At 34.4% G+C, this 120,045-nt stretch overlaps 10 protein-coding genes, 1 long non-coding RNA gene and 1 other non-coding gene across 19 annotated transcripts; 4 read left to right on the top strand and 8 right to left on the bottom strand.

Moving 5' to 3' along the window:
- The first annotated feature begins 5,036 nt into the window (after positions 1 to 5,036).
- Positions 5,037 to 7,576, top strand: LOC144557585 (SKP1-like protein 1). Its single transcript, XM_078306179.1, has 2 exons — positions 5,037 to 5,500; positions 7,258 to 7,576. Exons 1-2 carry the CDS (start codon positions 5,171 to 5,173, stop codon positions 7,429 to 7,431), a joined length of 504 nt encoding a protein of 167 aa, XP_078162305.1. The 5' UTR covers positions 5,037 to 5,170; the 3' UTR covers positions 7,432 to 7,576.
- Positions 7,577 to 11,149: 3,573 nt separating this feature from the next.
- LOC144557587 (uncharacterized) lies at positions 11,150 to 12,090 on the bottom strand. The gene is made up of 2 exons (XM_078306182.1): positions 11,953 to 12,090; positions 11,150 to 11,510 (listed from the first exon to the last, which is right to left on the bottom strand). The coding sequence occupies exon 2, from the start codon at positions 11,501 to 11,503 to the stop codon at positions 11,246 to 11,248; it is 258 nt and encodes an 85-aa protein (XP_078162308.1). The 5' UTR covers positions 11,504 to 11,510; positions 11,953 to 12,090; the 3' UTR covers positions 11,150 to 11,245.
- Positions 12,091 to 15,330: 3,240 nt separating this feature from the next.
- Positions 15,331 to 18,163, bottom strand: LOC144556771 (basic leucine zipper 19-like). 3 transcript variants are annotated; one of them, XM_078305205.1, is made up of 4 exons: positions 17,881 to 18,108; positions 17,523 to 17,640; positions 16,491 to 17,314; positions 15,331 to 15,606 (listed from the first exon to the last, which is right to left on the bottom strand). In XM_078305205.1, the coding sequence occupies exon 3, from the start codon at positions 17,287 to 17,289 to the stop codon at positions 16,492 to 16,494; it is 798 nt and encodes a 265-aa protein (XP_078161331.1). In that variant the 5' UTR covers positions 17,290 to 17,314; positions 17,523 to 17,640; positions 17,881 to 18,108; the 3' UTR covers positions 15,331 to 15,606; position 16,491. The 3 variants fall into 3 exon arrangements, with proteins under 3 accessions (XP_078161331.1, XP_078161329.1, XP_078161332.1); XM_078305203.1 differs by lacking the exon at positions 17,523 to 17,640 and having other exon boundaries at positions 17,881 to 18,163; XM_078305206.1 differs by lacking the exon at positions 17,523 to 17,640 and having other exon boundaries at positions 17,876 to 18,108.
- A 3,280-nt stretch (positions 18,164 to 21,443) lies between these two features.
- LOC144556525 (rac-like GTP-binding protein 5) lies at positions 21,444 to 24,313 on the bottom strand. The gene is made up of 7 exons (XM_078304905.1): positions 23,849 to 24,313; positions 22,854 to 22,941; positions 22,642 to 22,751; positions 22,481 to 22,544; positions 22,259 to 22,323; positions 22,100 to 22,165; positions 21,444 to 21,811 (listed from the first exon to the last, which is right to left on the bottom strand). The coding sequence occupies exons 1-7, from the start codon at positions 23,945 to 23,947 to the stop codon at positions 21,707 to 21,709; spliced, it is 597 nt and encodes a 198-aa protein (XP_078161031.1). The 5' UTR covers positions 23,948 to 24,313; the 3' UTR covers positions 21,444 to 21,706.
- A 14,165-nt stretch (positions 24,314 to 38,478) lies between these two features.
- Positions 38,479 to 42,409, bottom strand: LOC144557584 (protein EARLY-RESPONSIVE TO DEHYDRATION 7, chloroplastic-like). The gene is made up of 5 exons (XM_078306178.1): positions 41,896 to 42,409; positions 40,855 to 41,299; positions 39,813 to 39,979; positions 39,403 to 39,487; positions 38,479 to 38,948 (listed from the first exon to the last, which is right to left on the bottom strand). The coding sequence occupies exons 1-5, from the start codon at positions 42,308 to 42,310 to the stop codon at positions 38,759 to 38,761; spliced, it is 1,302 nt and encodes a 433-aa protein (XP_078162304.1). The 5' UTR covers positions 42,311 to 42,409; the 3' UTR covers positions 38,479 to 38,758.
- A 121-nt stretch (positions 42,410 to 42,530) lies between these two features.
- TRNAD-GUC (transfer RNA aspartic acid (anticodon GUC)) lies at positions 42,531 to 42,602 on the top strand. Its single transcript has one exon. It is a non-coding gene; the product is annotated as a tRNA-Asp (tRNA).
- A 2,954-nt stretch (positions 42,603 to 45,556) lies between these two features.
- LOC144556867 (chaperone) lies at positions 45,557 to 47,112 on the bottom strand. Its single transcript, XM_078305349.1, has 2 exons — positions 46,951 to 47,112; positions 45,557 to 45,931 (listed from the first exon to the last, which is right to left on the bottom strand). The coding sequence occupies exons 1-2, from the start codon at positions 47,061 to 47,063 to the stop codon at positions 45,700 to 45,702; spliced, it is 345 nt and encodes a 114-aa protein (XP_078161475.1). The 5' UTR covers positions 47,064 to 47,112; the 3' UTR covers positions 45,557 to 45,699.
- A 2,179-nt stretch (positions 47,113 to 49,291) lies between these two features.
- Positions 49,292 to 52,222, bottom strand: LOC144556593 (senescence/dehydration-associated protein At3g51250-like). Its single transcript, XM_078304973.1, has 5 exons — positions 51,901 to 52,222; positions 51,002 to 51,440; positions 50,382 to 50,548; positions 50,019 to 50,079; positions 49,292 to 49,566 (listed from the first exon to the last, which is right to left on the bottom strand). The coding sequence occupies exons 1-5, from the start codon at positions 52,220 to 52,222 to the stop codon at positions 49,389 to 49,391; spliced, it is 1,167 nt and encodes a 388-aa protein (XP_078161099.1). The 3' UTR covers positions 49,292 to 49,388.
- A 4,284-nt stretch (positions 52,223 to 56,506) lies between these two features.
- Positions 56,507 to 63,215, top strand: LOC144556499 (uncharacterized). The gene is made up of 14 exons (XM_078304874.1): positions 56,507 to 56,784; positions 59,557 to 59,668; positions 60,142 to 60,254; positions 60,524 to 60,646; positions 60,943 to 61,115; positions 61,201 to 61,276; positions 61,371 to 61,457; positions 61,582 to 61,662; positions 61,759 to 61,791; positions 61,950 to 62,003; positions 62,350 to 62,391; positions 62,593 to 62,671; positions 62,759 to 62,829; positions 62,930 to 63,215. The coding sequence occupies exons 1-14, from the start codon at positions 56,596 to 56,598 to the stop codon at positions 63,047 to 63,049; spliced, it is 1,353 nt and encodes a 450-aa protein (XP_078161000.1). The 5' UTR covers positions 56,507 to 56,595; the 3' UTR covers positions 63,050 to 63,215.
- Positions 63,216 to 63,239: 24 nt separating this feature from the next.
- LOC144556498 (leucine-rich repeat receptor-like kinase protein THICK TASSEL DWARF1) lies at positions 63,240 to 67,740 on the bottom strand. Its single transcript, XM_078304873.1, has 2 exons — positions 64,913 to 67,740; positions 63,240 to 63,860 (listed from the first exon to the last, which is right to left on the bottom strand). Exons 1-2 carry the CDS (start codon positions 67,530 to 67,532, stop codon positions 63,502 to 63,504), a joined length of 2,979 nt encoding a protein of 992 aa, XP_078160999.1. The 5' UTR covers positions 67,533 to 67,740; the 3' UTR covers positions 63,240 to 63,501.
- Positions 67,741 to 72,787: 5,047 nt separating this feature from the next.
- On the top strand, positions 72,788 to 73,491 carry LOC144557326 (uncharacterized). The gene is made up of 2 exons (XR_013512610.1): positions 72,788 to 72,989; positions 73,020 to 73,491. It is a non-coding gene; the product is annotated as an uncharacterized LOC144557326 (long non-coding RNA).
- Positions 73,492 to 87,594: 14,103 nt separating this feature from the next.
- On the bottom strand, positions 87,595 to 99,045 carry LOC144556401 (protein FREE1-like). Of its 6 annotated transcripts, XM_078304748.1 has the most exons (5): positions 90,754 to 90,928; positions 89,928 to 90,062; positions 89,079 to 89,144; positions 88,898 to 88,998; positions 87,595 to 88,616 (listed from the first exon to the last, which is right to left on the bottom strand). In XM_078304748.1, the coding sequence occupies exons 1-5, from the start codon at positions 90,754 to 90,756 to the stop codon at positions 88,595 to 88,597; spliced, it is 327 nt and encodes a 108-aa protein (XP_078160874.1). In that variant the 5' UTR covers positions 90,757 to 90,928; the 3' UTR covers positions 87,595 to 88,594. The 6 variants fall into 6 exon arrangements, 1 of the variants encoding a protein (XP_078160874.1); XR_013512371.1 differs by lacking the exons at positions 89,079 to 89,144; positions 89,928 to 90,062; positions 90,754 to 90,928 and adding exons at positions 98,155 to 98,851; positions 98,983 to 99,045 and having other exon boundaries at positions 87,595 to 88,998; XR_013512374.1 differs by lacking the exons at positions 89,079 to 89,144; positions 89,928 to 90,062; positions 90,754 to 90,928 and adding exons at positions 98,155 to 98,462; positions 98,537 to 99,039 and having other exon boundaries at positions 87,595 to 88,998.
- Between the last annotated feature and the right edge of the window lie 21,000 nt (positions 99,046 to 120,045).

The raw sequence follows: 120,045 nt of genomic DNA, 5'->3' as shown, positions 1-120,045 counted from the left end.
ATATCTCAATTTTTCCGTGACCGACGTGTCCGGTGCCTATTCGGGGGTGATGTAGGGGGTCAGTATTATTTGTGCTTTGAGATTCGTGCAGAACGCATTTAAACGGTTGGCATTTTCCATAAAGTCACGCAAATTTTGAGATATCTCAGAGGATACGAATTCTTCATTCCATTGGTTTCCACCTGTTATCGATTCATTGGTCATTGCCATCAATCATGGTTTGTATATACACGTGTCGATAACCTGGTATACTATGTATAAACGGAAATAAATCTGCTGCGATCCTACAGGATCGCAGGGCCTGCTATTCTAATGTCAACCGTTCATATATTTTGAGATCCGTGTACAAAAATTATCTCTTCTTAAGATTCATACAATGTAATAAATGAAGGATTGAAATTAGAATCTTAGGATCCTGCGATCCTATAGGATCGCAGCAGATTTGCTTCCTAAACACCTGTCTAGATTCGCTAAATCTTCTTATTTACGATTTACATTGTGTACACGCATTCCCCACAAGAGCTGAAGAGCATCTTCATCCCAAAAACTAAAACTGATTTCTCAACTGCTGACTTAAAAAAAATTTGAAATTTAACAATCCACCCTATATCAGTACAATCAATTAAACACCTAACCAACTCATCCTTAAAAAATAATTTATTGTTAAACAATTATTCTCAACAATTGTTAAATAAGCAATGGTCATACAACCCAACAATTATATTAGCAATTGACTCATCATATTAGCAATTGAAAAACAATTACCATTGTAGATGCTCTAAAGTTGTTGAAACATTGAAAATTTTAATTAGCAGATGAAAATAGATAAAAAATAATGATTGTAATATTAGTATGAAAATATTATTTTATAAAAATATTATTTGAATTGTATATATGAAATAGTATTAATAAGAAATAAATTAAGAGGAAAGATATATAAATAGATTCAAATAAATTGTCACGATGAAGATGGTAGAAGTGATATCAATTTTGTTATTTCAAATAATTAAAAAAATTGGGTAGTGGGCCGCCTGAGGGGCTGGCGCCTCACTGGGAATTTTGGGCCGCCCCAAGCTCAGACAATCAGGGCATAAATAATAAAAAAAACAAAGGTTATTTTAAAAAAAAATCTTTTTTTTAGGATATTAATAAAAATGGCCGCTGCGCTTGTGACGCGACGCAATTATTTTCCAAGAATTGTTCCTGCTCTAGGTTAGTCTGGTTTTGGGAATTTTTTATTTATAGAATTATTATTAAATAATAAAGAAAAATAAAAAGAATATGTGAGTTTTTATGCAAATTTAACATGGGGAGTGCTATTTTGAGAGCATCATTTCTACTTTTGAGTGCTGAGAGAATTTTTTTACTTTTAATACAATTTTGTCCCTTATTAAGTACTTTCTTATTATGGTTCTAAATAATTTCTATTATCATTTATGGAAGGGAAATTAATGCCGACGAAGCTGTTTTTTGTTCAAATAATTCATGTTATTAATTCTTACCTAATAGAGTAGAATAAGAAACAAAATTATACATGTACAAATCTATATTGATTCAAATTTAGAACAACCCCAAAAAACTTTCTAAGTAATTAATTGATGAGGTAATTCATTGAGATTAGTCAAAAAAAATTGTAAACAAATTCTTCTCTATTTGATCCAGGGAAAATTATTTGAATAAAAAAAAAGATGGTCGAATTTGATTAGTTCCAATATGTACAATTAAAATAATGAAAAAATATATAACATGTTACATTTTGGAAACTTTTTAATTGAAGAGTCATTGACTAATCTTTAAAAGTTCATAATCATTATATAATTCTCTAAGTATTCTATTTGTTAATTACAATAGATAATTTTATTTTGTGGATATAATTTATTGTACATGTGCAAATGGATTCGATGCGGATTGGATAGTGATAAAAATTATATTTTCACATGTTTTTATTTTTCAGATACAGAGATACAGATACATATTGAATACTAAATAGATACAGATACAAATTGAATATTAAACAAACATGAATACATATTGGATATTAAACGGACAAAATAATATTTTCTTCAATGTTAAACTTGTTATCTTATTATAAGATATGACAAAATAGCCAACATAAGTAAAATTTTAATCAATAGATACTTACAAAGATAAATATTTCTCTCTAACATATACGATTCTAAAACAAAAGGATAAAAAATACACATCATCATTTGTATCCGTAATGAATATGCACAAATAGATATCTGAAAATTTAAAATAAAAATATAGATATAGATAATTATTATCAGTATTTGTTTCCGAAACCAAAACTGTATTCATATATGTATCTTCATAACTCATATCTACACCTGTATCCGTATCTTATATACAAATTATACTTATAGTTTGCAAAAAAAAAATATATACTTATCCAAATATTTGAATCCACAAAAGTTTGAGTACATATCCAGATACAGACTGATATTAACCGATCTGTCTGCAATTTTGCACCCCTAATTTATTGTATTTTAATGCTAATATTAATCTTGAAGATAAACTTAATTAGTTTATAATATAATCACGGTCATGCGGGCAAAATTAAAATAATTACATTACTTATTTATGAATTCCATAAATATACAAGACTGTCATGTGTATTGTGAAGCCTCAAATATTTCCTTTATTAATAGTTACTTAATTTAAAATAAAGATTGAAAGAAGAATTTATTAAGGGCAAATTTGGTCTAATTGCAAAAAAAATTCTCTCAGCTCTCAATAATAAAATTTTTGCGCTTAGAATAGCGCTCCCCATTTAACATGGCCAACTTAGAAAGCGATGTGATTTTATTTATGGGAGAACATTTTACTTTAAATTTGGTTGTAAATTATTACTAAATTATGCAGTTTTAAATTTTTAAGTATAATATAACTTCTTTTAATTATGTAATATTATATCTAATTAGTTTTTCTATTTATATTTAATTTTTAATTAAACATGTATGCAAAGGAGGCTGAAAAAAATATTCAATTTGAAGCTTATAAAATAAGTTAGGCCTCAACCAAACAAAAAATAACTTAAACTATAACTTAATTTTGAATAAATTTCGTCCGATGTCACTAAACTTTACTCGTTTGTTGCAAATTGACACTCAAGTTTGATTTATTTCTTAGGAGCCACTGAAATTTTTATTTTTTTTTATCAAGTCATTTTGTTAATATTACTGTCTAAAAATATCACCTAGACATCCAACTCATCATTTCTTAAAATAATTAAATATTTGGAGACAATTTGAGAACACCTATACCCAGCCATTTCCTCTTCTGTTTTCTTTCTCCGTCCTCCGTACTCTTTATTTTTCACTCTTTCGTCTTACCTCGGCTGAAGCAGGTGTTTGGTCCATACAAGTGTCAAAAGCCTCATAGATTATTCATGAATTATCCATATAATTATTTTAAAATGCATTTACTATTTATTGTGTGTGTTTGCTTATTCAAGCAAATTATATATGTTGACAACAATCCAATTATTCTCTCTCTCGCTCTCTAATTATTCTCTAAAAAAAACTTGTGATATTTAGACTTGTATATATTTGAATAAAATAAATTATTAAGAATTAAGACCAAGTCCTTAGTTAGTGTTATCTTTAGACTTGTGATATCAAACTGACAAATCAAGTCAAAGTTATAAAAAGTTACGACATCACTCATCAATATATCAAATGTCTTATTTTTTGGCATACACCCTAAACAAGAAAACTAAAAATCCATAAAATTATTTAAATGAAATACTAAGATCTAAAAAAAAAAAGGTGGACTGTCCCACTGGGGCGCGGTCAGGTCCTCAAGTGGACCGCCCAACTAGGGGGCGATTGGGGGTAGTTTTGAAAAAAATAAAATCGAGGATATTTTCATTAAAAACTTTTTTTAGGGTATTAATAAAAAATTTCGTCCAAAATCAAACAGAATGCATATCCTTTGCATTAATTCAAAAGAAAATAATTTTGAGTTTAATGCATGTCGATCGTTTGGTCAGGATTAAAGCCAATCTGCCCCCCTGTTTATGTTGCATGGGGCCTTTTAATATTAGTGTGGATATCAACTGAACAATCCAAATCTATTAAATTTTGTGAGTTAATACAGAGGATACGAATGTTAGTTTTGTGTTTTAAAACTATCTTTTTGTTGATTACTTTTACATGTTAAATTTAAGAATTTGATGTTATATACATTTTGAATATTTTAGTTCTAGATCTTGCTAGAGATCTACTAACCTATGCTTAGTATAAAATTAGTAACTCTTTGTTAGCCTCTAAAATTAATTTCTTAATTAAAAATAGCTAACATAATTAATAAATCTAGAATTAATACAAGATAGGAGGGAGACAAATTAACAACACTAAATCACAATGATGGCATTAAAACACCGATCATACTTAGACGAAAACATAACACAATCTAATTTCTAGGAAGACAAATTAAGAGCTTTCTTCAGGATATTTGGCCCGAGCTGTTCGTGTGAATATTTGAATTTGTCTGTTGAAATCTAGGTTGCTCATTACTTACCTTGCCTGCTTTCTACTTTCTTTGATAAAATTATTCCCTTCAGCAACTAGTGTTTGAGAGATATGCCAACTAAGAGGACACTATTTTTTCCAACGGAACTGGAACACACACACAAGGAAATGAAACTTGATACCGGTTCTATTCTCACTTGCTCAATTTTTTTGGCGCCAGGAAAATGGAGCACAGAGAAATGAGAGAGACGAGGGAGGGAGCGGTATAATAGTCATGTTTTATTAATTAATATTTTTTAATAAATTTGAAGTGTTAAATTTTATTGTTTTATTGTTTTTGAATAAATATGTGAATTTTTATGATTGGAAAGGGCAATATGATATTATAAATTTTTAAGGTGAAAATATGTAATATTAAAGTTTTGGAGGGAGATAGATATATGAAATTCTCCTCCAAAGGAAAGACTTTGATGGGATGGGACCACCGGTTACAACTTACAAGCTGGTACAGAGAATCCGGACTCTTCTCTCGAGGATTATCAATAAAATTTTGTAATCTAAAAATAATATTATTAAAAGGGAAGTCCAAAAGATCAATTTTTTCGTCTCTATCTTCTCTCTCCTAGGGATTTCTCCTTCCTCCATCGGGTCGATCCATCCAACAATAGCGCATCGCCATGGCCAAGAAGATTACTCTGAAGAGCTCGGACGGTGAGGAGTTCGTCGTTGACGAACTGGTGGCGATGGAATCTCAGACGATCCGCCACATGATAGAAGACGACTGCGCAGAGAATGGTATCCCTCTCCCAAATGTTACATCTAAGATCCTCTCTAAGGTCATCGAGTACTGCAAGAAGCACGTCGACTCCGCCTTCTCCGCCGCGGCTGCCACCGCAGAGGGAGCCGCAGCTGCTGGCGCTTCGTCCAAGACGGTGGATGAGGAGCTCAAGCAGTGGGACCAGGACTTTGTCAAGGTTGACCAGGCTACGCTTTTTGATCTCATCCTGGTAAGAAATTTTTTTATTTGTTATATTCAATTGATTAATTTGGATCACCTCAAGGTTTTTCGGCTTCTTGTGGTTAAATCAGTACTAAATAGGCTTGATTTGAGAGTTTTGGGCTTTTAGAAGATTGGAAAATGCAGCAATTGAGAAGGTTAGAGGTTAAGAACATGAAAATAATCAGAGTAGATCCAATCTGTGGCCTTTTTGGTTTGCCTAGGTACCAATTTTGATTATCTTGGAATGAAACTAGTACATTACATGTGTCTATGTAAATACTTTGGATTGCCTGTGTCTATGTTAATACTTGGATTGCTATGCATTTCATAAGAAAAGTTTATAATAGGGATATATATGTGTGGTCCTGTGTGTTGTGGAATAGTTGACTGGAATTGGTTTTCTGCAATCACTCAAACAACTAATTGAACTGTGAAGCGGCTTTTATTGCTGACTGGAAGATTTTATATATTCTCCCTTTTGATTGCTTTATTACGGAATCTTTGATTGCCAAGCTCACCTCGGTTGTAGAATAGTTGCTGTATTAGTGGTTGTTTTTACACGTGCAGTCCTGATGGTCAAATTTATGCTACTTTGTGAAACAAACTACAATTGATTTGCCATATTAACAAACTGTACTATAATCTCTAATTAATTACACCATACATTAGGCAGATACCCTGTGTCCTGCTACGTGATGAGAAGGATGTAAATCTAACATTTTTGGATATTCTTTTTTGAGTAAGAAACAGGAGTCGTGCTCCTATTATATTAACCACGATTGGTTACAAGAGTTGTTCTGAGAAGTAACCCTTCTGTGGATTTACAAAGAATTTTTTTTGGATATTCTTAAAATACCACAATGTTAACTGAGTGAGGATCATTTGATCTGTAACATCTTGACAATAAGGTAAGAATTTGGTTTAGTGCAATAGGTCACCTGTTCTCATATTCATGCAGGAAAATCCTAAGCTGTATCCAATGACCAATAACTAAGCATGCCAAGAAAAATACTCATGAAGTGTTTTGAAGTTTGCTCTTGAGCAATAACAAAACATCCATAAAGACTAACAGATCTATTAATTCTCTTGTTCAAGCATCATAGTCCGAGCCATAAAAGTTCAAGAATCATTTGTGAGAAAATTAAATCTTCACAGCAAGATATATTAATTAATAAAGCAAAAATGTTATCAGAATGTCAACAAAATCTTAATCCATTAATATAATTGGATTGTAGTCTTAGGAGGTGCTGTGTGATTCATCTGTCTACTCTTGCTTGTTGCTTCATCCTCCCATTCTTTCTTGGTGTTGTGTTTGCCAGTATTAGTATGGAAGGAAAAAAGGCAAAGAAAAAACTTCTATGAGACAATAACTTTATGTTGTCTATTATTTTCCCTATACAAAATATGGGATATCAGAGAAGTTCTGATGAGATCTAGTGGACAACTTGTAACATTTGTTGTTCTAACTTTGTGTCATTAAATGTTTCAAATTTCTTTTAGCGTCGGCAAGAATGTGCATTTAAGATGAAGTCAAATAAATCTATAGTCATACTAAACTTCCTATATAACATTGTGACAGAAAATTTGCATCCTTTCTCTTTTCATGAAGCTTTTTTTAACTCAGTTTAAAACAATTTTGGGATACTATTAATCTGGCAGAGCAAAATAGTTGGTACAAGTCAGATCTACAGTAGCACAACTTTACACTTCGATGCAAATATAAGCAGATAACATTTCTTGGGTTTTTTTCCTGTACAATTATAGGCTGCGAATTACCTCAACATCAAAGGGTTGCTCGACCTAACATGCCAAACTGTGGCTGACATGATAAAGGGAAAAACTCCGGAGGAGATTCGCAAGACATTTAACATCAAGAATGACTTCACCCCTGAAGAGGAAGAGGAGGTCAGGAGAGAGAACCAATGGGCCTTTGAGTGATTACTTTATACATTGAAGGTGCTTATGTTTTAAATAGCATGTTGTTTGTTGCCTTGTGTTAATGTAGAGATTGTATGTTGGTGTGGTAATAGCATATGTTAAGATGCTGTTTGTCCACTGACTTGATTTGAAAACCTATGTTGTTATTATGTTGTGAGCTTTTTTTACCTCGTATTTAATTTCAATTTGGCAAGCTGATTTGTCTATATTTATATCAGTTGATGATGATTTAGGTTGAAATGCAAAGAACTAGAGATCTGATTTGTCTATATTCCCTCCTTGCATTTCAAGTTTTAGTGGTGATCTATCTGTACCGATCGATTTTGTTTCTTTTAATTTTTTTTTGTTCCACTCTAGATGTTTGATTTGTAACTCGGATTAAATTTAATGTTAAAATCAAAATAAATTTCTTGAATTATGATTGGTAATTATTATTATAAGTTAAAAGCATTATTTATAAGTTAAAGCATTAGAAAATATAAGTTGAAGAATTTTTTTTTATCGATTACCTAATTAATTAATGAGTTTATATTCGATAAGTTATTTAAACTCAGATTTGATATTTTTTGCTCCCCTTAATGAAAATTTTGGGTTCGCCCTTAACCAGTTGGTACCTCTCATTTTTCTACTGGAAGATTTTTACTTTTGACGGAAACTGAAGGATCCGTCAAGTCTTCATCAGGAAAAAGGGAATTGTGATCTGTTAGAAAAGTATATGTTGAGACCTGAAGAAAAAGGGAAAAGTATATGTTGAGACCTGAAGGAAAAGGGCTCCCGGCAAGAAACTACGAGTCAAGACTTCTTTTATTGAAGTTATAATATGAATTCAATTTCAAAAAAAGAAGAAGTTATAATATGAATCCTATTGACAGCGTATATATTCATAATATTATATTGGATAATGCAGCTGCGGCAGTGTATATAAATAATAGGAAAAATTGTGAGATTGTCACTACAAACTTCAAAATTGTGAGAATGCCACTATAAAACGTCCATAATTGTGAAAATGTCATTAACAGTGTATTATTATAATATTTTTATCAAAAATTAATTTGAAGAGGCGATATCAACTGGAGTGTTACTTTTTTTTTGTATGAAGGGTATAATTGGAAATACAGAATTATGTATATCAAAACATTATTTTTCAGTTATTTTTTGATAAAAATATTATAAAAATACACTGTTAATGGCATTTTCACAAATTTTTTTTGAAAACTTGGTAGTAGCTACCAAGGTTCGTGAGGGAAAATCGAACTCTCGACCTTTGGGTATAACAACTCTAGGACATTTTTCTAGCCAATTGTGCTACCTCCCCTTTCTCAATTATGAACATTTTATAGTGGCATTTTCACAATTTTGAAATTTGTAGTAGCAATCTCACAATTTCAAAGTTTTGTAGTGGCATTCTCACAATTTCCCCATAATAATACTATATTAGATTACGCAGCTGTCCAAATTGTATTCGATCGTTAATACCATCATCAGGTGATCCGCAATAATCTATTGCTCCACTTCTGTTTGATAAAAAACCAAAAAAAAAATGAAGAAAATTCCATGGTATTAACAGAATATTTCTGTTTAGATCCGGACCATCCGATCAGAATCTGCACAAACCTTAAAGGGACCGACACATTCCATCTCAGACTGGATCATGATCGGATGGTCTGGATATAAACAGAAATACTCTGTTACCTCAGATGATATGGATTCACTTAGAAAACGTTCAAATAAACGATTTCGTTCATAAATAATGGAAAGAAACTCGGATGGTAAATTAAAACAGCCAACGGAATACGCGCAATAAGATTAAAAACTAGCAATCCTGCATACGAGACTTGCATAAGATCTAAAATCAGTTATGTAGGCATCCAATTCATCATCTATTTATAGCAGTTGGAAATTTTTTTCACTAGATAAGCATTCAAGCCAAGGACAAATTAACATCATTTGTGCTGGCAAAAAAGAATCACAATTCACAACACAGTAATTTCAAATCGCTAGCCACATTTAGTAAGAGTAATTTTCAACATACGTTCACCAAACTAACACTTAGGGCTATACAAAAAGTTCGTAGTTCATAATTCAATTTGAGTTCGATTCGAAAAAAGTTCTCAATTAATTCGATTCAAAATTAGTTCATTCTAAAATAAATCAAACCAGTTCGGTTCGAATCTTATTTGAATCAAACTCAAACTGAATATAATTTGTTCGAAATTGATTCGCAAACTATTTAGGTTCAAATCTCAAATAATGCATCTAATGGATTCAACCATCAATCTTTAATAATACTGGAACCAAACTTATATCAGAGCTCAAAATTGTTAATATAATAGTAACTTATAATAGAAAAATGTTTCAGTAGCGTAACAAATTAACAATGGAATAAGTTCCATTTGACTAGGTCCATATCTTAATTTTAATCAATCCAGCAACGTAAAAAGGTAAGATAATTTTGAGCTGGCTCATAATCCATCAATGTGAATTCGTAAAAGATAAAAGGAAACCGTGTGAATTTTGTTCCGTGCGAAGAAAACTAATGCATAAACTACCGGTATAACTAGGGCTGTCAAAAAAATTTGTAGTTCGTAATTCGATTGACTTCGATTCAAAAAATTTGTAGTTCGCAATTAATTTGATTCGAAATTAGTTTGTTCTGAAACAAATCAAACAAATTCGGTTCGAATCCTATTCAAACTCAAACTCAAACTGGATAAGCTCGATTCATTTGCAGCCCTACTAACACTAATTAAAACTTTTCAGCTTATGATTAGAAAAAATATTTTAATTTCAAATTAAAATTTAAACTGCAATAAAATAAGTAATATCATTATATTTTCCACTTCTGGGGAGACTGGGAGCACCTAGAAGGATACAAAAATTTAAACGATAATAAAGTAAGCAATTTCATTATATTTTTCACTTATATGAAGGAAAAAAAAAATAACGCACATAGATGTGCAAAAGTGGTTCATACGGGCCCGAGAGAAGCACCCATCAGACAACGAAATATGCAACAAGATTAAAAACTAACAATCCTGCATACGAGGGAAGAACCCATCAGGAGAAGCCTTATAAAAAACAAGAAAAAAAAAATAACAAGAGTCAAGGCCTACCCCACTACCAGTGGTACGCAGCTGGTACGAGATTCCTGCAAATGACTTAAAGAGTGCTCCATAATTGTTAACTGCTCAGAGAACCCAATTTAATGAACACAGTGCCAATCAGACGAGGGCCTGTAGTAAAACCAGAAAACAGTGATTACCATTAAACCCCTCGAAAGTTTCCTATGATTTCTGTAAAACTTCTTTAAGCAGCAACTGGACTATCCATGTCAAGCTCCATAAACGGCTCTTCCTCATATCAGTTTCCACCTATAGCAACCCTTTTCTCCACATCAGTTTAATTGTCTGCTTTTGTGGCAGTAGGCCTGATCCCTTCTTCACAAGCCAAGTGTAATAGACCAGTGTATGAATCAATGCTACCATTCTCAGTTTTATAGAAAATATGAGACATCTTTGTATAAATTTTCATGAAATTCAACAAATATGACTCAAATTAATCAACAATTCTAGAACCTATGTAAGAACAGACGGGTAATCCTAAAAACTAGTTCTAACAAAGCACAAAAATTGCTCCCTGGAATTAACTATCAGAAGATATTTTATAAGCTGACAGCAAAATCATATTCAGCAGTAGTCTGGACACGGGTATAGTCTCCTACAAACAAGTAGTTCCTTCTGGAATTAAAAGATTAACAAAAGACAAAACAGTCCAGAACACGAATCATTTCTCAGAGCCTAACAAATTGTTCACATCACTTGTTTTTGGATTTCTTTGGTGGCTTGCTGAGTTCTTTGGCATCCTCCTCTTCTTCTGACGAGGCTTCTTCGAGGGGCTCATCTGGCACATCAGCTGGTACATTGTGCCTAGTAATGTAATCCTTCAATATTACCATGCTCTTCTCTTTCATGGTGCTTAGTTGCTCAGATAGAATGCCGGGATCTGAACTGACAGTGAATGATTCTGAACCAAGACTTATGGTGGCTTTGACTCGCAGAAGTTGGTCTTCCATCGCAACCCTAGATATGCAAAAAAGAAAACAAGATTAAGGTACAATTGTGCCACTGTTCTTCCTGGTTGTGTACATAGATGATTGCTGGGGACCTGACCAGTGGGTCCTAGACTGATACTTAATGCGAGAATGTCTATTACAAGTTCAATTGGCAATTGATTACTATGTACCAAAGATAATATCTATCTTTTCCTTCTAATAGTGTAAAACAACGCTATGAAATCTACAATTAGTCTTATACAACGAATGAATCAGGTTAAACATTGGGCAAATCAAATCACTTCCCAAGTTCCCTCTCTACTGGACTAGAACATGGAAAAATCAGTGCTAAACTTTCTAAAAATTCCGTCAGAAAGAACAGTAACATTTTTTCTCTTATACCAGGTCCAGCGAATTAAGCTTAACTACTGTAATTCCAGAGAGAAAAAAAACGCGACAAAGAAACAAACCTTAAGAGACAGCGGGGTTATTTGAATATTTAGACAAAAGATCAGAATTTCTTAGGTCAAAACACCACCCAAATATTGTTGCGAATTTGGCGCATAGGGTTTCTTTCACTCGTATAAAGGATTACTGGTTTGGTTGGAGAAGGCACAGTTGGGCTTTGGGCTCTCTAGCAGAGTTAGTCTGATATGGGCCGGATTTTTTTGCAATTTAAATTTGACACCGAACTTAATTAAAAAAAAAAAAATTGTATTCCTTTTATTGAATTACTAGATTTTTTTTTTTTTTTAACGTAGACATCATGTGTCATGATTTTTTCTGAAATGTATAGCTTAATATAAGTTGAAGGAAATAATGAAGATTCTTTATCATGTTCAGCCTGTATTTAATGAAAAAAACAAAAAAAACAGAGAACATAAAGGATGAAAAAAGGGTAATGTAGAATTTAAACGGTATGCTAACTGAATGGTGGTTAATGGTGATTTTCCCCAGGCCTAAATATTTAGGTTGTATTTAACTATAGTCGGCCCAATGGTGACCAATTTAATTATTCTCACAGCCCAAGTGGCACCTGGATAGTGATATTAGGTTGCCCAATTCAGAATTTTATTTTTTTTCCAAAATATCAAAATAAGGGAGAATTGGTTCCATGCCACTTCAAAAGTTGAAAATTAGAAAAATGTCACTTCAAAATTTCTCTTTAATTTAATGCCACTGCAAAATTTTTTTATTTAGCTAATTGTCATCTATACTGTATTGTTCTATAATTATATAATAAAAATACTAAAATTAATCATGCTGACAATAATGCTCCTCATCATCCCAAAGAAATGGCGATTGAAATTGGTAATCTCATCTCCCCTCCATATCCCTTCTCCTCTCCGCCAGTTTAGAAGAAATCGCCTAACCCTAGGTCGGCTTCGCCCTCCTCTCCACTCCGCCTCATGATTTTAATATTTGATATACCTCTGAATCTTGATTATGATTCCATTCCGTTAGTTTTGCTCATTGACCTATCTTGAGAATTTCCTTGATGTAGAAAGAAATTGGCTATGCAAGTGTACCAATTGGTATCAATTCTAAACAACAACTTTTTTTATTAATTTGGAGTTGTGTTTGCTTAGTCTTTGTACCAGTGCTTGCTTTGCTTACTCGGTTCTTGTACGACTTACTCTTTTCATTTCATTTGTTACTCCTTTCTTTGAGAATGAACTGAATTAAAATAGGCATGTGGATATAGCCAATGGCATAGTAAAAATTGATCTTTGGACATTTATTTAAAATGTAGCACAAAGCAAAAAAGACCTTTAATTTCAGGAAGCATCTGGATGATCTACTCAATCAAGTCAAACTGCAATGGAGATATTTGAATTAGGCTTAAGCACAAGGGTAGAATCGGAATTACAATGCATAGAGAATTAGAGACCAATAAAGGAATTTGCATACACTGGTAAATGGAATTTTATTTACAGTGGAAATACAAGAACCGATCTGCATAGATTGAGTCAAAAGAGTTTAATTTTCTTTTCTGACGAGGCAAGATGATAATCTCAATTTGTAGTATCCACCTTGTCGTTAATGAGTGCTTGTTGTAAGCTTTTGTAAATTTTGCATACTTGGAATAAATAAATTTGTTTGTTAATTAAGTGCTTGTTGTAACTGATTGACTTGTATGCATTTATAACTTTCTGTCAGTGCTGGTTGAAAATCTGAACTTGTTGGCCATGTTAATTATTTTGTTAGTTCCATGAAAAAAATGTACTTTGCGATGCTGAGTACTGATGAATGTCATCTTTTCCAATCTGTGCTTTTTGTTAATCTCAAAATGTTGGCAAGTTGATAGAAATGACCTTAGTTTAATAATTGAGGCATCGGTAATATTACTGGTACATAGTAATTAATGTTTAGTTTAACAATTTTTCCAGTAATAATTGTGGCATTTTTTCATATTTGTCCCCATTTCTATGTACTCAAATTTGTCTTTGCTAATCTGTTCAATGTACTCAAATTTTCGAATAATTGTAGCATTAACTAGAACTAAAATCTTACATAAATGAACTGGCAAATACTTCAATTCTTTGCGGTCTGATAATTTGACTTCAATAGCATTTTATCTTTTACTGATGCAAAAAAAAAGATAAATTAAGAAGGCCTGATGGATATATCAAAATAAAGAAGAACAATTCACAAAAATGCAAATTCCAACTTAAGATATTTCAAATTTATAAAAAAAAAACAATGACCAAAATCAAAACATAAATCACCAATGAAAAATTGATAGTAATTCAATTAGAATGCTTAGCCGTGGATGTTTGTTTGCCTGATAATATTCTTACTGGTACATATAGGAATGCACACATCACCAATGAAAAGCAATATCATGCTGGTAATTGATTCATTGGTGATGTGAAGAGTTGATGAATGGAAGGAATGAGAAGAAGAGACAGGAAGGGGGTGGAGCAGATTCGTTCTCTATTTGGAGAAAAATAGTAAGGAGAAGAAGCATATAACAGGAGAAAAGAGGTGGTGAGCGGAAGGGGAGGGGAAAAGAGCTGGTGAGCAGAGGAGAGACGAAAGAAGCGATAACAGGAGAGCTAACAGAGGATGAAATGAAGCAGCGCTTATGAAATGATTCAAGGGAATGATCTGGTGTTTGAAGAGGATGAAATGAAGGGTAAAATTGGAAATACCAAAATACATCTCAATATAAATTATACACATATCATTTTATAATTAAAAAGGTATGAAATTTGTATAATTGTGGCAATTTGATAAATTTGATAACTTTAGAGTGGCAAATAACTAAAGAGAAATTTTAGGATGACATTTTCCTAATTTTCAACTTTTAGAGTGGCATGGAACCAATTCTCCCTCAAAATAAACAATCTAAATGTAGAATAATGAATGGTGGTCTTACCGTATTCTTATCTATTATAATTTTCCGGATACAAATAGGTATAGTCTCGAATACGAATCGAATAGTGATCTTACTGTATTCTTATCCATTATAATTTTCCGAATACAGATAATTTTCATAATTAGTTTGTTGATTACAAAATATATATTATATTATATTATTAAAATGTTAGTCACTATTTATATAATAGTGTTATATTGTTCATCAAAATATATATATCTATATGCAATTTAATAAATCGTATAATAACAATAGGAGCTTGTCATCACAACTAAATTACTATATGGGAATTGGTTAGCAATCAATCTGAAAGGTCCAATTTTAATCAACAATCCATATATAATAACAATAGGAGCTTGTCATCAATACTAAACAATTAATCAAAATTGCCAGTAAACAGACTTCTCAGAACAGTCATATGAACATGCATGGAGAAATTATTACCAAGCCAAAAATCACAACAACAGGAAACTCACAAAATAAATGTACTAATAGGATTTACTCAAGGAGAGGTAATAACTTCAGTCTCCTAGAGAATATTCTAATCATACAGATGAGATGAGATGCGAACAAGAAAACAAACAAAAAGCTCCTCGGAACTCAGAGCTACATTGCTTATAAAACAACTAATATATTACCACGAAAAAAATAATGCAATAAGGTTAATTTCAACAAAGAAGCCGCAGAAGACAGCAACACTTCTTCCTTGTTTCAGTTCAGCAGTGGTGTTATTTCCTTCCACCTGAAAACCAAGAAGAGGTTACTAAACTGCATTATAAAAAGCTCTCGTAATAAGAGGTTAATAATACCAATTCTTGCTACACCGGTACCAGTTATCATGTACATTACTAAACGTTGATATTTTAATCTTGAATAGATTGTTGCAGCAATATCATTGCTTTTAAGACATCTGAAAAACTGATGGGTTAATGCATCAAGCAAAACGGAATACAAATACGTAATTAATTTTTCCGTCTTGTTCTTATCTAATTATTCCTAAATATTTTTCCTTTGTTCCCATGTTTATTTCTTCAGATCAGAATTTATTGCTTTTATATATTTTCTTCTTTGATCTTGTTGTTGATCAAGTGCATAACGATCATACAGATATGATCATCAGCCTGATGTTATCACCCAGTCCACTATTCCTTATTTATGAAAAATTAAGTAAAGAAACAAGACCACCCAGGAATACTGTTTATCTGCTAAAGCAGATGACTTTTCTATTGAAATCCAAACAGTTTAATTATACTGCATTTTTTTTCATCAGGTGGAATAAGCTGGTACAAACCAGATTCTATAACCACAAGCTCAAGAAAATCTGGCTCGTGAAAATCAACAATAAAAGGCTTTCTGAAACTTAACCATCTTTCAGTAAGCTTATAAAACCTTTTGACTTAACAAAACCTCAGTACGACTCCGATATTCCAATTAACTACTGTACATTTAGTATGAATTTGGCTTGAAATTGCTAGTTCCCCTCTTTACCATTCTTACTTGGTCAGCGCCACTTAGTCCCCTCTAATGCCTAATTCCACTGCTATTTCTTTTGTCTTTTAAATCTTAAATATCTCATTATAAATAATAACATAACATAATTCATATGACAGTAAGAGTTCACCGTACTTTATTTTTGTTCAGCATTTGGCAAACACCCGTAAGGAGCCACACCTTCCCCTCCACAAGCCACAAACTTTCTAGAATCAGATACTTGACCAGCACCTGAATTCCCAGCCATCACGCCACCCATGCATTGTACATTTGCCGTGTCACAAGCCCCAAATCCCTGCACATTATTCACTCCTCCATTCACACCTTCATTTCCATTACCTTGCATCCCCTGCCTGGGGCAGTATATCTGATCATCACATCTAAAATCACAAGAATTTACGAAAACGCCCCCGTTTCCCATTTCAGGTTTCTTATAAGGAAACGTGCCAATCTCTCCTTCAATCCTCCCTCTTATATCCACCAAGAGACACTTCAGCCTTGCCACCTCAGTCTCTAAACCTGCCATGCCTTGGAGCTTTTTTACCAGTTGCTGATTCATAGCCCTAAGTTGTGCCACCTCGTCCTCCAACGAGGCTGTGTGTGCCTTCTTCTTCTCTCTGTACTTTCTAACTGCCTCTCTGTTCCCACATGGTCGTTTCTTTGAGGTTGAAGAATTAGGGTTTTTCTCAGCTGAGTCAGAAGTCTGATCATTTGCTGCAGAAAGAATTTTGGTGTGTACATGGAAGCATGTGTGAGTGTGTGAGAGGTCCCGGCCAGGCGGGTTGCATGTGTGTGTGTGGGTACACGCATGGTGCTCAGTATCTTTTAGTATCTCATCAAAGAAGCTGTCCATGGAACAGCTGCTTGGCGGGTCCTCAATTTGCGGGCCTCCGAATGCATCCGGGTTTGAGAAGTCAATGTCCCCTTCATCCATAGTTTAATTTCACTAAAAGAACCCTCTGAAAATTAAATACAACCTACAGTTTAGTAATTTCACATCCGCGTACAAAAATATAAATTAGCACCTAAAAAAAGGTGATCTTGGCAGACACAATCGAGAAACCCCCCCCCCCCCCCCCCCCCCTAAAACACACACCCCTCGATTACTGGGCAATTTTGCTGTGCTTTGGTTTTGGGCGTAAAACGCATGAATTGTATGAGACTTACCGCCGATTCTTCCTCTTAGCTTGTTTGGGACAGACTGATTCTTCAGAGTTGATTTTCTTTACCGATTCTTTCAAAGGTGGATGTGAATTATGATCGGAAGAGAAATTTGGAGGGCAACCTGAAGTATATTTCGTTAATTAAGAGGAGAAAAAGAGATGGGTTTGTCGGATTGGGATCCGATAATTACCGAAATAGGCTGCGGAGAAGCATAAAAGCAAAAAAAAAATTGGTTGCTGACGAAAAAACCTCGAAACAGGGTTTCGAGAATTTATACTATGCGCGAGAAGTATACGTAGCAAAACTAGAAAAGAATTGAGCAATAATAAATTGAAAACTAAATAAAAAATAAAGACCGTACTTGTAAAAGAAATAGAACCCTAAGTTGGATTCATCCGAGAGCGGTGTGGCAACGGAGTAAGAAACAACGGCGAGTGCGCTAATTCGCGATTCCTCGATAAGAGAAATCGAGAAATAATTCTCCTGCTGCTTGAGAAGCGAGAAAATTTAGAGAAAGATAGAAATAGGAGATGTAAAATAAGGCAATTTATATTTTGTTTTATTTTTAAACAAGTCATTTTATTGGTTACTACCGGTACTTGTTAAGAAGATCGAGAGGCGTTAATTAACCAAAAAGGCCATAAATTTTTAAATATTTTTTTTTTCTGCGACGCATAAACACAACTTGGTATCTAGCGGGGAAAAAAAAACATCATCTAGTAAAAAAGTTCTTAATGAACTTGGACCATCATCCGTACAAATTATGCAGTTCAAAGGTTTTACCTTTAACTTTGTTGATTGCATGTTTATCTTGTACGGACATACTCCGCAATTATTTTCTACGTGGTTCATCTCAGCCGCTGGAAGTGGCATTAAATAATGATTGTTTATGCACCGGATGCAACTTTAGACAGTCCGTGTGTAGATTTCCTTTGAGCCTGGGAAAAAGTGGAGTGCGTATCCTCTGAGATATCTCAACTTTTGCGTGACCGACGTGTCCGGTGCCTATTCGGGGGTGATGTAGGGGGTCAGTATTATGCGTGCTTTGAGATCCGTGCAGAACGTATTTAAACGGTTGAGATTTTCCATAAAGTCACGCAAAGTTTGAGATATCTCAGAGGATACGAATTCGAAAAAGGGAGGACTAGTGGTTGTGGTTTTGCTAGTTGCTAGTTGCTAGTTGCTAGATAGGAGCCAAGAATGTCAATTATTGTCAAACAAAGTGAAAGATATCCTTTGATGTAGACAGTAACGCACGAGAGAAACACAACAGTGCAACAATGAATAAAGATGTGATAGTTGTCTACATGATTTATTCTCTCTTCGATATAAAGTTTATAAATTTTCATAAAACAATATATTCTATACTGAGCGGAGTCTGAACAATTTTTTCAGACGAACAAAATTATTACTTAATAAATAATAAAGATATAGTTGCGTACATTAATTTCCGAACCCCTGCCGTACAGCGAAAAGGAGGATTCAGCATATTTTTGTCTTTTCCGATATTCTGATGCTGAATTTGAAAAGGCATAATATTTCTAAAAAGAAAAAAGGTGATTTTGAAAACTTTGTCGTTAAAGTGCTAAGGCTAAGGCCGATTTATTTCTGGAAAGGAACTAACAAGGCCCATATAGGCCTTTTCTATTAGTATAATATGGGCTGTCAGCCTAATTTTAGTAATTTAAGGGCCCATTAGTGGTCAGGAGGAGAAACAACGATTTAGATATATAGCCATTGTGGGTGGACCAGGCGCAGGGAATCCGCATGTGCTGATGTTATTGTGATGGCACATTGGCACTGACCTATATCATCATGTCCGATTAAAAATTAAATTATTCAGATTAATTTTTTTATAATTATAGCTCGAGTGAAAAAAAAAAGTGCCGTGATGTGACTAATATGTCATGACTTTGGTCTTGTGATGTGCTGTGACCAAGTGAATAGTGACCCGTGTCGTGCCGTACCGTGACCAAAATGTCAAGGGGTGGTTATGGCACGCAAGTCACGCCGTGACTCACGTGCTGTGTTCAAACGTAACTAATCACGTTTCTCATGTTTAACTATTTTTTCATAATTTAAGTTAGTTTTTTCAAGATTCACCATTTGATTAAGACCTAACGGTCCTAATTACACGTGATTACGTATCGTGTCGTGCCGTGCTGTGCAGTGACCAAAATGTCAAGGGGTGATCACGGCACGCAACACGCGAGTCATGACACGAAACAGTAACACGTGCCATGCCGTTCTGTGACGGAGCCAGCTCCACCGTGCCATTTTTCCCTCACTAATTATAGCGAGATCCAAACTGCAAGATTTTAATTTGATGGTTGACTTACAATAATAGAGTAGGGCGTATAGGTTAATTAAGGCATGTTGTAGATGAAATAATTAATCCTTTCTTAAATTTAAGCATATACATACTCTAATTCAAAGAATAATGTTAGATGCCTCCTTGAAATTGCTTTTTCCAATAACAAAAAAAGTTCGTATTAAATTTTATGTGAATTAACATGCATGCACTTTAGGATAATATCATATAATATTTTTGTGCCGAAGAACCTTTGATCTAAATATATTAACTCGTAGATAACCTTTGCCCCAATCATTTTTTTACAACGAACTGGATCTTAATTGGCATATGCGATATTTTATCATATCACAATAAGAGATGAAATCAACGAACATTTTCTCTGTCTAGTTGTTAGAGACAACGTGCGGAACATTACAAATTCTGTATCCCAGTTGACATCAGCCAAGGCAAAAAAAAAAATATTGGATAACATCTATTGGCCATAGTCTGGCAAAACTAGTTTTTAATCAAATTCACAAAGGTGTAAGAAGGACAAAATTTTCATGATAGTATATTGGATAAAAAAAAATGGAAGACTTGGTCAAAACTCAAAAACAGGGAACACAGAAGGCAGTTTGGTATAATTTTTTCTTTTTAATTTGAGGGTAGTAACTGATATTCATTTATTCCGGCATAGTGTTATTTGATACCATAAATGTAGGAAAATCAAATCTCTTTTTCGTTGGCTACTGGATGATTTTTTTTTTTTCCTTTTATATAGTGAGGGATTTTCACCCCCATTACAAGTGCCAACGGAGGCGACTATTGGATGAATGTATTGTTTTTGTTTTTGTTTTTTCAGTTGAAGCCCTTAGGCGTTGGATGAATGTTAAGAATAGCCTTTTCGTACTAATTTGTGCAGCATTAGAAACGCTTAAATAGTAATTAGTAAGGTATTTGTGCGGCATTCCTGTAACCTGACACGGCTGAGGATAAAATTAATATACATAAGATGATATCAATTCTTCAAACATACAGATACAAATGCTTAATAATAAGATAATAAATATTCTTAAAAGGATAAGGATTAAAAAAAACTTCTCACAGCTACGCCCCAATGACAGCCCTACCTCCAAAAGAGGTGGTGAAATCAAACAGGTTTCAGAGAATTGCTACGAAGAGTGCATAATTGTAGTAGCAATGAAATACAGCAAAACAGAGCTATTTAACTTTATTAGATTAGAAGATTCACAAACATTTGAACGAAACGAAATTTAGTTTATGTGGCACAATAATACACTTAACAGCTGAAAGAAGAATTCAAGCGGATTCATTTACTTTATTAGGGACCTACAATCTCAGATCTGAAACTCAGTGTCAGTGAAGATAAACAATCACCTAAAAAATGAACTAAACCTTTAGATTAATAAAACGGAAGGCAAGCTACATAACTTAATCAAAGAATTGCAGACAAAAGAATGAAACAAAGAATAAATCAATTTATAACATATCAATACAATTAACAGCTCAAAGCAGGATTCAAGCAGAACGGTCATTCACTTAATTAGCAACCTACAATCTGGAATTTTGGTTAACTGAACTGGGATGAGAGAAACAATCACAAAAAAATATAACCAAACCTTTAGATTAACAAAACAAAAAGATACAAGCAGGATTTCATAAATAAAAAGTAGGTTATCCAAACAGTATGGTCCAAGCTCGTCAGATGATGTCAGCATATTAATTATACATGAACAAGAACAATAATAGGATCAACAGCCATAACCATCAGAAGAAATCCCTTTTTTTTTCACTGAAGCGAGAGACTACAATAAAACAACAAAGCTAAATAGGGGCAATACGGGTTGTAGCAGCTCTTGATTTGAAGGTGTAATCACAAAATGGAGCAGTTGCTCTTCGGAGTCTTCTTCTTTTTCTTCTTTGACTTGGGAGGCTGGAGCACAACCTTTATAGCCGCATCAAACACCGCCTTAACATTCTATAATTTCAAATAAGAAATAATTATTTAGTTCCTATTTCACTTTGTAAACTCTCTGCAAGCTCATAAAATTTGAGAAAGCTGGTCGTAGCTATTAATAAAATATTCTCAACTAGCCTTTTCCTAGGAACCACAAAAGAATGCATTATGCATCTAACTTTTGAATTACCTCTTCAGTGATTCAAAATTCAATACTTTGAACAGTCAAATCTGATATCTATTCACAATTCAGTATGAAAATTGGCTTTTAATAAAAAAAAACAGAAGAGAAAGTAAACAGGCAAGTACTTGTTGGGTCTTTGAGCTGCACTCAATGTATGCAGCAGCTCCTATTAACTTCCTCAGTTCTTCGCCCTTCAAATGAAAACCAAAATTTAGAAGAAAAAGTTAATAAATATCAAAAAATAAAAAGTCAAATTGAAGAATAAAACTAACATTGCACAGTACCTGAGCGGTGGAAATTGGTACAGCCCCAGGGTGGTCCACAAAAAATTGCCTATCATCTCGCAAATCTGAGTTTTAAGTAAAACTGATTAGCTTCTAGCAGGTGGTTCAACGTCATATCAATATAATAATATACATACAAACCATTATCTCAGAAGTGTTAATTATATCATTCAAGTGGATGTACAATTGTATCCTTTTAAGGAGAAGATATGCAGATCTTACCGAGCTTTGTACCGACAAGAATAATAGGCACGCCAGGAGCATAATGCCTTAGCTCAGGTATCCACTGAAATAAAATATCACAATATTAGTCCCGAACCAGTTTTGAAATTAGATGCCAAAAGTAAAAAAAAAAAAAAAAAAAAGAGAGCAAGGACTTGTACCTTTTTAGAAACATTTTCATAGCTTGCTTTACTGATGAGAGAGAAAGCCAGAAGAAAAACATCAGCACCGCGATAGCTCAGTGGTCTTAATCTGTTATAGTCTTCTTGGCCTGTATTATTTTTTTATTTTCAAATATATTAATTAGAAAGGGATATTAACTACATACAAACTAGCTGCATTCAAATAAATAAAAGGAAAAAAAAGAGGGTACCTGCAGTATCCCACAAACCCAAATTTACAGTGCTGCCATCGACTACCACATTAGCACTGAAGTTGTCAAAAACAGTTGGCACATAATCCTGCATCATAAATAAAAATAAGATTATTATAAAAATGCTCCATTAAAATAGTATTGCTAATCGACTATTTTTCAAAACCAGTCTTGGTTGAACATTTTTAAAACTAGCAATTAGTAATAATCGTGGTAAATAATTTATTGAAAGAAGCATGTCACCACTTTGGCCACAACATGGCAGCTCTATCAAAATAATTGAGAAATGTTGAAATAACTTCCCTCCCACTCAATCTAGAACAATTTTCTAATCGTGAGGCTTACAGCATGACATGGTTGGAACTAATGATACCTACTGGATTAGAAAAATATCCTTAAAGATAACATTGTTCCTTCGGTTTAGCCCCAAGTGAACCAACAAAAGTTCACCTAAAACTTTAATTCCAACCTACTTGTAAAGCACAACTTCCTAAGACATTATATGGAAAGGAAATCGTTTGAAGATCCTCATGAATACATTTCCCAACCAACAACCAGAAGCAACTACACCATGCACTAAAACCTTGATTTTTCTTATAAAAAGCTCAATGTGAAACTTTCTCTTTAATTAACTTAATTAACCAAAGAATCAAAGTTCATCAAGGAAGAAATTCGGAGAATGGTTTGAATTTTTCTCGAGCTATCATGCAAAAGTTCCCCAAGTCATTGCTGCTCCCAGAACTAAATTGATAATCCAAAGGTCACTAACAACACAAAAGGCAAATAGCAAATGAATCCTCCTAACTTAATGCTTTAAAATTTTAGATATTTCGTATCTGAGTCTAAGCTAATTCAATAATTTAGAAAAAAAATTTAAAAAAATCCTCATTTAAGAAAAGACAAACTAATTCAAGCTCACATTACCCTCAGTCTTACAACAAACTTCGGATAACACCCAGAATAAATCAGAGGTTTAAAGCATAATTAAATCTAACCGTGGGAAAGGTGTTGCTGGTATAAGAAATAAGCATGCAAGTCTTCCCAACAGCTCCATCTCCGACTGTGACACACTTTATAAACCTTGACGCACTCATCTCAACTCGCTTATCCTTATCCCTTGCCTCTCAAATTGCTCTTACACTAACTCTACCAATGCTTCAAAAGAGAAGCGCCACAGCAGATCTTTCGACACTTCGACCAAATCCCAATGCTTCCATGAAAGGAAACCGACAATCGCGATAAAAACCCTAACCCTAGACGAGAGGGTGGAGAGAGATCTGCGTCGAGAGTACTTTTCTCGTGAGGAGAGAAATGAGAAAAGAGAGAGAGAGAGAGCTGGTACCTTTTTCGAGTTAGAGAGAGAAAGAAGAGAGAGAGAGAAATGAAAATGAAATGAGAAATCAATGCGATAGGAGCGGTCTAAGGACAGGTGCGTATGTCTGTAATGTTTGTTTGTGCGCACAAACGTCGTGGGAAAATAGTTATTAAATAAATTAACCTTTCTTATCTTCACGTTCCATTTCTACTCATTTTTACATGTATGTTTAATCTTTCATAAAATCCTCTAATAATATCACGCATTATTACAATGTGAAAGAGAGTGAGGAAAAGGCAGTGAGAAGAGTATCTTCAACTCTAGGAGCTGTTCCCACTCGGCAAACTTCAAACGCCAGCTCATAATTTAGGTGTCCTTGCTCCAGCCTATGAGAGATTTCTCCTCTGGAAAAAAGTGATATATTTTTCTGTTTTTAGTTATGTTTTACATGTAACCATGATGACCAAATTTTATCTGGCGGACGGCCTACCATTTCAATTTCATGTATGATATATGTACATGCAAAGATGCCTGGCATTTTGCTTTTAAGTCGTTTCTGTGATTATATATATATATGAGTTAGGCTGGGGTGCTATGGATAGTATAGAGGTCTCTATGTTACGGCTCAATATTCGAGTTTTCAAAATTCAAACGGTCGATCCGAACCGTTCATCTTATTCTCCATATTAATATCTGCTTGGAGACCAAATTTTACATTTTTCTGAATTTTTTTACTATTTATTAAGTATTTTACAAAATTGTTGATCCAACGGTGGCTGCACAAAACAGTAAAACCGTTGGATTAGCGATTTTCAAAGTGGCTTAATAAATAGTAAAAAAATTCAGAAAATTATAAAATTTGGTCTCCAAGCAGATATTAATATGGAGAATAAGATGAACGGTTCGGATCGACCGTTTGGATTTTGAAAACTTGAATATTGAGCCGTAGCACGGGAGGCCACTATGCTATCCATAGCACCCCAGCCTAACTCTATATATATATATATATGAGTAGAACTAAGGTGCTCTTAAGCTCACCAAAGTTTTGGTGAGCTTAACTCTGAAACTAATTAAATCGATTTTCAAATGACGAATCCAAACCGTTGAAACCCGCCTACCTTACGTGTGATACATCTACATGTGAAATTTTTAAACATTCGAATTAATTTAGTATAAAGTCAAGCGGTCAAAAAACGTTCAAAAATAAATGCACTAAAATTAATTTATTAACCTTCTAATTTTGACCGCTTGACTTTATACTAAATTAATTCGAATGTTTAAAAATTTCACATGTAGATGCATCACACGTAAGGTAGGCGGGTTTCAACGGTTCAGATTCGTCATTTGAAATCGATTTGATGAGTTTTAGAGTTAAGCTTACCAAAACTTTGGTGAGCTTAAAGAGCACCCTAGTTCTACTATATATATATATAGAGAGAGAGAGAGAGTGACTAATGTGCATTCGTATGCATATGGTCCGATATGCATACAGTCTGAATTTGAAATTTCAAAATTCAAAACGTCGATCCGAACTGTTCATCTTGTTCTTCATATTAATATGTGCTTGGAGACCAAATTTTACATTTTTCTGAATTTTTTTTACTATTTATTAAGCCACTTTGAAAATTGTTAATCGAACGGTGGCTGCTGATTTTACTGTTTTGTTAAGCCACCGTTGGATCAACAATTTTCAAAGTGGCTTAATAAATAGTAAACAAATTCAGAAAAATGTAAAATTTGGTCTCCAAGCACATATTAATATGGAGAACAAGATGAACGGTTCGGATCGACGTTTTGGATTTTGAAATTTCAAATTTGGACCGTATGCAAATCGGGCCATATGCGTACGAATGCACATTAGTCTCTCTCTCTCTATATAGAGAGAGAGAGAGAGAGTAGAACTAGGGTGTTCTTAAGTTCACCAATTCTATTGGTGAACTCAAGTCTAAAACCCATCATATCGAATTCAAATAACTAATTCGAACCGTTGAAATCTGCCTACCTTACGAGTGATGTGTCTAATTGTAAAGAAAAATTAATTTTGCATAGAGTCAAAAGGTAAAAAAAAGTTCAAAAAATGAATGCATTAAAATTAATTTATTAACTTTCTAATTTTGACCGCTTGACTTTATACTAAATTAATTAGAATGTTTAAAATTTTTGCATGTAGAAGCATCACTCGTGAGGTAGAAGAATTTCAACGGTTTGAATTCGTCGTTTGAAACCAATTCGATAAATTTTAGATAAATTTTAGAGAAGAGTTCACAAGAGAACTTGATGAACTTAGGAACACCCTGGTTCTACTCTCTCTCTCTATATATAATATATATTACTAGCATGAGTATTAATTTAATATTACTCTTGTTCAATTGGAATTGCTAATTAGAAATTTATGTGAAAAAAAAAATTAGAAATTAATGGATAATAATCTTTGTTACGCTAAAGAAGTTATGATCTATTGATAACAGCGGCGTAATTTTTTATAGTGCAGATTTAAGATCAAATTATGTTGACAAATAATTGAATTGGAGCTTTAATTTGAAAGGTGTATGAATGCATCTTTTGCTTATAACTATCCCTGGGTTGCTTGGATCTTTTTCAATCTCCATAGACAACATGGAAAGCATAAATGATATATCCATTTAAACCAAAAGTATCAATTTTAACATCATAATTATGTCACATCGATTTAGCTATTTTTTGCTATTAACACGGAATTATTCAAGTCAAGCTATTTAATTACACAAGACTCCGTGATAATAGTTTATCTGATTAGAGAAGTAGCTTTTGTTTTAGTGGCAATGGCACATGATATTAATTTGAGAAGTAATGAGTTCGAAATTCATATTAGAAAAATTCTTTGTTTAGAAAAAAAATCTGACCGAGATAATTTTTCATCATTAATTTGGCTCAAGCACGAGTCAAGAGGTTGTTTAGAAAATAAAAATCAAATGTCTAAAATGTGCTAATTACACAAGACTGTGATAATAGTTTATATGATTAGAGAATTAGTCTTTAGTCTAGTAACAAAGACATATAGTCTCTATGTCGAAGGCTATGAGTTCAAAACTCAGATAGAAAAAATTCTTTGTTGTAATAACAAAGGTATTAAATACTTGAGTGGCTTTACCTCTAACCTTCACTCAAAAAGAAAAAAATAATTTATCTGATTCCATTTTATGAAGTTGCAATTTCAAATAGAGATGTCACAAGTAATTTGCATCCAATTTGATAAAATATGTATAAATTACTCAGTCGTGAAACACAAATTTGATTAGAGATGATTTAGCCACTCTAATAAAATTGAAATTAATATTCTAGTCTTTTATAATTTATATAAATTTGATCTATTATAAAATAAAATTACACTAATTATTTAGTTTCTCTATCTTAATTTTCTAGTACCGCTTATGAAATTACTCCATATTAAATTCTGCATGCACGCCTAACAATACTTCAAGCATACATGTGATTCTTTGTAATTGTAACAAATGTATGAGTGTGGCTATGGTACAATGCATATTAATATTTTCATTTTCAAATTTCGAACAATCATTCTGAATCATTGAAAATAATCTTCACATGAATATGTACTTGCAAACTAAAATTTACATTTTTTTTTACTACTCTTTATATGGGTAAAAAAATATATATTGAATGGCATAGAATCTTACATCAACTGATTTTCTACCTATCTAAAATAATAGTAAAAAAAATTAAAAAATATATAAAATTTAGTTTCCAAGTGCATTTTCAAATGAAAATCATATTAAATAATTCAAATTGACTATTTGAACTATAAAACGAAACTATTAACTCATTCAACGGAACAATATGTGCTATTCATAGTACCACAACCATGCTCAGTGCAACGAACTAATTAAAAAAAGCACCAATACATAACACGCTGAGCATTCAATTCAGCAACTGTATTGCATATAAAGTTATCAAAGTAGGTATGGATTATTGCAAATTATATTTTATCTATGTTGCATGGATAGGTTATGCCTATCGTATCGGATACGATATGGATGGGTATCAATACAGAATCATATATGATGTATTGGACGTACCAAAGGATTTTATACTTAAACCAAGTTAATAAGATTTCAAACATATTATAACAATTTAAGGACCTGTTCGGCTGCCATTATGTTCATGAGAAAAAAAAATTCACGCAGAGTGAATTTTTTTTCCATGCGTACAATATTTCGGTCATTCAAATTGGACCCGAACCCAAACTCATTATCATTCCCACCTGACAGCCGAACAGGTCCTAACAAGTTACATCCCTTTAGTAGTATGTTTGCACTAATACTGCCTGATATAAGTTGATGAATCGCTCAGAAATGTAAATATGTGCACACTATTATTAAATAGTCCGATTAGTATAACATCGGTGTAATATGACACTAACTTCAAAATTAATTGAATAAACTTCAAATGACTAATTCAAACCGTTCAAACCGATTTACTTTATGAGTGATGCGTTTATATACAATTTTTTTTTATATTTTCGAGTTATTTTAGTATCAAATCAAGCAGTAAAATGTTAAAAAATGAATGTATTAAAATTAACTTAAAAACTCGCACATTTGACCGCTTGACTTGATACTAAATAAATTCGAAAAATTATAAATTTTGATGTAAACACACAACTAATGAAGTAGATCTGTTTGAACGGTTTGGATTTACCATTTGAAGTTGATTTGATAGGTTTTGGAGTTAGTGTTATATAAGCTGAAATGACACTGATATTATACTAGTCAGACTCGTTATTAATATTTCATGCGCTTGTATGAATTTTGTGAATTGATAATAAAAGTTCCAATTGAACACACACAAAAATTCTTCAAATGCAGTTCAAAAACTTTATTTTTGAAACTCTGATAGTGGCTATCAGATTTGGGGCAGTTTAAAAAAAACTTATCTGCACAAAATATGATTTAATATATCATCAGTTAGCACCAAATAAAATTCTTCTGCAAATAATTAAGAACAAATTAAGCAATTTTGTGAAACAATGCCTTAGGATGGTAACTCGTCTCATGTCTGTCTTAATTATTTTTCCTAAAGCAGCATGCATAATGCAAAATCAAAATACAACATATTTGTTCTACGGTTACCATCTTGACTGCTTGATTTCATCATTTCAATCGCATTCAATCAACTTCCAATTAATCGATAAAATTAATTATTTTCTGGATTAGATACAAGTTCCCCGTCTGTACTTGAATTCAGAAATTAGTTAGAATGACAAAACCTTCCTTAACCTTAATTGCAACAGATGCTGATTATTGAGAAAGCGATATATACTGGCCCTAAAGGACAATGCCAACAGCTGATTTCATGAATTCAGAATTTTTTTTATTTTTAGAAATTAATATAAAATAATATAGGAAAACGGAATGAATGGCTTAGATTTTTATTTGGTAGAAGGATTCGTTTCTTCTTCTTTTTTTCTCGGATTTGAAATATGGAGCCGTTTTTTTTTTTTTTTGGATCCAAATGCACCACAGTTGTTGTGTGGAGCTAGACACATGATATCTGAAAAATAAAAATAAAAAAATGGTTTGGTACAAAATTAAGGCTTCAAAGTTTATTATTTCACTCTCACCCACCTAATTAGAAAATTGTTATTCATAGAAATTATAAAATTCGGATGTACAGAAATAGAAAGAGTGTCTCATTTGTATCAAATATAGTAAGATATGACTTATTGAGTCAAATCCATAGTTTTTTTTTTAACTTTGGCAGTGGGAATTTTTTTTTTATGGACCGGACTCAATTTCTGTAGCACAAAACTCTCTTTAACTATTGATTTTTTATGAATACATAGGGTTTTGTGCCGCAAAAAATAAACCCATTCATAGATAGGAATCATTGAGTAAGATTCATAAATTTTCTATAGCACAATATCATCTATATCTGTAGATACAGAAGATATAGATGATATTGTGCTACAGAAAATCAACCATTTTAATCCATTAATATTTTTTTAAAAACTGCATAGAGAATTTGCAAAAAAAAAAAAGTTATGAATCAGACTCAATGAATCCGATCTTACTATATTTAATACAAATGAGGTGCTCTTTCTATTTTTGTACGTTTGAATTTTATAATTTCTATGAATAAAAAATTTCCCACTAACTCCATATCTCTCCCTAGTAGTCCCTACTTCTTATTCAGATCTAATAGGTCCGAGTTTTGTGTTGCTATTCCTATTACTACTGTGTTGCTGCGGCATAATCCACATTGGATCCGAACAAATTTAATTTCAAACTTTGGAGCCAGATTTTTTTGTTTTCCTGATCCAAATGGTTCTATTTTTCTGATGTGGTCTTCTGTCCTATTGGGACCACTAAAAAGAAAATAACGATTGATCCAAAAACTTCAAATTCAGAAGAAAAAAAACTGACTCCAAAGTCTGGAACCGAAACTTTTTTTGGATCCATTTGTATTTGGAAATTCTTACCTATTCGTTATATTTCCCGATATTATTTAATAATCAATTTTATAAATAACAAATTCTGGCATGAATTCGTAATAGTACTGCAACGCCGATGTACTAATAATTACTCGCCAATTGTTTTTTATTAATCATCGGTCGTATTTATAGCTCTAATTATAATTTTTTTTACTCGTGTACAGCTGACACGCAGTGGCTAATGTTGCAGGACAGTAAGTGGGCCCCACGTAGCTGTCTCTGTTGTCTTTACGGGTTTACCAGTTAAAAAAGTTCTGCTTAATGCCACAATGCCACGTGTAGTATAACAATCAGATTCGAATCCACCAAGAAATTGCCACATAGAAATGCTGGTGATAGTACTAGTACTTTACAATCACAAGTTGGTTTACAAAACGTACTGAACAGTTCAGCCTGGACACATGAAGAAATGGAGCAGCAGTACAGCATCAGTGCTGAAAACTTAGGCTTACTGGCATTTTTCTTAGAGCGTTCGTCGTTGCTCTCATTTGATGTTATTTGTAACTTAAGCAAACCGGCCATTTTTATTAATATCCCTAAAAAACTAATTAATTTTCAAAATGTCCCTGTGTACCTTTTTTTTTACTTCTGTCCTAACCGCCTGGGCTTCGGGCGGTCCAAAATACCAAATGAGGCGCCAGCCCCTGGGGCGCCCCATAAGGCCAGTGAGGCACCAGCCCCCCGGGCACACCATGTGTGTGTTTTTTTTTTTTTTTTTTTTAGAAATTTTAGTATTTTGATTTGAATGATTTTGTGAAAAAAAAGTTTAGGGTTTAGGATTTATGTATATGTGTATGTCAAAAAATAAAATATTATGTATATGTATATGTATATGTATATGTGTATGCCAAAAAATAAAATATTTGATATATTTACGAAGTGATGTCGTAAATTTTTATAACTTTGATTTTTTTTTTTTTTTGGTGAACTATATGTATAATATACACATATACACATACACATACACATACACATACACACACACACACACACATATACATACACACACATACACACACATACACATACACATACACATACACATACACATACACATACACATACACATACACATACACATACACATATATAGTTTTAAAAATAGTTTAACATAGTTCCACAATAAAAAGTTCAACAGTACAATCAAAAGCGCAATTAAAGTTCATAACATAGTTCAAACCAAATAAATCAATTCGCATAAGCAAAATAGCAAGTTTATCTGCCACCACGTCTGAATAAACCTAACAAACGACTAGTTCTTCTGGTACCAGTGGCAGGTGTGGCATTACTTGTAGAGGCTTGGCTATTAGATGATTGGCTTACAGGAGGAGGGAGTTGTGTTCTACCGGTTGCTTCAGCAACAACTCTGGCATTTTCTCTTTCGTTGTGTTTGTTTATTGCATCTGAATATAACAATGCAATTCAGTTAGTAATATAATTAAAGCATAAATAAATTTTGTACAATGCTACGTACCTGCCCTGCGCCTGTCGGAAACAGAATGGTGAGCCCGATTTCCCGACGGTCGCCTACCACCCATCTCGTCCATGGTCATTACAATACGCTTGTGTCTCCTCCTTCCCTTTCTTATCCATCCTTCTGAATGGAGTATTCTATCACCGACATATGCAGGCCACTCATGCTGATCAGGATAAGAATAGAAAGATCCACCCCAAGTGGAAGCAAGGTAATTGGTACGGTACATGTCAGCAACATAGTGATCCTCACTCGGCATATCGCCATCACGTGACTGCAGGGTATGTGACTTAGCTGGAGTTCTTGGCATGTACAGGTTACCGCCCTGGCATCTCCGAATTTAACCACATACTTGCAAGCCCTCTTGACAAACACCATAGTGCCGTCTGGTTTACGGCTGGTAGGAACGTACTCATTTGGATTTTGCACTTCGAATTCTGTTCCATCATTACCCATCGGGATCACGGTCATAGTTGCACCTTTGTCCCTATGTTATCTTAGTTTTTTCTCCACCCTTGTTGAAAATGACTGGTTCATCCTTATTAATTCTGCGGCCTTAGCACGCCGTTCCTGAAACCAGGCATTTAACTTGTAGAATGTGTCATCTACAACTACAGCCACAGGCAACATCCGGCTGTGCTTGAATACTGCATTCAGCGACTCGGATCCGTTGGTGGTCATAATTCTCCAACGCCAACCTGTATCACGGGATTGATATATTTTCTCGTATGCTGGATCTTCGTTGACATCTCGGGGATTATTTTTGCCCACCTTCATTAAGTAGAGATTTGCCTTTGGCATGTACTACATAAAAAATAAGGAAATAGAATAATGTAAGTAAACAATTGTACTAAAAAAAATTGTTTTCTTAAAGTACAATAATATATGTAAACAATTGAAATACATGGACCTTTGCAAAACTGCTAGTCATCTCTACCACCCTTCTCGGCTTTTTCTTTCTGCAATTCCATCTAAATGTATCAGTAACCCACTTGTCGCCCCCGGTTGCCTTGGAAAGGTTCTCCGCAACGTATTGCATACACAACCTGTGCACACACTGGCCAGTATGGGTTGACCAACCGTAATCTTCACGATCAAAAACATATTTTATTCCTTTGTGCTGGTCTGATATCACACAGAAAAACTTCCCTTCCCCAATCACTCGTCTTCTTAAAAACTGCATAAAGAATCCCCAGTTCTCACCATCCTCTTTATGAACAATTGCAAACGTCAAAGGCAACAGCTGGTTCTCAGCATCATATGCACATGCTATCAGTAGCCTCCCCTCGTAACGGCCAGACATGAAGCATGCATCAATGCTGATAACGGGTCTGATGTATGGCACAGCTTGGATACAAGCACCAAAAGCCCATGCTATGCCCTTGAATTGTTGAGCTCCCTCTATTAGTACTCCGTCTTTATCAAAAAAAGGGCCATGCCATCGCTCATATACGGTGCCGACATTTGTACTTGCCATGGCCTGGAGCAATGGTGCCAGATAACCATATGAATCATTCCAACTACCGAATATTCTGCAAACCGCAAGTTCACGACCTCTCCACAGCCTGTTGTATTTTGGGATTACATATTTGTATTTATGTATGACGGTCATAGCCACCGCCTTGATGCTCATCGATGGATCCAACTTAATGTCCTCCTCAATTGCATCGGCAATTAATGATGCCGTCAGCTGCGCATGGTCTCTCCTTGTGGACGCAGACTTGCATGTATGAGGTGGTTCACACTTCTTAATCATCCATGCTTCATCTGAACTGGCAGGGGTTGCAAAAAGGCGGAACTCGCAGCGTGGGTGAGTTTTACACAGCACAACTAACCTTGTTCAGTCCCTTTTGTGTATTATACATTCCCAGTTTCCGTGAACATGAGTCTCATTGATTTTCTTTACAAGTTCATCTGTGTTGGTATAAAGTTGCCCTGCGGCAAGTTCGTGATTGTATACAACACGAGGACCAAAGAAACTAATGTCTGCCTCTTCGAAAGCTGTGGTGTCGTTGAATATGGTGACTGGATGCTTACTTCCCCGACCTCTAATCGGGAATTTTTCTACCCTGGATAAATCTGGTACATTTGCATCACCATCTGATAAGTCATCAGCTTCCCAAACCCCTTGGTATTCATCCCCCGTTTCCATTTCCCTTTCTGGTATGGCATCAATAGCATCAACATCAATATCAATATCATTTCGATTAACGAGTACCGGTCCTGACTCTGGCATAGTTGGAAATCTAGGGATTATGGGTGTTTGTCTGGGTGGTGGTGGTAACTCTTCAGTATTTTCTAGGGAGTTGTGGTACCCTTGGTTGTCATAACCGGGGCTGTGGTACCTCTGGCTGTCATAAGGGGAGTGCTGGTGATATCCCTGGTTGTCATAAGGGGATTGTTGGTGGTACTCCTGGTGGTCATAAGGGGAGTGCTGGTGGTACTCTTGGTTGTCATAAGGGGAGTGCTGATGGTACCCCTGATTGTCATAAGGGGAGTGCTGGTGATACCCCTGGTTGTCATTGTTAGTTTGTAATAATCTAGAAGTCAATAATACGATAAATTATCATAAAGCTTTGTTCATGAATTGAATGTTTATTTATATATCATTTTGTTGCCTTGAGTATTATTGAATTTATGGATCATTTCGAGTTCATAACTGAAATTGTGAAACTCCATAATATAGATAATATATACTCTTAAAAGGTCACTGACCAAGGTAATTAGCAGGAACACTAATTACCGCGATAAGGTTAGTATGTGGATTAAAATATGGTTAAGTTTTACAAACCACCTGACACGAGATGTCATTTTAATCACATAGATACATGTTCTAGGAACATGGTATTTGACAGACCTCGAATGAAACATTAAATAGAATTGTGTTCGTGTCATTTATGTTTTCATTCAGTGTCAGGTTCTACAGTATGAGGTATTTATCATTCCCACTGAGAAATATGTATGTGTAATTGTTATCTACTGCTGTCCGTAAAAAGAAGTCATAACGGTAGCTTTTCCATATGTATAGCTTAGCTGAGGAAGTGATAGTTTACCAAGAATACTATTTGTCCCTCGTATCTCTATACGAGCTATAGCATCACTGGGCCCCTTGGTAGAGTTAGATTATCTGCTAGTGGTATAATTACAAGAGTAATTATATTTGATAATCTGCTCAAGATCAAGAAAAGATTCAGTTAGCAAGGATGACACACATCTACCTTGAAACTGATCTGATAGCTATGAGACAGAAGAACAGACACAAGTAAATTGTTTACTGGATCGTGATATTGTACAGTACAGCATCATCTGTGTAATTGGATGGTCATGATGTGTTGCCAGATGCCGCTCATGATTATAGAAGTTAAAACAGTTTTAACTCTATTTACCAACATAACACAGATCCTATTGGGTCACACCATATAGGAGTTAATCGGAGAATCTTATTGTGATTGATTATAAATTGGTTATGATCAATAGTAAGATGGTTATAATTAATTATACGTGTTATAATTAAATTATAAATGTTATGTAAAAATAACAAGCAAAAACATTGGTTAATTTATAAACGTGCGTGACACGTTGTATAAAAGTTAACTGGTTAATTTATAAATGTGCAGGACACATTGTATAAATTACCGAAACAACAACCGCAAGAAAAATATATATAATTGTTCAGAATAATTATACGAATATTATTTGTATTCGGGCCGAGGGCATTCGGGTCTTTTCAGATTCGTCCTTATCCGCATGACATGTCATCGATCCTATCCAGATGACACGTCATCGATACCGAAACAAACAACTGCAAGAAAAATATATATAATTGTTCAGAATAATTATACGAGCATTATTTGTGTTCGGACCGAGGGTATTCGGGTCTTTTCAGATTCGTCCTTATCCGCATGACATGTCATCGATCCTATCCAGATGACACGTCATCGATCTTATCCACATGACATGTCATCCTTATCCATTCAATAGCATATCTTGTAAATAGGCCGAACTTGGAGGGCATTTTTGTCTTTTGGCAACCGACCCTAAACCCTATAAATAGGAGTGGAGGGGTAGAGAGAAATTTGCTAATTCACTCATACCGTTTCGTGTCGAAACGGATCGGTATTTTCTCTCTTTCTCGGTTTCTCTCCCAAATAGTGTTTCGGTTGAGAAAAGAAAGTTATACGTAGTTGACGTATAATCTTGTGAGTTGTTGTGAAGTATATTTACGGGATTGATGAATAGTGTTTTACCGAATTTCGCGGTATGTCAGTTTTGCATATTGATGAAACTGAGCAACCGAAAATTCGTGTTTACGGGTTTTCGTCTTTTTCCCATGAATAGTGTTTTTGCAGAATTCTGCGGTTTACGGTATTTCTGGCAGAAGAAATAAACCGCTCTCCGGTTAGTCCTGGTAGATAACCGATAGAGGTATCACACGTGTGATACTCCGAGTCGATTCCTTCCCTGGTGAGGCTCTACTCGCTCGGTCTGCATTCCAACTGTGATTTGGAAACAAGGTATAAATATGCTATATTAATCTATTTAATTGGTAAGTAGATTAAAGTTTAGAAATCAATCATGGAGTAGATCTGTAAAAAAGATTAAATTGGGTTTTGATGCCAAAGGAATACTGAAGGTGGACCGCCTTGGAAAGTTTCCTGACATACCCCGTTTAATCCTGAGCTTAAGTTGGCCGTAGAAATTTTTGTTCTACGGTCATTCCGCAACTTAAGCCTAAACGGGTTTTTGGTTACAGCACCGTAAACCCCAACAGTCATAACCCGAATTGTCATAACCTGAAGGTCCAGCCCTTGTCCGGGAACCCTCTTCGAATATATGTCCATTACCGGGACCCCACAAGCCACAAGTTGAGTATACACAACTATCCAAAAATTGGCATCTGTTATTGGAAACTTAACAAAGTAAGGTCTACCCCCCTACGTGAGTTGTAAATCCGTGTAGCCAATTTTATTTCATACCTGTTGGGGTTTACAGCTGTCTTTTCGTATATTAGCTGCTTCAATTCCTCAAATGTGGTATTTTCATTAATCTTGAAGCCAAATGCGACTTCTTTCGTGTAATGCACGCCATCTTCACCCCTTTCTAGCTTGCCGCCGACATACAGTGCAACTAACATCTCTTCTTTAACAAACTACATTTAAAATAATGGGTACAATAATAAATGACTAATTGGAAAATAATTTAAAAAAATTACAATTTTGCTACAGTAGGTGTATAGCAATTGCTACAGTAAATGTATGGTACGCTACAGTATGTGTACAGTAATTGATACGATTACAGTAAATGTATGGAACGCTATAGTACGTGCAACAGTAAATTGCTACATAAAATGTACAGTACGTGCAACAGTCACAGTAAATTTGCAACAGTAATGACTAATTATTATAATTAAAAAGTAATGACTAATTATTATAATTAAAAAATACCTATTCACTCAGCTCCTCGCCTCGAGAGAAGTTCTCAAATCGGGAATTGACAGAGGCAGAAAACAAATGGTTTAAATCAGATCACATATGGGGCGCCTGGGGGGTGGCACCTCACAGGCCTAATGGGGCGCCCCAGGGGCTGGCGCCTCACTAGAGTTATGGGCCGCCAGTGAGAGTGGTGCCTCACAAGGTTTTTGGGTCACCCGAAGCCCAGGCGGTCAGGACATGTTTAAAATTTTTTTTTAAACATAGATATTTTTAAATTTTTTATTTTTTTAAGGAATATTAATAAAAATGGCCGTAAGCAAACGTGCAGCATTTACTCTTTATTTTACTTTTTTACTTTCACTTTCCCTTTGATGTAACATAACTTCTTTTTAATGATCAACGCCTATGGCCTTTTCCTCAAAACAAAAAAAACAAGTTGGTTCACATGTACACGCACTGACACGATATATAAGCTAACACACTTCTGTCCTTTCTACAACTTATTCTGAAGTCAAATTTATACGATATAAGAAGATTTACATTTCAAGATTTTTCGCTTATGCACATTATCAACTTTTCTATTTATATAATTTTATACTTCTTATTTATTATTATGATTATTTGATTCATATATCTTCATGTTTTCTCTTCTCATTTTAAAAAATACATATATTTGTATTTCTCTGTAAAACATTTAGTACGGCTAATAGTGTTATTGTGTATTATACAGATTTTTAGAGTTCTAAAAAATATTTATTTGTCTAAAATTTAATTGACTTAAAGACTCTTTTATAAAAAAATATTATTGTCAAATTTAAATTCATTCTATAATAAATATTTGTCCTTTTTTTAAGATCAAAATCCGAGAAACAATTTACCAAACCAAAAATTTGGACCCAACAATTAAGCAAAGACAATGTGAAACATTTTGATTTCTGTGACTCTGAAAAGCTAACACTTGATTTTTACATTGTACAGTACAAGTCATGCAACAAAGAACAAACCAGAAAACTTTTAGGGTGTGTTCGCTCACGTGAGAAAAAAAATTCAGTTCAACTTAATTTTTGTTTTTTTTTTCCACATAAACAGTAAAAAACAGTTCAAGTTTTCACCAATCCTATGTCTACACCCATTCCCATTAGTGGGCCGAACAGGGCCTAAATGAGAAAGGTATGTCAGAAAACTATCATAAGCTATTTACTTCTGCTTGGTGACTTTTATTTCAGCCACAGCGGATTTTACTGCTGTCTTCGCAAGCACAGTGGGCTTAAGTGCGCTCTTCGGATCAAGCGCTTTTCTAATTTTGAACACCGCCCATGCTGTTCCAACCGCATGACCTGCTGCATCCAGGCCTTCATTTGTGGCTTGAGCTACCTTCTCACCATATCTTACAAGTAGGTAAATTTATTAAGATATAGAGCAGTTTAGTTTATACATTCAAGGTACAATACTACAATTTTGGGATGGTCTTTTTGTTTATATGATCCGGTACAAGTTAGAATAGTCTTTGCTCCGTGCTTGAAGTAATGATTTATTTTATCTTTATATCCTAGCTGGCTGTGGGGTAACAATTAAGAAGAAATATGAGTAGGTTGATTCTCAGTACAAAATAATTGGACTAAACCTACTCCACACAACAGATGGAATTTAAAACCCACTTCTTATTACAGATGGAATTTGTCAGCATGCAATACACTTTTTGGATATATGCTTTGGCAGACAAACACCTAGGCGAGTTATTGAGTTGAATATTGAAATATTATGAGATTACCAAACTTAAATGGATAGTTACTTCCAAGTGTTTGGCTTATAAATAAGGAGAAAAAGGATTCACTAAATACCGGTGCGAAACAAGTCCAGTGGTTACAGTCGATGATGTGGAGAGGACATTCTTCCCTGCCACTTCAACAGCATCAAAAATCTTCTCTGTTTAGAATTTGTGAAATATAGAAAAGTTAACCAGACATGTCGTAAAGAGGTATTTAGTGGAGTAAAATAGTTCTATGGGACATAAAAGTTACTAAGCACATATTAGTTCTGATATCATTGTTACCAAGTTTTAAACAAGGTAATTCAGACATAAAACTCCACATCAGAAAGGTCAAAGATAGACCAAACTGAACAAGTTACACTTAATGAAATCACTTTCTCCACCAAACCTGACATAAGACATATCTCATATCTGCAATAAAAAAATAGTACTGGTACAATGTAGAAGAAGTTGAGAAGTAGCAGTTCAAATCTGACATACCAAAACCATCAAGAGAAGCAAGAACAATCTCTCCAGGCACTAGACTCAAAATCTTCTTCCCAGTTTTCGAATTTGCAACTGAACCTGTAATGTAGCCAGATACCTTGACAACTCCTGACAAAATCCCAGTTGCTACTTTTTCTGACATTTTTGTAACCCTCTTTACCCTGAACAAACAGTATCGATTTCATTTACGTATATACACATAAACCAAGCCAGCAAACAAAAATCAGTGGACAAATTTTAACACAACTCTAAACAACTAAAAATAAGTTCTGTAAACATCTTTAGTTGATTTGTTCCAAATGGAAACAGAACAAAACTGAAATGCTAATTATTCATCATGTTATTTAAGCACGAGTAGGGTTAAAATGCCCCAATGATGTCTCGCGTCCTTATCTTCATTTTTAAAGTACAAACAGTCAATCCGAACCACTCAACATGATCCCCATACTAAAATGTGCTTTGGAGACCAAAGTTCATATTTTTTAGAACCTTTTATTATTTTTTTAGATAGATACAAAATCACATTTTAATACAGAGATCATGTTGAGAGGTCTGGATCGATTGTTTCGACTTTGAATTGAAAACAAATATAAAAATTCGAGGCATGATTGAGGAACGAAAACAATGGGGCATTTTAACCCAACTCTTTAAACATTTATCATTTTCTCTCTAACTTGAGGTCTAGGGCAAAGAACGCCTCCTTTGTCAACAATTGCGTAATGATCACTTTCATCAAATCATATGAATCCAATTTTCAGGCACAATTCATGCACTTAACAATACTCCTAAAAGGGGAGGTAGCACAATTGGCTAGAAAAATGTTCTAGAGTTGTTATACCCAAAGGTCGAGAGTTCGATTCCCCCTCACGAACCTTGGTAGCTACTACCAAGTTTTAAAAAAAAAAAACAATACTCCTAAAAGAAATTACATTAAAGCCTAAATTGGACTAAAAAATCTGCATATTGCAGTAGCACATTCCAAAATTTGTTGTCCAGGCAAAGATAGAGAAAAAATAAACAAAGAAAAAAAAGATACCTCTTAATCCTCTTCAAGGTCTCTGGGCTGACCTCAGCTTTGGTCTCCCCTGCCTTCATCCTTCTCATCAAAAACTCATTTCCCCATTTCATCCTCTCTACTGTCACATCCCCACACCACAATATCCCTTTTGCCAACTTGCCGGAGCCAGAAGCAATGCCCCTCGCCACTGATCCACTGTATTCCTCCACATTTGGTGCTAGAGTGGTCCAGTAAGCAGCTGCCTTCTTCTCCAGTACATCTTTCTCGGGCCCCACAGCCACCACCTTCTCTGGCACAGACTCAACCGCTCGATAATCGAGCTCCTCCACTGTCTCTGTTACAACCACTTTTTGGACAGAAAAATTGCAGTATGCATGCAAGATCGCATCCAGCTGGTGAAGGAGGATTTCTTGCCCTTTTGAGGCAAGGGTTAGGCCGTAATTTAGTGTTTCTGTGGATCCACCTATTGGAATATTGAAAAATGAATCGATTATCACAACCGTCAGCTCCTTGTATCGGTAATTTGAATGATTAAAATTCATACATAAGTGACAATCACCAAGTTAAATCAACTAATTAATTGGAATTTTTTGTACTTGCCACATACTTTCATGGGAGAAAACTGTATTTGATGGTAACATTACTATACACCAGTGTTGTAAATATCTGAATGCGGTTGTCGGACGGACATGTACCGCCAAGCGATTAATCGGAAATAATCAGGAATAATTAGTCATAATCGGGAATAATCAGTCAATTAGTTGGAAAAATCCATGTCAGTTTGATCACCGCCGACTAATCAGCCGATTAATCGGTCTAAATGGACGTTTTTTACAACACTGCTACTCACATGTAACAATGACAATCTTCAACTCCAAGTTAAATTATATCCACACATAAACTTGCTATATTATGAACCACCACTGTTTAAATTTTGTTAATAGGGGTAAAAAAAAGGCCAATATAATAAACTGATCGTACTTGATCGTACGGAGTAGTATAAAACTGCAACAAAAAATACTAGTATATATGCAAGAGATAGACAACAAGGCTCAATACCAGCTTCATCTTCTTCGGGTGGGACACGCAGAGTGAAGAAGTAATGCAAGGCATCAAGTTTAACAGCGGCGCCATCACGTGTGAGTGGCCACTGAACATCCGGGCCCACACAAGCAAGCACGGCGAGCTGGTTGTCTCCTTGAAGCAAACGAACAATGGTGAGCGCGCCGGAAGCCAATTCAACGCTGTGTTTCGCATCGATGAGGTGGAGAATCGCGCCTGGTATTTCAACTAAGATTTGCTGAGTGGGAGGCGGGAGGCTTATCGGGTTCGGGTCATGGACGTCATGCGGGTCCGGGAAGAGGTTTTCGACCAGGTCCGACATGTCGATGGTCGGATAAAGAGGGACGTCATGCATTGGTGGCGCCGATGGTGTGGGAAACAGGTTCGGGTCCGGGTTCGGATAATGAGCCATTATCGATTCCGTAGGATCGTAGGAGAGATCAAGAGGGAGCTGTGATCGAGGACGAAAATGGAGCGATCATTACCTTGTTGCAGTCAATATCTCCGATTTTTTTTTTCTAAGATTGTACGCATAATGACATAAACATAGTCATAGTCATATATAGATAATTTTCCTGTTTGGATAGTAAGTAGTGTTTAATTAAAAATAAGAATTCGGTCAAAACAACAAAGTCGTTGTAGTATAGTGGTAAGTATTTCCGCCTGTCACGCGGACGACCCGGGTTCGATCCCCGGCAACGGCGTTATAATTTTTTCCATGTCAAAAATGAAAAGAAAAGTAGAATCAGGTGGAATACGTCACAAAAAATTTCACACCTGAATCAACTATGATTTAGCTTAAGCAGCAAAAAAGGGGGTAGAGAATTCTGGGGTCAGCATATATGATTTGCGACTAAATGGCGAGTAACCAGTTCAATTGTCAAGTTTTACAGTTGGATTATCAACTAAGATTTACCATTCCAATTTAAGAAATGCACATCTCAGGAATTTACTCCTGTGCGTAGTAATTCAATACCAAATTATGATAACACCAGGACCAGAACAAGATCAACATAATCACAGAGAACCTTCTCAGGAATTTACTCGTTAAACTATTTCACTTTCATACCCAAAGAAAAGAAGGATTTACTATGGCAAATAGACTCCGAAACACACGGCACAATGACTGAAGCTCGGTACGTAAATTCATGTTGTCTTGTTGTGACACGAAAGTAGTAATGACATGTTAGTCACACTATAATCACATGTCATATTTTGTTGTGACATGACAATCACATTTGATCAACATTTAATTTTTTTATTATTCTAAGTTCTTTAAGAAAATAATGAAAAAAAAAAGTCTCTCCTACTGATCTGTGATCCAGAAGACTTCTACAGTACTATTACTTACGGGGTGTTTAATTTTCAAATTTAAACTTGGTATAATGAAATAGAAGACTTAAACATTTCATCCAGTTGACTTGGCTATCTTGTTTTTTTATTAAGAAGCAATGGTGGATTGAGGAATGGGCAGGACTTTCCTGTCCCCATTCATTTTGACCAATTTTTAATTGACACGTAGCATACTTTTTAATTAAATTATTTTTCTAATAAAAACTGTAGCTTGTATATTTCTATCTCCTATCTCTTCATCTTCCAAATTTAGAAAAATTACGGATCTACTTGTAAATTTCCTTCTTCAATTTAGCCAATTTCTAATTGACACATGACATACCTTTTCAATTAATTTTTTTTTATAGAAAGTTATAGCTTGCACATTTTTCTTACCATGTCTCTTTTACCTTCCAAATTCAGAGTTATTTCTCCTCTTCTCTATATCAGTATTGAGAATTTTTTTTTCAAAGCTTAAGTAATCTATGATAAAACTTTTTGAGTTTTTTAATGAAAGATACTTGTGGATTTATTCTTAAAAAAGAGATGTTCAGAGGCAAACTTGTAAGAAGGAAGCACATGTTTTAATTTTTTGTAGTTTCGGTGAGACCGTGTTTTTTTTCTTTTTATATTTTTACTTGTTTTTCATGATTTTTTAGGTTTCTGGAAATCTAACAGATTATAGCTTGAGCTGCTATTTTTAAAAAAATATTTATTTTATTTGGTTACTTTTAGTTTTCACCTAATCGGTTCTATCTAGGGCTGGCAAAAAAATTCGAGGTTCGTGATTCGATTCGGGTTTGATTCGAGTTTAATTCGATTCGAAATGGGTTCGAATTGAAACGAATCAAACCAGGTTCGGTTCGGAATTAATTCAAACCAAACTCAAACCTAGCCTGGTTCGATCAAAATAGGTTCGTAATTTTTTTGTGCTTCGAATCTCATAAAATCACCGGCCATCCATTTACCTGATGAAATTAAAATCCAAGATAGAGAGTCATAATTTAACTTAGCCGACACTCCCTCGCTCTCAAATCTTAATAACCTAGTTCTCTCTCCACCTCTCCCTAACTCACTCTCCCTCTAGCTCTAAAATCTAGCTAATGCTCTCGGCGACTGGCTGTCACTCCTCTCTCCGGCCTAGATGACTGTCTCTCCTCTCTCTTCGGTCGTCTCTCATAGTTCATACTAGGAAAGCCGTCTCTGATGTATTTTTTCATGAATAATTTTTTAACTTAAAAACACTTATTTCATAGTTCATACCGGTAAAAGGAAGCCATGTGAATTTTGTCCCGCGAGAAAAAATTAATGTATAAACTACCGGTATAACTAGGGCTGCTAAAAAATAATTTAGTTCGTGATTCGATTCGGGTTCGATTCAAAAAATGTGTAGTTCGTAATTAATTCGATTTGAAATGGGTTCGGTTCGAAATGAATCAAACCAGGTTCGGTTGGAAATTAATTCAAACCAAACTCAAACCTAAGGTAAGTTCGGTTCGGTTCGGTTCGGTTCGGTTCGGTTCGGTTCGTTGCCACCCCTAGTTCTACCTCTAGTTTTGCAACACAAAATACAACCAAATGTCAAAATCTAAAATTTACAACAAAAAAAAAAAAAAAATAACTTACAAGTACAATATTTTGCAACTTGATTCAACTCAAAATTCTGTCATAGATTGCTTAAACTTTGAAAGAAAAAATTCACTGCTGATAAAGAGAAGAGAAGATATAATTCTGAATTTGGAAGGTGAAGAGACGGAGGAAGAAAAATATACAAGCTGTAACTTTCTATAAAATAAATTACTTGAAAAGGTATGCCACGTGTCAACTATAAATTGGCTAATTTGAAGAAGGAAATTTACAAGTAGATCCTCAAATTTTCTGAAATTGGAAGGTGAAGAGACGGGGAAGAAAATATGCAAGCCACATATTTTATTAACAAAATAATTTAATTAAAAAGGGTATGCCACATGTCAATTAGAGATTGGTCAAAATGAATGGGGGGCAGGAAAATCCTGCCCCCTGGGGCAGAGGATTTGGTTCCGTGGATTGATAGTCATAAGAATTTATAATAGCAAAAAAAAATTGTGTTGAGCACGCCGAGTCTATATCTGGATAAGAACTACCTGGACCTCAATGAGGTTAGAACTTGAATTTCAGCTTCTTCTTTTTTTAATTGATTAACCCGTTTGGTGGGTGGTTACATCACAGCAGTTGAGAAAGTGACACCCCCAAATGGTTAATTCCAAGTACAACTTGGAAGCCACAATATTCATATTAGAAGATCCTTTATATTCTCAAAAATTAAACTAATGAATGCAAAAGAATATATATATCGCATTTTGAAAAAAAAAAAATATATATGTATATGTTATGACTCAAAAACTAACACTTTCTTTATTCTTCGTTTCTATCTTTGGTAACAAGTTTTCAAAAATTAAACCCCCCAAGAAGAAATTACAAACTGTTCTATCAAATAACTCTCGTTGCTACTGAGCATTCCGGGCAGGCGGTACGTCCTTTGGATTGGCATTTCACACATGGTTCCATAGGGGTTTGTTTCGGGGTATCTTCCATCGATTCATAAAAATCATCCACCATGTTGGAGAAGAAATTGCTGCCTTTTCTGATCGACCCAGTTCCCTTGCAATTAGAGCATGCTATCATCTTAAGGTCGCCGCATCTCTTGCACATACCAAGCGACCTAAATTGACCATTAAAAAATCAGACAAAACATATTATAGTATTCTCTGTGCCGTTGTGACTGAAGTTGGAACTTAGAAGTACTATGGTATAGAATACTGGTACCAATAATGTTAAAGCACTCAGGCTCAGTATTTGCATTAATGAAATAAGTTTACTTTATCAAATCCAACTGAAGCCTCACACTTTTTTGAGGTCAGATTTCTCTCAGTCTTCTCTTTAATTTTACCATTCCAAAAACACACACATATATATTTTTTATGTACAAATTGATCTTCAGAATTCAGAACTAAACAGAAATATTAATAGAACCTTTTATATACTCAGTAACATACCTTTAGAAAGCATGAATTTAACAAACTATCGATAAATTATTTTTAGTAATACGATTTATGTATCAGATTGAGAAGCGCACAAGGCCTGTATAGTCAAAGTATATAAGGATTATCTTAAAGATTTTCTATCAAAGATGATTCCAGGCCACAAACATGCAGAGCCCCCACAATCAGAGTCGGACCTAAGGGAAAGGAATGGCCATTTTTTATTAAATTTTTGTATTTACGTATGATTTTCTATATAATTTATAGTAAAATGTCATGCTATTGTAGAGTTGACTCCCGTTTTCCAAAGGTAAATTTTATATAATTGATCTCCATTGTATATTTGACCCCCATAGTTCGAAAGTCTGGTCACAATCCTACTGAAAGTTCCTGGTCACATCACTGATGATTTGTGTGCATTATCAGCTTATTTAATATTGAGTTTTGATTGTCATTATAACTTTAATGATATTGTAACATAGAGCAACACTTAAGCAAAGATTAGTTCGCACCAACACTTAATAAAGGTAAACTCTGTTAATCAACTGACAGCACCTTCTAAAATCAAACTTTCCTCAAATCATCTAGAGAAGTCCCTTATAATTAATCGCCGAAAATTGGATCATGAGAGAGAGAGAGGACCTGCGCTTGACAGCCATTGTCAATTTTTTCAAAAAAAAATAAGGGAGAGAGGTAGGACCTGCGTTGAGAAAGAGCGATGAAAGAGTCGAGCTTGGGGGCAGCGAGGGTGGCGCATAGAAGCAAGGCGCCAACGCCAAATCCGGCGATCTCGCTAGCTGTTAAGTTCTCCATTGCTTCCCTTCCAAAATCCGCAGGTTACACCAGTTACAAAGAGATAAGAGGGTCACAGTCACAGTCTCAGAGCAATGCGTAGCATCAGCATACAACAAAGAAAGGAAGAACAGGAATGAATACAACCCAGCAACAGCCCATCTCAGACGGGCCGGACATTGGGCCTGCTCAAAATTAGTCCATAACCCGTAAATATTATTGCTCTCCGTGTACGGAACGAAAAAATTGGAGTCAACCTCCAAATATATATATATTTTTTTGACCAATTCTAATTATTTTTCAATTTAACTTTCTTTATTATTTTACTGTATCCTATTAGTTTTTTTTTTTTCATATAGTACAAAATCATTCCGGACTTGTCTACGGTCACTTTTATAAATTTTATATAGATATGCAGAAAAGTGTGAACTCTTAATTCGTGGACGAGATTGGAACAATTTTATTCTTTAACAGATGTTTATTCTTTGCTACCTGCAATGATGAAGGTTCAAAGTTTACGCTCGCTTTGTGAATAACTTCAAACTCCCTTCCTTGGGCGAGTCTCTCCTCTACCTTGGCATTTCCCTATTCGGTCGAGCTGTTTTCTACTTCTATAAAAGGAGGCCTCTGAATTGACAACCGAGCTTGCCGGCGTAGAAGAGAAAAAGAGAGATCCCAGGAACCTGGATTCAGTCAGAGGCGGAAGGACTCTAGTGCGCTTAGTTATTGGTCGTTCTTCAAGCTATCTCATAGTCGTTAAAGTCCTGCTTTTTATTGAAAAACTACGAAGTTTCATAGGAGATGCGCTTCAAGGCTAGCAAATATAAGAACTGAAGCTAATAGTGGGAAACTAAACGGTAGCCTTATGGGGATTGACCTCACACACTTGAGCCTAATAAAAAAGGGGCTTATAATGTGTACGATTTTTTCAAATTGATTCTTTTGTGTTTTTTGTGTGACTTAATTTTTTTAATAATTCTTTTGTTTTTCTTTTATTTTATGTCCAACTTGTGATAAAGAAGAGTTATAGGAAGGCAGTTCCTGTGCTTTTATAAGATACTTTTATTAGTTTTTATATATATATATATATAGTGTGTGTGACTAATGTGCATTCGTATGCATATTCTCCATATTAACATGTGCTTGGAGACCAAATTTTATATTTTTCTGAATTTTTTTACTATTTATTAAGTCACTTTGAAAATTATTGATCCAACAGTGACAGCTAATTTTACTGTTTTGTTAAGCCACCGTTGGATCAACAATTTTCAAAGTTGCTTAATAAATAGTAAAAAAAATTATAAAAAATGTAAAATTTGGTCACCAAGCACATATTAATATGGAGAACAAGATGAACGGTTCGAATCGACGTTTTGTTTTTGAAATTTCAAATTTGGACCGTATGCATATCGGGCCATATGCATACGAATGCACATTAGTCACACTCTCTCTCTATATATATATAGAGAGAGAGAGATAGGCTAATATACAATCAATTGTTCCTAGTCTCCCGTGCAACCAAGTCGTTTTTCGATTTTTAAAATCCAAATGATCAATTCAAACCGTTAGATATGATCTCTATATTAAAATGTGTTTGGAGACCAAATTTTATATTTTTTTTGGAATTTTTTTACTATTTATTAAGCCATTTTGAAAATCATTGATCCAACAGTGCCTTCTAATTTTACGATTTGGTTAAGCCATCTATATATATTATATATAAAGTTTATATATTTGTGTTTAAATACAAAGAAGTCTAGTCTTTTAACTTTCAACTATTGTCTATAAATAATCTCTATCCACATTTTGAATCTACAACCTCTCACACACGAAGAGTGTTGCTTTGATGAAAAACGAAAGGCTAGGATGGCAAAGAAGATTAAGCCCTCCCCTATAGATTAATCAATTGTATTTTCTTTCTTTAAACCTTGTAGATCTCAATAGTAGCATTGGAAACCTCAAATTGGATTTAAAACAATTTAAATTTTGAAGGTTGCTAGTTTTAGTGAACTCGAAATTCAGTCCTCGGTAGAAACTCAATTTGTTGATATTAGTTCGTAAGTTTGTTCTTAACGCATACCAATTTGAGGAATTTATGCTTATTTTGTTATTGTATAATTTGGTTTGACTGCTACTGTGTAATATGCATACATGTAGGCACTTAGAACTCTACGAACAGGGGTAGATTTACTTTGTTCTCCCTTTTACTTTCCCTTCTCTCTCGTTAGCTTTGGGAGAAGCCTTGATCCTTGATACTGAAAACCCAATACTTGCTTGTACATTGCACAATTTAGTATCAGTTAAGCAAACCTGAAAATTTAATTGTGAGGAAGGTATAGCAGAAAACTATCCCAAGTTCTTTACTTCTGCTTTGTGGCCTTTATTTCGGCGGCGATGGCGGCGGCTTTTTGCTGCCGTCTTCGCAAGCTCTCTTCTAATTTTGAACACCGCCCATGCAACTCCAATCTCATGACCTGCCACATCCAGGCCTTCATTTGTAGCTTGAGCTGCCTTCCCACCGTATCTTACAAGTAGGTAAATTTGAGTAATTAAGGATCTAAAGCAGTTTAGTTTATAAACTCAAGGTACAATTTTGGGAAAGCACTCTTGTTTATACGATCTGGTACAAATTAGAACAGCCCCTGTGCTATTCAGTAATGATTTATCTTTATATCCTACCTGGCTGTGGGGTAACAATTAACAAGATAAACAAGTAGGAGTAGGTTGATTCTCATTACAAAATAATTGGACTAAAACCTACTTCACACTGCAGATGGAATTCAAAACCCACTTCTTATTATAGATGGAATTTTTCGGTATGCAATAAACTAATTATTTGATACATGGTTCGGCAAAGAAACACCTAGGTGAGCATTGAGTTGAATACTGAAATATTATGAGATCATCAAATTTAAATAAATAGTTACTTTCAGGTAGTAGACTTATAAATAAGGAGAAAAAAGATTAGCTATATACCGGTGAGGAACAAGTCCAATGGTTGCAGTCGAAGATGGGGAGAGAGCATCACATATCTTCCCTGTTTAGAAGTTGTGAAATAGAGCAAAGTTAACCAAACATGTTGTAAAGAGGTATTTAGTGGAGTAAAATAGTTCGACCAGGCACAAAATTACTGAGTGCGTCTCAGTTTTGATATCATCATTGCCAAGTTGGAAACAAGGTAATTCTGACATAAAACTCCCCATCAGAAAGGTAAAAGATTGACCAAAATCGAACGAGTTAAAACTTAATGATATCACATTCTCAACCAAACCGGACAGAAGACATATCTCATGATACAGTCTAAAAACCTTTGATAAGCAGTTTCAAAATCTGACATACCAAAACCTTTAAGAGAAGCAAGAACAATGTCTCCAGGTAAGAGACTCGAAATCTTCCTCCCAGTTATCGGATTTGCAATTGAGCCTGTAACATAGCCAGATATCATGACAACTCCTGACAAAATCCCAGTTGCTACTTCTTCTGATATTTTTGTAACCCTCTTTACCCTGAACAAACAGTATTGATTTCATTTAAGTAAATCCACATAAACCAAGCTACCAAGCAAAAATCAGTACATGTTTTTTTAAAACAACTCTAAACAACTAAAAGTCTAAAACTAAGTTCTGTAAACATCTTTAGTTGATCCATTCCAAATGGAAACAAAAACAAAACTGAAATGCTGATTTTACCATGATGTTAGTTAAAGATTTCTCATTTTCTATATAACCCGAGGCAAAGAACAAATCGTCCCTTGTCAACAATTGCGTAATGACCATTTTTACCAATCCATATGAAACAAATTTTCAGTCGATAACTAATGAACATAAAAGTACTCCAAAAAATTACATTAAAACCGATAAAAAATGGACTAAAAAAATCTGCATATTGCATTAGCCCACTCCTAAATTTATTTCCTAGCAAAGATGGAGCAAATAAACAAAACAAATAAAACAAAAGACCTCTCAATCCTCTTCAAGGTCTCTGGGCTGACTTCGGCTTTGCTTTCACTTACTATCATCCTTCTAATAAAATACTCATTTCCTCTTTTTAGTCTCTCTGCTGTTACATCCCCACACCACAATATCCCTTTCACCTCCTCACCAGAGGCAATAGCCTTCCGCACTGATCCACTGTAATAGTCCACATTTGGTGCTCGTGTGGTCCAGTAGGCAGCTGCCTTCTTCTCCAGCACCACTTTCTCGGGCTCTGCAGCTATTATCCTCTCTAGCATAGACTTGAGCGCACAATTGTTGAGCACCTCTGCTGTCTCAGTTACAACAGCTTTTTGGACAGGAATAATGCAGTATGCTTGCAAGATCTCATCCAGCTGGTTTAGGAGGGTTTCTTGCCCTTTTGAGGCAAGGGTTAATCCGTAATTTAGCATTTCTGAGGGTCCACCTATTGGGATATTGAAAAATGATTTGAATAATCACAATCATCAGCTCCTAGTGTCAGTCAATTGAATGATTGAAATTCATACATAAGATTTTCCCAACAACAACAACCACCAATTTAAATCAACTAAATTCGAATTTTTTGTACCCGCCCACATACTTTCATGGGAGAAAACTGTATTTTGATGGTTACATGCTGTATCATTCTATTACACATTTGAAACAATGACAATCTCGAGGTTAAATTATATCCACACACAAACTTTCTCCGTTAACAATCAGCAAGTTATATTGGCTTATTGATTAAAATTTTGTTATGAGCAAAAAAAGGCCAATATACTGAACCAGAAAATTATATCTGGTTGTCCATGCCATTCTTGATCGCACAGAGGTAGTATAACAGGGCCAATACCAGGAGATAAATACTGGTATATATTCAGGGGATAAATAACAAGGCCCAATACCAGCTTCAGCATCACTGGGTGGGATCCGGATAGTGAAGAAATAACATGAGGCGTCAAGTTTCACAGCGGCGCCATCGGGCGTGAGTGGCCACTGAACATCCGGGCCCACAGAAGCAAGCACGGCGAGCTGGTTGTCTCCTTGAAGCAAACGAACAATGGTGAGCTCACCGGAAGCCAACTCAATGCTGTGATTTGCATTGATAAGGTGGAGAATCCCGCCTGGGATTTGAAGTAAGACTTGATGAGTTGGAGGCGGGAGGTCTTGCTCGAGCAATTCAAGGACTTCATGCGGCGCCGGGAGGTTTTCGATTAGGTTTAACATGTCGAAGGTCTGATGACGAGGGCTTGCGGTAGTTGAACTCGAAGGAATTGTTGATGCGGATGGTGTGGGAAACAGGTTCGAGTACGGGTTCGGATAGTAAGCCATTATTGATTCCGTAGGAGAGATCTGAAGAGGCGGGGGAGAAGGGAGTGACCGCTTTTTGACGGAAGGCCGTTCTTATATCACTCAATAATCAATATAATAATATATTCCAAGGTTTGGTGGAATGTACATCCTCCCCGCACCCGGCAAACTAATTTTTTAAAATTAGTGGATCCGGATCATCCTTTTAATTTTGCACGAATCTTAAAACACAAATAATACTAGTCCTGGCTCCATGCGATACGGCGATACTGAGTTACCGTTCCTTCGGGACGAATTTCAAAGCGAGCTCCCCGATATTTGAGTTTGAAATTGATTCCAATCCAACTTATTTTCATCTTCTGTTAATTTATTAGGCTGCTGAAGTATTTTTTTATTATAATTTATCATTATATTAATAATTTTGAACTCAGATATAAATTTAATTTTATATTATTAAATATTAATAGTTGAAGCCATTAGTTATATTATTTGATATTTAAATTTAAATAGTTCACGAACTAATTTCGAACGAACTATACTCAATTTGAGTTTGAATTTGAATAAGATTTGAACTGAACTGATTTGATTCGTTTCAAAACAAACTAATTTCGAACTGAATTAATTACAAACTTTTTTCGAATCAAACTCAAATCGAATCAGGAACTACTAACTTTTTGTGCAGCCTACTCCCCACATTAGACATTGAATTAAGTTAAATTCATTTAGAAATAATTTGGACCGTTCATTTTTGAAAAGTACATCTCAGGTATCTGAGGGGACACGCACTCCTGCACTATTCTCAGTAAATACCGGATTGAGTTAATCTGGACTTGTGAGCCCCACCGTTCAAATAATACTTTTCCCGTTCAGTGTAAAGGATCAGGGAATTAAAACAACAAATATGTTATGTTCTGCATAACATAAAATTATTAGATTTTTTTGTGTAGAACAAAATTATTTGGAACTCGTTCATCCATAAATTTAATTCATAATCCCGTACATTAAAGCCTGCTCAATTATTTTTTAGGGTTAGTAGTTAAAAGCCTGCTTAAATTTAATTCATAATCTGTTAACGAGCCGAGTTAACTTGAGTTATGGATAACTCGAATTCAACTCGGATGTTAGTGATTCGAGTTGAGAATATTGAGCCGAGCTGGCTCGCTGACTCGAATTCAACTCGCAAGTAATTCGAGTTGACTCGTGACTCATGAGCCAACTCGTTTAAGGTGTTGAAATGTTAAACACTTGAACTAATGATTGTTGTTATGTAATAATATGAGAAGTAAATATTGAATTAACAAACAATATACAATGAAATGAGTTGGGTCAACATGAGTCGATCACATCTAGGCAGGAAAATGAAATGGACCGAAAGTTACGGAAGAAATCATTAATCAAACGAGTCACGAGTTGTAACAAGTGAGTTTAGTCCAACTCGAACTCAACTCATTAACTCACGAGTTACTCAACTCGGGTTAGACTAACTCGAATTTTAAATGAACGGGTTGTTAGTGAATTCGAGCGGATCACGAATCGCGAGCTTTTTATAGAGCCCTAAATAAAACTAATTTTAATGATTTTAACATGAGATCAGTTGGAATTATTTCACATAAAATTTGTGAAATTTATTTAGTATCATTTTACAAATCGGTAGAACAAATGTGTTTCTCCTTTCATTGAAACAAAAGATCGGTAGAGCCGTCTTTTATAAAATCCAACTTCTTTGTACTTATTCCATTAAAATTATTAAATTAGTTTTATTTTAAAAAAATCATGAAAATGGAAGTATCTCAAATTTTATTATTTCTGGATCCTTCTGATTATTATTTTTGTTTCAACTGAACCGTCTTTATATTATTGTCTGCTATTAGGTTTTTTTTTTTCATATAAGACAATTATTTCAGACTCGTCCACTAATAAAATGCTTTCGTTTATTAAACTTTCTTCAAAATCCACACACATGCTCGCACGCACCCACGCACGCTCAGACGGACGCCACCCACACGCACCCACGCGCACGCACGCACCCGCGCGCGCACACATTATTTTTTTGTAAATCAACTGTTGGGACTTTGGAGGATAATTTATTAGTTTAATGCTAAAAGTTGTTGATGTAAAGTCGGGGCTAATAAGTAAGAAAAAATGAAAAGAAGAACAGAGAGATAATACTTCCTTCCGTTGTCAGTTGTCAAATTCCAACTTGAATAATCTCCTTATGATTTGTGTTATTGGCTAGTACTACCATTAATTATTCGGAGAGTGACGGACCAACAAAATGGTGAAGAATTTGATTAATTAATCCTCTCATAAGTTCAATATATATTTTGGAATCTAAATATTCCTGTGAAATATGGATCAACCAGGGTTAATGAAATCTAGTATTTCTCCATTCAAGTTAAAATTAGGCAGTTAACTTAGCATGAAAGATGAGCATCTACCACGGTGATTTTTTTTAGATTGCTAATCTGATTTGTTAATTGTTAATATAATTGCTGGAATGTACCACAGTTTCTAAATCAGTAAATTAATTTTAAAAGAAAATGTTTGTCGTTTAATGACACGGTGGCTAATTAATTGGTTCAAGTTCTTTCTTTCCATATCTGTAGTGCTCTCTCTCTAACAAAAAAGAAAATGTGATGACGTGGACATAGAAAGAAGTTAAAATCAATTGCACTGATGCAGGAGATTAATTCCTAAAAAAATCATAACCGCTGTTTAGTAATTAATTCTAATTGTTAAATTGAAGATGCTCTAAAAACAAATATAAGTGTTGTTTGCATCTCTCTCTGATCGGAAATGTTACTCTTCTTTTATTAGGATCCATCTCGTAATGTTAATTTCCTCTTCTTCTTTTTTTATTTATTTAGGATTGGGGTCACTGAATGGGTTAATTTAACAATTTGAATATATCATTTAGAGAAAAATACAGATAAGTACAAGTATTATATATTTATTGCATATTAAATTTCACATAATTCAAACACTATTTGATATTTCATTAAAATTCATTAGATATGAACGTTAATTTCAAGTCATTTGACAAAAGGTAAAATTTGAGTTAAATTTTGTTATTTTTATGTGTATGATACGTGTAGTATAGATCAAATTTCAAATATATATTTCAAAATTAGAAGCTGTTTTTTTTTTATATATAATCATCTAGATCATTATATTAATTATTGTTATTATTATTATTGTTGTCATTAGAGCTATCGTCGTTCCCATCGATGTTATTATTAGATTATAGAGGACTCGCATCTCACGTCATGATCTCATGAGAACTCAGGTTATTAATTTTGTATGCAATGATTCGTACTTGATTTTTTATTTCATAGCCCGAACATGATTTTTTTTTTCTTGAAAGAATTTAATTTAATTTGTAAAGCTCGTGAGTTAGGGGTGAAAATGGAGCCGATAATTAATTCTAAATCATATTCATATTTCTTTTTAAATTTTTTAATATAGATATAGATTGAATATTAAAAAAAGATACATATACAAATTAAATCAGATATTTATTAAAAAAATAAAAATATATTATTAAAAAATACTAAAGATCATAATATTTACAATTACTAATTGTAATAGTGAGTAAAATAAAATTTTAGATACAAATAATTAAAACATAAAATCATATTTGTATATACATTTATACAGATATTCAGATATTAAATATCAACATCTCATTTTCAAATACGTATCTGAATTTATCCACACTTTTTTCAACCCTATTGTGAGTAGTTCAGCGTCTAAATAATGTAATCTTAATATCTTGTGGGCTTGTAATTTTTTTATTTTTCGAGCCATTACTTTAATACCTCTCCAATTGAGTAGCCGTCTCATTTGCAAATTGCAAGGATATTTTAGAACTAAACCGGTGACCTATATGGCATTTTAAATTTGTAATTGGACGGAGATGCGAAAATTCTTTATTACAGAAAAAAGAAAGTCGTACAGAACTGGTATTATCGACACTCATAATCTAAATCGCCTTCCTCTTCACTGTGGTATCAAAACTCGTATAGCGGGTTATTCCTTTCCGCACATATTGGTACAATGACCCACTTCACAAAATCAAGACCAGCACCGCAACAGCGACCAATATCTCTGGTCCCCTGAGCGGCACTAATCATCCCTCTACTCGCACCAAACAAGTCAAAAAACACAATCAATGCATGAATAAATAGATAGAACAATCAATAGAGAGAACAAGCGCACAGTAATAAGTTGCCTCTCTTCTCCCACTTCTTCCCTCACAAAAACAAGAACTGAATTTTGAAAGAGCGAGAATGCGGGTCGGGATTAAGGAACAATTGCGCGCGTTGAGGCCGGTGGTGCATCTACTGGTGCCGCTTAGCATTCACTGGATCGCAGAGGAGATGACAGTGTCGATACTGGTAGATGTCATCTCCGCCGCTCTTTGTCCCGGTCAACAGTCATGCCCCGAGGCCATCTACCTCACCGGTCTTCAACAAACGGTCTCTCTCTCTCCCTCTCTCTCCCTCCAATCTCCATGTATATTTTTTATTTAATTAGTTATTATTTTATCATCATCGTCACGTTATTGATTTTTTATTATTAAATCACCATCACCACCATAAACTCAGTTTTGTTGCATTTTATGCCTAAATTTGGTATTTCTATTTGGAATTGTTTAGGCAAATCCTCGCATAGTATATGGCCATCTTCTGTGCCTGTCTCTAGATCCCGGTTTTACATTTAATCCGTATTTGCATTCAGTGGCGTAGCCAGTTTTATCAGAGGTGGGTAAAAAATAAATTATTAAAAATTAAGGAGTATACTTCAAATAAAATTTCTGAGCGTGTTCCTCAAGTAATTTAACAGAAAAAACTTTTAATGCTATCTAACTTTTATTTTTCCAGCGCTAATATTCAAACATTTAAAGCTTTGTTTATAACATTTTACAATGCTACTCGCAAGCATTTAAACATCTATCTGCAAGCATTAAAATTCTAAATCTGTATAGTTTTAACTTTTAACTCCTAACTATTTTTGTTTTCAAGTCAAAAACAGAAAGATTCATTTCACCCACTTTTTTTATTTTTTCTCTAATCATTCTCATTTATTTTCTCGACGATCCATGATGAATTTTGTGAATCTAAAAATATGAATGTTTTTTATCCGATTTTTTCTTTCAAATGAGATTCATGAAGAATAACTTTCGAGCTATATTTGTGTTGTAATTTTGTTTACCACTTTAAATCTTTGTGACTTTCAGTTTTTTTTTTTTAATTTTGTTTCAAAATAATTTAAACCTCCGTTTACAAGCATATAAACCTCATTAATAATACTTTAAATCTCTAGAATAAAACATATAAACCTCATGTACAAAGAATTAAAACCTCAACAATAACATTTCAAATAATATAAACCTCAACAATAACACTGCATTTACAAAGCTCATTTACAAAGCATATAAACCTCATGTACAAAGAATTAAAACCTCAACAATAATATTTTAAAACATATAAACCTCAACAATAACATTGCATTTACAAAGCATGTAAACCTTATGTACAAAGAATTAAAACTTCAACAATAACATTTCAAAGCATATAAACCTCAACAATAACGCTGCATTTACAAAAATTATAAACCTCGTGTACAAAGCCTTGAAAATTTTAATGGTTGTAGACTGAGATTTAAAATCTTGAAAATTTAAAGTGCTCATGAGTTTTACTTTAAAAAAAAATAAATGATTTTAAAATTACTCAAAAATATTTCTTCATGGATCTTATTTGAAAGATAAAATCAAATAGAAAACGTTAGTATTTTTAGATTCGTAAAATTCATCATGGATCGTCGGAAAAATAAATTATAATGATCAAAGAAAAAATAAAAAGGAGTGGATGAAAGGAATCTTTCCGTTTTTGGCTTAAAGACAAAAGTAATTAGGAGTTAAAACTATGCAGATTTACAATTTTAATGCTTTCAGACAGAGGTTTACATGCTTGCGAGTAGCATTGTAAAATGTTATAAACATAACTTTAGATGTTTTGATATTAGTACTGGAAATGAAAGTTAGACAACATTGGAAGTTTTTTCTGTTAAACTACTTGGGGAATGCGCTCGGGTATGATGGCTCGAGGTACCAGAACATTTATCTATTAAAAATAGTTATTATTTTTATTTTTTAATAAAAATTTAAAATTGTCAATGCACCCTTTCTTAAAAATGAATATTCTTTTTCTAAATAGTTTGATAAAAAAATCAGGTTAATTTTTTTTTTTTTTTTACTATAGTTTGTGATTAAGATAATTTTTGTGAAGTTTAAAAATAAATGGATTCATTGTATATTAAAATTGTCAAATAGTAAGGCACAATGGTCTGAAATTCTGAAATTGAATGTTAAGGCTCAAATAATTTCTAGATGCTCCTAGCTCTTTGTGAAACAATATTTTTTTTTCTATTTTTATGCGTAATGGACCAATACACTAAGTCTATTTATAAATAATTATTCAATTATCTTTCTTTTCCAAAGAGCCGTTTACTTTCTTTCCAAATCAACAAAACTTAGTTTTGTTAAATTCAAAATTGAAAGAAAAAAGACCGAATCAAGCCACAACTAAAAGAGAATCGCTGCAGGGGTAAGCAATGACCTAATTTTATAAGAACGTATAGGTAATTTTCAAAATCTAATTGCATACCCTGGTCCATGCTAGCTCCGCCTCTGTTTGTTTGCAGTGTTTTGTGCAATTAACACTAATTAGTGGATGAGTGATTAATGGGAACTTGTAGTAATTGAGAAGAAGAACGAAGTTTATTAGGAATGTATTTTTTTTTCAGTCAGGACTGAAATAAGTTTGGGGACATGTTGAACAAAAAAATTTCGTTTGTTTGCTTTTTTCTTTGCTTGTTGCAAACTGTTCAAGAAAATGAAAAATAGCGAAAAGTACTTGGATATTTTCTCGAGTCAAAGTTGAATGATCTTTTACCAATGAAGGGGTCAACAAGCTATATTTTTGCATCAAATTCCTGCTTTTGATTAATTGCTGTGTATGGTCACTCATATCGTTTTGATATTACCCGTGTCTTTTGAAATAGGATATGTTTTTTGATGTAGTATACTTTCAGTTAACTATGCAAATACTGATTCTTCTTTGTTCTGTTGCTATTATTAGCATGTTTCTTTTATCAAGGGTCAATATCAAAGATATTTATGATAGATTGATAGAGCTTCTCAGAGAAGCACAGTTGTTTTGTTATTAATTGTGCTGCTGTATCCATAGGTGGTGGGGATATTTAAAATTATATCGATACCCATTTTGGCGCAACTTGCTGACGAGTATGGCCGAAAGCTGCTGCTACTTATCACTACACCTACATCTATAATACCATTTGGTACAGCTAATTCTTCTGCACCTCTTTCTATATTAGGTTCATCTTCGTATTTCTTTGATACTCAAACAAATATACAAAGTTAAAAAAAAAAAAAAGGATCTCAGTGCTGAATGGCAGATAATATATGAGCCTGATAAAAATTGTTGGGGAATGATAAGTTTTGGAGGTTTGATGTCTCTGACTAAATTGGGACAAGCTAGAAAAAATCGTTTTAAATATACTGTAACTCTTTATAATTTGAATGAAGTTATTTTTAACCTTCTAATTCAACTGAGAAAATGCTATCCTTCGGAAGAATCTTCCTTAAAGAAATTGCACTAATACTATGGTATAAATGCAATTTGATAAAATATACTGCAAAATAAGAAGAGAACTAAATGATTAGGAGTGCATGACCAAAGGGGTGGGCACCAACCCCTGTACAGTCTTGCCTTTACCTCTTATATCTTTGATCTTGTGCTTTTACTTTTCAGCCGTGCTAGCCTGGGATAAATCAAGGACATCAGTTTATGTCTACCTTGTTCTTCGTACCTTTGCATATATTATAAGCCAAGGAAGCATATTTGCCATCACTACCGCCTATCTGGTATATAACTCCAAACACCCATCTGTTATTTTTAACTTTATTTTAATTTGTTTTATACAGTATGGTACACATTTCAAATTAATCAAAGAGGCCTTAAGAGTTCAAATTATTTCGTTATGCGGAATCCACACCTTTTTACATCTCATTCTGCGGAATTGCCCTGTAACAGAAACCATTAACATGGTCTACTACCAAGTACTAATTGTCCACTGACCTTCTATGCAAAAAAAAAAAAAAAATCAAAACTAAAATCTCAAATCCGTCATTAGGCCAATAAGGTTGAACCGAACAAAAGAGCTGCTGTGTTTGGATGGATGACTGGCCTGTTATCCGCATTTCACGTCTTGGGCAATCTCCTAGCTCGTTACCTCCCTCAGGCTTGGATTTTTCAGGTTCTTCTATTTATTTACATTGTATTTTGAACTTTCTCTGAGGTTTCTCCTAACATGGATGGCAACAACTATCTTTTATATATAAACCCCCAAGGGTGTCCAGTTCATTGAGGCAGACAATTAATTAAAATTGCCGATCAATGAAGCAAGCATAAAATTACAGTCATATGGAACTACTGAAAACATTCAAGAACCAAACTTATATGGGAAAATTGGGAGAAGCAATGATTGTCAACATTTCGTAATTTATTTTAATTTGTGTATTCATAAATATACTTTTCTCTTATTGTGTTTAGGTGTCAATAATCCTCCTCGTTATTTCATTTATCTACATGAAAATATTTCTTGTCGAAACCATTATACAACCTCAGAGTTATAGTCAGCATTTACCGGGTTCAACTTTAATTTTAGACGCACTTAAGAGACGGTGGAACTCAATGAAAGATAATATCGCTGTAGTAAAAAATAGGTACATATCCTTCATTTGTTTTCATTTTATTGCGAGTTTTTCTTTCTCTGCTGTTCATCTAACTCAGTTCACTTAATTTATTCAGCGTTACAATGAGGAAAATGTCATATATTTCCTTCTTCTATGAATTGGGTATGACTGGAATTAGCAATGTATTGCTGGTAATGTTTCATTTTCTTATTCCAAGGAATAAGTATCATATCAGTTCTTTGCGAAATAGCTAATATTTTGATTTTATGATCTTTCACCCTGTAGTATTATTTGAAGTCTGTATTTGGTTTCAACAAGAATCAATTCTCAGAAATTCTAATGTTGGTTGGCATTGGCTCTATTTTCTCTCAGGTACTCGTATCAATTCATAAATTTAATTTAATTTTTAAATTTAGTGAAATAATTTTCATTTATAGATTCATAAATTCAGGTACTCCTATAGATTCATAAATAATCCGGTGTTCCTTCAATGCAGATTTTGGTTCTCCCACTCATCAATCCATTTGTGGGAGAAAAGGGCGTACTGTGCATAGCGATAACTGCTTCCATCTTTTATGTGAGTTCTAGTAGGGAGGAATATGATTGGTTTGATCAATTGCTTAGCCATTAATATAATTTAATTCTAACCTTTACTCTTGTGTTTCTGATACAGGCTATACTGTATGGTGTAGCATGGGCTAGTTGGGTATGTAAATTCTTCTGGTTGTCTTATATGTAACATGTCTGTCTGTCACATACCAACACAATTACTGATGTGTGTAAAAATGAATAATCAGGCCTTTTTAAATTGCATCGGTACCATTGTTATTTTATTCCGTACATTGATCAGCATCATTTTTTCAGGTACCTTATGTTAGTGCATCATTTGGTGTCATCTATGTTCTGGTGAAGCCATGTGTAAGTTACTTAGGAATTAATCTATGCTCTTTCCCAGACAATCTATTTAGACAAAAACAATGAATGGGATGCATCCTGAAATAATACCAGACCTGATTGGTACTTACTCAACCAGTATCTTTTATTGATTTTATAGTAATTAGCTCTGTTATTTGGCCATTAAAAATATTAAGCCTCATTCTAAACCCGAGTAAAAAAGTGAATGATCAATCTAAAATAAGTTATGATGCTAGTATTAAGGTAGTATCAATTGTTAGTGTGAATAGCAAGAAGAAATAAACAAACCAATTCTTACATGGATAGAAAATAAAAAGTATTAACTACTATTGTCTAATATTACATGCAGACTTTTGCAGTTGTTTCAAAGGCAGTTACCTCAGCAAATCAGGTACTACTTATCACGTTTTTTTATAGAAAAAAAAAAAATTAACCGTGAAGGATAACTACACGGAAAAAAATTGGATGGAAAATATTGGTAAAACAAGGGATTAAATAGTATCTTTGTTACAACTTACAACTGAATTAAGGGCTTCCATATTTTATGGAGGAAGCTTTAATCACTTGGCTAACTGAACTGTTGCTTTTATAGGCAAAGGCGCAAGGTTTTATTTTAAGTGTTCAGGCTCTGGCCAGCTTGTTTTCACCACTTGTCATTAGCCCATTAACATGTAAGTGAAAAGCTTCTTCAAATTTGTAAGGCCGGCCCGTTATAGACTTTTAATTTTGAACTGACATGGTTTTCTTTGAAATTCCAGCATTGTTTATCTCAGACATGGCCCCTTTCAACTGTAAAGGCTTCAGCTTTCTGTTTGCATCGATCTTCATGGTCTGCAACAACCCCCCCCCCCCACACCCCAACTTAGTTTTTAATATCCATAGCATAAGTTATAAGTAGCATCTTACTCTTTATGGCATATGTATTGCAGGTGATCTCTTTAGTTCATGCTTGGACGCTAAGCCCTGAGTCTGACAATAATTTTGTCGACTGTGAAGACAAAGAACAATCCGAAGAATCAGCTCAAGTGCCCCTCTTGACACATCAGTGAATACCAATCGTTTGATACATATATCAATTTTGTTTTTTGATTTGTAACACAAACCAGCATATAATACAAATGGGATCATACTCTATTTTTTAAATGTGCTGCAACGTGTTATATGAAATTTGTATTTACACAGGTGTAATTCATACTTTATTAGATTTGTTATCAATATGTTACGATCAAAATAACATTATTCAAAGAAGAAGCGTCATTCAATAAAACTACAACTTGGTAATTAGTATCCGAATGAATCGGAATTACAAAGCCTTCTCCAGAGGTCTATAATTATGCGTCACCAAAATATATTACAAAGCAAATTACAAAGTGAAACATTGCCAATGCTGCTTCCAGTGCAAGCAACGGCCAAAAGGAGGTTATTGCCAAATCATTACCCTACATTAGGCACAAATCTAACATAATTTTCAAGCTCCTTCAGAATCACAAATTATATTCCTTCAGAAACTGAGCAAATCTTTCTTTGGTGCAACAGCTGGTGGATTTGAGAGAAGATGCACCACCTCACGCATGGTTGGTCGATCCTTGCTTTGTTCTTCAACACATCGCATTGCCACCTTGAATAAGTTGGTGATCAAATCAATTGGTGTGGCAGCTAAGCGCCTGTCAGACACTGACTCGGCTGAGGCAGTGTCAGACTGGTCCGTCAGCTCAGAGATTATTTTACGAACCCAACGTACTATGTCGACTCCTTCACCAAATCCACCAACCGGACGGCGACCTGTGACTAGTTCTAGAAGCACCACTCCAAAACTGTATACATCGCTCTTTTCGTCAACTCGAAGGGTATATGCATACTCTGAGAACAATGAACCAGTTAGATACTACATGCATGTAAAAGATTAGTGCATTACAAGTCCATTATGATTGGCATTAGTAGATTGACAAAACGAAGAAGGTACTGAAACTTGAGGCAACAGTTGCAATGTAATAAAAGAGTGGTCCCTTAACAGAGTGCAACAGTTCTGAGGATACAGCTATCTCCATCACAAAGAACATACATAGTTTTGCTTGATTTTTGATCGTTGACTACTCAGAAACCTGTTTTCTTGTTTGGCTTAGCATATGTTCCGTGCTGTCTTTAATTTTTTTCTCTTTTTCAAGTTTTTAACTTTTTAAAGTATAGAATTGCAACATGCACTGAACAAAACTTTGCATATGTTCTCAGAAACACCTCTTACATGGTTTCGCCTTTTGGTTGGTTGTTGCTGGTTGACTCAGAAAAGTGTTTTCTTGTTTGGCATGGCAATATGGCATATGTTCTGTATTTTCTGTTTGGTCACAGTTTTCTCTTTTCCTAGTTTCGAACTTTCTAGAGCATATATTATTAATTGCAACTTGCATTGAGCAAAAAACCTTTGCATATATTCTCAGAAACACCTCTTACATGGTTCCACTAAAATTTTAAATTTGATTAGGCACTGTAGTTGCTTTCGTGGGTTCAAAGCTATCGTTATATTATTTGCAAAAGGAATTTAATAGAGTAGTGCTTTTAATATCTCTATGTGAAGGCAGGAAGGAAACTCTGGATTGTTTATAGAGAACATATAAGAAAAGGGACTTAAGTACTAGAAAACTAAAACATAATATTACAATTTCAAGAGAGAAGTATGGTAATAACAGATATATATGCAAATGAGGGAGGTCACCTGTGGTTTAGATTCAGGCAATTTGCCACTATAGTATAGGTCCCCTCCCCCCCTGTTTCTTCATTTTTTTTTTTTAATTTTAGTTTTGGGATGTGGTGGTTTCATTGTATTAGTTGATGTATCATTCTGCTCATGATAATCTACTCCTACTATAATGCAACAAAATAAAATAAAATAAAATATTAGTTTACAGAAGTAATACCTGGAGCTATGTACCCATATGACCCAGCAATGGCAGACATGCACTCTGATGCACCAGGGTTCTGGAGAAACTTAGCAAGACCAAAATCTGCTACATGGGCTTCAAAATTCGAATCGAGCAATATATTATTGGACTTGACATCACGGTGTATAATCAGAGGCGAACAATCATGGTGCAAATAGCACAGACCTCTCGCCGCCTCAGCTGCGATACGGCATCTCATCTCCCACCCAAGGTGGTCCCCCTTATTCCCATGCAACATCTCTCCTAGGCTTCCGTTTGGCATGTACTCATACAGCAACAAGTTGGCCTCCCGGTTCGAGACAAAACCAAGGAGGCGAACTATGTTCCGGTGTCTAATTCGGCCGAGGGTTGTGATCTCAGCTGTGAAACCACGGTCATGCTCACTTCCGCCACGACCAACAAGTCGTTTTATAGCCACCTCAGTGCCATTTGCCATGCTGCCTCGGTAAACTATCCCGGCTCCTCCTTTGCCGATAATATTATCCTCTTTCAGACACTCCATCACATCCTCAACAGTAAAATCTAGCCGTTGAAATGTGGTCATTCTCCAGGCACCGGATTTTCTCCTCTTCGTGTCCTTCAAACCCTCCCACCCCTTTCTTACTCCAAAATAGAGGAGGATTAATAGCCCCATGAATAAACCGATCCATAGGAAAAGCTTCTTAGCGGCCGGGCCATGAAGCGGAGTCCGCTTGCCCGAGTTGCCATTGGCACTTGTACATGAGGCAATGTGAACAGGTGCACCACATAAACCAGGATTACCGGCAAATGAACTTTCGTTAAACACCAGGAACTGACCTTGCGCCGGAACCTCCCCATATAAATTATTGAAAGAAAGATCAAATGTTGTCAAGCTCGTCATGTGGACAAATTTCACTGGGATCTCACCAGAAATTTGATTTCTTGACAGGTTGAGTGTGCTAAGGATTTTCAACGAAGCAATTTCATCTGGTATCTTACCAGTGAGACTGTTTCGACTGAGATCGATTAGGGAAATGGATCCACACTCACCGAGTTTTGATGGAATTTCACCAGAAAGTGTGTTACCACTCAAATTCAACTTGGAAAGCTGCTTGAGCTTGCCTATCTCACTTGGTATTGGGCCTGAGAGCCTGTTCAGGTCAAAGGAGAGAGTACGAAGAGCCAGAAGGTTACCGATCGAAGCTGGGATCTGACCGGTTATCCAATTGTTTGACAAACTTAGTGTATCCAGCAGGTTGCCACTAATAGTTGGTGGCAACTCACCCGAGAGAAAGTTATCATTGAGTTCCAGCATGTCAGCTCCTGGTAAATCGAAGAGTCCCGGTGGGATCGTGCCATTCAAAAAGTTCTTACCAATGCGCACATGAGTGAGAGACTTGCACCTCCCCAGATTTTCCGGTATCGGACCAAAGAACCCATTCTCCATTAGTACCAATATTCCGAGCCGGCCACTTGCACATAGGTTCGGTGGAACCAGGCCTGTCAGGTGGTTGGTTGCTACGTCCAGCTTGATCAAATGGCCATTGCGGCCCAGTGACTCAGGAAGTTCTCCTGTGAAGTTGTTTTGCCATATTTCCATTACTTCGAGATGTGGCAACTCGCCAATGAACTGTGGCACATTGCCACGCAAGTGGTTGCTAAAGAGGTTCAAAAGCTTCAGTTGTTTCAATTCAGAAAAGCTCGCGGGTATCTCTCCAGTCAGTTCATTGTTAGATAAGTCTAATGAGTCGAGGCAGGGAAGTGAACCCAAGGTGGCAGGTATCGGGCCTGTTAGGTGGTTCACCTGAAGAAACAGTGTGTCTAAATTTTTGAGACGGCCAAGACTAGCAGGTATTGGGCCAGTAAGGTTACAGCCCCCCAGATCGAGCCGTACCAGGGATTTCAGTGACCCAAGTTCAGCTGGGATGCCTCCTTCATAGGAGTTAAAATACCCAATGTACATCTCTTTCAGTTTAGAGAGCTTGCCAAGGCTAGCAGGAATACGACCCGATAGCCCATTACCATTCAAACCCAGATATTCAAGCCCGGTTATCTCTGAATAAGACTCTGGTATTTCACCAGAGAAAAAGTTACCACCGAGGTGAAGGTGCCGTAATTTAGGTGACAGATTGGCCGGTAACGGGCCGCTAAAATTGTTATTGTAACAATCAAGCACCTCTAAAGACAGAAAGCTACCAGGAGAGATTACAGGAAAAGCGCCAGTGAAGTTGTTGTTGGAGATGTTTAACAGCTTGAGAGAAGCGAGGCGGGATATCACTTCCGGGAGATGCCCGGAGATGTTTGATTGGGAGATGGTTAGGTTCACCAGCTGGTCTAACAGTGCTATTTGTGGACCTAAAAACCCGCGTAATGGAAGATAAGTGAGGTTTAGAGAGATTACGCGGGATTGATTGTCGCATGCTACGCCAGTGAAGGAACAGTGTGAAGGAGACGCAGCGGCTGGGTCCCAGTTGTAAAGGCCACTGCCAGTGGGCCCTACCAGAGAATCCTTGAGCTTGACCAACGCATAGAGGTCCCTCTCAGGGGAAGCTTGTATGAGGAGCAAGAGGGAAGAAGAGGAGGAAGTGGCGAAGAGCAGCAGTAGAAAGAGGATGTGATACGTCGTCATTCTCATTTCCTCTGTTCGATTGAATTGCTAGCTGCTGCTAGTTTAGTATGAGGTTTTGAATTTTGGTTTTGGTGTGAGTGGGAAGCGAGATGAGGGGAAGAGGAGGGGAGAATAAAAGGAGAAAGATGGGAGGAATAAGCATAAGCATAAGCATAAGAGCATCGAATTGTTTCATTGTTAATGGCAAAGGAATCGGAGGAGGGAGAGTGACAGGGGGGTAGTGGTACGATGCATGCCATTGCCTACAGCGAAATAATGATGTGTACTAAATAGTAGGTTTGACAGTGGCTTCTAGTGAGTTGACTGCCGTTGCAAAGGGTTTGGTGAGTTGGATTTATGTTAGAAAGGAGACAAGGATGAAATGCATACTTGTCACCTTAGTTTTAATTACGTTGGGTCAGACACTCGGATTGAACCTCTTGAGACTATAGGGAGGCCACATGTGTACGCTCGGGAATCTGGAATGGAGCCTGGAGGCCGAGATTTTTATTTTTATCTCAAAAGAAAATTATTTTAATAATTATAACCACAGTTGAGCTGGATTTATAAAAATACTCCACCCGTGGAATTTTCCACGGACCGAATTAATTCCCTCTCCCCGTGGAAATTTTCCACGGTCTGGAATTTCTTATTCCCCCCGTGAAATTTATTCACGGGCCGAGCCTTTTAATTCAAACCGACGCTCCCCTCTTCTCCCTATGTCTCCGTGATCTCTCTCTTCTCGTTCTGTCTCCGTGAAGCCCACACAACACAACCCCTCTCCCCACCGACGCCCCCCTTTTTCGGCTCCCCACCCCCGCGCGCCTCACTGCAGTAGCGCCGCCCGCCTCCCTGCGCCACTCCCTGCCCTGCCCTACTCCCTGCACTACTCCGACCCTACTCCGAGCGGCGAGGTGTAGAGACTCGGTACCGGTCGTTCTATCAAAGCCGCCTCTTGGATTCCATTGTTAATCGGGTAAGTAAGCACCTTAGAAATTCATTGATTCGTTTGATTAGTTGTATCGCCTTGACCGCCTCTTGGATTCCATTGTTATCGGGTTTTATGGGCTGATTTGGGCATTTATAATTTGTCTAGCGCGGGTTGTTGATTTTCCCGACTGGACCTGTGTTGACTACGTTGCTTGTCTAAATTGCTCGCTATTTTTTTACAATTGGTCGGGGGCTTTGATATCGAAGTGATAAATTTTGTTGTTGATAATCTTTCGTGTGGGGTTTTGATATCGAAGTGAAAATCTTCACTTGGGAATTTACTATAAATCATTGATTTGACGAATCAATTTCGGTTGTTAATACTAACCTTGTACCAGTGAGATTAAATCAGTACCAGACCTAGAACCAGCATAAATATATGTTGTTACATTCAGTTCCAGCCTAGCACCAGTTTAATAAAGATCAGTACCAATATAAATATATGATGTTGCATTGGTACTCTTATGATAAAATATGGTAAAATATCAATTGACATGTATTAATCAATATCAATTTATATCACTTGTTTTGATACAATACAAGAAAAAAAAATTCAATATTGTTGTTGTGTTATATAAATATGAGGCATACCAAGCCGACATTTTTATTTTTACCCCATTAAAAATTATTTTAATACTAATAACCAAAGTTTAGTAATAATTTTAAAAATACCCCACCCGTGGAATTTTTCCACGGGTTGGAATTTTAATTCCAATTTTTTTTGTTTTATAATTTAGAAATTTGTTTTTATTTTTTATTTTTTGTATTGAAATATTAGAAATGTTGCATATATTTATTTGAAAATAGATAGAATACAATATAATTTGATTTATTAGAAAGACTGTAACAAATTATATTGTATTCCATCTATTTTCAAAGAAATATATCAAACATTTCTAATATTTCAATACAAAAAATAAAAAATAAAAACAAATTTCTAAATTATAAAACAAAAAAAATTGGAATTAAAATTCCAACCCATGGAAAAATTCCACGGGTGGGGTATTTTTAAAATTATTACTAAACTTTGGTTATTAGTATTAAAATAATTTTTTAATGGGGTAAAAATAAAAATGTCGGCATACCAAGTTATCCAAATTGAACCGAAAGACTTCACGGACGAGTATCATTTTTTTAGTATCAGTATAGTGATAGCATGTTGCACAAATTTGTTATATATAGCCTATATATTTAGATGATAAATTGATAGTATGCTTTTTGAGTATATTTTTTTCATATTAGCCTCATTTAAGCCAATTGTAGCACGTCTAATTTTTTTTTAAACATAGGATGGCCAGGGGACGGCCTAGGAGACCACCACCAGCCAACCCTGTTGATGAGCCCATTCCCGTGAATAGCACAGAACATTTTAGTCCTATGTTACGGATGAGTCACACCGAGCACTGAGTCTGGATGGCATCCCGAGAGGTATGTGATTATTTTTCTTTTTAAATTTAAATTGTGTCAAGTTCTCGTATTTTCAAGTTCTTATGTTGTTTACTTTTTTCAACGCAGAGTGAGGACATTTTAGATGCCAGGAGTCGGTACTGTGGTATGCAGTACTACTCGCTGATGGACCCGTATCTACGAAATTTGGGGTTGCACCATTTGGTCGATATTATGGAGTCAAAGACTAAGGCCATCAATGCGTCCCTTATTGCAGGACTAGTAGAGCGATGGCGTCCCGAGACGCACACGTTTCACTTACCATTCGGAGAGATGATAGTGACTCTCCAGGACGTCAGTGCTCTATGGAGTTTGCTCATCCAGGGTGTGCCCGTTGGTGGCATATCTGACCCCACTGAAGCTGAAGAGAACACGATTAATGCCCGGCTCGCAGAGCTGTTGGGAGCGGAGCCAAATATACGGGATAATGGTGGAAAGTCCAGATACGCTTTGAAGATGACAAAGCTCCGAACTCTGTTTCAGGTAGGTCTGCATTGGCGTTCGACGCGGCTCGAGATTGATCGGTCCTGGTGTACTCAGACGTGCAAGTGTGAGGCGTGTTGATGCGCGCAAAAGCGTATGCACAAAAAGTTTTAGTACAATAAGATGTACCTTTTAAACCTTTAACACGCGTTTGAGTTAAATTGCAAGTGCACAATTCTATCAAAGTAGTATTTGAGGTGTCGAACCACAGGGAGTATGATAAAAACTTAGTTTAAATTTTAGTAATAAATTTCAGAAAATAAAAGGAAAGTAAAGTGCAATAAAAGTAAATTAGGGGGGTTTGTTCTAACGATTCCTAAGGTTGGGTTCAATACCCAAAAGAAAGGAGTTTGAAACAATAAAAGTAAATGAATGAAATAAAGATTGGGTTGCTTTCTAGATGAGAAGATCTAAGGGTATTCGGTCTACAATTCCTTGCTAATTTTATCTATTCGGTATTTGTTTAAGTTCATCTATGATTTGATGAGGTTTCTAACCTAATATGTCATTAAGGGTCACTTTCGTGAATTAATAACGTGTCTAAGTAATTCGGACTTCACGGTTAGGTCCTTCACCCTAGCTACTTAGACCATAAGCTCTTGTTAGTCTCTCATCTCCTCAAATATTGATACTTCACAATTAAGTCCTTCATACCAATACCCGACTCGATTTGAGATGTCCTAATTAGGGTTTGCCTTCACGGTTAGGTTCTTCACCAAATTCCTAACCTTAATTTCTGTAGTTCCGGCTTAGATTACAAATTGGTTAGATCCTAATCCAAACCTAGGGTATTTGCATTCATAATTTGGTACTCTCCTCTCATCCTAGCAATATTGGTTCTTTCGAATCCAACACGAGACTACTGCTATTTCAAGTACTAACTATGTAATTAACACAAATGATAAATCACAGAAATTAACATCAAATCCCATAAAACAATCATAACAAAAACAAATAACCGAATAAGATACAATTAAACAAGTTCATGCATTAACCTAAACCCCTAGAGAGAGAACTACTCTCTCTTAGAGAGATCCACTACAAAGAGTTGGCAAAGTAAGAAGAAATGAAATAAAAGAAGTAATTACACCCTTTAACAAATCAAAAACCTTTATCTTGCCGACTTCTTGCTCAGGAAACCCTTCTTCTCCTTGCTTGAAAGCTTTCCTTACTTCAAAATTTATCGCTAAGTATTGTGTGTGTAGAGAGAGAATGAAAAAGGAAGAGATTATGGATGGATGATTGTGAATGGGAATGAACCTCCTCTTTTATAGCCGAGGACCATACCCAATTAAGATGTTAGGAAGTGGAGTTAGTGGGTGTTATATTTGGATTGTTTTCCAGGATTGCATTGTCCACATTTGGCTGTAAAAACGTGTCCTTGGTGCGCCAAAAATAGAAACCATGTTGAAAACGTGTAATTTTGGCTGTCTGCGAGTTTAGTGCGTCCAACTGACTCCAAATTTCCTTTTTTTAGTTTCTCATATTGTAGATCTTCTTCCTAGCTTTCCAAAAAGTGGTCGCAATCCTAAATCGGAGTTACGAGTCAAAAGTTATGGCGATTTTAAGATCAGGCTCCAGTTATGCGTTCTGCTACAGTGCGTCCGCACTGCTACAGTACCATCCGCACTGGGATCCGCACTGCGGCTGCATCGAGATCCGCATTAGGCTCGGACTTTTTTTGTACATTCAGATTTCATCCGCATCGATATCCGTGCGTCCGCACGGATTTTGACGAATAGCTTATTGTATCTTTTTAAAATTGGCGTGCGTTCAGAAATCCATCTAAGTACTTAGTGCGGCCGTATTGTAAACCGTGCGTCCGGACTGGGCATTTTTCTTCGGTTTTTCTTCGGTTTTTCTTCATTTTCTGCAAATTAAAACCAAACAAACGCAGTAACTTGATTCTAGGTGTATTATATTCACTTTATATTCAAAATACAAGATATTTGGTGTTATTTTGTAATAAAAATCAGATCGAATATGTATATAATTTAGGCCTATCACGTGTCTTGCTCGGTTATCATCCATGTATCTCCTGCATTTGTTGCTCTTGCCTTCAGTTTGAAACGACAACCCGAAGTGTTGCATCTAATTTCCAGCCGGGATGTGTCACTTGTCTTCGTATATGTCTCGTTGTTCTTGTCAACATGGTACTCTCTGATCTTTTTGGTCAGTTTTGTTAGGAAAGTATTGGCCTTTTGCGAGCTCACTCTTGTATTCAATCCGACGACCGTAGTAAGAAACATCTGTTTCTCGAAAAGAAGATGTGTCATTGAAGTTTACAAACGGGTGAGTCTCAGAATGGCCACTTAACGGCATATTCTCTCTATTTTGTCTCACAGTGGGCTGTGTATTCTTCTTCATCTCCTTCATCATTAATGTCCCAGTCTCCTTACCCCCATTCATCCCCAGTTTGCAGATTTTCCTCCGGTACCTCGTTCATAAATTCAAATTCTGACTCGTTTGGATCTTCATGTACTGGTGCCGATCTGGGGTGAGGATTTGGTTCAGGCCTAGGTAAGGATGAAGGACCTCCATGCATGGATATAGGTGAGATAAAAGGTGGAGATTGTACTCGTGGTGGGACAAAAGGTGGAGATTGAGGTGAATTACTGCATATTTGTGGTTCCGGTTCTGCTACTGGCATTGAGATAAAAGGAGTGTGTGGTTCATAATTTGGTTGATCATTTTCTGCAACCGAATTTTGGCCTGAACTCCCAGCCACTGACTCTCCGCAAATTCTGCATGCAAAAACTTCCAATAATGATTCACCGGACCGCACAACCTGCGCTATTAGGCCTCTCAATGCCCCGTCATCACCCAATGCGATTCTGACATACTTTCCTGCATGGACCATTCGGGCCTGAATCTGTAATTCCCAACGATTCCTATTGTAGCCGCTCACTTCATAAATAAGCGATTGCAACTGCTCAAATGAGAAATTTTCATCAACCCAATACGTATTTACTGGAGGTTTGGAGTAACGTGCCCCATTCTGGTCAAAAATAAATTTCCCTCCAAAATGTATTGAAATTCCAATAGGCATGGCCAATAAACTATATTCGGAGAAGGAAATATTTTGTAAGTTTACTGATTTCAAATGAACAGTAAATACGTATATGCACAACAAATGAATATTAAATGAACAGTAAATACGTATATGAATAGTAAATACGTATGTGCACAGTAAATACGTATATGCACAGTACATGAACAGTAAATAAATTAGTAAATGAACAGTGAATACGTATATGCATAGTAAATGAACAGTAAATACGTATATGAACAGTAAATATGTACATCCACAGTAAATGAATAGTAAACAACAATACGTAAATGAACAGTACATACGAATATAAATAGTAAATACGTAAATGAATAAAAATACCTGATTTAGCAGCTGAACAGTAACTCCTTCCTCCTTCCTCCTTCCTCCTTCCTCCTTCCTCTCTTTCTCTTTTTCTTTCTCTCTTTCTCTCTTTCAGAATGAATCTCTCTCTCTCTCAGCTGAAAACCTATTTATAATGAAAAAAGCGCAAAAAAAAAAGGTCCGGGCCGTGGATATTTTCCACAGGGCAGACTTAAAAATTCCCACCCGTGGAATTTTTCCACGGGCTGGGTATATTTAAAATTTCTTCAAAACTGTGGTTATTATTATTAAAATAAATTATTTTTTGGATAAAAATAAAAATCTCGGGCCTGGAGGGGTTCTAAGTTTTAACTTTTAACATCGTTCTACTCGATATATTTGTTGGTCGCCTATGGCTATAAGCCTGTGACTCGAAAAAAGTATAATCAGCTTGATTCATGCATAATTTCATAATTAAAGAGGAAGGAAAACTTGGATAATGATTTAATAATATATTTTTATATCAAAATAAGGTTTATTTTTGTTGGATATATTGATGGAGTGAGGGGCGGAGCTCGGCTTTTGAATTAGGGGATTCAAATACATATGAGATCAATTAGATAAAAATATTCTCCGAAAAATGAGATTAACTTTATAATATTATAATATTTTATTCTAAAGTATATATAGAAAATTATATATAAATAAAAATAAAGATCAATTAATCCCTATTTTTTCCTGTATCCGCCTTGATAGAGTATCAAATAATTTCATACAATTTGATTATCGTTTGAATGCACTAAGATAATTTGAAATTGTTAAAAAAAACTAAGTTAATAAAAAATAATCATCAAATCTCGTAATTTTTTACAGGCAATTATGTTTTTACTATATAAGCATGGTTTTAATGTTGAATTTTAAATTTAAATTTTACTGGTAATAATTATCAAACTTATTAAGTGATTCATCATCATAAATTTGGAGTCTGCGTCCTCAATTGACATGCATCCTTCATTTATTGACCAATTTCTAACTAACGGTTTCTATGTCTACTTCTATCCGTGATATAAGATTACACGACCTTACGTTGAAGATATGTAGAATAAACCTTAATGGCACTAACCCATGATCTAAGAATAATTATATTATTTTGGCTTAGGTGCAATTCAAATAATCAGGGGCTGATTTAGAATTTTCGTTAGGGGCAAAAAATATCAAATAAGATTTAAACCCATTAATTAATTAGATATTCGATGAAAAATAATGCTTCGACTTATATTCTTCAATACCCTGACTTGTAATTTCTGATTCTTTAACTTATAATTCTAATTATCAATCATAATTTAAAAAATTATTTTGATTCTAACTATAAATTTAATCCGAATTACAAATCAAACACACCAGAGAGGAGCAAAAAAAAAAATTCAAGGGGGCAAAATCGATCAGAACCACTAAATCAACACTAAAACTCAAAATTCAGGAAAACGACTGCCCCCTGGATACACCTGGGTCCGCCCTTGCAAATAACCCAATAAAATCATTGAATGATAAGATCAATGGTTTAGAATTAGTGCTACGATATTTTTACTATTTCAAATAGTACAAAATTAGTATATATTTTTTCATATTGTTCGAGTTACCACTCTATGTCTTCATTCTTACACACTCAATCAAATATACTGTTCATAGTTTGACAATCTAATGGCATCCTAAAAGCATATGCCACTTAATGACATTCGTTTAAATTCGCATTTCATCCACCAAAAGCAGATGTGAGTAGATATTCTAGCAAGTCTATATTACAAGCTTAACAAACAATTTACAGTGGAGTTTAGAATATATTCTTTTACTATTTCTTCACTAGTTCTGCTGCCAAATCAAATTATCTCTTAGTGCGCTTCTATATCTAATAGGGGAATCGTTAACAGACACCTAATAACAGAGGTGACACGTGGGTTAAGAAAACAACATTTATTACTTTTTACGCCTCGATGGTTGTTACTTTGTTTATTTTTAATTTTTAATCGCGGTTCATTGATTACGGTCTAATTTTTAGATATTCTTTTGCACGTGTCTCTCGCTGTTGAGGAGATGCATTTACACTGCTATTGAAATCTAAAATCTTGTTTGAATCATTTATTTATGAATGGTTGAATGATCAGGAACAGATCTTGTTCCTCAACAAAAAAAATGAATTTATAGTTCAGTTTATAAATTTTCAAAATATACTTGGTGACAAAATTTTATATTCTTTTAGAATTTTTTACCATTTTGTAAATAGTTAAAAAAATCACTTGAGTTGAAAATTCTAAATCAATCAAAAACAGTGATTTTCTATCTATTTGAAAAAAGTAAAATAATTTTAAAAATATAAATTTGACAGGCAAGTACATTTTCGTATGGAGATATTTTTAAAAGCTCCGATGGACTGTTTAAAGAGGATCAAAATCTGCTGTTATTCTCGTACATGAACGGTGTTCCTGTTATTCCTGTTTTTTCAAATTCAGTCATTGAATTATTTTTTAGATGCGTGCACAGAAAAGTTTTTTAAAAAGTTGCATTGAGATTCGTTCCCGAAAAAAATTGAACGGTTAGATTCGAAAAAGCAGAAATATCAGGTTACTGTTTACAGAAAGATAATAGCAGCGGATTTCATTCCGTTTAAAGATATTACCGGTCTCATCATTTCCTTGTCCGCCATCATTTCGCGATATGCTTGGCGCTAGAATAATCTGTAACAAAGAATCCATACACTGAAATAATTTAGACTGCAGAGTAGCAGAGATTGAACGAACGAACTGAGAATTCGAATCCTCTGAGATATCTCAAAATTTGCGTGACTTCATGGAAAATCCAAACCGTTTATATACGTTCTGCACGAATCTCAAAGCATACATAATACTGACCACTTACATCATCCCCGAATAGGCACCGGACACGTCGGTCACGCAAAAGTTGAGATATCTCAGAGGATACGAACTCACGAACTGAGAGGTCAGATAGGTGGAAAGGTAGGGCCTACGGTTCTGCAGCGGTGAGCTGACAAGTCCGGACTGGAGGGGAGGCTGATGACGGCGTGAGGCGCTGGCCTACTACTGTTTTGACCTTGATTTAACAGGTATCATCATTTCTCTCCGTTGATCTTCTCTTGCAATCAATTTAGTTCATTTTCCTTTTCTTCACCCTCACTTGGAACATTTTTTTTAATTGATGAACAAAGAGCAACGTTCTAAATAGTGATTATCGCGTCATTATGAAAAGGCTAAAAAAAAGTTATTACAAATTGTAGCTATAATAAAAGCTATTCTACATAGCATTTTTGTTTAAAAAATTATATTCGATATTCTATTAATTATTATATATATTATCTAAAGTCTCATAGAGCGATAAGTAACACAAAATTGATTAACGAATTAAAATATTCATATTGGACCAATACAAAGTCCAAATTGCTATTCAAAATAATCATAATAATATCATAAAATATCTATCTTTTTTCATTTAAAATAACATAAGCATCATAACATAAACTATATATCTTTTTATGTTAGAAAAAACCTAAACATCCATATAAAATATCTATTTTTTTCTATTTAAAAGCAAAAGCAATCCAGATCCTGAAAAAAATTGATCGTTAATTTTTTTTCATGTTACGTTTAAATAAAAGCCTATGAAGCACAGTGTAGCGCTATAGCGCGTAGTGTCTAGCGCAAATAGCGGGCCGCTATTACCGTTGTAGCAATTGTAACTTAAATAGTGTACTTGTATCATATAGCTTAGCGTTTAAGGTTCGAAAACACTATAGCGACGCTATTGCGTCGCTATTTAGAACATTGACAAAAGAGGATAATATATTGTCACTTATGTTATATTTGTAAACTTTAAAAAAAAAAAATAACAATAAAAAGAAAGATTTGAATATAGAAGAGAGTAAAGAGTTCGGAAAGCTGCAATCAAGATTAATTTGTCCTTTTATGTATGTGTACAAGTCTATCTATACCAGTGTTATTAAAACCGGACCGGACCGGCCGGTTGGACCGGAAAAAACCGGAACCGGTCACCTGTCCAGTTTGGTTCGATTGAAATATCACTTCTGAAGTTGAATCGAAAAAACCGGATTAATTAACCGGTTTTTATTCAAAAACCGTGAACCAATCATAGAAAAAAACTCGGATTTAAGCATGTTTCACTTTTTCACGCATAACAAAGAGAGAGAGTTTAACAGGGTGTGATCTTTTGTCACGTGTCACCAGTACTAGTAGTCTAGTACTACTTTTTATCTCATATATTTTTATAAAAGACCCCTTGTATTTTAAATATTATAAATAAGTCAATGAAGCATACACTACAATTATTTATATACATATCTTAAAACAATAATAATTATTATTTTATTAATTATATTTTTATGAAATTTGGTACTGAAAAGTTATACATTCATATATCTTTATAACTTAGTAAACTTATCATACACATTTAAAATAGTAGGATGTTATATTTTTCCAAAAAAAAAAAAACTTTGTCATTTGTTGATAAAAGAAGTAATTTTATTATATTTTGGGGGATAAAATTTTAATTAATCTATAAATTTATAATTATTATTAAATATGTATGTCTTCACTGTATAAAAAAATATTTATTTGTACAATATATATCATAAATATATAAGTAATTAAAAAGTGAGCAATTGAACCGGTTGAACCACCGGTTCGACCAATGAACCATTGAATCGAAGCTTTAGCGGTTCGATGTCCGGTTCGATTCTGATAACATTGATCTATACAATTTATTAAATTTTCAATTAAATTGTATAAATAGTTAAATACAAATATTTTAATATATCATTTGAATATAAAATAATGAACTGTTTTCTGTTTGTGTTATAATTATTTTTAGATTCCGACTTTATCACAATGCCGATAGCTAGACACACGCTGGCAACAGAAATTGAGGCACTAGAAATACACCGACTTCCCTTCTCTGACTTTTCGGTTCCCCTGGCGATGGGACGTCGCTGGTTGTTGACCGTTGGATGAAAAATCTGACGATTGCAATCAGTGAATGGACCTGACCTGACGTGTGCACCGCTTTCCACAACATTTTCAGAAACCGAAGCTGAGATCGCCTTCGGGGCACGTTAAACGTGAGGCGTTAGAATGACCCCCAAATCCACAACTTCCAGCATTGACTTCTCCAGATTGTCTGTGGATATATTTTGCGTGACTTTCGAAAAATCTCAACTGTTCAAACAAGTTCTGCACGAATCTCAAAGCTAAATAATACTGGCTTCCTATACTATCTCCGAATAGACACCGGACACGTCGGTCCCCCAAAATATGAGATATCTGAGAGGATACGCACCCGGAAGACTAAAGCCTGAAGACTTCTTTTGTATGTTTTCTTGGGTGTTATGTGGGTTCAGGCTTGGAGACAAATCAGACAACGACCAGTCTGAGGTTCCAACCAAAGAGCGAGTTGGAAAAGCCTGAGCTTTACCCGTGCTTGATCTTGGCATGTGGCCAAAGCCCAAACTATCCAAAGGGAGATCAGATGGACCCCGCTTCTACGTGTCGTCTTCCGCTGCCATTGTGTTGACCTTAGGGAGTTAGGGAGGTCAAAGAATTCATTACCAAAAATGAAAATGATTTTTTTTTTTTAAAAATGAAAATGGCGCTATACAATAGTACCATAGCCTCACTCTTTATTATTTTAGAAAACATAAATATTGCCTTTTATTTATGAAAACCGGATGAGACAATAAAATGTAACAGCTTGTCCGCAAAAAGAAAACAATGAAAATTAAACGTTCTATAAACTGATAAATCGTATTATATTCTGAAGAAAACATACGCGAGTAAAAGATGTTATACTAAATGCCAAAAAAGCTTAATTGAGACGGATTTTCTGTTATCCACAAGTCCTTGTATTTGTATGGGCATTGCCCACTGGGCGACCAACAAAGTCGTATCACTTTAATTAAATGATCAGTTCGTTCCGTGATTCATGAACACGACAGGTGCATGAATCATGGACGGATCTACGTATATAGATCTAACATCTTGCTTATCAGAATTCAGAAAGAGACGCTACCTACCATTGTATAGTTCTGCTTTTATGTATGTGCGTTTACGGCCAAATTGGTATCAGGCATATCTGCAATTTATTTTCTGCATGGATATGTAGGGGGTACAAACGGTTAGTTCGATTGAAACAAAATTAAAATAACAAAATCAAACTTTTTTTCGGTTTTCAAAAATAGAACTGAACTGAACCGATTAAATTTATAAACTGATTAAGAACCGAATCGAAAAAACCGAAGTAAATTTTGGCTTGTTTGGTAAACTGAAGTAAACCTATTGGCCATTGGTGTCATTATTAACGAAAATGACACATGTTTATATACAAGTTATTCAATTTCATACAAAATGTGTATGTGTTCTAAAATATTTAAACTAAAATGAAAGAAAGAAAGTAATGATTGAACTTGAACCAGACAAAATATAAATCATACTTAAACTAATATAATTTGGTCGGTTCTGTTTAATAATTAAGTTTTGAAAAGTCTAAACCAAACCGATCCATTTAAACTAAAAAACCGAACCATTTAAATCAAAAATTTTCGATTCGGTTGAAAACTGAAAAACTGAACCGTTTGAACACTCTATGGATATGCATATGATAGAGATAAGTTTTGCTAGGCAAAAAAAAATAATAATAACCTTTACTCCGTTTTTTTTACTCATGCACGAGCAGCACAATTTTATATTTATCTGTGATGATTTTGGCTACAAAAATTTGTGTAGCATTCATACTTAGACTCTGTTTGACCGCGTTATTGTTTTCATGGGAATAAAAAATTCAGTTCACAGTATTTTTCAGTTCAATTCTTGTGCTCATATCCATTCTCAATTGGAGTCCGAACAGGCCCTTAACAAATGCAAATCATTTTTAAATCTTACATACAAATGTTAAATTTATACATACTTCGTGCTTACAAACTTAGGCTCTGCTTGAAAGTAAAAAAAAGTTACTGTTTACATGGGAAAAAAAATATATTATATTTTTTTTCCCATGTAAACAGTAAAAATTAGTTCAAAATTTTTTATTTCTATTCTCATTTTTTTTCCTTATTAGACTGTCGAACAGGGCCTTAAATTTCACTCTTAACCTGACCGAGTGTATATCTCTGAGATATCTCATATTTTGTGTGACCAATGTGTACGGTATCTATTCGGGAATAGCGCAGGCAGTATTATTTGAGCTTTGAGATTCGTGCAGAACGTATTTGAACTGTTGAGATTTCCCAAAAAGTCAGTTAAATATGAGATATCTAGAATGCGAATTCAACCTGACCTGTGCTGCTGTGCATCAAAATCCTCAATGTATACTGAGTTACTGACATTTGTGCATGCGAATAAAAATTCATTACTGAAACAAAAAATTCTATCTCAAAATAACAAAATAACAAACTTATTGTGCGTTTCATATATGGTTCTCTTTTTTTTTTTATAGTAAAGGTGGAGATCAAGCCACTAGATTAAAGACAGATTCTTATTTTTTTTTTCTTTTAAATTTTACATGGATCATTAACTTTGTTGTCCAACAAGTGGGGCTGTATTGGTAGAATAAATAATTTATATAAAGAGTTTTCACATAATTGCATATTTAGATTTTTTTCATGTACATGAAGCAGAGTCAGACTTTTAAACTATGAGAATCAAACATAAATGAGATTAATCATATAAAATTTTCATGTTACGTACGAGAGTTAATTTTACAATACCAACAATATTTTACTTTGAACTACATAAAAAATCATATATAATTACAAAAAATTTGAAAATGAATGGATTCAATTGATTCCATTCACTTAACTTGTATTCGCCTCTCCTCACGTGATATAGTTTGTTTAGATATTTAAGAACATCATGTTATAATTAAATTAACTTTTATTCCTAACGCGAGACAGTTCGTCGATATCTTGTTGATTTTTAAAACTGGGACTAAATTTTATGTACTCAGGCTCCAAAGTAGGAGCAGCAACAACGCCCGATTTGATTTATCGAAACCCAAAGCGAGAATCAATCTTTTAATAATTACGAGTTGACATTAGTAGACTACTAGCCACTTTATTCACAATTAAAAGTGCATGAGTAGATAATAGTGCAGAATCGGAATTCTAACGATAAAAAATGATGAGCTTCTAAGCTTTTCTCAAAATAAAGAATTTCTTAAAGAAAAAAAAAATATCCGAAAGCAGTTAGTCAGATTCTCTACCCCTGATAAATACAACCCCCGTACGGTTAACCGTTAGGCCAGGCCGCCAGGCGCCAGGGAGCCACAAAAGTACAAAAGAGCTTGCTGTTTGACCCGCTACATCGGTCGATGGTCTATATCCGCCACATAAGACCTATAATCGAAACAGCCAGTAGCCCAGTACAGATTGAATTCGCATCTTCTGAGATATCTCATATTTTGCGTGACATTCTGAGAAATCTCGACCGTTCAAATACGTTATGCACGAATCTCAAAGCACAAATAACACTGTCCCTGCACTGGTCTCCGAATAGGAACCGGACACGTCGGTCACGGAAAATATGAGATATCTGAGAGGTTACGCACTCAGTACAGATTCGCGTAGCAGTGTGCAATCCATTTAAACTGTTTAGAATATTAGGACCCATGTGGTGGGAGTGCGTATCCTCTGAGATATCTCAACTTTTGCGTGACCGACGTGTCCAGTGCCTATTCGGGGCTGATGTAGGGTCAGTGTCATGTGTGCTTTGAGATTTGTGTAGAACGTATTTAAACGGTTAGGATTTTCCATAAAGTCACGCAAAGTTTGAGATATCTCAGAGGATACGAATTCATGTGGTGGCGGATCGAGTTGGTGCGCTGATCCGACATGGTACTTATGCTCCACACAATGAGACAAGCCAGGAAAGAGGAATCTACCTTTTACAAACGGACGGTTGCGCGCGTCTTCTCTGGACTCAGCCCAGTAATCTCAGTGAAATATTTAAATTAACCATGATTAATTTGTCGGTGTGATGGTGGGGGGCTAATATCGTAGGCACGTAGCATTTATTTATGCTTCCCTGCGTTCTCTCTGACGCTTTATACAACACTATGTATGAAGTCAATGTTTGATTCTAGACTAATGTCTGTATCTATCTTAAGCATTATCTCATATTTTGAATTTGGAATCTCGACCTTCTGATGAAAATACATGTCAATTCGACCCATGTTTGTAATGTATTTGGAACTCTTTCAATGCTCATGTCAATATGAATTGAACGGTTCAGATTCGTTTTGCAGAATTCATGAACTAATGGCGCGCTGAGAGAGTTTCTTTTATTATTATTTTTTTTCATTTGTAAGTTTGTGTGGTTAGTATGTTGATTTTTTTTTGTAACCATCATTTAAAAAATAATAAATATAATTGATATGGATTCTGAAACAAATTCAATTTTACCAGAATCCATATCAATTATATCAAATAATGACGTTTTTTCAGAACCCATGTCAATTTTGTTTATTAATTTTTAAAAGATGGCATTCTAAAAAAAGGGGTTAATGTGAGCATTTTATTAGTCCATTAGGTCGATTTAAAAAATAATTCAAATTATTTAAATTGAAATTTATTATATACCAAACTAATTAAATTGGTTGAAACAATCAGTATGAGCTTCCTAATCTGACTTGCAATACACAACTAAGCATTGAGAAAATCACAGAAGGTCACCTTTTATACCAGGAAAGCTAAATAATTGAAGCTTTACATGGAATGAAGAATATTTATCTTTTTGCATTAAAACAAATCAAATGACTTTAATTAATAGGAAAAGAATGGTTCAAATGGCTCCAGCTACAAGAGAGTAATTAACACACCAAGCTACATGGATAAGGAAAGTTTTGTTATTTTATTGTTGTGATTGGAATACTTACCTAATAAGAAAAAAATGCTAGAGAAATAATTACACTTTTTACATGACAAGACAGTCTAAATTAAAATCTAATCCTATAAGAGTAAGAGAATAATGAGTGTGTCGCAGACGCGAAACTGCTACAGTTATTCTATATCTGGATAAAAATAAAAGAGACGTGTTAATCATGAGTCCGGTTAGTATAACATCGGTGTCATATGACACTAACTTTAAAATTGATTAAATAGAATTTAAACTACTAATTTAAACCGTTCAAACCGATTTACTTTATGAGTGATGCGTTTACATGCAAAAAAAATTATATTTTCGAGTTATTTTAGTATCAAATCAAGCGGTAAAAATATTGAAAAATGAGTGTATTAAAATTAACTTAAAAACTCATACATTTAACCGCTTAATTTGATACTAAATAAATTCGAAAAATTATAATTTTGCATGTAAACACACAACTAATGAAGTAGATCAGTTTGAATGGTTTGAATTCACCGTTTGAAGTCGATTCGATAGGTTTTGGAGTTGGTATTATATTGGCCGAAATGACACTGATGTTATACTAGCCAGACTCGTTAATCATCACCCAAAAAAAATTCATCTCTCTGGTCTTATATAGGTTTAATTATTTTTTTCTTTAAAAATCGTGTGGTGCAACTCTTAAAAATACAGTATTTATTTTTTCCGAGCGAAAAAAATGAATATCATGCTAAGCGAAATTTGAGTAATTTTTTTTAGTGAAAAAATACGATCCAAAATTAAATCTTTAACTTTATCGTTTTATACGCACAAGTTGGTAGAGTTTAAATTTCTACCTCCTGTTTAGTATTTAATTCGTTAAAACTCAGAGGCGAGTTTGAAAAAAAAATCGTTCAGAGTCATAAGCTCTACCATTGATTAGTCTTATTTTTATTTTTTTCATTTCTCATTTTCTTTAAGAAATAAAGTATTAGATTATCAATTTTAGATTGTTCTTTTAAAATTATGAACAGCTACATTTAAAGTTGAATTCAAGTGAGAGTCAATGCGCATGTTGTTCTTATTATAAGTTCATAATTAAGTTAAAAAATTAACTTGATAAGTTAATTTTAAGCCTAATTTGATATCATCAAACATTTTATACCTTCATGTCAACATGAAAAGACAAATTTCATAAGATTCAGAATTATACCTCTAATTGGAATAGAACTAAGGTGTTCTTAAGTCCACCAAGCTTATTTGGAAGCTTAACTCAAAACCTATATGAGTTAGTTTCAAATGACAAATTCAACCATTGAAACTGATCTATTTCACGAGTGATGCATTTACACGTGAAATTTATAATTTTTGAAATAATAGTATAAAGTCAGGCGATTAAAAAAAGTTAATAAGTTAATTTTAATAATTCTTAGCTGAGCTAAAAAAAATTGATTCTATTTAAAATAATAAAATATAAAGAATCATGTTAAAATTTACACAAGCTTATTTTTAACGGTTTGGATCTAACTAAAAAGGTATAAAATAACCCGAATTTGAGTTATGTAGCACAAGTAAATTTATCTCGAAAATTTTATTTATAACATTAAAAAAAATTCAGAACATATTCTCGCATACATGATTTTTAAAGTGTTAAATCTATCTACTGTTATTCTCGTGCATGAATAGTGTTCCTGCTATTCTTGTTTTTTCAAATCCAGTCATTGAATTATTTCGAGATGTGTGCACAGAAAAGTTAAAAAAAAAAGTTGCTTTGAGATTCATTCTCGAAAAAAATTGAACGGTTGAATTTGGAAAAACAGAGATAGCAGAGTTACTGTTCACGAGAAGTGAATAACAGCGAATTTCATTCCCGATACAAATAGATGTGATTGGAGTTGTTCTGTTCTATCAAGGAGTTATATACTTATATGAGAATATATATATATCACATTGGATATTAATTCGTCATCGAGAAAGTGTGGTAAACATTGCACATTATTTAGTTAGGTGTCAACGCGTTTCAATGGGATTAATAGTTTTGCATTATTGTAATTTTTTACTTTCAAGAAAATATTGATGATAATAGTTCGAGGCATCTAATTTGACACAAAAAAGAAATTAATATTTTAGATTTTAGTTACTTCTGTATTAGTGTGTTTGTTCCAGTTTGAAAAGTTAATTACATAACACATTATTTTATCTGAATTAGTGTCTTTTCATTTCTTTACTTTTTTGTTCTACTAACACTTTTACAATCTATAGGAAAAGTAATGTTCCCAGCTTGCTTTCATTTGATGAGATAGTCAAAATTAATTATTATTTTTTTCAAAAAAAAAAAGTACAATGCGTCTCCTAGAATATAACTATTAATAATTTGCAACGTCGGTATAAATACCAGCAAGTATCTTTACCTAACTTTTGAAAAATACCAGCAAGTATCTTTACCTAACATCGGTATAAATACCAGCAAAATCTTTGATTCCAGTAGCAAATCCAGTAGTACTTTGACCTTAACTCAAGTTGGGTGTTAAGTAGTTGGCTATAAATTGAAATTTATGACTTTTCAATTTAAATTTCTCAGGGCTCAACGTCCTTTTACTAAGTAGGGATTGATTAATAGAGGAGGGATCCAATTACACTATATTTTGGTGACATCGAATTATACTCTCTATTTTTAAAGTTTTCAAATTTCAAACAGTCGATCTAAACCGTTCAACATGATGGATATATTAAAATGTGCTTGTAGATCAAATTTTATATTTTTTTGAAACTTTTTATTATTTATTAAGTATTTTACAAAATCGTTGTTTTCAAATCATTGAATTTTTGTACCTATCTTAATAAATAGTAAAAAAAATTCAGAAAAATATAAAATTCCATCTGCAAGTATATTTTAACATATCCATCATGTTGAACGGTTTGAATTGACTGTTTAAACTTTGAAAACACAGAATGTGATCCGGTGTCATCAAAAAAAGATGTAATTGAATCCCTCCTCTTGATAATATTGTATTCTTATAATTTTTCAATGTAAATGAAAATTAAGATGACATGATGCCTCCTATTATCAATATATTACCGGCAAGTACCTTTACAATGCGTCTCCTAGAAGTATGAATATTAATAATTTGCAACGTTGGTATAAGTACCAGCAGGACAAATGAATTATTCAGATTCGGTTCAGCGAGGTCAAAAATTCGTGATTCGGAAATAATTCGAGTATAATTCGGAAATGATCCGGAAAGTCACAAAAATAAAATTATTCTAGGAAAAATTCGTGAATAATTCATAAAATTCGAAAAAAGTTCATAAAATTCGCAAATTAATTATTCGAGTTTAATTCGATCAAAGTCCAATCAACCAAATAATTCAACGTTCAGTTCGACATCACAAAAAAAACAGATTATTCGGGTTTAATTCGCAAATAATTCGCGAATCTTGTGACTATACCAGCAAGTATCTTTGCCTAACTTTTCTAGTATAAGTAGTTGGCTATATAACTTTCAGTTTATGACTTTTCAATTTAAATTTCTCAGGCTCAACGTCCTTTTACCATGTAGGGATTGATAATAGAGGAAAATTTAAATTTCAAATAATTGATTAACATAAAAAAAAAATCAAATTGTAGCACATAAAGAAAATAACATATATCACATTTAACGATTTTATTTTGACATTTATGATTTAAATTTTCATTTATTAATGTTTTTTAAAATAGAGGCATTTGAACCCTCTTCTTGATAATATTATATTACTGGTAAATTTCTTAATGTAAATAAAAATTAAGATGACATGCTGCTTCCTACAATCAATATATTACGTTAAATTTATAAGAACTGTTATATTACAAAAAGAATTTCCATTGAAAATAAGTGACATTTTATATAGTTATAAACTATAGTGTTCGTAATCATCTGTGATGTTTTGGTGGTTTTGTGGGGCTATTCATAAAGTTTAAAAGTTTTAATATACATGGTATATTAAGTTTTTGCCGGGTTACAAATTAATTATTATTTGGGTTTTATTTTCATAACAAATTAATTATTCTAAGAAAAAAAAAATTATCACCCGCTTCATGATGGTCTATTCATATTCATCAGTTGAGCCATATAAATGCCAACTGTACCAAAATCATAGAACTGATACCCATTATACACCTTAGTACCTTACCAGCCCTTGTCATGAATAGTATACCCTGCTCTGAGGCATATGCATGTATTGTCTCTTTAAAGCTCAAATCAGGTATGTTAATGTTAGTACCAGTACCAGCCTGTTGTATTGCCTCCACCTGCTTGCTTGTAATGGGATGTACCAGTTCATCATGTCAAAACCAGTACTCACCAAGACTCTAATTCTTTCATTAGCTAACAACTCTTCTGGGAACAGATATTTCCAACCCATGTACCAATTGCACACCTCATTACAATCAGGATTGCTACAAAGCCAGTGGTATAGCGTCTGGTGCCACTTGTTATAAGAACCCAAATTCTAGCAGGTTCACCAAATGGTGCACTGGTATTGCATTGGCCCACAGCATGACCCAGTTAAACTGGTCAAGTTTCTGATTTGAAGGATTAACTTCAAATGCCTGCAATGCGAGCCGCTCCCAGTCAAGTCTCTGCCCCAACGATAGCATACATGTATAGTATAGGTACAGTCTCTGAACGTGGGTCCCACGAGTCTACACCAGCTGTGAACTTTGGCATGACCACGTCCTCCAAGATGGATTGTAAAATGAGAGGTGGAACGAGGCGATCCCAGGTTTCAAGAAAGCAGAGCATGGGCTCCGTAACTTATATTCAATTTACAAAAAAAGAAGATATTACAAAGTTTAAAACAAGGAAAAAACTGCACCTGAAGATTTCTAGCAAGATCCTCATGGCTGTGCACGATTGGTCTCTTAGCAGCTTCTTTCGCATTGCTCAGACTTTGTGAAACCCCAGCCTATCAAAAGAAACACATTCAAAAAGACAAGTAAACAATAAGAACATATAACATTTTAGTTGAAAAATAAAAAATATATTACACATCCAGAAGCCAAACAAAAATGGTTTACCAAGACATAACAAAAAATGTTTTTGTAGGTACAAAATAACAAAACCAACAATATTCATCTTTGCTTCAATAAAAACATATTGGGATCAATACTGCCTTTTTCTAGAGAGACAAGATCAAAGTTAAAACTGATGTGCAAAATAAAGAGAGAGTGAAGGAGGAAATAGTACCATGCACCGGTCATAGGCTGCACATTATCTCCAGCAGTGAGTGCTATTCTACCATGTGTGCACTTGTTGCAGAATATGTCTCCCCAGTTTCTACAATGCTGCTGTAGATATAGGAATTAAAAAGTTGGAAAAAACAATCAAGTTCAAAAACCTAGACAGTTGGCAACAAAAGAAAACCTACCCGGTGAACAAAAGCTTCAAAATCAGCTCCACATGCAGTGCATTTGCTGACCGCCTCATCAGGCACCTGAGGAGTTCCAAACTATATAGATCAGGCAACATATGTACAAAAAAAATGAAACAAAATTAAAATCTCTTGACAGAGAAGAGTAATTTCTGTGAATTCAAGATTGTATTATTTCATTCTTGATCAATCAATACAAGTGCACAGTATACAGTATATATAGCAGAGATTATCTAGCCTAATCATGGTTACACTCTGTTAACTAGAGTTGTAACAGCCTAACTATCTGACTAACAATAATATCGCCAACTGCCTAACAGTGAATGATTAAGCCACTGTATCATCTCCAGTTGAGCTATCAATGGACTTGTCCAGTGGTACTCTATTAAAAATACTAATTAATTTTATGCCAGCACTATCCTTCTCGGTATGAAGAGTTGACATGATTCATGGATATTCACAAAAAGAAAAAATGCAAACCCTCCCAGCAAAATCTTTCTGAATGAACATGAAGTTGTAACGATTGACGCAGCCAATAGATGACATGCTAGTCCTCCCCCCTCACCATTATATAATACTTGGAAAAACTACTGTGATAATAATTTTGGACATTTACAAGTTGCTCAAATTTCAGTTTGATATGAAATATTTGTTTTCCCAAAATTTACAAGTTGCTCAAATATGGATGTATTACTTTGCCAGAACTTGGCAATTATTATTGATAGTCACTGGTAAGATACAATTGGCTAGACCTCAGTCAGGCTCTGGATTAACTAAGCCTAAACACAGTTACAGATTATTTCTTACAAACAACACAAATTAATAATTTTTCATAATTAAGATTACCCATTGGTCCTTTTCCACATTTGAAGGTTTAATCAACTTCATCCAGGAAACTTTTTTCTTCTCAGTTGGCTGCTCGGGCACCTTACCAGCATCAGAAGCTGGTCTGCCTCTGCTAAGATGACCGCTCCGCATTTCCTTGAAAGTTTTTGAATAAAAAATGAGCTCTCTGATATAATAATTTTGAAGTAGTTGAAACTAAACTACAGCTGGGCTTTCATGATAATTTCCAAAACATATATGGAAATAAAAATTATGAAAGACAACATTCTTTTTCTGATCAGAGACTAATAACAAATATAGACATAAAAAATTGTGATATAAAAGTAGTAGAACAGTTCCAAGACCTCAGTTCTTCCGTACAATCCACTACTTCAAGATGGATAATATGAAAAGATCACTCACCTGTTGACACAAATATAATGTCAAAATTTATTCTGCAAAATGTTGACAAATTTGTCCCTACCCTAGAGCCTTTTGTCTTTTTTTCTGAGCTCCATCTAAACTACAAGAGCAACCCAAGTATATCTAGATATTCGTTTTTAAAAGTCATGCAATGGGATTATTATGCAATCAATTGAAAATCTTCGAATACAAAAAAAAGGGTCAGATCATATTCATCTATGCATATCATCCAAATAACAGCATTCTCTTAGAAACTTCCTGTGACCGATGCATTCTCTTAGATACAAATTAACAGAAACAAAAATATTCATCTTTGCTTCAATAAAAACATATTGGGATCAATACTGTCTTTTTCCTAGCGAGACAACATCAAAGTTAAAACTGATGTGCAAAATAAAAGAGAGAGTGAAGGAGGGAATGGTACCATGCATCGGTCAAACGCTGGGCATTATCTTTAGCAGTGACGGTTATTCTACCACGTGTGCACTTGTCACAGAATAGTGGATTGAAAACAGGCCGGACCGGGCAGGTCCAGGTCAAACCCGTACGGGCGGGGGATTGGCACGGGCACGGGTAGCTCAGACCCGTGTATTGCTCGGTCCGAGTAGCACAGGTTTATTTTCAAAAATCCTATCCTTACCAGGTTTAACCCCGGGTAGCACGGGTCCTGATCCGTGAATTGGTTCGGACAGGTACGGGTTCGGTCCGGACCGATTTTTTTTTGTTTTTTTGTTTTTTCTTTTCTTTTTAAACCAATAAAATATAAATCAAAATTCATTTAAACTAAAATTTATTTGACATGATTGCATATTTGAACTCAATAATTTTTGCTATAATAAAATATAAATCAAAATTACGAATTATTTTAAAACAATGTTACTTAAATTTACTTTACAATATCTTAACTCAATTACTTTAAAAAATATATATAAATCAAATTTTTTTAAAATCAATTGCTTTAAAAAAAATTATGAATTATTTTAAAAACAAATGTTACCCTCGTCCTTTATTCCGAGCTTGGGACCGGCTATGTAAAATAACATAGGCGGAGTTCTAACTTTTTTTTTTGTTAGTAATTCTTCTTTAAAATGAATAATTTAAAAACTAATTGAAATGTTTAAAAATTTATATTTATAATTTAAAAAATAACCATAAAAATTAAAAGAGGTTAGAAATTTATAACTACCCAACTAGAAATTCTAATTCATATACCATAGTTCGCTTCTTCTGCACCGTCTGAATTAGCTTCGGGCCGTGATTCGGTACCACTTTCTTCAGTTTCGACTCCGGATGATGTTGCTTGAGGATCTCCATGTTGCGTGGGATTTTCAGCATCAATCCAATCTTTCAAACACAAAAGTCTCTCAAAAACATGTGCACCCAATTTACTGCGTTTATTGGCGAGGATCCTGTTCACCGAACTAAAACAACATTCGGAAGGGACGGTTGACACGAGCACGGCAAATACGTCGCGGGCCATCATCGCTAGCGTTGGATAGGCACTTGCCTCCTCCACCACGTCATGATGTCAACTCCCTTCTTCTTCTTCGCAAGGCATCATAACATAGCTCAATAACTCATCCGTGCCTTGGGATGTGTGCAAATCGTTATCCAACTAAAAAATCTGATAACATTCCACCACCACCACTATTGCTCCTAGAACTATTAAAAAATAAAAAAAATTAGTGGACAAATATTGTACATATTATAAATAATAAAGATTAAAAACACATGTATATTTATATTCATACCTAGCGGCAACACAGGACGAAGATGGTTGGTTTTGGTTGTCATTTATTCTTGAGTTGTATAAGTCAAATATCTCATCGAAGGCCTTATCCACGTGTCTATCCACCCCAGTTAAGTCTAAATGTAGATTCCTCTTGTACTGTTGAAGTATCCTGATCGTGAAATGTTTTTTGTATGCCGGATTGAGGCAGCTTGCGATAATGGCCAAGAGAGGGTACATCTTTCCAATATTTTAGAAAATTTCTTTCATAGCATCTACGATCGGCTTGAGAGAGGAATCGGCGCTTTCAGCTTCTTCCAATTCACGATAAACCTTGGAAATTTGGTAAGAGATGTTTGAGCAACTCAAATGCCGTCGTCGAGTACAAGCAGGATAGCCTTGCTAGTTGCCTCCATTCTCCGACGGTGGGTTCCAATCCACTTCCATCGGTTGAGTTTCTCAAAAACTCTCATATAGGTAAGTAAAGTAAGGAAGACATCGATTCAACATCCTATAGGTAAAGTTTCAACGAATACTTATATTTCAAGGTACTCTCAATCTGCTCAATCCCAACCAGCCACACAAAGCCGCAAATTTTTTTTTTCTTCTTGATTTGAAAAAATATGGACAAGACCTCCCTTAAATTTAATTATCAATTATTTGACAGCTTCTGTTTTAAGGCCCGCCTTCACGACGAGGTTAAGTATGTGGCAAACACACTTTTGGTGAAACATTATACCATTCATGATTAGGTTCAGTGACCGTTTAAAAAGATCAATGGAAATTATGTTGTTGCTAGCATTATCGAATGAAATGGAAAAAATCTTGTTCTCTAAATCCTTTTAAGGTTATGTTCTTGTAAAACTTCAATAATGGATTGTTAAATTATTGATACAGTGTGCGGAGAATCCAACACCCGAAAACTTAATACTTTTTTTGTAATACCCAATTTTCATCGATCCAATGCCCGGTAATACAAGAGTACGCAAGTCTATGTTTACCGGTAGTCCAGATATCAAAGGTAATTGAGACCTTATTGGTTGCATATGCAAATATAGCTCGTAGGTCATTTTTTTCGGTCGGTAAACTATTTTTTTATTTTATTAACCATCTTTCTATAATGGAACCTCTTGTACATTGGTTGACCACATCCCGAATAACCAACCGGACAAAACTCATGCAATTACCCATACTTATTGGTTGTTTTTTGTGGGTAATGTATCGAGCCAATTCACTAAGCATTATCGATTCATCATATCTTTGGTGGATTCTGGTACCATTCGGGTTTGGATCAATCTCGGATCAGCATTTTCTTGTGGACCTCATTTTTTCTTTGGTGAACTTCGATATGTCTCTTAAAACTAGACATACCATTAGATTTTACATACTGAAAAATATTGTTTTTTACAACCTTTTACCTTACATCGTAAAGTATGCATAGTGCCGTTCGGGAGGTAAGCCATTTCATACAGGGCAACCAATCTACATCGTATCCGGGAGCTCTTTTATTCATCTTTACTGCTGGTTCTTCTGAGGGGACACTTGTCGAAGGAGTGACATCTTCGGCTTGAATTTCAGGGACACTTATCGAAGAAGTACCTCCTATAGAGGCAGTGAATTGACTCGATTCTATAGAAGAAGTGCCTCCATATGTAGCGTGAGGATTTTGAGGATAATATGGTAGTGTCATTTTGGGGGATCTTGTGGAATGAATATGTTTGGATCGTGAGGATAATACGGTGCATCCATTTGGGAGGTTGTTGCGGGTTCAGGCGGGCGGGTTCACAGTCCAGGCGGGCGGGTAGGCGGGTTCACCGTATTATCCGCAACAACCCCCCAAATGGGTCACTATCTTATCCTCGCGATCCAAACACATTCATTCCGCAAGATCCCCCAAATGACACCATCGTATTATCCTCAAAATCGTCACGCTACATATGGAAGCACTTTTTCTATAGGATCGAGTCAATTCACTGCCCCTATAGGAGGTACTCATTTGACAAGTGTCCCTGGAATTCAAGCCGAAGATGTCACTCCTTCGACAAGTGTCCCCTCATAAGAACCAGTAGTAAAGAAAAATAAAATAGCTCTCGTATATAGTGCAGATTGGTTGCCCTGATATGAAATGACCTACCTCTTGAACGACACTCTGCATACTTTACGATGTAAGGTAAAATGTTGCAAGAAACTGTATTTTGAGTATGTAAAATCTAATGGTATGTCTAGCTTTAAGAGACATGTCGAAGCTCACCAAAGAAAAAATGAGGTTCCACAAGAACATGCTGACCCGAGATTGATACAAACCCTTGTGAACCCGGATGGTACCAGAACCCACCAAAAATATGATTAATAAATAATGCTTAGTGAATTGACCCGATACATTACCCACAAAGAACAACCAATAAGTATGAGTAATTGCATGAGTTTTGCCCGGTTGGTCATTCAGGGGTGTGGTCAACCAATTTACAAGAGGTTCCATCATAGAAAGGTGGTTAATGAAGTAAAAAAAAAAACAGTTTACTGACCGAAAAATTACCTATGAGCTATATTTGCATATGCAACCAATAAAGTCTCAATTATCTTTGATATCTGGACTGCCGGTAAACATGGACTTGGGTACTCTTGTGTTACCGGGCATTGGATCGATGAAAATTGAGTATTACAAAAAAAAGTATTAAGTTTTCGGGTGTTTTGATTCTCCGCACACTGTATCAATAATTTACCAATCCATTATTAAGGTTTTACAAGAGTATTACCTTAAAAGAGATTTAGATAACAAGATTTTTTGCATTTAATTCAATTATGCTAGCAACAACATAACTTTCATTGATATTTTTAAACGATCACTAAACCCAATCATGAGTGGTGCAATGTTTCACCAAAAGTGTGCTTGCCACATACTTAACCTCGTCGTGAAGGCGGGTCTTAAAACAGAAGCCGTCATAGAATTGATAATTAAATTTAAGGGAGGTCTTGCTCATATTTTTTTCAAATCAAGAAAGAAAATAACAGTTTGCGGCTTTGTGTGGCCGGTTGGGATTGGGCAGATTGAGAGTACATTGGGATATAGATATCCGTTGAAACTCTACCTATAGAATGTTGAACCGATGTCTTCCTTACTCTGCTGCTATAGGGGAGTTTTTGAGAAACTCAATCGCCGATGGAAGTGGATTGGAACCCACCATCGGAGAATGGGGCAACTAGCATGGCTTAAAAAATTTCTTGGAACTTTTTTTACAGCAACCGTCAAACTATCGTGTTTGTACTCAACGACGGCATTTGAGTTACTCAAACATCTCTACCAAATTTTCAAGGTTTATCGTGAATTGGAATAAGCTGAAAGCGTTGATTCCTCTCTCAAGCCGATCGTAGATGCCATGAAAGAAAATTTTATAAAATATTGGAAAGATGTACCTCCTCTTGGCCATTATCGCAAGCTGTCTCAATCCAGCATACAAGAAGCATTTCACGATCAAGATACTTCAACAGTACAAGAGGAATCTACATTTAGACTCAACCGGAGTGGATACACACGTGGATAAGACCTTCGATGAGATGTTTGACTTGTACAACTCAAGACTAAATGACAGCCAAAATCAACCGTCTTCGTCCCATGTCGCCGCTAGGTATGAATATAGATATACATGTGTTTTTAATTTTTATTATTTTTTAATAGTTCCAGGAGCAACACAGTGGTGGATTGTTATCATATTTCCAGTTGGATAATGACCCGCACACATCCCAAGGCACAGACAAGTTATTGAGCTATGTTATGATGCGTCGCGAAGAAGAAGGGGGTTGACATCATGGCAATGATGGCCCGCGACGTATTTGTCGTGCCCGTGTCAACCGTCCCTTCTGAATGTTGTTTTGGTTCGACGAACAGGATCATCGCTGATAAACGCAGTAAGTTGGGTGCACATATTTTTGAGAGACTTGTGTGCTTGAAAGATTGGATTGATACTGAAAATCGCATGCAACATGGAGATCCTCAAGCAACATCATCCGGAGTCGAAATTGAAGAAAGCGGTTCGAGCCGCGGCCCGAGGCTAATTCGAATTCAAACGGTGCGAAAGAGAGCGAACTATGGTATATGAATGAGAACTTTTAGATAGACAGTGTCGGTATAAATTTCTAACCTCTTTTAATCTTTATTTATTTTTTAAATTATAAATTTCTGAACATTTCAATTAGTTTTTAAATTATTCATTTTAAAGAATAATTACTAACAAATAAAAAAGTTAGAACTTCGCCTACGTTATTTTACATAGCCGGTCCTAAGCCCGGAATAAAAGAGGAGGATAATTTTTGTTTTTAAATATATTGTTTTAAAATCATTCATAATTATTTTAAAGTAATTGATTTAAAAAAAATTATTTTTATTTTATTGTTTTAAAGTAATTGATTTAAGATATTTTAAAGTAATTGATTTAAGATATTTAGGACACCCATTTGGGGGCATTTTGAGAATTGTTGTGGATAATACGGTGATGGCATTTTGTTAGGATTTTGTTGATAATTTTGTGAATAATAGTTGGCATATCGACTGAAAAAAATTCGTGAGACACTCGCGGCCATTTCTTCTACCGATTCGCACAGATTTGCCTTTTTAACCTATTTAAAAAAATAAATCTAATTACTTCACATATTCAAAAAAATAAATCTAACTTATTTATTTAACGTATTAAAAATAAATCCGAATTTAAAAAATAAAGTATAACTTATTCAAAAATAAATCTAATTACTTGACATATTAAAAAAATAAATCTAACCTATTTATTTAACCTATTAAAAATAAATCTAATCTATTAAAAAAATATAATATAATTATCTAACAATTACTACAAATTAAATCTAACATACACTATATATAAATCTAACATAAACTATATATAAAATAAATGTAACCTTCAAATCTCACGGAAAAATCTTGCGGGAGGTGCCGAACTTCGTAATTTTAATACCTTCGTAATTCTATTTGCGTATTTGTAGAATAAATTAAATTTACAACTATATTTTTTTTAACAATAAATTTAAAATTTGAGAATAATGAAAATATTGAGATTTGAGAGTATGAGATTGAGAGAATGAGAGATGAAAAATCATAAGAGTATGAGATGTGAAAATTTGTGAAGGATGGTGATATATTTAAGAAGGTTTGTTTGGAGGAAAATAAAACTTTTTTTAATTTGAATTTTTTGAGGGTTAGGGCGGGCGGGTCCGAGTTATCATGGGTTTTTTTTTCAAAAAAAGAGTCCCGGCCCGTTTTAACCCTTACCCGACCAATTTGCCTCCGGGTACGGTCCGGTCCGGATCCAACCCGGGCGGGTATTTTCAATCCACTATCACAGAATATGTCTCCACAGTTTCTACAATACTGCTGTAGATATCATATAAGGAATAAAAAGTTAGAAAAAACAATCAAGTTAAAAAATGCACAGAATACCCGGCGAACAAAAGCTCCAGAATCAGCTCCACATGCAGTGCACTTGCTGATTGCCAGGAACCTGAGGAGTTCCAAACTATATAGATCAGGCAACATATGAACAAAAAAATGAAACAAAATACTAATTAATTTTATTCCAGTACTATCCTTCTCTGTACCAAGAGTTGACATGATTCATGATATTCACAAAAAGATAAAATGAAAACCCTCCCAGCAAAATCTTTCTAAATGAACATGAAATTGTTACGATTGACGCAGCCAATGGTTGACATGCCCTTCCCCCTCATTATATAATACTTGGAAAAACTACCGTGATAATATTTTTGGACATTTACAAGTTGCACAAATTTCAGAATACCTCTTTATCAAATCCTGTAAGAAAGGCACACAAAGAGGAAATCACTGTTGGTCCTGCTAAATAGCAATAAAAACAAGCTTCATTTATGATAAAGTAAACTATAACAAGCTTGGCAGTGTCACCCTTACCCAGGACCTCCTTATTCGTAAGAGAAAGGTAACTGATCTTATCCAATGCCTGTACAATACAAATAGTTCAATTTTACTTACTGCATCAAACAGTTGTTCGATTATCATTCTTTCAAGAGAAAATGCTACATTTAAAAAAAAAGGAGGAAAAAACACAAGAAAACCTAAAGGAAGGTAGATTTCTCCAGCTGCTCCTTGGTAGATCCAAAAATACAGAAAATCTCCTTCCAGACATAATTCATTCTCAAGAATTATTCATCAAGCCCAACAAGTTTCCCATCTGACTTTGACCTGCAATAGTAAAGTGCCAAAACCAATTCTTAATACCGACTACATAAATTGGGTTTGATTATTTCATAGCCATACAAGAAAGGAATAATAAAGTAAAACACGTTTCAACTCTCAAGAGGTTACCGAGCTCGTTCCTATTCTGATTCAGTTTCCTCTTCCTCTGATGCGGCTTTCTCCTCAGCTAATTCAGAAAAGCAAAATTGTTAATTACAAACTTCCTAAAACAAGCTACAGATGTTGACTACTGGTACATACATGATTCCTCTTCCTCACAGGATTCCTCTTCATCAACATGCACTTCAACATCGACCTCTTTGCTTGCAGACAAGTAAATTGGGAACTTAATTAAATTCATAATAACTCTTTACCGAATCCAGTAAGAAAGACACACAAAGAGGAAATCACTGTTGGGCAAAGTTGTTAATGACAAACTTCGTAAATAAGCTACAGATGATGAACTGGTACATACATGATTCCTCTTTGTCAACAGGCACTTCAACATCGACCTCTTTGGTTGCAGACAAGTAAATCGGGAAGATAAATAAATTCATAATACCTCTATACTGAATCCTGTAAGAAAGGCACACAATGAGGGAATCACTGTTGCTCCTGCTGAATAGCAATAAAAACAAGCCTCATTTATGATAGAGGAAACTATAACACTTTAGCCTTGAGAATGTAAAAGAAGACGAATAAGTTACTTTCAATTTGCCTTCTTCCAAATATTCCTTGGCTTCTTCTCTGAGATGCAATTAAGTTATCTCTCCCCAGATACTGCAAATGAACCATACATATCTGATATCATAAGACAAGAAAAGTTTAACATACTTTGAAAACAGATATGTAAAGTGAAGGATCAATTAGAACTTTTTTTGACCATCTGTCATCATTGTACTTGCTGATAACCTCGACATGATCAGCAACAAGATACACAGAATGGAAACCCCACGTCGAATTGGGAAATGAGGTTGAGATCACCTCCTTTTTGCACCCCTTCTCAACAAATGTTGTACATGATAAAAGTAAACTTATTAAATGTGTCAAAAGTAAAATTATTGGCAAAATGGTCGCTTCTTATGTTTCCCCCCTGCTTGGAATAATGTTATCTATGTGCATATGTGCAACAGATATATTGTATGCATTTATGAAATACTGCAATAAGTCAGTAGAAATTTCTTTGTTTTAGTTATTGGAAATTTCCAACAATGAATGTTCTACGGCAAAAATAAAATATTAAAAACTGATATAAACTGTCCATGCACACCTGAAATTCCAGATTTGGCAATGGTACTAAGGTTCTTTGTCAAGTCTTTCTTGGTCATAACGATACCACGGTCACAAATAGAAAGGAACTTATTCTCCTTATCCAATTTAATCTGCAATTCAACATAATTAACAAGTTTGATATTTGATAATCAGTAGACAACTCAAATCAGTACAATTTTTTTTTCATCTTTACATGCTAATTACCTGGATTTCAAGCTTGGCAGTGTCACCCTTACCCAGGACCTCCTTATTTGTCCAAGAAAGGAAACTGACCTTGTCCAATGCCTGTACAATACAAATAGTTCAATTTTACTTACTGCATTAAATAGTTGTTCAATTATCAATCTTTCAAAAGAAAATGCTACATGCATGTTAGATGGCCCCATTTAAAAATATATAATAAAAAAGAAAACCTAAATTCAAACAAACATTTATCAATCAAAGCCCTTCTACAGTTGCAGAGGTGATTGAATTTCCATTATACATGTAAATTTCGGATATAAATGAATTTTGAATTTTTTCCATAGGTAAATGAATCTCTCTCCAGTTGTTCCTCGTATCCTTTATAACAGTAGATAATAACTATATTTGTTTTATGCCTAATCCCAAAAATATAAATAGAATACACAAATATAATTTACCAGAACCTGATAAAACTAAAACCTGCACAAATTTTAACCAAATTGTCTGGAATCTTGCATCATACTTGTCAAAAAAAAATCTTACAGATTGAATGAAACAAACTCTCCTGTACAATCATCCGCACCTCACTATTACCCCGAATTTCTATACGATCATATTAACCCTAAAAAACCACACTAGTAAAAATAAATTTATAAATTTTGACGGGTTTAGAATTGGGGACTGTTACCATCTGATTACATTATTCTACTACTCATGAGGTATATTTAATCAAGGGAGAGAAGCAAACTGAGGAGTTCAAGGCGTGGTGATGCGATCTGTGCCTCACCAAATAGATCACAAGGGAGAAAACCTGAGAGAGTATCGCATTCTCTTCGAATCGTAAGGAACCACTGGCATCATAGAGAGAGAGAGCCGAGTTCCTTTACATTCGCTCTCTAAAGACTAGGAGTGATCTTGCCAAAGAAAAAAAGAATGGATGTGGGTGGGGGGGGGGTAGTGAGACAACCGGGAAATAATATGCTGTTATTACAAAGAAGTAACAGGAACCTGTTATTCGAATCTCAACCGTTGATTTTCGTTGAGATTCGCACAAAGAAAAGTTTGAACGGTTGGGATCGGAATAACAGCAATTTATTTCCATATTAGTGAGCCGAGGGCGGTGGATCAATTTTAGGATTCGGAATAACAGCAGATTTATTTCCATTTTCGCGATTAGCAGGTCCGTGAAATCAATACAACGGCTAATTGTAGTACGGAATTGCGATAAGCAGATCCAGTGAATTCTTAATTAAAAAAAAAAAAAATCCGGGAATAGTGAATACAACGGCTAATTGCAGTACGGAACTGCAATAATTGCAACGACTGATTGCAGTACGGAATTCCGAAAAATTACAAAATTACACTGCTTCTGAATTGTTTTCGACTTCTCGGAAAGAATCTTTCACTTTAAAACATCGGAAATAAATCTGCTATGATGCTAAGGATTGTAGGGTCCTACAATTCTAAATCCAACCTTTCCAATTTTTTTTATTTTTTGAATTGTAAGAATCTCTGTAAAAGTTGTTTTTTATGTACGAATCTCAAAACAAATTAAAGGTTGGATTTAGAATTATAGAAACCCTACAATTCCTTAGGATCGTAGCAGATTTATTTCCTAAAACATCTCCATCGCTAGGCCAAGATTCTAAGCTAGATCACATCAAACATCAAGGTAACTTAACATTTTCACAAGATAAATACGAAATCAATTAATCAAGGATAGAGAAAAAGAAAGGACTTGCAAATTGAGATATCGAGCAAAATAACTACGTAGACTTAAATAGTTAAATGTCTTTATTTTTCAGAAAGACCTGAATTAAAACAGAAAATTGAGGATTTCTTATATCATGGGTTTCAAAGAACAAGAGAGGGAGCTGCAACTTTTGCCAAAGCCGGCCATCTTCTCATCTTCTCTCTTTCCTTCGTGCGTTGTTTCGTTTGAAGTTTTCCACACTCAGGCTAGTTCGGCTGTCACTGTATTCATGGGAAAAAAAAAAAAATTCAGAGTGAATTTTTTTTTTCCATACGCACAGTGCTTCGGCCCTTCAAATTAGACCTGAATCCAAACCTGTTCCCGTGCCTTTGTTCCTCTCTCTCACATGTTTAATTTGTTTATATTTCCAGATTTTGGAGTCAAAGTTTCTATATATTTTAATAATTCATTGTAATTAAATAGATTTTAAGAACTTTTGATTAAATTGATCACCTCATTAATATGTTCATAAAATAATACATGCTCTTTTTAATGTTATGTGTTTTAAGCTGTTAATTTCATATCTGTAATTTGCGTAATTTAAGTAATGTGTTTTAAGCTGTTACTTTATTTTGTTAATCATGCTACAATTTGAAATATAAAAAGAATGTTCATTCGTATATGTTGGGGAAAAAATATCTTATGCTCAAAAATTAAAATAATGATAAAGATGATATATTGTATGCCTTCATTTATAATATAAATGAATTATGTATTGAATCGGATATATTAATTGGCATTTGTATCGATCGATTTAGTTTGATAAATGATTTCAAATTTTAATGGTTGAGTTCTATAAAGTTATATTAGTGAATGACCGTGATTTTTTACTTCCTTTTTTTCGTAAGAATAACGATTGCATCAGGGGCGGAACTGGGGGGGTGCAAGCGGGGTCCAGACACCCCCATCAAACTATGAATGTTAAAATCATATATACATGCATCAACCATTTATACACAATTATTTATAGATGCATACTGATTAGTTGTTGGGATTTCGGGTAGGTTATAGTGCAACAATTTGAATAAGTTTAAGATTTGTTTACTACCCGAAAACCAGAGTCCATGCATAAAATGAATTCCATGATTAAATATAGAGTTTACCACTAGATGCGCAGCAGAAACTTCAAGTCTAGTCTAGTAGTAGCCTTCTTCTCCTTTCCTTTGTCTCCTTTCCTTCTCGTGTTAGATTCACGCAATAGCCCAACAGTCACGCCTCTATCAGTATCCACACGAACAGGTTGACTAACTACTGTAATTCAGTATGCTAGTACCGAATTAACAGCCCCTTTCTTTCGTTCTATCTCTCTTTCGTTTTTTGAAAAATGGAATAGAATGGCTTGCGAAAAACTGAACTGCTATTGTATATTTATAACATATCACATCAGTTCGTTAAGCTTGTTCAATTGCACCAATTCGTGGAGCCTCTACAAAAACACTTATCCATATTAGATCAGAGCAGAAGTTTGAGCCCAGTCCAATAAGAGTTGATCTATATTAACTATTAATATGACCCATAATATTCTGACCTATAGTATGTTTCTAACATTAGCACCCCCAAAAATCCCCTAAAAAATTTCGGCCCCCGAAATTCAAATCTTGGTTCCTCTCCTGGATTGCATGTACTGATAGAGACGGATACAAAAATAGATCAATATTAAGTATATATAATGCAAAGCAAATATCAAAAGAATACAAATTATATGAAACTTATTATGAATTAATTTTGTATATTAACATCCATTAAGAAATATAAACGTTAGTACTAAACTAACAACCATATATAATGGTAACAACAAACTCCTGTCATAATAAATTCATTTGTCATTTTATTTGTATTTTTTTTTGGAAAGTAGATATCCGGATTTTTCTTTTTAAATATAACTGTTTTTAATCTTTTTTAACAGAATAAGCACTGTATTCATATCTATTGTATTGATGTGCGTAATTTTTAGCGGAAAAATTATTATGCAAATAAAATATTTTTAACTTCATCGTTTTATACGCATAGCTTCCTTTTCTTTTCTTTTTTCTTTGACAATATTGTAGCAATTAGCAAATAAATGCAACAAATGTATCCAGAGTATCTTTCACTTCCCCTGGTTTATTGATCATTGGAGTAGGGCCCATGTCCCTCCGGCCCAGATAACACTCTATTGTGCCCTCTCTTCCTTTTCCATCATTCAAAGCCAATATTATTAATTAGTCTCTGCATCTTTTGACTAGAGTTAAAATGCTTTTGTGTAATAGAGTGATGCAGCCAATTAATGAGAGAAACAAAAGAGAATTTAGTGCTGCCAATTAATCGCTCATTAAAAGCATAATATCATGGCTCATTAAAGAGAAAATCATGCTGCTTTAAAATTATATATTGCAAGATTTTATAACAACTCATTTTTATTTCCCTTTTATTATAAATAAGCTCATAGGTTAGAGGAGAGGATGAGATGAGAGTCAGTTCATTTTTGTCTTAGTGTGATGCTAAGTTTATGGTGAGTGAGTCCCCTTCGGGTCTCCTTTGGGTGAGCGAGTCCCCATTGGATCCCTGTTGGGTGAGCAAATCCCTTAAGGGTTGAGTGAGTCATCTTTTGATTGATTAGCCCCAACAAATATATTGTATCGTTACTATTTTATCAGTATAATTTCTGTTTTTTTTTAGTTTTTGCATTTTCTTTTATGTTTGCATTTTTTTTCCGCTATCAAATTGGTATCAGAGCAGGTTGTGCCATGCCGCAAGGGATATGTAGTGCAAACCAAGCAGACTCGAGGTCGAGTCTTCTTCGAGAGGAGGAATATGATGCAGCCAATTAATGAGAGAAACAAAAAGGAATTTAGTTCTGCCAATTAACGGCTCATTAAAAGCATAATATCATGGCTCATTAAAGAGAAAATCATGCTGCTTTAAAATTATATATTGCAAGATTTTATAACAACTCATTTTTATTTCCCTTTTATTATAAATAAGCTCATAGGTTAGAGGAGAGGATGAGATGAGAGTCAGTTCATTTTTGTCTTAGTGTGATGCTAAGTTTAGGGTGAGCGAGTCCCCTTTGGGTCTCCTTTGGGTGAGCGAGTCCCCATTGGATCCCTGTTGGGTGAGCAAATCCCTTAAGGGTTGAGTGAGTCCTCTTTTGGTTGATTAGCCCAAACAAATATATTGTATCGTTACTATTTTATCAGTATAATTTCTGTTTTTTTTTTTAAGTTTTTGCATTTTCTTTTATGTTTGCATTTTTTTTCCGCTATCATAGAGTATAGTTCTATATACCGGTAAGGATATGTGGATTTGATTAAAGTTAAAATGCTTTTGACTAGAGTACGATACGGATAAGGTGGAAGTATTTTTATACTCATATTCATACTATGTTTTACTCTTATCTATTAAGAATTGATCTTATTCTACTTCATCCTTATCCATTAAAATTATCAGGTAACAAAACGGTAGCAGGTGAATAATGAATAATACTAATATAATAATTAGTTTTATTATATTTTATAAATAGAACATCAAAATTTATTTATTTTGCACATATGCAATGATATTACTAAAAAAAAGAAAATAAAATGTGTAATCAATTTCAACTAAATTGTATTTTTTAATAAAACAAGAATATATGTTCCGACAAATTCAATTATTTAATTAAAGAACAATACATACAAATAAAAATAATATATTTAATATTTTTCTTACATAAAAATGACTCATTAAATAATAAAAGTACTCACTAATTATTGCTCAAATATTACCATATTATTATATTTATATAATTATTTTATAGAGTAATGGATACTAAATGGTCTTCATTCGTACCCTTATCTGTTTAGCTAATAAAAAAATTCTTACTTATACTCATATCTAATAAACAGAAAAAAAAAATATTCTCATAATCCTTATTTGTTTAAATAATAAAAAAATTCTTACATATAGCCATATCTAACAAACAAAAAAAGAACTTTCTCGTAATCCTTATCTGTTTAGCTAATAATTTTTTTTTACATATATCCATATCTAATAAACAGAAGAAAAAAAAACTTTCTCGTAACCACTTTATCAAATACGGTACGAATTAGATAAAGACTTAAAAGGTATCATTGATGAGATAGGAGTAGGTCCGATGGGCATTAGACCTACTTTTAGGTTCAATTAGCTCTATCACCGTACGATTAGCATTAAGATCTGTGCGCACGAAAATTGATAAAAACTCATACGGATTTTAATAAGAGTGCACGATTCTTTATGCAATTGAATGGCCAGATCACCCATCAACCAAAGTAGATCCAATGGGCATCGGATCTACTCCGAAGTTGATCATTGATACCCCTAACACAAACTAACAATGAACCCATCGTAAGTTGCCAAGTTGGCCCCGCTCTGGGTTGACTAGTCAAACGTGTGGGGTTACGAGCCAGAGATGAGATCTAACCTTGGATCCTGTCCTTGTTTGTCACCTGACCTCCGCGCACGTTAGCTCCAATGAAGGGGGTGTAGAAATTGTAGAATTTTTTTTTGTCAGTTACGGTTTACCCCATTAAAGTGGGTGTAGATAGGGATGGTAAATTGTTGGGACTCGCTCATAATTAGCTTATTAAGAATTCATTAATAATTTGCTCATTATCAACTCGTCTAAATTCATTTATTTATTTAATGAGCCGAGCATATTCCAACTCGATCATGCTCGCTCATTAAGAATTTGTCATATCCAATCTCAAATAAATTAATAAACTAAATTTTTGCCTCATTAAATCTCAATATCATACGCCAAAGTCGGCAAACCAAACCAAATCAGCAAAACCTAAAGCGCTCAATCTTATCAAAACCCTCTCGGCTTTTAGATTTCTATTTTATTTTTGTGAGAAACTTTGTAATATGTTGATGCTATTCTAATTTTTGGGGATAAACATTATGAGAATTGAGAACCTTCTTTTTGTGAGAAATTTTGTAATATGTTGATGCTATTACGGATTTTTATTGTAAAAAGAAAAAAAAAAGTTAAATGAACTATGACAATTTATTAAATTATGTAACTCGTGACTCGCTCATAACTCCGCCATTTTTAAAAATATCCAAAAAGAAAAACAAATTATTAATAATAACCAGATTTTTGGAAAAATTTTAAAAATACCCAAACCGACTCAAAATTCGGCGGTCCGGAATTTTGATTCCAAACCGCCTATTTTCCGGGTGGTCCGAGATTTTTTTTTTTTTTTTTTGCTTTTTTTGCCTTTTTTTGCAAATCAAATTTGCATATCTGGTTAACATAGCAAAACACCTTCAAAAATCGTGAAAATTGACCAACATGGAGTCTTGATATCGTAGAACAGGACTATAAAGTTTCATAGAAACTCTCCGAATAGATCGTGAGATATCAACTCTCAAAAATTACCCGAACTGCTGAATATTTCATTTTGAGCCCAACTTTGCACATCTGCTTAACATAGAAAAACACCTTCAAAAATCATGAAAATTGACCGACATGCATTCTTGACATCGTAGAACAGGACTGTGAAGTTTCATAGAAAATCTCCGAATAGATCGTGAGATATCGGCTCTCAAAAATTGCCCGAACTGCTGAATATTTCATTCTGAGCCCAACTTTGCACATCTGCTTAACATAGAAAAACACCTTCAAAAATTGTGAAAATTGACCGACATGCAGTCTTGAGATCGTAGAACAGGACTGTGAGGTTTCATACAAAATCTCCGAATAGATCGTGAGATATCGGCTCTCAAAAATTGCCCAAACTGCTGAATATTTCATTCTGAGCCCAACTTTGCACATTTGCTTACAATAGAAAAACACCTTCAAAAATCGTGAAAATTGACCGACATGCAGTATTGACATCGTAGAACAGGACTGAAGTTTCATACAAAATTGACCGACATGCAGATGTGCAAAGTTGGGCTCAGAATGAAATATTCAGCAGTCTGGGCAATTTTTGAGAGCCGATATCTCACGATCCATTTGGAGATTTTGTATGAAACTTCACAGTCCTGTTCTACGATCTCAAGACTGCATGTCGGTCAATTTTCACAATTTTTGAAGGTGTTTTTCTATGTTAAGCAGATGTGCAAAGTTGGGCTTAGAATGAAATATTCAGCAGTTCGGGCAATTTTTGAGAGCCGATATCTCACGTTCTATTCAGAGATTTTGTATGAAACTTCACAGTCCTGTTCTATGATGTCAAGACTGCATGTCGGTCAATTTTCATGATTTTTGAAGGTGTTTTTCTATGTTAAGAAGATGTGCAAAGTTGGGCTCAGAATGAAATATTCAGCAGTTCGAGTAATTTTTGAGAGCTGATATCTCACGATCTATTCGGAGATTTTCTATGAAACTTCATAGTCCTGTTCTACGATATCAAGACTACATGTCAGTCAATTTTCACGATTTTTGAAGGTGTTTTGCTATGTTAACCAGATATGCAAATTTGATTTGCAAAAAATGAAAAATAAATAAATCTCGAACCGCCCGAAAAATAGGCGGTTTGGAATAAAAATTCCGGACCGCCGAATTTTGAGGTGGTTTGGGCATTTTTAAAATTTTTCCAAAAATCTGATTATTATTAATAATTTGTTTTTCTTTTTGGGTATTTTTAAAAATGTCGGCTCATAACTCGTTTATTATCAACTCGCTCATTTACTTAATGAGCTGAGCATGAGCATACCCCAACTCGCTCATGCTCACTCATTAATCACCCCTAGGTGTAGAAAAGAAAAGCAGGTCATGTATGCTCCTTTTTTTATGTTTGGTCTCTTTCGTCATCTCACTTTCGAACGATATTTGAGAACATTTTTAAAATAAAGAATGCTTGTCGCCCCCGGTCCGAGTTGGGACGTTCAAACATTCAGTTCGGTTGAAACCAAACTAAAATAATCAAATTACTTTTTTTATTATTAAAAATAGAATCGAACCGAACTGATTAAACTTATAAACCGATTAAGAACCGAACTGAACAGATTGTAAATTTCAATTTGTTCTATGCAAACCGATGTAAACCTATTGGTATCACTATTAACGAAAATAACAAATGTTCATACACAAGTTGTTCAATTTCATACAAATATAATTTGATGTTCTAAAATATTTAAACTAAAATAAAAGAAATGAAGCAATTGATTGAACCAAACAAAATATAAATCATACTTAAACCAATATAATTTGATCGGTCCGGTTTAGTCGATTTTGAAAAGTCTAAACTGAACCTATCCATTTAAACCGGAAAACCGAACCATTTAAATTGAAATTTTTCGATTCAGTTGAAAACCGAACAAACCGAACCGTTTAAACACTCCTAGTCCAAGTGTACAATGTCTACAACTCTACATTAACTCAAAAGAGTATATTTTAATTTTAAACAGAGCTAATTCAATCTCCCACTTATAATATAGAAGACTCTTTAATATTTATGCAGATTTAATCGAGTAGAACTAGGGTGTTCTTAAGCTCACCAAAGTGTTTGGTGAGCTTGACTCCAAAATCCGTCAAATCGGTTTCAAATGACGAATCCGAACCGTTGGAACCCGTCTATTTTACGTGTGATGCATCTACATGTGAAATTTTTTAACTTTCGAATTAGTTTAGTATAAAGTCAATTAGTCAAAATTAGAAGGTTAATAAATTAATTTTAGTGCATTCATTTTTTGAACATGTTTTGACCGCTTGACTTTATACTAAATTAATTCGAAAGTTTAAAAATTTCACATGTAGACACATCACACGTAAATTAGGCGGGTTCCAACGGTTCGGATTCGTCATTTGAAACCGATTTGACGGATTTTAGAGTCAAGCTCACCAAACACTTTGGTGAGCTTAAGAACACCCTAGTTCTACTCGATTTAATCTATACGCATCTTAAAATGAATTAGAGAAATCTTAACTCAAAAGAATCGTTTTTTAGTTTATGCAGAGGAATACGAATTCCCCGGATTTTACCACAAGTTTTTGCTCGCAACTCGCAAGTAATAATCCATTTTGCTCTAAAGTAATATAAAATATTATTTCTACTTCTTATTTCTATTAGTATTAGAGTGCGAAAAATAACCTTGTCATTTCAAATTTGAGACAAATTCATCTGTCAATTAATGCTTCTGCACAGATATCTTAGCAATGATAATATTTTAACTCAGCGTGCTCTCATAAGTTGATTGTGTACTAGTTTCATATAATTTTAATATATTTTATATTTATCAAATATCGTTACAATGTTGTAAATTTGATGTTTATTTGATTAACGTTTAAACTCATTTTATTTTATTTATATGTATACCACGTATAATTTTTTTTAAATTAATTTGATATGAACGGATACCACCATATTTAAAAAAAAGGAAGCAACTAACAGTTCCCCGAAAATTCCCGGACTTTTTACACTAATTCTATAAACAAGTTTATTAGATCCGGTAATACTATGAAAACAATCCTATAAAGAAGTTCAATAGATGTTCTGCAGATGAAATCGTGTGGTCCCAGATGAAAACGCGTGATCAACGAACAAAGTACAATTGAAGTACAATCGACAGTTAAACTAGGAACCACCTTCTGTGAACATACACATATTATCCTGTGAACATACACATATTATTCTGTGAACATACATATTGTACTTGAAATTATGACAGTTGAAAGCGCGTCGTTGCCGGTTATGGCAGTTGAAAGCGCGTGGCCGAAAAAATACTTTTTTCCGTTACCGGCGGTTGAAAGCGCGTTGGAACTGAGCTAAAAAAAAAAAAAATTTATACGCAAAAATTTTCAGGAGACTGTAGCTCGAAGACGTTATCTTTTCTCTTAAAAAAAAATTCAAAACGATGATAAAAGAAAGAAAACGTTGCAATCAGAAAGAAAACGATGATAAACTTTCATTCCTTCTCTCTCAAACAAATTTACATATTTCTAATTGCGTGTTCATCTCGCTCTCTATCATACAAATAATACAACCTCAAGTCCTCTCAACTCATATAATATCACTATCATAATTTATATTTTGCAAACTCAAAAAAGTTATAAATCTTTCAATATGGATTTTTCATATTTGGTAAAATATTTTATCCAGCCGCACTGATTCAATTCAATCATATTAATGTCTCTTACACCAATCAATGAATTATTTGTTTCCGTAGTTAACAACACGGTGAGCTGTCTCTTTACCCAAAAAAAATCAATATTTAATAAATAGTATATGGCAATTTATTTCCATTCATTCAAAATTATATATTATGGGTATATGTGTAGACTGTACTGTAGAGAGAGATAGGAGAGAGAAGAGACACGCATGTGAGTGGTCAGAAGGTGCAGAGAATCTATTCAATCCTCTTGTCTTCCCGAAACCTCGCCTTGTCTCTCTCTCTCTCTCTCTCTCTCTCCTCACAACTTACCATTTATTTCTCCAAGGTCCAAACCCTAACCCTACCCCCCCTCCCTCTTCTATAAAATCCACCATTTCATATAACCTCCCCATCACATCTCTGCATCAATCGTAAATTTCTCTTTAATCCTTATTTTTTTTTATTCTGTAAATGAATCTTTGCGCCTTTTCAAGATTAGGGTTTGATGGATGGAGCTCCTTGAGGTCCAAAAAAGGTTCATAGAGAGGCGTATTACAGCTGCTTAGTTATGGTTACCACTATCCCATCTCATTTCTAATCGATAGATGCATCTGTTTCTATAGTCAGAGAGAAGGAAGGGAGATTTATGAGATGGGTTTGTGGCTTGCATAACCTAGGAGCTGTATCAGCCTTTTCTGATCTTTCTTTGGATTGAAGGGAGCTCTATCTTTCTAACCATTTTTCTCTTTTTTTTTTTGTTCTTATTACTGTATACTTAGCATTTATCCATGAAGTGAAGCCTAGTGCACCTAAAGGTGTACGGTTCTTTAATTTTTTGGTGATGAAAGGAAGCATATTCAACAGTTGGTATTGGGTCCGGTTGTTTAGATGCCTTGTCTAGTTTTTGTTTGGTATTTGTTTAATCCCTGATAGATATGGAATAAAGCATCACTTTTGCATCACTTTTTTTTTTGTTCTTATTACTGTATGCTTAGCATTTATCCATGAAGTGAAGCCTAGTGCACCAAAAGGTGTACAGTTCTTTATTTTTTTTGGTGATGAAAGGAAGCATATTCAACAGTTGGTATTGGGTCTGGTTGTTTAATCCCTGATAGATATGGAATAAAGCATCACTTTGTTTGGTTCTGTGTAATCCCATTATGCGAGTGTTTATAAACCTTATTGATAGAACCGTACTGTGTAAATAATTTTTTTATAATCTTAGTGCCGTTTAACCAAAATAATGTAAAGTCCGGTTAGTATGACACTGGTGTCAACTTCAAAATTGATTGGATAGATTTCAAACGATAAATCCAAACCGTTCAAACTGATTTACTATATGAGTGATGCGTTTCATGCTATTTGTATACATTTTTGAGTTATTTTAGTATCAAATCAAGCGGTCAAAAATGTTAAAAAATGAATGTATTAAGATTAACTTAAAAACTCTCACACTTGACTGCTTGACTTGATACTAAATAAATTCAAAAAATTATAAATTTTGTATGTAAACGCACAACTAATGAAGTAAATTGGTTTGAATGATTTGAATTCTTCATTTGAAGTCGATTCAATAAATTTTGGAGCTAGTGTTATATAGATTGAAATGACACTAATGTCATATTATTCAGACTCAATAATGCTACTTTTGTTATCTGTGTAAGCATACATACAATGGATTTCTTTTTTTATTTGTAGTTGTATGTAACATTCATCATGTTTTAGGTGTTGCTAAGAGTACATATTTTATTTGCTGATGATATCTGCAACATGGTAGTTTAATGTGATTTTGTTTTGATCTTTCGATTGTATATTACCGTAATACTGGTTGTTGTTGTATTCTTGTAATTATTAATCCGGGTGAAATGTTTCTAATGGTTAAATAGACTGGGCTGTTGTGTAACTTTTTTTTTTTTGTATAATTGAGTTTGGTTCCATTATTCCATTTCTTGAAGATGCTCTGTTAAAAAGATTTGTTATGATTTCTTTCTTGAAATGCCTTGTTATTTGTATGTCGGTATTGAAGATTAGAGTAGAACTAGGGTGTTCTTTTAAGTTCACTAAGTTTCTCGGTGAACTCAAGTCTAAAATCCATCAAATTGGTTTCAAATAACTAAACATTTGAATTAATTTAGTTTAAAGTCAAGCGGTCAAAATTAAAAGGTTAATGAATTAATTTTAATATATTTATTTTTTGAACGTATTTTGACCATTTAACTCTATGTAAAATTAAAATTTTTTTTACATGTAGACGCATCACTTTGTAAAGTATGTGGATTTTAACAGTTTGAATTTCTCATTTAAAACCGATTCGATGAGTTTTAGACGTAATTTCACCAAGATACTTGGTGAACTTAAGAGCACCCTAGTTCTACTCTTTTTTTAGTTGGTAACCATGTAAAACAGCCCTTTTGTAAATTGATGGAATCTTTTGGTTTGTTCTAGAGGGAAATCATTATTATTTCAAAATATTGTGATGAAATTATATCCGTAATATTATTCCTGTTCTAAAAATATATTATTGTCCTGTAAAAGCGGTTTGTTTGCATTATTTTCAAACGGAATCCTCATGCTGCCATGCGGCCATGCCAAATTAAAATGATATTTGAATTAACTTAATTTGTTTTTAATTAACCTCCAATTGGATTCCTTTAATTTGTCGTCGTGCCAAACTGCCAATTGCTAATATGATGCAGATCACACTCGAAACGTTTGCATTTAGATTTAATTTAAAATTTGAATTTTAATCAGTTCATTTGGTATAAGTTGGCATGAAATTTTAAAACAACCTTTGTTAATTTGAAAATTGGTCTGAATGTATTCGACTTCTAATAGGTCATCTAGACCCACCAACAATATATATTATGGATAGTCGAATTATATTAGATGAAATTACTGTCATTCTTGAGGAATAACAGATTCCGATTCCTGATATTGATTCGCACATAGAAAAATGTGAATGATTGGGATCGAAATAAAATATGGTATTCCTCGAGAATAATAGCAGATTTATTTCCCAACTCATACTGTCGTGTCACTGTCACATAACTAATTTTCGAATACCAATTTCTGAGTGAGGATAAGAATCTATCTTATAGTCTCTTTTTGCTTGAAATCTTATTTTAGAAATTATACAGTAAAGTTTCTTATTAAGAAACTCGTTTATAAACTCTATGTTGATCAAATGATTAGCTCAAATTATTTTACATTTTTAATTTGTTGTTGATGTGGCTTAATAGAAATTCTAAAATTAATTTCAGAAATGTAAGAATTAAAAAATTTAGAGACCTTAATTTCTAAAAAGTGATTAACAATTATTTAAAAACTCGGTTGAGTTTGTAGATGCTCTTAGCATTCAATACATCTAGGATTAAGCTAACCCAACTAGTCATTTTCATTGGTGAAGTAGGATTTGTCTCATCCCATTTTGACTCTCCTGAACAATCCTCAGCAATTATGTTGTTCAAGGCATGACATGCCTTGGGTTTGTGGCTTGCATAACCTAAGCTAGCTGCATCAGCCTTTTCTGATCTTTTTTTGGATTGAAGGGAGCTCTATCTTTCTAACCATTTTTCTCTTCTTTTTTTGTTCTTATTACTGTATACTTAGCATTTATCCATGAAGTGAAGCCTAGTGCACCAAAAGGTGTACAGTTCTTTAATTTTTTGGTGATGAAAGGAAGCATATTCAACAGTTGGTATTGGGTCCGGTTGTTTAGATGCCTTGTCTAGTTTTTGTTTGGTATTGTTTGATCCCTGATAGATATGGAATAAAGCATCACTTTGTTTGGTACTGTGTATTACCAAATGGTTATGCGAGTGTTTATAAACCTTATTGATAGAACCGTACTGTGTAAATAATTTTTTTATAGTCTTAGTGCCGTTTAACCAAAATAATGTTACTTTTGTTATCTGTTTAAGCATTACAATGGATTTCTTTTTGCTGACGATATTGCAACATGGTAGTTTAATATGATTTTGTTTTGATCTTTCGATTATGTATTACCGTAATACTGGTTATTGTTGTATTCTTCTTGTAATTTTTAATCCGGGTGAAATGTTTCTAATGGTTAAATGGGTACTGGGAAGTTTTGTAACATTTTTTTTTTTTTTTTTTATAATTAAGTTTGGATCAATCTCTTGAAGGTGCTCTGTTAAAAATATTTGTTATTATTTCTTTCTTGAAATGCCTTGTTATTTGTATGTCGGTATTGAAGATTATATTAATAAGTTGTCTAAAACTTCTCTAAGTCTATTGAACGGATTAGTTAATCTCTTTTTTTGGTGGTTCAACTATGCTGTTTTTCAAGTGCGCAACATGTACAATATGTTTTAAACTAACACAAAATTTGTTAAAACATTTCACTGGACATTATCCAGTAAAAAGTTTTTTTTAGGCTGTAATTGATTCACTGGACATTATTGAGTTTGGTTAGTATAACATCGGTGTCATATGACACTAACTTCAAAATTGATTAAATGTACTTTAAACGACTAATCTAAATCATTCAAACCGATTTAATTTATGAGTGATGAGTACATGCAAAAATTTATATTTTCGAGTTATTTTAGTATCAAAGCAAGCGGTAAAAATATTGAAAAATGAATGTATTAAAATTAACTTAAAACCTCACACATTTGACGGCTTGATTTGATATTACATAAATTCGAAAAATTATAAATTTTGCATGTAAATACATAACTAATTATGAAGTAGATCAGTTTGAACGGTTTGGATTCACAGATTGAAGTTAATTCGATAGATTTTGAAATTGGTGTTATATAGGTTGAAATGACACTGATGTTATGCTAACTAGATTCGACATTATCGTGGTATTGAGAGTTTTTTGGTAACCATGTAAAACAGCCCTTTTGTAAATTGATGGAATCTTTTGGTTTGTTCTAGAGGAGAAATCATTATAATTTCAAAGAAATTGTGATGAAATTATATCCGTAATATTATTCCTATTCTAAAAATATATTAGTGTCCTATTACCCTCTTATCGTAACGCGGAGCAAAACAAAGAAATCAGAATTGGAAATGGATTTTGTGGCGTGTGTTTGATCGGAAACAGAGAGGCCACGAGAAATGATTTCAGTTGACGGGATTTCAAGGAAGCCAAATCGCGTTAGAAAATCCTCTCTAGATTGATTGGATTTGGCGAGAATCGTACGGAACAAAAGTGACGGTACCAAAAGTAGACATTTGCTCTCGGGTAGGGTACGGGTACCTCGGGTATATCCGGGACGGGTAGTCGGATAGGGCGGGTACGGGTAGGACTGGCAGTCGGGTAGGTCGGGTAGATTTTTAAAAAAGTGTACCCTACCCGTTTCAAACCTGTGCCCGTCTCGGGTAACGGGTACGGGTACTCGGGTAGGGTACGGGTATTTTTTTTCTGTATTATTTATGCTTTGAGATTCGTGCCAAGTTAAAGGACAGATCCTGGACCATCCATTTCAATTGTACTCAGTCAGGTAACCTGAGTATTATTAAAGGGGCCAGTATTATTTATGCTTTGAGATTTTTGCCAAGTTAAAAGACAGATCCTGGACCGTCCATTTCAATTGTACTCAGTCAGGTAACCCGAGGGATGTGAACCGGCGGCAAAATTTAAAAAAATTTGAAATTCAAATTTTTAACGGGTAAAGTAGGCGGGTACAACGGGTAAAGGGGTGCGGGTACAACGGGTAAAGGGGTGCGGGTACAACGGGTACGGGTAGGCGGGTTTCGGGTATGAGTACAACGGGTTTTTTCCCAAAATACTATGTCCGGTCCGTCTCAAACCCGTACCCGTTTACCCGCTCGTACCCGGACACGGATACGGGTACCTCGGGTAACGGGTACGGGCCGGGCAAAACGGGTACTACCCGTTCGGGTATAAGCAAACCTCTATCATCCAAAAGCTCCTTCTCGTTCTCTTCTTCTCCGCTAGGTTATTTTACTTGTTTAGAGCTGTTCGTTCTTGGTAGAGAAGAACTAAAACGCCGATTGAACACTACTACTCTTCAAGGTGATCTTGATTTTATTAAAAAAAAAAAAATTTCTGTTATTTCTGCTCAAGGTATAAAGCCTAGTTGATGGCATGAATGGTAAATTACAAGAACAAGCTGACTTTTTTTTAGTTTTACCAAATGAATTCTTCACGGTGCAAACATTCTTTCGAATCAGAAAAATTTCAATTCTAATTAGTTTCTATTGAAGTCATCTCTATTAAATTGAATTGAAATTTTGCGCTTCTTGATTCCGATCACAGAATTATTGTCCTGTAAAAGCGGTTTGTTTGCATTATTTTCAAACGGAATCCTCTTGCTGCCATGCAGCCATGCCAAATTAAAATGATATTTGAATTAACTTAATTTGTTTTTAATTAACCTCCAATTGGATTCCTCTTTGTCGTCGTGCCAATTGCTAATATGATGCAGATTACACTCGAAACGTTTGCATTTAGATTTAACTTAAAATTTGGATTTTAATCAGCTCATTTGGTATAAGTTGGCGTGAATTTTAAAGCAACCTTTGTTAATTTGCAAATTGGTCTGAATGTATCCGACTTTTAATCAGGTCATCTGGACCCACCAACAGTATTACGGATAGTCGAATTATATTGAATGAAATTAGTCACGTTATCATTTTTGTCATGGCAGGTCATGTTATGGATATCAGTCATGTGATATGATTTGCGTGTTGTGTGATATGTTTTTTTTTTGTGATGGGTTATGTTATGGATATCAGTCGTGTGATATGATTTGCGTGTTGTGTGGTATGTTTTTTTTGTGGCAGGTCATGTTATGGATATCAGTCGTCATGTGATATAATTTGCGTGTTATGTTTTTTAATAAAAAAATAGTATGTCAAGTCACATCACATTAATTTATAGAAAATAAATTTATTGTCATTCTTGAGGAATAACAGAACCTATTATTCCGATTCTAGCCGTTAATATTGGTTGAGATACGCATGAAAAAGTTGTTTTATTGAGATTCGCACATAAAAAAATGTGAATTATTGGGATCAGAATCATATTTCTGTTATTCCTCAAGAATAATAGCAGATTCATTTCCCAACTTATACTGTCGTGTCACATAACTAATTTCCTCAAGGAAGGATTAAGCATCTTTTAGCCTTTTGCAGTTTCTTTTAGATTTTTTAGTTGTTTTAATCCATTCGAATAACGATTTCTTAGTAAGAATAAGAATCCCTTTTTAGTCTCTTTTTGCTTGAAATCTTATTTCCTGCTTGGGCTTTTAGAACCTTTATTCCTGGATTAAATTTTCTTAGCATTCAATACATCTACGGATTAAGCTAACCCAACTAGTCATTTTCATTGGTGAAGTAGGGTTTGTCTCAACCCATTTTGACTCTCCTGAATAATCCTCAACAATTATGTTGTTCAAGGCATGGCATGCCTCGGTCTCAATCGCTTGAAGGTTGTTCCAATCCTCTTCGTTTTGTACTGCTTCAGCTATCAAGTCGTAAGCTTTTGACATTTAAAAGGCAATAAGTTTGAGTTCCAAGTAACATATTTATCCTAGTCATGTTGATCCCGAAGGCACCTAGAGGGGGGGGGGGGGGGGGGGGGGGGGGAATATGGGCCTAACTAACGTGTGTACGTATTATTCTTAGTGGAAACAAGAATAACTAGAAACTAAACAAGTGTGCATAAAATAAATAGAAGAGTTAAGAGACACTTGACATGATAATTGTTTACGGAATTCGGTACTAATGCCTATGTCTCCGAGGCTCGTGACCTTCGAGATGGTGCATCTTTTTTTACCCAATGAGAAAAAAAGTACAAGATGGAATCGGTGAGCTCTTACAAATCTTGGAGAGTCACTCAGCCCGAGCACAAAAATGACTCAAAAGCACTAGGGACTCTAATACAAGATAAGCAAGCACTAAAGTCTCAAAGTAGAAGTGAGCAACAAATACTCTAGTATTTGTAGTAAATAAAATATCTCTCACAAATTGCTCTAATTATTGCAATAGATTGAGTATGGTGGAGTAGATTTTTGGTTGTTGAATGAGTATTGAAGTTTAAAGATCAAGCAACCACGATGGCTCTCTTTTTGAGCAAAGGCGGATGTGTTTGACGGCTAGAGCTCCAAGAGAAAACCTATGTATTTGACGATGGCTCTCTTTTTGCAGCAAATGAGGATGTGTTTGACTGTTGGACTTGATTTAAGGCGGTTTGGTCCTTTGATTTTTTTGGGTTCAAGACTTTCATTTTAGCAACTCAAAACAAATAATGAAGAAAAACAGTAGATAAACTGCTGCAATTTAGAATTTTTTCTGTTGGAAAGAAAGAGAGTGTGAGAAAGAAATAAGGAGGTGTGCAGTAGGAACGGAAGAGAAGAGAATGGAGGTATCCGTTATAGATCAAATTAAATTTGATTTTACGTTTTATCTAAATCACAGTGAAATGGGTTAAAATTTGTGCTCAAATTGAAAGCAAAAAAAAAAAAATGTTTATAAGTTGGATGTGGGAATGCAATGAATTTTACATTTTTTTTAAAAATAGATATGATACAAAACCATTTAATAGAACAAACACTATATGAGAGAAAATTTAAAAAATAGACTCCACTGAGGCACTGCTTCAGGAGAGGAGAGAATTATGTATGCTTTTGCATACAACATTTTTACACTGTTCATTCCTCCACCGAGACACCTTGGTGGAGTATATTTTTATAACTTTTTCTCGGATAGTACTTGTTTCATTAAATAATTTTGTATGAGGTATGTTTAAAAAAAAATCTAGATATTAACTCCCTCTCTCTCTCTTACTTTTACTTAAAAATCAATAATATCCTTCAGACTTCCACATTGTAAACAGATTTGGACATTCAGAATCCGAGATTCGGATACTTATTAAATAAAAACATAAAATCCGGATACAGTTATTTTTCCAATTAATTAATTAAACGGATTCGGAATTCAGATATTTATTTAGATCATAATGAAATTGGTTAAAATTTGTACGTAAATTAAAACTTAAAAGTAAAAAAATATGTTTATAAATTAGACGTACGAATACAGTGTATTTTAATCCCTCTCTATTATTTTTTACTTAAAAGTCAATAATATTCGTAAACGAATTCGGACATTCAGACATTCGGAATTCAAGATTCTGATATTTATTAAATAAAAACATAAAATCCTTATACATTCATTTGATAAAATGGATCAGAGCATCTACATCCCTGAAACTCTTAGAGTTTCTAATTTAACGTGGTAATTTTTAATCGAATTTTAGGAATGTGAGAGAGTTTCTAATTTAGAAACTTTGCAGAAAAATTTATTATTAATAAACTGTTTATAAACTCTATGATAGTCAAATGATTAGTTCTCTAAACCTAATTTCAGAGATGTAAGAATTAGAAATTTTAGATATTATAATTTTTAAAAAATAATTAACTGTTAGTTAGATAGATAGATGCTCTCAGATATTTATTAAATTCCCATTCCTATTTCTACCATCTCCACTCTCGCCTTGTGCCTGCGGACTTTCAAAAATAAAAAC

This window comes from Carex rostrata, chromosome 7 (genome assembly GCF_964058835.1).
Source record: "Carex rostrata chromosome 7, lpCarRost1.2, whole genome shotgun sequence".
NCBI lineage: Eukaryota > Viridiplantae > Streptophyta > Magnoliopsida > Poales > Cyperaceae > Carex > Carex rostrata.
The sequence above is the reverse complement of the archived record's forward strand: the minus strand, read 5'-3'. Positions and strand labels throughout refer to the sequence as shown.

Bases quoted from the DNA above. Each gene is read 5' to 3' on its own strand.
- LOC144557585 (XM_078306179.1), top strand. From the start codon at position 5,171: ATGGCCAAGAAGATTACTCTGAAGAGCTCGGACGGTGAGGAGTTCGTC. The intron at 5,501-7,257 runs GTAAGAAATTTT...GTACAATTATAG, and splicing joins CGCTTTTTGATCTCATCCTG to GCTGCGAATTACCTCAACAT.
- LOC144557587 (XM_078306182.1), bottom strand. From the start codon at position 11,503: ATGGAAGACCAACTTCTGCGAGTCAAAGCCACCATAAGTCTTGGTTCA.
- LOC144556771 (XM_078305203.1), bottom strand. From the start codon at position 17,289: ATGGATGAAGGGGACATTGACTTCTCAAACCCGGATGCATTCGGAGGC.
- LOC144556525 (XM_078304905.1), bottom strand. From the start codon at position 23,947: ATGAGTGCGTCAAGGTTTATAAAGTGTGTCACAGTCGGAGATGGAGCT. The intron at 22,545-22,641 runs GTACAAGTCCTT...ATTTTATTTCAG, and splicing joins ATGAAAATGTTTCTAAAAAG to TGGATACCTGAGCTAAGGCA. The intron at 21,812-22,099 runs GTACTTGCCTGT...TTGAAATTATAG, and splicing joins GCAGCTCAAAGACCCAACAA to AATGTTAAGGCGGTGTTTGA.
- LOC144557584 (XM_078306178.1), bottom strand. From the start codon at position 42,310: ATGGCTCATTATCCGAACCCGGACCCGAACCTGTTTCCCACACCATCG. The intron at 41,300-41,895 runs GTATTGAGCCTT...ATATTCCAATAG, and splicing joins ACCCGAAGAAGATGAAGCTG to GTGGATCCACAGAAACACTA. The intron at 39,980-40,854 runs GTATCTTTTTTT...CTGTTTGTTCAG, and splicing joins ACCTTGAAGAGGATTAAGAG to GGTAAAGAGGGTTACAAAAA.
- LOC144556867 (XM_078305349.1), bottom strand. From the start codon at position 47,063: ATGGAGAACTTAACAGCTAGCGAGATCGCCGGATTTGGCGTTGGCGCC. The intron at 45,932-46,950 runs GTCCTACCTCTC...TGGTCAATTTAG, and splicing joins ATCGCTCTTTCTCAACGCAG to GTCGCTTGGTATGTGCAAGA.
- LOC144556593 (XM_078304973.1), bottom strand. From the start codon at position 52,222: ATGTTAAACCTAATCGAAAACCTCCCGGCGCCGCATGAAGTCCTTGAA. The intron at 51,441-51,900 runs GTATTGGGCCTT...ATATCCCAATAG, and splicing joins ACCCAGTGATGCTGAAGCTG to GTGGACCCTCAGAAATGCTA. The intron at 49,567-50,018 runs GTATATAGCTAA...CCTACTTGTAAG, and splicing joins ATTGGACTTGTTCCTCACCG to ATACGGTGGGAAGGCAGCTC.
- LOC144556499 (XM_078304874.1), top strand. From the start codon at position 56,596: ATGCGGGTCGGGATTAAGGAACAATTGCGCGCGTTGAGGCCGGTGGTG. The intron at 61,116-61,200 runs GTACATATCCTT...TAATTTATTCAG, and splicing joins ATCGCTGTAGTAAAAAATAG to CGTTACAATGAGGAAAATGT. The intron at 62,830-62,929 runs GTCTGCAACAAC...TATGTATTGCAG, and splicing joins TGTTTGCATCGATCTTCATG to GTGATCTCTTTAGTTCATGC.
- LOC144556498 (XM_078304873.1), bottom strand. From the start codon at position 67,532: ATGAGAATGACGACGTATCACATCCTCTTTCTACTGCTGCTCTTCGCC. The intron at 63,861-64,912 runs GTATTACTTCTG...CATTGTTCTCAG, and splicing joins ATATGGGTACATAGCTCCAG to AGTATGCATATACCCTTCGA.
- LOC144556401 (XM_078304748.1), bottom strand. The intron at 88,999-89,078 runs GTAGGTTTTCTT...CTATATCTACAG, and splicing joins TTGAAGCTTTTGTTCACCGG to CAGCATTGTAGAAACTGGGG. The intron at 88,617-88,897 runs GTACTATTTCCT...TTCTTTTGATAG, and splicing joins CAGCCTATGACCGGTGCATG to GCTGGGGTTTCACAAAGTCT.